The 144,179-nt window shown below is 42.9% G+C and overlaps 1 protein-coding gene across 1 annotated transcript; it reads right to left on the bottom strand.

The window, feature by feature from the left end:
• Positions 1 to 45,789: 45,789 nt before the first annotated feature.
• Positions 45,790 to 124,165, bottom strand: LOC148183304 (E3 SUMO-protein ligase PIAS2-like). Its single transcript, XM_088061574.1, is given in 16 exon segments — positions 45,790 to 47,723; positions 47,726 to 47,830; positions 47,833 to 47,886; positions 49,639 to 49,677; positions 51,465 to 51,604; positions 54,626 to 54,797; positions 56,310 to 56,443; positions 57,044 to 57,204; positions 58,036 to 58,109; positions 59,312 to 59,417; positions 70,658 to 70,792; positions 81,219 to 81,309; positions 81,435 to 81,485; positions 82,496 to 82,580; positions 98,263 to 98,737; positions 124,096 to 124,165. Coding segments are annotated over 16 exon segments (1,926 nt in total). The 5' UTR covers positions 124,120 to 124,165; the 3' UTR covers positions 45,790 to 47,643.
• Between the last annotated feature and the right edge of the window lie 20,014 nt (positions 124,166 to 144,179).

Raw genomic sequence — 144,179 nt, 5'->3', positions numbered from 1 at the left:
AAACACTGAAAAATAAGAAAGCTATAACAAACAAAACTGCAGAGATTGCAACAACCAATAGAACTCCCCGTGAAGTCAAGGGTATAACAGACTGCATTCACTTCTATCCACAAGCAGGTGTTCACCAGTGTTCCATCACTGCTGTTTCAGTTGTGGCTGTCTTCATCTCTCTAGGAAAATAACTATACTTTGCAGTTTAGACAAGTGTCTCCAATAAAACATAAAACAATTTAAATAAGACAATATTTAAACCTAACAATAATTATTTATGACAAGAGGAAATAACAAACTTAACCTTAAAAGAATATCTAAGTTAGAAAACTTAAAAACATTCAAGCCTAAACATTATAAAACTTGACTATCCTAAATTCTATTAACACTTAATCTATATTAAATAAAAACATAACTTAATCTTATTCTGTTACTACAAAAAAGCAACTAAAAGTTTGATATATACCTTTTAAACACAGTATAACAATAACATGGATTCACTATAGAGATTATAAAAATGTAACAAATACATCACAATTCTATGTCATCTAGCTTTAAGAATAACCCACAATAACTGCAAATGTTACTAAAATACTTATTCATAACAGGAATTTGCCTAGTATATGTTTAAATTGGTTAGGATTTTAAAGTGTGGTTTTTCTAGAGAAAACCCACAACAACACAGGATTTGGCAAGTTTCCATTCAGCTTTTGTAGCACTTTTCAGAAGCTTTAAGTCCAATTTTTAAACTAAAATCCAAAATCCAAATTGGTATATATGCAGTTATATGTGTTTTATATAACAAAAGGACTCCCATTGAAATTACCTTATTAAAATTGTGGAAAAAACAAGCAAATGGGTAATACATGCTTTAACTTAACTTTGTCTTGTAAAGTTCTCTTAACTAATTATTTTTTAAACCACAAATCTATTCTGTAGATAACATCAATTGGAAGGTTTTCTTAGAAGCTGTAAATCACATCATGTTTTAACCTTAGATTTTAAAGCTAATTATTTAATTATTGCAAAGCAACTTCTGTTAAACACTTTTTCTCTTTTTTTTTTCTTTTTTTTTTCTTTTCTCTTTTTTTTTTTAATCATACAAAGAATCACAATAACTTCTCTAGTAAAATCATAAAAACTGCAATTGCATAAACTCATAATTACTTAAAACACAAAATTAACTCTAAAAGGATATATAAAAACATTTTGAAAACCCAATAAATCATGACTTTTTAACAAACTGGGCATTATCCGGGTGCTTTTTCTTAGAGAGGGAGCGGGGGGGGGGTTTGACTGCCCGCCCTGCTGCTGCTCTCTGCTGCTCTTATCTTTCTTCACATTCTCCATATACTCTCGCAGAGAGGAAAAACGGAGAGAAAGAAAAAAAAAACCTCACAAAGTTAACTCTAACAAATGCAGTTTTTTCTCTCAATCTCTCTTGTTGTTCGCCGATAGAGGAAAAGAGGGCACAATTTTACAGAAGCAGGCGATGCTACACGGAAAGTCTCTCACGGCCAGGTGCTAACAGCGGCGATCATTGCAGCTTATCAGAGTGGCCTTGGAACTTTTCTTGCGCTGCTTCTACCCCCAGGGTGCCTTTGTTCTCTGTGCCCACCTCTGTGCTCCCCCATGTCCCCCTGGTTCGGGTGGAAACCAATCTAAATTTGGCTTCTCTTCTTCCAGGGTGGTAAAGATGGAACTTAAATAAGATTGTAATGTTAAAAGCAACTCCAAAAATGAAGCAAATATTTCTGGATGTATCACATCCTGCCATAACTGAACAGAATCTGTTCGTTGTTTCAGCGTTCGCTGTGGAACATTTATTTCTCATTATTTTCTTCTCTTTGACTCTCCCTCCCTCTCTACATGGGCAGCATAGATAGGAGAGCTTGCCCAGCAGTGGGAGGTGAAGGCATCTGCCGCTGTGACGCAGGTAGAATTATGGGGCTCACACCTTCAGCATATCTCGCTTTTCTGTTTGTTTTTTTTTTTTTTAAGGTATTAATTACAATCTGCCAAGTTCAACCGAGAGACACAGTGTCCTTGCTCTTTTCTGTAATTGCCGTTTCCCATATCAGAGCCGATATATCAGTCCGTTCTTGCACCGCAAAAAGCAGTGTGGGCACTGCAAATACCCGTGACAATTAGCCCATATAATGAGCATATCCAGGTCCTTCTCCTGGGCTGCTCCACCTCGTTTAACGAGGATGCAGAGAAGCAGTTTATCTGCCGCCGCAAATTCCACATCCATGCTAACGGCCCGCGGCAAGGGGGAAAGTTGCGACCCTTCTACTATGCCCTCGCCTCTCAGTCCCCCCCAGCAGCCTGAATTTCCACGTCCTAACCGCTCCGCGTCTCACCGCGCCCAGGCTGCCTATTTGGTACCGATCCAAGGCAGCACCTATCTGCCCTCAGATCCGCTCCACCAACCTCGGTCCAAGGCTCCGTCCCACCGTGGCGTGGATCCACTGAAGCCCCCCCTGCCTGCAGGGTGTCCCGTTCGGAGCGCCAAATATTGAGAAACCGCCCAGCTATTCACCAGTCTTCACAGAAGTAATTGTGAACGCTGTTTATTTCTATTATTAACACACCTTTTAGAGGGTTCTACAGGGTTTGCGGGCAGAGCAAGCTACTATTGGCTAACACACACAGTTTACATTTTTTCTCCTACACACAAGAACATTGTTTTGCTTTACTCTCTCTTCTGCAGGCAAGTTTCAAGGATTTTAGCCCTTAATATCACGACTTATTTCAAAGGCTGGTTTGTGCATACAGGCCTTTACTAATATATAAAATATATCAACAAGTATCTGTGCAGCACAGCTGGACAAAGATTTCTTGTCCAGGGTGCACTGTTTGTACTTCCGGCAAAATAAAAATTTCCTCTGGACCATGTAAAGTGTCCCCTATAATTAGAATGTCCCAAGGACCATTTTGGGGCTCATGCTTTCCCATGGGATCATGGTAAAAATACTTGCCTTTTAAGTCAATGCAGTTACTAGGTGGTGCAGGATTCGCATCTGTATTGCTCTCTGTGTTGGATCTTCTTCATGTGGCTTGGGATCTCCTGGGACGGTGCGCTGTGATGTCCTCCATTGGCAGGCAGGGCGGAGCGGTATGGGTTTTGATTTTTTGTCTGTGCACCTAGCCTCACCGTGCTGCGCTGGGAGTTTCCTGAGAGCTGCTGGTACAGTTGCGGTCGCTGGGTCCTTTGGTGGCTGGTGCGGGGGTCTTGGGTGGGTGACCTTTTCCGGCAGTCCTTTATAAAGTGTCCAAATTCCCCATAGTTGAAACAGCGAGCATTATCTTTGGAGGTTACTACTGCAAATGCACCAGAGACCCCTTCTGTGATGCCTTTAGCAACTGCTTGGGAAACTGTTTTCGGTGGATCAATAGTGTGTACAGCTTTCCATCATCTATTCTATCATGGGTTCTATGTCCAGGGGTAAAGCTCTTAGGATGGTCCTTACACTGTTCATTAGCATTCGCCCTAGCAAGTTTACTAAAAAGTTCCTTTCATCCCTCTGTACTCTTTGTTTTTCTAGGGCACCTTTTAATCTGTCTACAAATTTAAACGAAATTCTCATCTACCCCTTGTTTGATATTAGAGAAATGTGTGGGGACAGTCATCAGGGGTAAGGAGTGCCGCGATGACGGAGGGGCCGGAGTGCCGCGACTTCTCTGGAGAAGCAGCCCTGAAAAGGGCTGGGCTGAAGCGCGTGAGCGACTTTGGACAGGCAAGTGATTCCAGCTCGGCTCAGCGGCGGCGGGCAGGCAACATGGGAAGAAGGGACGAGAAAGCTGGTATAGCGTTCCGCCAAGCACAAACCTTTATTCAGGCAGAGCTTTGGCAAAGGGAGCCAGCAACAGCTATTCTCTCGAACAGGGGAAAACCCGGGATATCTATAGGGGAGGAGAGGGGTGGGGGGAGCCCGAGATACATGTATCAGGGTGGGACAGCAGGGGGAACACCAATGGGGCACAACAGTTTAACATAACTAACTCAAAGATCCCTGGGAGCGATACATTGTCTCTCTCTTACAGAGAAGTATCTTGTCTCCAGGGGAGGGCCAGGATCTCGGGCTTGGCAGGTTCGTCCGCCCCCACAACTCCCCCTTCTTTACTTATTAAAAAGGCATCTCCTAGAGAGTTAGCTAATAGCATCTTAAAACATGAAAACATACTTAGGAAGATAATAACAATTAGGAAAACCCAAAAAATGATTTTGAGGAGGGAGGCAACCCATCTCTCGAGTCCCCAGCTCACAAAAAGGTCTTCAAGCCACTGGGGCTTCTTTTCAGTCTGGAGTTCTTGGACTGCATGTTGGAGTTTCTGGATGCAGGCATGGATGCCTTCACTAGGGCTGGAGAGGTTAAAGCAGCAGAAACAGTCTAATTGCTTGCAGCCATGTCCATGGGCCAGGAGTAGGAAGTCTATGGCAGCTCGGTTTTGTAGCGTGGGATGCCTAACAGTCCTCTTCATCTGTCAGGAGATCACTCAGGACAGAGGAGGTCTGGTTGGCCTGCTTACCAAGCCAACACTTCAGGTGAGAAGGCTCACCAAGGGCTTCAGCAGCAGCCGCCCACGGCAAAAATGCCAACATCACCACCCTCTTTGTGTAGGACCGACCTTTAATTTGGTTATCGCAATTTTCATCTAATTGGGTGAGATCTTTCTTTTGGCGGGCCAATTCATTCTTTTTCAGCCAATCATGTATTAGAGTTGAATTTGGGAGTGAGGATGGTAAGCTGTCCAAGCGTGCAATGACCTCCCCGGAGTTGGGAAGGGATTTCTGCCCACACTCTATCCCCACAGATCAAGAACACTCCCCGGGGCAGCACTCTGGGATAGTGAGAGGAGGTGGATCGTGTGCTGTTGGTGTAATTGCAACCATTTGGACTGATTGTAAATTTTACTGTTGAGAGTCACATTTTTCCTAGATTTAATTGCCCTGTGGTATTTTGAGGCAGGCCATGCATTGCCTACTAGGTGATAATTAAAATTTATGCAATAGGTAGCTCTGGAGGACCCCAAAAGCTCCAATTCCTGGGTTCCTCTGGTGCATGGGGTAAGATCTTTGTCCACTCATCCCAAATGTCTACTGGGTTGGGTTCTTTCCCTGTGAAAGGATATTCGTGGGGCTTTAAAGGAATCCTTCCCAGGCAGGATGACAGAGGAATGGTGGCGCTGCCCATGGACAAGCACATGTGTTCTTGTTTGAGCGTCTTTGCGAGGATGATCCACACGGTCTTCTGGGGCTGTGCTACTAGCCAGGCCTCCACAGCTGATGTTTTCAGGAGCATCTAGATAATCAGGAACATCAGGAACCCAAGGATGGTTTTTGCTCTCCATTTTCTATAACAGGACATAAAAGATTAGCTCTGATTTTTGGAGGGGGCTTTTTCCTTTTTCCCCCCCCTCCCCGGTCCCCCCCCTTTTAAAAAAAAAAAACAATTAAAAGCAGGGTTATTCTGTGTATTGGGGACACATGACCCGACACCAGCAGCAGCACAGAGGTGCATTTTGGTGTAAGCTGGCAATTTGGGCTAGGGAATGAGGGTGAGAAGGGGAAGGAAGAGAGGGAAAAGGGAGGGGGATGGAGTTAAGAAGACTTGTGTAATGTCACGGTGTAGGGCGTGACGTTGGCTATCGTCTCGTTGCGGCCCTGGTAGCAGGACGGTTTGACCTCTGTCTGGTTGTTGGTCTGGTGGCATGTTGGTTTGGTGGACTCCGACGATGTCTCCGTTTCCAGGCTGCAGTGGACTGCTGTTTTTCTGGACCTGTGTGGGTCTCAGGAGACTCTGAAATTTCTGAATCTGGTGCAGGGTTTTGTAGGGCCTAAATAAGGTTTCACATTTTTCCCTGGGAGCCACTTAGATCTTGATGGTGTGGACACACACGCATACCCTCTCCCCCAGGTAATCAATGGGAAAGGTCTTGATGTCCGTTGTGATTTAGGATCCTTGATCAGCCCTGACGGCTTCTCCGTGAGTTTGGCATGAGTTGAATTAGAGAAGTGCCATATTACAGAGGGGTCAGGCTCTGTAGATGAGCAATTTAGAAAGTTCATGACATATCGAGCCTTACAGAGCCTCACAGAGCCTCTCAATGGGAGGAATGATTTCTGTTCCTCCCTGCTGGTGATCATGGACTCTTTTCAGGTTTTGGTGGGTCCTCTCCACTACTGATTGCCCTGTAGGAGAATGAGGAATGCCCGTGGTGTGTTTCACTCCCCACTGATTGAAAAAGTCTCAATCTGTGAGAGGTGTAAGCGGGTCCATTGTCTGTTTTAATCTGTTTCTGGGACTCCCAGGGTAGCAAAAGCAAGGAGAAAATGTCGGATGGTGGGCTTGGCATTTTCTCCTGCATGGGCTGAGGCAAACACTGCACCAGAGAAGGTGTCTACGGAGTCATGTTTGTATTTGACTCTCTCGAAGGACGGGACGTGAGTGACATCAGTTTTGCCATATCTGGCAGCTGTTAAGTCCTCGGGGGTTAACCCCAGAGTTAATGACCGGTATTTGGAAAGATTGACAATTAGGACAGGTGGCAACTATTGCTCTAGCCTGGTCTCTGGGTAGTCTGAACATTCTCATCAGTGCAGGCACGTTCTGGTGGAAGAAACTGGTGGGACAATTTCACTTGTGCGAAAATGCCAGGGACACTGGCTGCTCCAGCAGGCATGGCTAAGGCGTCTGCCCTCCTGTTTCCTTCGGCAACGGCACCTGGGAGGTCAGTATGTGCCCTCACATGCATGACATAGTAAGGTTGCTTTCTGTGGGAGATAAGATATACTAATTCAGAAAGCAATTTGTATAAATTTGGGTTAGAGACCTCTTTTAGGAATGCATGTTCTGCTCTCATAGCTATTCCAGCCACATAAGCCGAATCAGTCACCAGATTGAAAGGCTCTTGGAATTTCTCAAAAGATCTGACGACGCCTGCTAATTCAGGAATCTGTGGTGATCTCTCGACCACTTGGACATCAGACTCCCATTTCTGTGTCCTGGGGTCCTTCCAAGTCATGACTGACTTGTGGGATTTCCCCGAGCTATCTGTGAAAACCGTCAGGGCCTTGAGCGGTATTTTTGCTCTGTAATGATTTGGGGAGAAAATTAAATGTAGTTTTGAAAAGTCTGTGGCCAGGTGGGTGTGTAGAAATTTGGCCTGAATAGCTATCGAGAGCTCACTGAAGGCTCTCATCGGTTTTGGAGCAAGGGCTTCAAATCTCCAGTTGCCAATGGGAGGAAGATGCATGCGAACTCACAGGCTGCAAGAGTGTGGAGACGGACTCTAGCTCTTTTAATGAGTTCAGCCATGATTTCCTGCGAAGTGGTAATAGTCTTAGTGGGCTGGTTATGTGTAAAGATCCACTCAATGATAAGGAGTGGATCCTTCAATGCCATGTCCCACTGAAAAATGAGCGCGTGTAAGCGCGGGGCCTTACCCAGGATGACCAGTTGGAAGGGCAGGCTGGACTCATAGCGGTGGGCTTGCCGCAAAGACAGGGCCGCCTGGACCTTGGTGATGGATCCCCGGGCCTCCGGCGTGAGGGAGTGTGGTGAATCGAGGGCCTCGCTGCCGTGGAGCAGGTTGAAGAGGGGCGCAAGGACTTCTGTTGTTACCTCAAGCAGAGGGTGTATCCAGTTGATGGACCTGCAGAGCTGGTGTAGGTCCCACAGGGTCTTGGGGTCGTCTCTGATGGTCAGCTGCTGGGGCACGATGGTTCGCTCATGGATCCACAGTCCTAGGTAGGTCCAAGGGCAGGTGTGCTGGATCTTGTCTTCGCGTATTTCAAATCCAGCATCCTCAATTGTCTGGATAGTTTTTTGTAAGGTCCTGTGCAGATAGTCCATCATCAGCAGCACAAACCAGGATGTCATCCATGTAATGGAGGATGACGGCTTCTGGAACTGGGTCCTCACAGGTGACAGAATGTGGGCCACGTACCATTGGCAGATGGTAGGAGAATTTTTCATCCCTTGGGGAAGGACCAGCCAATGGTATCTTTTTAAACGCACTTTGTCTGTTTGGAGAGGGAACCGAAAATGCAAATCTGGGGGCGTCCCGAGGATGGAGGGGTATGTGGAAAAAACAGTCCTTGATGTCAATGATGGCCAGCTTCCAATCTTGGGGGAGCATAAAAGGGGAGGGCATGCCAGGCTGAAGGGATCCCATGTCTTCAATGACATCGTTGATCTTCTGGAAGTCATGAAAGAGTCTCCACCTGTCCTTGCCTGGTTTGCGTAGAACAAAGACAGGGGAGTTCCAATAGCTACTGGACTCAGTGATGTGGCCCTTGGCAAGCTGCTCTTCCACGAGGGCTTCCAGTGAGCGCAGTTTGGTTTCAGATAGGGGCCACTGATCAACTCACACTGGATGGTGCTGTTTCCAGGTGAGTTGGGGGATGGTAAGGTGTCGCTCGCTTCTCAGTGGCCCCCACTAAAAATCCCTGCTGGGAATCCACAGAGAAGCCCCCTATTGGGACAGGAGATCCCGTCCCCAGAGGGTGATTGGTGCTCTCACCCACAAATGGCCTGATGGTTTACCATTTTTCCCCTCAGGTCCTTCGATGACAATATTCCATTTGCTCCTCATGGAAGCTGTCATTCCTCCAATTCCTGAAATCATGCCTGCCACAGGCTGTAATTCCCAATTGTCTGGCCACTCGGAGCCGGCGATGATGGTAACATCTGGTCCGGTGTCTAGCATTCCTGGGTGCTGAATTCTTTCTCCATAACAAAACAGGCTGCAGTCCACGATGAGTTTGCTGGAGCCCACAACCTGAGTCCACATAGCGCTGGGGTTGAGAGGAACCTGTTCTGGGCGCTCACTAGGAAGTAAAAAGGCCTGTGCCACGGGAGTCTGTTCCTTTAAATAATAAAGAGGGTCTATGCAGGTCCTGGAGATGGATATTTCATCTCCAGGGTATACAGTCTGAACCTCAGGAATGGTATGAATTTGCCCTGGAGAGTTGTTTTGGATCCCCAAGTATTAAGATGTGGGTGGGACAGCCTGGTGGTCCACGTGTCCCTGTGGGGATTTTGTAAATACAGTCACCCTCCATATGTAAAGAGGGTCTAGTTACCAGTTGACGCCGGGTTCCCATCTGAAGCGCTCCACTTGCTGGGCTTGATAATGTGGGCCCCATGGAGGCAGGAAGGTGGGTTTTGGCAAAAGGGGTGGAGTGGCGCAGCATTTGATTTGGTGTTGAAGCGCGGGGCCGTTCCGCGGTCTGCTTCAGGTTTCTCAAACGCCAGTTTTGTCTGGGAAATCGTTGGTGAGCTGACAGTTGTATAGAATGTCTCTCCGGACAGTCCTTGAAAAAATGTCCAGGCTCGGCACAGTTAAAACAATGACTTGTATTGGAGTCTGCAGCATAAGCTCCAGATATCCCCTCTGCCACTCCTTTAGCCACTGCAAGTGCCACTGTATTCTCACTTGAGGCAGAGGAGTGCTTGGTGCAGGCTTCAGCCATCTGATCTATGGTTGGTTCGGGGTCCAGTGGGAGGGCCCGTAAAACTGCTTTGCACTCCGGATTAGCACTGGCCATTGATATTTTTACTAATAATTCTTTTTGTGCTTGAGGGCTCTCTATCTGCTTTTCAATGGCCACTGTGATAAATGTAACTTTGGATAAAAATTCGTGAAAGAATAAATAAGTATATAACTGTATTTATAACAATGTAAAAAATATATAAAATATAGTGTGGCCTAAGGATTCCTCCCCAGACCCAGTAGTAACTACCCATTCAGGCGGTAACGATCCTAGGCGACGCTTATCAGCCTGAGAGAAAGAGCAGGACACAGGCAATCAGGCTAGACAATGAGAGGAGCCCGGCCGAGATACCCATCGGCTCCGCACCGGACCTGGACACTCCACCCTGCAAGCCCCGACTGAAGATGCAATCAGGCTAAACAATGAGAGGAGCCCAGCCGAGATACCCATCGGCTCCGCACCGGACCTGGACACTCCACCCTGAGAGCCCAACCGAAGATACGATCAGGAAGTACTCAGAACCTTTCACATGCGAGCGGACTCTGCCCAGTTCTCTATTGATTCAGTTTGACGGTTCCAGGAAATCCATTCAACCAACCATCTAGACTCTTTGTTGAACAGTGACTGCTCGGAGTTTGGCCTCAAGACAAAAAATCCCTATAAAAACCCCGGACAGTCAACTCTCCTTCGTGGATTTGGGTAAATCTGTACCTCTGGGTATAGACCCCTGTCCACCCAGCGCTGCGCTGATTTATTTTATTGTGGTTTTTCTCTCGTTGTTTGTGATTGAAATTGTTTTATAATAAATCGCTTTTTATATTAACCCTATTTTGCCATGGCATTTATAACAGATTTGGTGCCGTGACTTGGATCGAAGAAACTGCGGGGAATCTCACTGCCCAGGACGGGTACCCCCGCTGATTTTGGCGGCCTGGTGAGTTGAGAACCCCCGTAGCTCGTTCCGACATCCGAACTAAATTTAGGCTGAGATAAAACCACAATAAAAAGGAAACAGATCCGGAGCAGAGAGCTCGGGAAGGCACAGAGCCTTCGGGAAGCCGCGGCTTGTTTTGCTCGTAAAACGTCTGCTGTGCACAAAGACATCCACGCAGGAAAATAGCTGTAAGTACTGCTGGTTGAGTGGGTGATCGGGCGAGTGTGTGAGACGTGATCTGATCATGGGGCGAGTGTGGACTTCAAGGCCGCGTTTCCATCCTCCCGCGAGGGAATTGGCCGGCCGCGAAGGAAGCGATCCAGAGTGAAAGCTTTTTTTCTCTCGACACACTTGTAAAAACCTGAGACCAAAGGGTGTCTCGGGGGACTGATCGCAAGGAACTAAAAGGGGAAGGATACATCCTGTCGAGCTCGGGAACTGGTAAACCCTTTTAGTTAACGGACCCAGGTATAGGTCCGGAAGAGGATCAAAGGTACCGATTACAAGAGACCTCAGCTCAGCTCGCTGAAGGGTGAGTATCGGCAAATTTTGATTCCTAGAGTAAGCACACAACGCAGAGACTGAAACCGACTCACAGAGGAGTCGAAGACAGGTAAGAAATTATATATTTGCGAAGTATGGGGCAGAAAAAGAGTAAGCTTCAAAGAAAGAGCACAGGGAAAAATCCCTCCGATCAGGGGGAGGAATCACCAGACATCCCACTGGAAAGTCCCTTGGGGTGGATGTTAAAACACTGGGAAGATTGTCCCCAGAGGAAGGGGAAATCAAAGGCAAAATTGATACATTAGTGTATGGAGGTTTGGGGAGGACAAGAGTTGAGAAGTCACCTCACTTGGCCAGTGTTTAGGCACATTTGAAAAATGGACGTGTAATAAGTTATTCTCCTATGTGGAGAACAAGGTCCCCTCGGATCCTGAGGAGAAAGAATATGCTAAGCTCTGGTTAAACGCCAGAGTTGGGCTATTCCCAATGAAACAAAAAGAAAAACGTGAGTCGAGAGTTGAATCCTGGGAACCCCTCGACCACTTACCACCCCCCCCATATCATGGACCCGGCTGGGCCTTCCTCTGCAGATCAAGTGGTGCCTTCAGCACCTTTGGGCCCCCGAGACCAACCCACTGAGATGCATGTGTCTCAAGCGGGAGACTCAGTGCCGGCAGCGATGCCGGCAGCCCTTCCCCTTTCCCCGCCTGCAAGCACCGTAGCCACAGTAGCCTCTTCGGAGGTTTCTCCTGCACAAGGCTGGGGATCACTCTATCCGTCCTTGCCGGTCCGGCCGCCACAACCGGGACCCTCCCATGTAACGGAGGGGATCCCTCCTGTCAACCGGGTGGCGGCGGAGTTCCCACAATTGATAACGGGGAAACAACCCACAATCACCAACTCCCCTCCCGCAAGTAGAACCCGTTTGAGAGCGAGAATGATGGGTGATGAGTGGGGAGAGAGTGAAGAAGGGCACCGGTTGTTCCCTCTTAAGGAAGTACCAACGGCCCCGGGAGTGATCGGTTTTGTGAATGTACCCCTTAACTCTGGAGATGTAAGGGCATTTAAGAAAGAGATGGGGCGGTTGTTGGATGATCCTTTTGGTGTGGCTGAGCGGTTAGATGAATTTTTAAGGAGTAGTATTTATACCTTTGACGATCTTATGGCAATCCTAAGATCATTGTTTAATCAGGAGGAAAGAGAGATGATTAAACAAGCTGGTATCAGAGACTGGGACAGATGCAATCCACAGGGGACGCCAGGCAACCAGAAATGGCCTAGCGTAAGCCCGAGCTGGAATGCACAGACGGAGGAAGGCAGACGGAACATGATAGATTTGAGGAGCATAATTGTCCAAGGTATAAGAGAAGCGGTCCCTAGGGGCCAGAATATTAGCAAAGTTTTTGGAGAGTGTCAAGGGAAAGAGGAATCACCCACTGAATGGGTCAAAAGATTACGGCACAGTTTACAGATTTACTCTGGAACTGACCCGAACTCTCCTGTGGGGGAGGTGCTGTTGAAAACACAATTCGTTGCTAAATCTTGGGAGGACATTAGGAGAAAATTAGAAAAGATCCTTGTGGAAATGGGGGGCGCTTCATGGCAGCGCGGGGCCGGCTCGGGTACCTAGAGTTGGCCCTTTTGTGGCCTGGTAGGGAAGCTGAGATGGCCCCGCTCCGGCCGGAGCCATCCCGGCCTCTGGGGCACTGGGACCCTGGAGCGGGTGCGCCGCCAAGGGCAGGGCCCTGGCATGATGGGGCAGGCCTGACGTGGTTACACCCATCGACGCAGTGGGGGGGGAGGTGGAACAGGACGCGGCAGGAAGAGAAAGGGTGAAGGTGGAAAAGTGGCCATATTGGGCTTCGAGGGTGGGAAAACCGGGGTGGGTGTGGGACAAAATGGCAGGGCTGGCCCCACTGCCAGAGCCATCTGTGCTAACACTAGGAACTGGGGGGGACACAACCAGGTGTGAGGGCATGGGAGAGAGGGTAGAGGAAAGACCCAGAGCAGCATGGCCATTGCCGCCCTGGTACGGGTAGAGAGACGGTGGGGGGTGTCAGGGAGACGGCAGCAGCCCTGTACCCAAGGGAAGTGTTCACCCGCTGACTGGCTCTCAGATAGGGAAGAGGGTTTAGGGACACTTGGAGAGGTTGACGGGGTTGGGGGGTTCAACTGGTGACCCAAAACTCCCTCTTTTTTTCCCCTCTTTTTCCAATGAGAAAATAATATTTTGAAACACAGGAAAAAATTTTGCAACAGAAAAGTCTCCCTTTGCTTGAACGGTATATAACTTTCTCCCCACATTATCCCAAAAAATTCCCGATTTAGCAGAATCTGCATTAGTCTTAAAATGTTTAAAAACCCAATGAATAAATCTCTTTAAATCCCCTTTAGAAAACTTAAAATTTCCCACTTTTAGGGTGCTTGCAACTTGGATGTAAAAGTCCCTCTCAGGTGGGGTCAGCCTCGATCCAGAGGACTGATTTCCCATCCTTTTTCACTCCCAGCAGTAAAACAGCAAAGAAAAAAAAAAAGCCTGAAAAAACCCTTCACGGGATCGACTTACAATTTCTCTTTGGCAGATGCAGGCGGGCGAACAAAAAGCTGCTGGGCAGGTGGTCACCTGGATGGCCGGTCCTCAGGGGCTCTTCCTTGCCCCGGATGGTCAGCGAGGGTCCCGGTGACAGCCTCTTGGATAGCCTCTTGCTGCAATGCAAGAAAGGTTCCTCGAGGGGCGACGGCTCAAACAGCGGTGGACCTCGCAGTTAAAGCTGCAGGCGGACGCTTCCTTCAGGGCGTCTTCAAATGCCCCACGTTGGGCACCAGTTGCCCACGGTGACGGAGGGGTTGGAGTGCCGCGAATTCCCTGGAGAAGCAGCCTTGAAAAGGCCTGGGTCAAAGTGCGTGTGTGCGACTTCGGGCAGTCGAGCGATTCCAGCTCGGCTCAGCGGCGGCGGGCAGGTGACACGGGAAGAAGGGACGAGAAAGCTGGTATAGCGTTCCGCCAAGCACAAACCTTTATTCAGGCAGAGCTTTGGCAAAGTGAGCCAACAACAGCTATTCTCTCGAACAGGGGAAAACCCGGGATATTTATAGGGGAGGAGAGGGGTGGGAGGAGGCCGAGATACATGTATCAGGGTGGGACGGCAGGGGGGAACACCAATGAAGCGCATCAGTTTAACATAACTAACTCAAAGATCCCTGGGAGCGATACATTTTCTCTTTCTTACAGAGAAGTTTTCTTGTCTCCAGGGGAGGGCCAGGATCTCAGGCTCAGCAGGCTCCTCGGCACTCACAAAGGAGCAGTGATGTTTTTGCTGCTATGGCTCTATTGTGTAATGCAGGTTCAGGTAAAGTGTTAACTTGGTCTGAGGGTTTTTTGAAGCCCACCTTCTCTGGCTAGTTACTCAACAGTCAAATGTGGCTGATGGGTGTCCTTAGAATATGTGTCAGATAATGTTTTTAAATGTTTTTTCCACTGCCTTTCCATTAACATGTATTCAGTAGGGGAAAGGAGGCAAGTAACTATGTTTTTAATGTCATGTGGGACTATTGTGTGCAGGGAAAAGGTGACTTGTATTAAGTTTCTAAAGAAGTGTGACCCTCGCTCACGTTCCTTTGCTACCTTACAAAGTTCTTTGATTTCCCTGTATGGAATTGGTTCCTGTGCTCTTGTACTTAAGGGTCACCCTCTCCTCCCTTTCCTAAACACAACTGGGAAGGCTGATGTCGCCCTGAAAACTCAGCTTCTGAGCTTGCTGACATGGTTTTCTAAAGACTTTCCCAGGACAGTAACTGTAAACATAGATATGTGTACATTCTTTCTGCTACATGTCTTGTGCTGAACATCTCTCATGGCCAGTGCAGTGAGAAAGTGTTATCCTGACCATCCAATCCCTGGCCGTGGTCAGAAACCTATAAATCCTGGGAGGAAAAATAAACTTTCTCTTCCTTTCTCCACACCTCGACCTGTGTCCCATGTGATCTATTCATCTTCAGCAGCAACATGCTGAGACCTTTTGAGCCAATTCTCAGTCATCTTCCTGGGTGGCTTCTTTCTGTGTGAGAGCCCACTGATCCTTGGACTCAGTGTCAGAATTTGAGGTGCTGGAACTGTCTTCCTCAGAAGAGAATGCAGGGCATGCATCTGTTGCACGGTGCCTCCTTGAGTGCACCAGGGGTGCCTGGAGACAAGGGGCAGGGGACCAGGGGCATGCAACCCAGCTGCGGGAAGGAGGCAGTGGGGTGGCAGTCCCAGCACTGTTGGCTGTGAGGCAGGTGCAGGTCTCGAGGGTGGGGGGTTCTGGGTTTTCAGCGTCAGCTGGGGCTGCAGCACCCATGGCTGGGGCTGCTGTGGCAGGAGCCAGCATGGAAAAGAGGAATGGGGAGAGAAGCATGTGTGCCATGGCAGCATGTGCCATGGAGGGGGAAGGGATAAAGCCATGGGGGAAGTGACAGGCAGCGTGGGCAGGGGTGGCTCAAGGGCTTCCTCAGTATAATGAAATGCTAAAAACCACCTTGAAAACACTTGGTGGGGGGAACCTTCAAGCATTGGGAGCTGCATTTAGCGAAGGCCACCTGGTTGATCAACACCCCAGGCTCCATCAACTGAGTTGTTCCTGCCCAGTCAGAACCCCTGCATGCTGTAGATGGAGATAAAGTCCCCTGTGGTACAAGTAAAAGGTATGTCAGGAAAGGCTATTCAGATCAGTTCGACCTCAGGCAAAGCCAAACCCATCCGTGGGATTGTTTTTTGCTCAAGGACCTGGTTATACTTGGTGGGTAGTGTAGAAAGATGGGGAACCACGTGTACCTCAAGGGGACCTAATTTTGAGTGAGAGTTGTCTGTAATATTTCATTGTGTATATATAGGTATATAGTTAAAGAAGGGCATTCATTTGGGCATGAAGTAGATGGCGTAGAATGAGTTGTGGATAATGTCCTTGGTTACAAAAGGAGAGTGATAATGTGGGATGTAACCAAACTATATATTCTACTCCCCTCTACCTCATTTTTTGATGCACTGTTAATAGTGGGTTGTTTGCAGTAGCTGCCCAGTACACACCCAACCCATCAGGCTACAAGCTGGGTATTAAATGAAAGAAAGAAAAAGATGCAGCCCTGCAAGGAAGGGTAATGTTTCCTGTTCTTCACACAAATGAGTCAGCCGTGATAACTCCCTCCGGGGAAGCACCAGCACCATCCATTCTGAGGGAGTCATCTCTGCTTAATGGGCCATCAAGAACTGAATGGCACCAGCAGAATAGGCAAATGGAGTGACCATCAAGGACTCCAAAAATATCCTGTGACTCACAAGATTACATCAGTCCATTGTGAAACTCCCCACGCTGGGGGAGGTACTGAGCATTCCCCCCTGTACCTGACTGTATATAATGGGGGACTCGGAATACCACCAGGACCACCACTGCTTGACAAACCCAGAGGAGGACCAGACCTTTCACAGGACCACCACTTTCAACAAGACTGCAACCACGGTTCAAAGGACTGCAACCACTGCTTGATAGGACTGCGACCACCACCTTGACTAACAGGGTGCCAGGTCATATTCTGACTTTCTGGGTTTAAGCCAGTTTTTCTGTATCATTGCATTTATTGTAATCTGTTGATATATTTTATATATTAGTAAAGGCCTGTATGCACAAACCAGCCTTTGAAATAAGTCGTGATATTAAGGGCTAAAATCCTTGAAACTTGCCTGCAGAAGAGAGAGTAAAGCAAAACAATATTCTTGTGTGTAGGAGAAAAAATGTAAACTGTGTGTTAGCCAATAGTAGCTTGCTCTGCCCGCAAACCCTGTAGAACCCTATAAAAGGTGTGTTAATAATAGAAATAAACAGCGTTCACAATTACTTCTGTGAAGACTGGTGAATAGCTGGGCGGTTTCTCAATACCAATTTCCAGGTTCCCCCTTCCCAGGGGTTGTATTGAACCGGCAGGCGAGAGAGGCTTGTCCTGCCCGGGAACCGGCAAGGCTAGTATTTCCCCATCCCCCAGGGGCACCGCGTGGCTCTACAGGGGGAGCAGGCTGAGGGGATCCACCCTCCCATCCCCCGGGGCGTCCCCCGGGGCCATGAGGGCAGATTGCAGCAGCACCACACCTGCCTTTGGAATGTGGTGAGGCAATCTCACCTCCCTGCTTGCTCCCGGGCCCGCCCCCTGGACCGTGGGAACTGGGAAAGGCTCCACCCCTCACACCCCCCGTCTCGGCCCAGCCCCCAGCCCCGCCCCTGGCTCCCTCCCGCCCCATTTCTAGCCCCCGCCCTGGCTCCTGCCCCATCTCTCCGCCCCTCACCCTGCCCCCTCCCCCGTCCCCGCCCCCTGCCCCCCCCCCCATCCCGAAAGAAGCGGGCGGAGGGGGGGGGGAAGGGGGGGGGGGAGGCTTGGGGGGGGGGACCTGTGGGAGGAAGGGGTTATGGGCGGGAAAGGGGGGGGAAGGAGGGCACCTGGTCGGTGCCATGCTGGCTCGGCACATGGTTCTGAAGAAGATCAGCCGGACCCCCCACACTCCTTGCAGGGAGGATTTTAAGCTATGCTTTCCGGGGTTTTCTGCAGGGAGGGAAGGATATGGGAAGGAGTTTTCATCTGCCTGCACAAGGCAGACGGGGTCAGTACACTCCGGGGATTGTCTGAGCCCTGAGAGATAAGCATCTGGAACTCTCACAGAATATGCTTCAGACGCACCCTCTGACTGGGGGGCTGAGGGAAAGGGGGGAGGGAGCCAAAGGTTTTTCTAGCCTTTTCCCGTGGCTTTGTAGAATTGCTTTCCGAATTAAAAGGAACAGTGGGATGTATTTACCAGCTGTGTTTCTCCCCCAGTTCAACTTGCATAGTGAGTGTTTGTCCAATCTTTTCCCAGTCAGACAAGGAATCAATATTCAAATCCGGAAAATGTAAAAAACCCATTTTACGAATTTCCTCAGCTTATTTTTTGAGAAAGTGATATTTCCAGCCTTTAAAATATTCTTAATATGGGAATATTTATTCCTTTGCTGTGTAGAAAAACGAGAACCCATGGCCGATATTAAGGCTTTACTACACAGACTGGTCTACACCTTTTTTATCACCGAGAAAAGCAGAACAGATCCAAACTGCGGTCAGGGTTTAAAAACCACCGCAGAGCCCGGGATGCGCCGCCAGTACACCTCCTCCACACGCCGTGTGTAGTGCCACATGGACTCACCCGGTCCCGATACCGGGTGGGGGGGGGACTCTGCTGGCACCAGCAGCACCACCATCGTGACTCGCTAAACCCCACAACAACCGCCGGATCTCCTGCGCCCCCCCCCCTCGGCCCCCCCGGTACCTGTTTCCTGAAGGACGTGGCGGTGTTCCAAAAAAAAGGTTCTTGGTCCGAGTTGACTCGTGTTCTCAGCGAGCTACCAACCTGATCCCCGTCAGTAAAACTGCAGGGTAGATGACGTTCCCTTGGCTTATTAAAACACCAGTGGGGTGTTTTCCAGCCGTCCCGAAGGGTTCTCAAGCCCCCACGATTTTGGGTGCCACCTGAAGTAATCTCCCTTTGCCCCCCGACGTAATCCTGGCTAGCTCTGTCGAGGGGGGGGGGGGTCAGAGAGGTTCTTCACGACCAAGGAAAAGGACCAAAGGGCTGCCTCTCCCTCCGGAGTAACGGAGGACGTTTATTCTGGCTGGCTTCCAGGAAGGAGAAGAGATCGGGGATCCCTTTCCCAGAGTCTTTCAAACCTCGGGAGAGGGGCGGGGAGACATATAACACCAACCAATGGGATTACATTTCAGGGACGGGGAGGGGAGAAACACGTCACAGCTGCAGGGAGGGTTTACACAGAAACTAACTCCCAGAAATATGCACTACTACACATTGGAATTTTTTGGGTAGCAAAACAAATAACTGAAAACTGCATAACTTGCCAAAAGGTAAATAGAAAAATAATGAGAAAAACACCATTAGGTGACTGTGAATTAGCCCTACGGCTATTCCAAAGTATTCAAGTGGATCTCACTGAACTTCCCCAAGTCCAAAAATGGAAGTTCCTATTGGTAGTAGTAGACCACTTAAACTCACTGGGTGGAAGCTATTCCCTCTGCCAGGGCTACAACTAATGTGGTATGTAAAAACCCTTTTGGAACAGATTATTCCCAGGTATGGAATGATTAATAAAATAGACTCAGATAGAGGAACACATTTTACATCTAACGTCTTACAGCAAATAACCCAAACCTTGGGAATAAAATGGGAATTGCATACCCCCCTCCTGGCACCCACAAAGTTCAGGCCGGGTGGAAAGAATGAATCAGACTTTAAAGAAGACCTTAACAAAATTAATAATTGAAACCCAGATGTCCTGGGTAAAATGTTTACCTCTGGCACTACTAAGGGTCCGAACACAGCCCAGGTCAGACCTGGGAGTGTCACCCTATGAAATGATGTTTGGATTGCCCTTCCTTACCACCCGACATGAAACTGCCACTTATGAAGTAGGGGAAATAAGTGTCAGAAAATATGTCACCACAATTGCTAAAACACTTGAAAACTTAAGGTTAAAAGGAGTGATCCCTCAAACCACCCCTTTGGAGTTCAAAATTCATAATATTCATCCAGGAGAATGGGTATTGGTAAAGACATGGAAGGAACAATCTTTAACTCCTCAGTGGGAAGGTCCTTTTCAGGTACTGCTGACAGCGGAGGCTGCAGTCCGGACCAGGGAGCGAGGTTGGATCGACGCCAGTAGAATCAAGGGACTTGTGAAGAGACCTGAGGAGTGGATTATAACTTCTGAACCGGGTGATACCAAATTGACTCTAAAGCGGGGGCTGGGTGGTAATGAACTGGGACAATCCACAGGATCCAAGGGATGAGCAAAGAATCACGCCTAATTGGGAAGTGAGACCAAGCCTGTATCAGTGGTTTCAAGTCCTGCCTGGACAAGTTCTGAGACACTTTTGATATCCACCTTGGGGAGGAATACTCCCACTCCAAACAGGAGGATCAGGGCTGTTTCAGTCGGGAGATCCTCATATTTTCGCTTTGGCCTGTGATCTGTATAAAGAAGGGGGAGAATCACAACTTCCATCAGAGCCACACCATATACCTTGTATAAATCATCCCAATACGGGACATCCTAGCTGGGTTAAATATGAGTGTTTAATTTGTGGGAAAAATTGGTGTTGTAGCTCACACAATCGACGTTCTTGTTGTAGGGGAGTGTCGAGCACATAATCGATCCTCTATCCAAACAGAATTGCAGGCAACTGAAATAACTCTGCTCTGTGGATGGGAATTACTGGTGCCTGTTGAGTGGGAAATACCTGAGGAACGGTGGGAAACTACTGTTAAAAGGTGTCAAAAGAGATTTGCTTGGAAATTACAAAAGAGGAAGTGACAAGGAAATAGGGGGCAAGACCAGGTTGGCCACTACAACTCGCCGCCAAGATCATAAAAACACCTGCTATGAGCTGCAACCTCATAGGCAGGATTGGTGGAGGTGAAAGCCATACTGGACCCCTATTATTCCTTCTTCTGTCACTTATCCTTTTTCCTTTTGTAACACCAGCAAAATTCATGTTACAAATGCTATTGAAAACTTTACAATGGAAAGACACCGGGGTTTCTTTCTTATTACCCACTCCAATATCAATAGTCACTGCTATAACCCATCCAAATTAGGTACCTGTATACATAAAGGGAAAAAAATATTGTATCACGGAAAACTTAGGAGTCAGTGGTACCAGATTGGGAAGCAGTTGCCCAAAAGGGGAAAAATGGATTTGCTTCACGGGGGCAGTCAAGGGAAAGACCCAAGATTTGATAAAAGAGCAAGTGATAAGTAAAAAGATAAAACCAACACAGCAACCTAAACCTGTCTTAACCTCACATCAGGACCTGTATGCAAGGCTCAAACAGCAATTAAATGGGGAAATGGATATCTCAAGACTAGGGAAAAAACTGTTTGTGGATTTAGGGGAGAGGATAAGTAAAAAACTTAACATGACCAACTGTTTGGTCTGTGGAGGAGCTTTGATGACAGAGGAATGGCCATGGAAAGGTAGTAGCATAGGCCCAGTGGAACTCCTTAAGTGGAACCAGACCAATATAAGAGGGGGGACTCGACCAGAAGGATGGATTCTAAGTTCAACAGTGATAGGGGAAGAATGTCTATGGTGGACTGGGAAGAAATTTCTTAATGAAGTAGGAAATACTCCCTGTAAAAGGTTGAAGGTTAGCAATGGACCTTCTACATGGTGGATCCCAGGGGAACTAACTCTGTATTGGACCAAAAGAAAAGTAAAAGAAAAGAATTGTGTGTATGATAATCGAACCAGACTCTCCCAATGTAATGACACCGGGAAAAATCCTTACTCTGGAATCCCAGAAATATCTACATTTTGGGAAAATATAAATCAACAGAAAAATGACTATTGGAAAGCACCAGATGGCTTATTTTGGATATGTGGAAGAAGGGCAGACCCAAAGCTCCCTTCACAATGGAAAGGGAGTTGTACTCTGGGAATCATTCAACCAGGATTCTTCCTTTTGCCAGGACCAGATGGAGATCAATTGGGAGTACCGGTTTATGAGGACCTAAAAAGAAATAAAAGGGAATTGTTTGGAGGACCTCAAAAATGGGGAGATGAGGAATGGCCCCCTGAACGCATACTAGAAACATATGGACCAGCTACTTGGGCACAAGATGGAAGTTGGGGATATCGAACCCCAATTTACATGCTAAATCACATCATAAGACTCCAAGCTGTAGTAGAAATCATAACCAATGAAACAGCTGGGGCTATGGAATTAATAGTCAGTCAGCAATGTCAAGCCAGAGCTGCAATATATCAGAATAGACTGGCTTTGGACTATCTATTGGCTGAAGAGGGGGGTGTTTGCGGGAAATTTAATACATCAGATTGTCGTTTGCAAATTGATGACAATGGAAATGCCATTCTAGATATCGCCAAGAATATCAGAAAAATAGCCCATGTGCCAGTCTAAAAAATGGGAGTCAATGATGACCACTAATTGGTCGAATAACATGTTGGGGACAGAATGGTGGAAGAAGCTAGGTTTCTTCCTCCTATGTGCTACAGCTGGGTTAATATTCTTTCCTTGTCTAATCCCCAGTTTTCATTCAACTAATCACGAAAGTAGTGCAAGGCATGCAAATACTAATGATGCCTACAGACCCAAAATTGGCTACATCTGGAATGGCACAAAAAATCATGGTATTAAGAAAACAAAATAATGTGAAAGACCCGTTGGAAGAAGCTAAATTGATTTGTGAAAAGAATGAACAAGTGCTAGAAGCTAGAAAACAAGAATTATTGCTCAAGTCAAATGATTTATAAAAAAGACAAAAGAAGGGAACTGTTGTGAATTCATATTGTAAATATTGGCTTTTCGCAAGTATTATGATAAAATGTTATATACTATATGCTTTTTGCTATATTCTTCTCTCTCTTAGCAAGATATAGGCTTAGAAAAGAATTCTGAACGTTAGGGATATGTTTCATCTGGACAAGGCAAGATAACTCCAACAGGCAAGACAATGGGAGGACCAAGCTGTTTTCAGCGGAAGGACAGTGGAAAACCAGACTGTTATCAGCAGCAGGACATGGAGACCAGGCTGTTATCAGCAGTAGGGACCAGGCCGTTGGCAGCGGGGGAAGGATATGAAGCCCAGCTGCCATCAGCAGAAGGACGAGGGGCCTGGACTGTAAATCCACACTGACTGTTTGCAGAAGAAAGGAAATCAAACACAAAAATAATGATGATCAGCAAAAATAATGATGATCAGCAAAAATAAAAACCATACAGAGCATGTTCTAAAAAGGCAGAACCAGGGAGGGGACATGCTAAATATTACTTCTTGAAAAAGTTTGAATATGCATTAAACCCTCACAGCAGGATGGGAGGAAAAGGGTGTTTCCCAAGATACCAGGTGTGCTCTTGGCAGCGCACCAAGGCACCTGGCTGTAACTCTTTGCTTTATTTTATGTCTCTTATTGTCTTTATTAAACCTTTTTTAAATTTTACAGGAGAGTGAACTTCATTTTTCACAGAACCAATTATTTTCCACAGATAGCACATTTACAAACTTTCTACAAATCAAGGTTAAACACGCTAAGGTAAGAAATAGCAGACGTACATTCCCTCAAATAAGAAACATCTTATCATGCGTGGGATGTACAAAGTAAACCTGGAAACGCGGGGTGGGGGGGGGGGGGGGGGGGGGGGGGGGTGGGGGGGGGGGGGGGGGGGGGGGGGGGGGGGGGGGGGGGGGGGGGGGGGGGGGGGGGGTTAAAGGTACACACCCAGCCCCTTTAGATGGTACACAGGAACCGGAAAATGCACGGAAGCCGGTAGGTAGTGACTACAGGCAGAAACCCGGGAGAACAAAGCCTTGAGTTCCTGCGCGCCCTGGGAACGGACTCATCCGGCCGTTACTACCCCCGAGCCTTCCCGGGCCGTTTCTTCTGGGTGCGGAGGAAAACCGTGACAATCTGCTCCAAGCCGGGAAGTATTTGGGAATTCCTTGTCGGCTCCAGGATGTGGGAAAGCGCGGAGTTAATTTGGCTGCGGGGAAACAGAGGTGGTGCTTCTTTCTTCCCCCTCCCCTGCCTCTCTCCCTCCCCCGCCTTTCTCCCCTCCGCGGCCTTTCTCATGCCGGGGGCTAGAGAAACACGGAGCGGCTGGAAAATGGCAAGCAGTGCTTTCTCTCCACTCTGTCGGGCTCCCCCCGCTGCCCTCCCCGCTGCAGGGCAGAGGGGGAGGGGGGGCCGGCACGACCCCACGTGGCGGCAAGGCTCAAACAGAGGGGTCGTCTGAGGAAGAAAAATTCCGGTAACCATGGTAAAACTCATCCTCCGGCAGGAAGCCGACAGGAGGGGCGGGTGGGGAGAGGAGCCGCGGCTTGGGGCGGGGCGGGGCGGGGGTTGTTATACCGACATTCCAGGCTAACAGCTACAAACAGAAACTAACAATCTGTAACTTAGTAACATTCTAACAACCTTTACCACAACATCCCTTGATTACACATCATCCACAACACACAGGTGAATTAAAGGATTTGGAGGTTACACAAGTGTAACTATAAACTACAGTGTGTACATCAGCATTGTAGGAAAACTGCATCATCTACCTAAAATTGCCTCACACCCCAGCCTATGACAATTTCTCTCTCTAATGGGCAAGGCTCAAACATTGTTTAAAGGTTTGATTAATTGTGTAATTGTTTCAAGGTTTCTGCTGAAGCTACTTGAATTGAAAGCTGAGTTGTTATAAACCTCTATCTGAAAATTCATGAGTCACTCCTCACAATCAGGTGTGACTAAGATTGATATAAGGTTACACTAAGATGTTGGTTCTTTGTATAAAGCATGATTTGGAATAACATTCATCATCTCATCTTCATTCTGTTTTAACACAGAAAAACTGAATATTAAACAAAAATCTGTTTTCACTGAGATAAGGTACACTTTCTTTTGAGTTAACAAAAAGAAGCGATGCAGGTAAAATCACATCACAAAGTGATCAACAAAATGATACAGCTCAAGGGTGATACCTGATTCACCTTCATATTCAAAGACTTTATCTCTTGTGCAAGATTCTGAATCTTGACACAGTTCACACCATGCTTTAACAAATGATGCTTTACAATATCAATTTTTCCACTCTTTCACATGAAACCCAAAGTTCATTGCTGTTGCATGTGGGATCAAAGCTGTTCAGCTGTCAACTGTGGTCTTGATACAGTTCACATCTGCATGCTCGCTCTTCTGCTCCTTGGGCTGTCTGCTTGTCTCTGCAGCTGATAACTCTCCACGTTCTTCGCTAGGAAGTTACTTCTGCTTTGAACCTGTGAATACAAAAACATACACTTTTCTCCAAATTATTAATTGAAATGGATTTTTAATCTGTCCTGCTTATGAACCTTTGACCAGAAACAAAGAATTCTCTCTCAACTTTGCTTGAGTACTGTTAGAAGAATACCTGATAATTAATGGAATTGATTTTGTAGAAGACTTGTTTAAAAAGGACTGTTCAGGAATTATTTGCAATAGATATATGATTTTTACACTTGTTCCAAAATCTAAAATTCATAGCGTTTCTATGCTTCTGAGGTGCAACCTCTGTTTGCTCCCCCTCTCTTATAAGCAAAGGTAAAATATCCTGTTTTCTTGTTATGACAATGAAAAAACCATCAAAGTAAAACACTTGCACATGTATACATATAGGAAATAACACTTTTACAGCAATCAAGAACTTGTTTAAGGAGATGTATAATTAAATATTATGCGATATGAAAATTGTTTAAATCATCTGTAATATGAATTACTGAATGTAGTAAATATACTTTCATCCCAGTCTCTCCCACAGCTGATAAATCAATGAAAGATTGGAAAATCATGTCCGGATAACAATTTTTCCAAGCCTACTGTAAAAATCCAGCTGCTATATTAATTCACTAATTGCCAAGTCAAATCGACCTGAATATTTTTGATGCAGAAAACTTCTGGGTTTATTGGTAAATTCTCCATCCAGTTAAAGTCAAAAGCTTTGCCAGGGCCTTAGGCTTTAAACTGGAAAGATGTCTCAAGTAATTTTCAAAACAAGATTTTTAATAATAGCAGTTATGAGATGCTTAAAGCACAGTAAACTGTTAAAAGGCATTTGTAATAAAACATAATTATCAAATGCCTTAGGTAATTGATTAATTAAACCATTTAGCAGTTAGTTTAATCTGAAGTTTCTTTTATAACACCTAACTTTCAACAATGATACATTTTCTTAGAATCCTGGAAACATTAAAAATAATAAAAAATAATAAAGCTACACTGGATTAAACAAATGCAAATCTTCTTAAACAAGGAAAAGAGTAAAAAACAAAAAAAAAAAATTCTGTATAGGAACAGCTATATAACTTGTTTACCAAGATGCATCTATAGTTAGAAAACAACAACAAAAAAATCTCAAATGACATGTGTGAAAAACGAGGTTCACATAATTTTTATAGAATTTAAAAAGTTTAATTAAAAAAAAGACAATTAGGAAAAAAAAATAAAGTATACAGATACAGCTGTGTGTCTCTGCATTCAGCCAAGAGAGCACACCTTACTGACAAAGGATTGCCCTTAAAAACAGAACCCTACTACATATACATAAATTCTCATACATATTCATACATTGTTCTTAGGATCTTTGGTGTTCTTCTGTTTAGTTTTCTCTTGCCCCCTTCCCAATAGATCAATCTTCTTGGCGCCATCGAGATTTACATTCCCTGATACCAGAAATGCAATAAATTCCTCCCCCCAGAGTTCTGGTCACTGCTGTCTTCATCTGGATAAGATAGTTTACAAAAGAAAAAAAGGGTCTCCAGCTATCTTTTTCAGTCTTTGGGTTATACAGACAAAAGTAGTTTTTGTTTTAATGCTATGTCATAGCTTAACATATATGTATTATACTACTATTTCTAACAGAAATAAAGGAAACTATCTTAATTACAACCAAAATTTCCATTCTTATAACATATAAACATTCATTTTAATATTTGCGAAAAGCCAACAATATAATATGTAACTATAACACACGTGTCTAAAAAGAAATTACACAAAGATATGTGAAAATACATAAAAAAAGCTGGCTGTAAATACAACAATGACACTTTTATAGATAATGTTCATCATAGAAATCCATAAATTTACATTATACAATGAATATGTCAGCAGTGTCTGAAAAAATCAAGATAGTATTTTTAAAACATTAATGTCTTAAATGACTAAAAATGAAATAAGGTTAAAAACTTCTAATTTTTTTAGTAAATAAACAATCACTATTCTTTTGTGTGTTACCTATAGAAAACAAAAACTGCAGAGATCACAACAAACAATAAAAACTTCCAATGAAATCAAGGGTGTCACAAAATTGCATTCAACTCTATCCACAAGCAGGTGTTTCACCAGTGTTCTATCACAGCTCTCCCAGTTATAGTCATCTTCATCTTTCCAGGAAAGCAATTATACTTTGCAGTTTAAACAAGTGTCTTCAATAAAACATGAAAGCAATTTAAATGAAACAATATTTAAACCTGTTAAAAATTAATTATGATAACAGGAAATAACAAAACTTAATGTCAAAAAAAAATACCAAAGTTATAACTTTATTTAAAAAACACTCAAACTTAAACATAGTGAAAACTTAACTTTTCTTAATTCTATTAACACATATTATATCAGATGAAAAGCACAACTCAGTCTTACTCTATTTTTACAAAAAAGGCAACTAAAAGTTTGGCATTATACTTTTTGAACACAATATAACAGTAACATTGATTCACTATAGAAGGTTATAAGGATGCAACAAATACATCACAATTCCATCTTATCTGACTTTGAGAATAAACTCACAATAAACTGCAGATGTTACTAAAAATACTTATTTGTAAAAAGAATTTGCTTGGCATATGCTTAAATTGATTAGGAATTTTAAAGTGGCAGTTTTACTAGAGAAAAAAAATACAATACAGGATTTGGCAAGTTGCCATTCAGCTTTTGTAGCACTTTTCAGAAACATTAAAGTCTAACTTTTACTTAAAATCCAAATCAGTATATATGCTGTTATACGTTGTTTTGGGTTTTTTTTAATAATAAAAGGACTCACATTAAAATTACCTTATTAAAAATGTAAAAAAACCCGAAGGAAGTGGGTAATATATGGTAACTTAACTTTGAGAATACGGAAAAATGAGTTGAACCAAATCCACAATACGCTTACTCAAATGAAAGGAAAGGTTAAAAATGAAAGAAACCTGTCATTTAATCCTTTTTCTGTAGGGTTAACTATATGATCTTTCAATTCAATTTTAAAGAAATGCATCTTGCAGAAATTGACTGTAACTAGAGTAATAATACCTGATGATTACTCCATATCATACAATGTTACATTATCAGTAGATGTATAGAGAAGAATTAACATTTTTCAAAACCTTCATGTATTGGGAATACTGAAACAGAACAAACATCTTTTAAATTTTCTTGGAATGCATAACTACAATAATTTTCCATGTTATTTGTAAAAACAAAACCAGCCAGATATATCATTAGAACGTGATTAAAACATATGCAACATCCATATATATATTTTTTTCACTATAAAATATTTATAAACTTTTTGATCTATTTTTGTAGCCACTACATTCAATAGAGACTTCTTTATAAAAACTCAGTCATGACTACTACAATTTGCAGATTTACCAACAATGCAATTTACAAAGCTGCTAATTTTTGATTTGTTCAATTAAAAACTCTCTTTTTTCTCTCCCCTCTCCGAGATGTCCAGATTTCTGTTGTCTCTCTTTTCTTTATCTTTTTTCTTTTGTTACTTGCTTTTTGCCTTTTGGTTTTTTTCGCTGAAGCTGCTGTTACTTGTTTCACTGGTGGATGCCACGGTGACAGCGTTTCTGGCCGCTGGCACTGCACTGCTGCACTGCTGTGTACTGCCAGCCCCGTCTGCCCCTCCACGCCGGGCTGGTTTTAAATCTGAGAAAAAAACTCTAAAAACTTAAATTTAGGGAGAAGCTCCTTTTCAGGAGATAAATCTTTTTTTGGGCGATTGCCGCTTGTGCCAGAAACCAGACCCCAAACGAAAATCGCAAACTTTTTTGTCCCACTCCCGGGCCGACTTCCCAAACTGTGTAGTCTCGGCTCCAGGGCCGAACTGCGCATGCCCGGCTCGACGTGGGGCCTCGCCAACCTCCCCTCCGGAGGGTCGGATCCTCCTCGTCATGGATCACGTTACAGATGAACCTACGGGGCGTGCCTTTGTAACTTTGCTCAGCCCCTTAGCTTTGGGTTGGCTGTCTATGGCAGCATCCTAATATTGCTTCTAATCTCTCCCCCCTTTGCTCGGGGTCACTCTGCGGCTCCTTGTGGCTCCTCCTCTTGGGCAGCCTCTGACCCCGCCTGCTGGGCGGGCATTTTTGGGTCGCCTGCTGAGCGAATACCCCCGTGTCCTCCTCTTGGGTGGACAGACCTTCACCCGCTTTTTCTAACATCACCTTTAGGTGGGTAGATTCATCAGGGGGCGGGGTCAGCTCCCTCCCTCCCTCTGGCTCCTCTGACCTACATGGGGAGTGCAGGGTTGTTGCCATTTGGTTCAATAAACTGTATTAGTTTAGCATTAGTTTGACATTAGTAGTAGTTATGCTAAGGCTTGGTAGGGCACATGTAACCTGCAGATGAACTATACGGCAGATATTGCAATGTAAGCAGTGTAACTAGGAATAATCTAGGAATGTACTTTTGGCAAAATTTAAACGTCAGAGAGATAATCGTACCAGGTAGTGAAAGAGAATTAAGAAATTATGATGATGAAGAAATCGTGTAGAAAACATATAAAAACCCTGTGATTTTTTCTGTGAAATGGGGCTCTGTCTTTGGACGACGCTAGTCCACAGGCTCCCGGGCCCTCAATAAAGCACCGCATAAACGACTTCGGTTGTTTGTGTTTTCTTCGGATCGGGCAACAGTTTTCTGGCGACCGCGGCAGGACTCCGGAGGTGCCTGGGGCGGGTTGCGTTCTGATCCACTCCACGCCCGGCACCGAGTGATTCTCGGGGAGTCATCGGTTCGTGCCCGACCCCCGCACCTGACGGACGACTGCAAAAGGTAAGCCCGAAGGTGCTTTATTTTTTTCTAGTTTGGGTGCCTGCTCATAAGACGGGGCGGCGACCCTCGCAGGGTTGGGCTAAGACGTCTGGTTGGTCTGGGAAGCCTAGGCGCCGGCTGTCAGACGCGGCGAAAGCTGCGCAGGTCCGGCACTTGCCCCTCGCGGCGTCGAGAAGCGGCAAGTTGGATTGGTCTGGTATTTTATCTGGTATTTATCTGGTATTTAGTCCTTTTTGTTTGTTGTATGTAGTTTGCTTAATACTGGATTGTGGTTTTGTATATTGCTGCTTATTGTATTAATATAATTGCTAGTTGAATTATTGTTTAGGTGTTTGTAAGTTGTTGCTGCTAAAAATGAAAAACTACCTCAGTATTGAAGTGATTGTTGTGTGAGTGTGTGGGTATGATTGATTTTGTTGGACTGTCAAAATTGATTGTGGTTTTTATTGTTTCATATATTGTTATATATTGGTTGCTGCTATTGGTTACCGAGGTTTTGTACGGCTGTGAGTAAAGTTCAAAATGCCATTCAAGGCACTTAAGTTTATGGTTCAGTCTAATAAAGGTATCCCAGAAAATACCCCGCTGGGATGTTTACTGAAGAGGTGGAAAAGTGAAGGGTTTTTTCCAAGGAGATGAGTAAGGATAAAATGATTGACTATTGTAATCATTGGTAGCCCGTAATATAAGCGGAGAAGGACCGTCATGGCCAGAGAATGGTACTGTGGATTTTGACACCATAAATTCATTAATGCGCTATCTGGAGGAAAATGAAAAATGGGATGAAATACAGTATTTAGACTTGTCTCATTTACTGCACCGTAAAAAGGAATGGCAGACTGAGTGTGGAATAATGGTATTAAAGATGAAAGAATTTAAAGTGCGGGGGTTGTAAAGAAAGATCTAAAATGTGTTCAGTGCTTAGCCTTAACCTCTCGACCAGAGGAGGATTTGTCTTTTATGGTGTTTACCCGGTGCGCTTCCTGCTTCACCCCCCCCCCCTCCTGCTGTCTCAACCCCTCCTGCTGTTTCGCCTCTTCCCTCTGTCTCATCACCCCATTCCTCTTTGTATCCACCGTTACCAGAAAACTCAAGCACTGAGGATGAGGATGAGGAGGAAAAGGTAGCAAATTTAAACGGCAGTACCGGGAATGTTAAGAAAGTTGTTATCTGACCTAAAACCCCTTCCCCTGTTACTCCCCAGAATCGGCGAAATACTCCGCTTGCGGCACGAACTAGACAGGGACGTAAAAATTACGGGGAATCCCAGCTTATTGCCCCTTTAAGGGAAGCTATGGGACCCCAAGGAGAGAAAGTGCTTGTGAAAGTGCCTTTCTCCCCAGGAGATCTGGTGATTTGGAAGCAGTCAGCAGGCTGTTACCGAGAGAATCCGGAGAGGGTGGCCCGGGTGGTCAAAATGATAATTAAAACCCAGAATCCAGATTGAAATGACATGCAGGTTTTGTTAGACACTTTGATGGATTTTACCGAAAAGGAGATGGTGTTACAGGCAATGAAAGAGCGTGCTCGAGAAGTAATTAGGCTGCATTGTACAGTAAAAACAGTAAATTACTTAGTTCCGAGCGATGATCCGGGGTGGGATCCAAACAGGGTCGGAGAAATGGAATCTATCAAGGTGTACCAGGAGTTGTTAGTAGAGGGAATTAGGACTGAGATGCCTAAGACGATAAATTAGTCAAAACTGTATTCTGTCAAGCAGGATAAAAATGAATCTCCCTCGGCGTTTTTAGAAAGACTTAAAGAAACTGCTAGACGCTTCACTGATTTGGAGATCGACAGTGAAACAGGAAAATTGCAGCTTGCTTTAATCTTTTAGGTCAGACACCGGAAAGATATCCGCAAAAAAGAAAAAAAAAAAAAAAAGAAAAAAAAACCAAAAAAACTGCAGAAATTAGAAGGACAAGATACTCGTGATCTGGATAAAATGCTAGAGGTGGCTTGGAAAGTTTATAATAACAGAGAAAAAGAAAACGGCCAAGAAACAGCAGGCGAACATACTAGCTATAATGCAGCAAGCCAGTGAAAGGGGGGGGAGGCAGAGGTAGGTTTTTTGGGCGCGGTCGTGGTTCTGGACGTGGCAGGGCAAGATTCCAGAATGTTAAATTTAGAAGACGGGGAATGGCCCCTCCTAGTCCCCAGCAAGGAGGGATTGCTCCCAATCAATGCGCGTTCTGTCGTCAGTTAGGACACTGGAAGAAGAATGAGTGCCCAGTGAAAGCTGGACTGGGAAGAAAGCCAGTAAATGGACCAACAAGTTACCCCGTGAATCCAGTAGGTAGCGCCCAAGCATTTGTATTGAGAAATTATCAGAATCAAAGCTGACTAGAACAGGACTTGAGGGTCAGGATTGATATTGATGGGAAAGAACAAGAGTTTATCATGGATACGGGGGCAACGCATTCAGTTTTAAACAAAAGGTTAAGACCTATCAGCGATACTACCATACAGGTAGTGGGGGCAACAAGACAATTAGAAGAAAGACCCCTTTTTTTTTTACAACCATTAAATTTGAGATTTGGAAGAAAAGAATTAGATCATCAGTTTTTGTACATGCCTAATTGCCCCAAGCCATTGCTTGGCAGAGATTTGTTGTCATCATTAAATGTCAGAATCATATTCGAGAATGAGAGAGTGAAATTAGAAGTTCCGAGAGAAGAAATTGCTAAATTGTTTGTAATAAAAGAAATTGATCCCTCTCCTATTCCTATTGAAGTAGATCAAGCTGTAGTACCTTGGGTATGGGAGACTGGGAATCCAGGAAAATCAAAAGCTGCTCAGCCGGTGGTAGTAGAATTAAAAGAAGGAGCTTAGCCAGTGAGAATAAAAACAATACCCAATCAAGTTAGAAGCTAAACAGGGTGTCGCTCCTTTGATAACTCAGTTTTTAGCACAAGGAATTTTGCAAGAATGTGAATCATCAGACTTTAACACTCCTATTTTTTCCAGTTAGAAAACCCAATGGTAAGTATCGGCTAGTGCAGGATTTGAGGGCATTAATAACATTACTAAAGACATTCACCCAGTGGTTGCCAATCCGTATACTTTATTAACATCTGTGTCAGAAACATTTAAATGGTTCTCTGTTATTGATTTGAAAGATGCTTTCTTCTGCATCCCTCTGGCATTGGAAAGCAGGAAATATTTTGCCTTTGAATGGGAGAGTCCTGATACTGGAAGAAAGAGACAGCTCACCTGGTCTCGACTGCCGCAAGGATTCAAAAAACAGCCCTACAATATTTGGAAATCAACTGGCAAAGGAATTGGAAGAATGGAAGGACTGCTGAGGTAAGAGAGTTACCTTCCTCTTATGTCATTCTCCAGTATGTGGATGATATCTTTTTTAGCGACAGCAGAAAAAGGAATGTGTCTGAAATTGACTATTGCTCTGTTGAAATATGCTGGGCCAAGCTGGCTACCGAGTGTCCAAAAGAAAAAGCACAGCTGATAAAAGAAAGTGTAATATATTTAGGATGTGAAATCACCCAAGGCCAGAGACGGTTGGGAGTCAATCGAGTGGAAGCTATTTGTGCTATTCCCCTTCCCAGGAACCATCAAGAACTAAGGTCCTTTCTAAGAATGGTAGGGTGGTGCAGGCTGTGGATTCTAAATTTTGGACTTCTAGCTAAACCATTATATGAAGCGTTGAAAGAACCGCAGTTGAGCTGGAATCGACAGAAGAAAAAGGCCTTTGAAGACTTGAAACAAGCATTAAAAGAAGCTCCGGCATTAGGCCTTCCAGATTTAAACAAGGACTTTCAGTTGTATGTGAATGAGAGACAGAAATTGGCACTGGGAGTGCTAGCTCAGAGACTTGGTTCATAGAAATGCCTGGTAGGGTATTTCTCGAAGCAACTGGATACAGTAAGTGCTGGTTGGCTGTCATGCTTGCGGGGCAGTTACGGCCACAGTGATCCTCATCCAGGAAGCCAGGAAATTGACTTTGGGAAGGAAAAAAGAGGTATTTGTGCCTCACATGGTACTGGCAGTCTTGGAACAAAAGGGGGGGTTATTGGGGTCACTGGCTTTCATCCAGCAGAATGCTGCAATACCAAGCAATTCTGAGAGAACAGGATGATGTAGATCTAAAAATGACTAATCATGTTAACCCAGCAGAATTTCTCCGCAGTGGGCAAGAAGAAGGAGAATTAGCACATGACTGCATGGAGGTGATTGAACAAGTGTATGCCAGCCGAATGGATTTGAAAGATGTTCCAATGGAAGATCCGGATTGGGAACTGTTCACCCGACAGGTCCAGCTTTGTAGAAAAACGGTACCAGGTATGCGGGATATCCAGTGGTAACAGTTCCCACTGTGGTGGAAGCAAAAGCTTTGGCTCCTGGAACATCAGCTCAGCGAGCTGAGATCATTTGACTCACTAGAGACCTAATGTTAAGTTCTAGAAAGAAAGTGAATATATGGGACTGATTCTAAATATGCTTTTAGGGTTGTGCACATCCATGGCGCCTTGTGGAAAGAACGAGGGTTATTGAACTCCCAAGGAACTACTATCAAATATAGAACTAAAATTCTAGCCTTGCTAGATGCAGTACACCAACCTAAAAAAGTTGCAATAATGCATGTGAGAAGTCACCAGAAGGAGGAAGGAAAAAATATATCGAGGAAACAAAATTAGCTGATGTCACAGCACGAGAAGCGGCCAGAGAAGTGTGGACCCAAATGGCCCTGATACCCACTAAAGTGAGTCCTGTAACTCCACATTTAATTCAGGAACCGAAGTATTCCCCGGATGATGAAAAACTAGCATCGCTGCTGAAAGCGCAAAAGAATGCAACTGGATGGTATGTAACAATCATAGGACAAATTGTAGTTCCCACCCGAATTATGAAAGCCATCTTAGAGACGGAACATAATAAATGCCATTGGAGAGCAGAGGCATTGGTAACATTTCTAAAAAGAGAAGTAATTTCTAACCAGATGTTAACATTGGCAAAATGGGTGAATGCCATGTGTTCAACTTGTTTGAAGAATAACCCAATAGTTAAGAAACAGATTCAGTTAGAGAAATTACAAGTGAAACCAGAACCAGGAGATTACTGGCAAGTAGATTTTTCAGAATTACCGAAAGCACAGAACTTTAAGTATCTTTTAGTGTATGTATGCACTTTTTCAGGATGGCCTGAGGCCTTTCCTTGTCGCACCAATCAGGCAAAGGAAGTGGTCAAAACACTGTTGAAGGAAATTATTCCAAGATTTGGGGTACCGTTAGGACTGTCATCAGATAGAGGCCCACACTTTACAGCAGGAATAGTACAAGAGGTGGCCAGGATGTTAGACATATCTTGGGACTTACACACCCCTTGGCGACCTCAATCGAGTGGTCAAGTGGAGCGGATGAATCAAACAATTAAAAGATTTAAAGACATGAATTTGCAATTACAAGCCACATCCCGAATGACTTTACAGAACAGGATGGCACTAGATATGCTATTGTTAAAAGAGCGTGGTGTGTGTCAATATCTAAAAATGAAAATTGACCATTGCTGCATCCATATTCCAAATGTGACCATTGAAGTAGAAAAAGATATTTCTCAATTGGAAACGATTGAATCCAAAACAAGAGAAATTGAAAAAGAAGCACAACATAATTGGATCGGAGCTATATCTGAGTCCTTAGGACTTCAGGTTTCTGAATAGGTTTCGTCAATAGTACAGTACATTCTGTTATTTGCAGTTTTGTTATTAATCGTTTGGTTTAGCCTATAAGTGTGTTCTAGGAGTCATCGAAAAAGAAACAAGACGCACCAGAAGAGTGATAAAAGCCTTGACAAGAACCAATGAGATACGCCTCAATGAAAGACGCCGACCTCCTCCGAAGTATGAAGATGTCGTTGGGCAGGATAATCCAGCATTTGAAAGAACCAACGATAACTAAGAGTTGAGCATTCTTGCAGAAGATTGAAGAATGCTCAAAAGGGGGGAATTGTTGCCATTTGGTTCAATAAACTGTATTAGTTAGCATTAGTTTGACATTAGTAGTAGTTATGCTAAGGCTTGGTAGGCCACATGTAACCTGCAGATGAACTATACGGCAGATATTGCAATGTAAGCAGTGTAACTAGGAGATAATCTAGGAATGTACTTTTGGCAAAATTTAAATGTCAGAGAGATAATCGTACCAGGTAGTGAAAGAGAATTAAGAAATTTATGATGATGAAGAAATCGTGTAGAAAACATATAAAAAACCCTGTGATTTTTCTGTGAAATGGGGCTCTGTCTTTGGACGCTAGTCCACAGGCTCCCGGGGGGCCCTCAATAAAGCACCGCATAAAACTACTTCGGGCTTTGTAATGATGTGTTTTCTTTGGATCGGGCAACACAACAGGGTAGGGGGCTGTTCTAAAGGCGTGGTTTCAGAAACAGCGTGGATTTTTCCCAGCATTTCCAGCATTTTCTCCACACCCCCCCCCCCCCCCCCCCGCTATTTGCTCAAAATATAAAGATTCCAAAAAGACTCCATACAACACATCATGTCTCTCCATGCAATTTTTTCTAACCTCCAACAATGTAACAAACTGCTCACTCTGCTTTCTGAAGCAAACGGCGAAAGCTTCCCGGTGTTTTAACTTTGTCCCGCATTCCTCTCTCCTCCCCCACGTTTCTCTGAAGAGACGGGGGCAGGGGTAACCCATGCCGCAGGGGAATTTTCTGGGTTTCCGCGCCTTTCAGAAAGGGCAGTTCATCCCCCCACATTCCCGGGTTCCTAACTCTTTGTGAAAAACGAGGTTCACATTAATTTTTATAGAATTTAAAAGTTTAACAAAAAAACAATTAGGAGAGAAAAATAAAGTAAAGTATACAGATACGGCCGGGTGTCTCTGCATTCAGCTAAGAGAGCACACCTTACTAACAAAGGATTGTCCCTTAAAAATAGAATCCTACTACATATCCATAAATGCTCATACATATTCATACATTCTTCTTAGGATCTTTGGTGTTCTTCTGTTTAGTTTTCTCTTGCCCCCTTCCCAATAGATCAATCTTCTTGGCGCCATTGAGATTTTACATTCCCTGATACCAGGAACGCAATAAATTCCTCCCCCAGAGCTCTGGTCACTGCTGTCTTCATCTGGCTAAGATAGTTTACAAATGCAGGAGTTCTCTAGCTATTTTTTTTTTCCTCAGTCTTTGGGTTATACAAACAAAAGCAGTTTTTATTTTAATATTATGCCATAACCTAACATATATGTATTATACTACTATTTCTAAATTTCATCAATAACAGAAATAAAGAAAACTATATTAATACAACAAAATTTCTCATTCTTATACACATAACATTCATCTTAATATTTGCGAAAAGCCAATAACATAAAATGTATCTATAACAAAACCCCCCTTTTTCTTTTTATGAATCATTTGGCTTGAGCAATATTTCTTGTCTTCTAGCCTTTATTATTTGCTCATTTTTTTTTTCCAAATTAATCTTGCTTCTTCAAGAGGATCTTCTATGTTGTTCTGTTTCTTTAACACCATAATTTTTTTTTTTGTGCCGTTCTAGATGTAGTCAAGTTTGGATCTATAGGCATTGTTATCACTTGCATACTCTGAACTACTCTGGTGATTAGCTGAATAAAGCAGGGGATTAAACAAGGAAGAAATATCAAGCCAGTTGTAGCACACAAGAGGAAGAAGCCTAACTTTTTCTACCATTCTATTCCCAATAGATTATCCCACCAACTGCTTTTTAGTATTGGGTCTCATTTTTGAACTGGTACATGTGCTATTTTTCTGATATCATTGACTATATCTAGAACGGCATCCCCGTTGTCATCTATTTTTAAACAACAATCTGATGTATTAAATTTCCCACAAACACCTCCTTCTTCAACTAACAAATAGTCTAAAGCCAGCCTATTCTGATATATTGCAGCTCTGGCTTGACATTGCTGAGTGGATATTAATTCTATTACCCGAGCAGTTTTATTTGTTATTATTTCTACAACTGCCTGGAGTTTTATGATGCGATTTAGCATATAAATTGGGGTTCGGTATCCCCAACTCCCATCTTGTGCCCAGGTGGCTGGCCCATAAGTTTCCAATATGCGCTCAGGGGGCCATTCTTCATCTCTCCATTTTTGAAATCCTTCAATCTCCTCCCTTTTGCTTCTTTTTAGGTCCTCATATACTGGCACTCCTAGTTTGTCTCCATTTGGTCCTAGTTTGGATGGGTTATAACAGTGACTGTTGATATGGGTATGAGTGACAAAAAAGGAGCCTCGGTGTCTTTGCATATACAGCTTTCGGTAGCATTTATGGCACGTGTTTGCTGATATTCTAAAAGAGAAAAGACAAAAAATGAGTGACAAAAAAAAGTAACAGAGGTCCGGTATGGCTTGTATTCCCACCTCCCATGCCTATGGGGTTGCTACCCATAGCAGGTGTATAGTATCTTCTTGGTGGCGACTACAGCGGCCAACCCGGTCTTGCCCTCTATTTCTTTATCAACTCCTTTTTGTCAGTTTCCAGGCAAATAGCTTTTGGCACTTCCTCTTTTTTAGTTTCTCAGCAAATCCTTTTTAACACCTTTTAACAGTAGTTTCCCACCGTTTCTTAGGTATTTCTCACTCAACAGGCACTAGTAATTTCCCATCTACAAAGCAAAAGTTATCATTTAAGTTATTCTTAATAGATTTGGTACACAACACTTTCTGCAATGAGAGGCTTAACTTTGTGAACTACAATACTTATTTTTTTTTTTTCTAATTTAAGTACTTATATTTAATCTAGCTAGCATGTCTCATATTAGGATGATTTAGACAAGGTATATGATGTGGCACTGATGGAAGTTGTGATTTTTTTCTCCTCTTTTATACACATCACAGGCAAAAGCAAAAATATATGAGGATTTCCCGACTAAAACAGCCCCAGTCCTCCTGTTTGGGGTGGGAATTTTCCCCCCCCAAGGTGGATATTGAAGGTGTCCCAGAACTTGTCCAGGCAGGACTTGAAATTACTGATACAGGCTTGGTCTTACTTCTCAGTTAGGCGTGATTCTTAGCTCATCCCTTGGATCATTTGGATTGTTTCAGTTCATTACTGTCCGATCTCTGCTTAAGAGTCTATTTGGTATCACTCGGTTTGGGTGTTATAGTCCAGTCTTATTGGTGTGAATCCAACTTCACTCTTTGGTCCAGATTGCAGCCTCGCTGCCTTAGTTATCAGTAGTACCTGAAAGGGATTTCTTAGTGTGATAAATGTAACCTTGGATAAAAATTCGTGAAAGAATCAATAAGTATATAACTAGATTTGTAACAATGTAAAAATTATAGTGTGGCTGAAGAATTTCCCCAAACCCAGCAGTAACTACCCATACAGGTGGTAACGACTCTAGGCGACTTCATCAGCCTGAAAGAAAGAGCAGGACACGAACAATTAAGCTAAACAAAGAAAGGAGCCAGGCCGAGATGCCCATCTACTCCACACTGGACTTGGACACTTCACCCTGAGAGCCCAACCGAAGATACAATCAAGAAGCACTCAGAACCTTTCACATGCGAGAGGACTCTGCCCAGTCGTCTATTGATTCAGTTCCACGGTTCCAGGAAATTCATTCAACCAGCCATCTAAACTCTTTGTTGAACAGTAACTGCTCAGAGTTTTGGCCTCAGGACATAAAATCCCTATAAAAACCCTGGACAGTCTACCCTCCTTCGTGGATTTGGGTAAATCTGTACCTCCGGGTATAGACGTCTCCCTGTCCACCCAGCGCTGCGCTGATTTATTGTGTTTTTTTTCTCTCGTTGTTTGTGATTAAAATTGTTTTATAATAAATCGCTTTTTGTATTAACCCTATTTTGCCATTGCATTTATAACATTAGCAACACAGGGAAAGTGAAAATCACATAAACAAAATTTAACAGTAAACATAGGAGCTAATTTCTTTTTGTGAGTTCAAATTAGTTAAACAAGAAAGGCTAGGTTAGTTTTGACTTCAAATCTTTTTAGCTCTTTTTTAAAATCTCTGACTTCTGAGGAAGTCAAAGGGGCATTTACAAATCTCATATTTCCCCCTCTCATTGGGACTTCTCGTAATGGGAATAAACTAGTAGCCTTTCTGTATTGTTTTGGGGAGGAGTCAGGGGAAACCCGCTTTTGAACTAAGCTTGCTGTATTTTGATATGGTACCTCTCCGCTGTTATAAATTTGTATTGTGATATTGGCTTTCGCAGATGAATATTATATGTTAAATACTTTTTAGCTATGTATGTACTTTTTTTCTTGCTAACAAGTCTTAAGCTTAAAAGAATTTCCTAGGTACAAGGCAAGGAAACCCCAGAGGGCAAGGACAGTGGGGCCCAAACTCTTATCAAGAGAACAATAGAAGCCAAACTGTTATCAGCGGAAGATATGAAACCCATCTGCCCTCAGAAGAAGGATGAGAGGCCCAGACCCTTATCAACAACTGACCATCTGCAGAAAAAAGGAAACCAGACTCCAAAAGAATGCTGACCAGCAAGAATAATGATGACCAGCAAAAAAATTATGATGACCAGCAGAAACTGAGACTGTGCAAAAGCATGATCTAAGAAGGCGGAACCAGGGAGGGGACATGCTTGAATATGCATTAACCCCTCACAGCAAGGATGGGATAAAAGGGGTATCCATGGGATACCAGGTGTGCTCTTGGCAGCGCGCCAAGGCACCCGGCCGTTTTAACCCTTTGCTTTATTTCTTATGTCTCCTAATTGTCTTTTATTTATATTAAATTCTTTTTATAATTTATTAAGTGAATCTCGTTTTTAAGACCGCTAAGGGAGAAATTCTTCAGGACCGCTGCGTCCATGGCACAGGTTGATGGGATGGTGAAGGCAGGGATCCGTCCCGCCGCTGAGTCATCCAAGGGGGGGCCATAGGCAGGAACTGTTACCGGAACCACCGAGAGAGCGGAGTCTCTCGGCGGAAACCAAACCGGGGCGTGGGCAGTCTGCACGTGTCTCCTGGGGCAGGAGCAGCGGTGCCCAGCGCAGCCGGCACGGACAGAGCCACCGGGGCCGGGACGGCCGGGGCAGCTGCGGGAGAAGTGGCCGGGGATGGGACAGCGGGGGTGCCCAGTGCGGGCAAAGCAGCCGGGGCAGATGGAACCCCGGGGATGGGACAGCGGGGGTGCCCAGTGCGGGCAAAGCAGCCGGGGCAGATGGAACCCCCGGCAGGGTCAGCGGGGCGGCCGCGAGCCATGCGGCTGCAGCCGGGGGAGGCGGGACCCCCAGCGGGACATCTGCAGCAGGCGAGGGGCCAAGCAGGAGAGGAGAGGGTAACACTTCTAAAGGCTCTCAACTTTTCTCTTTCCTTTTTTCTTCTTGTTTTGTCTTTGAGATTTCTGATATTTCTAGAGTTTTTACTCTCTCAGAGTTTGTGTCCCCCCCTCCAGCATGCTGCATATTCTTTCTCCTCTGCATTAAACGGTTCTTTTGAATTTACAAACACGTTTAAAGCCTGACAAATCTAAGTTTTAAAAGAACTATATCTAGGCCAACAAACGTGGTCAGATCTTACTTCTTTGTTTGCCTATTCAGTCATGCAAAAATTAATCATCTTTATCTATTTTCCTTGTACTTGGGGTAATATCTCAATTAGCTAACATAACTCCTAAAGGGCTATCTTGGGGTATTTCTTCTAGCAATTTTTTTTTTTTTTTGCCTTTGTTTTTTTCCAAACCCGACTTACTGGTTTTCTGCCCCATTATTTTTTTTTTTAAATCAATTTATTTCTACCAACCTAAGCACTACCTTCTTCTCCACCTCTTCCCAGGCACTAAAAACCCTTTTTCTTAACAATACAGTATTATACAGTACCATACAACACAATAAACTTTCCTCTCCAAAAAAAATAAAATTAAACATATATTCAACAACATTTTCTTTCCTCCATTTCCACCCGCTCTTTTTATTTCTTTGTCTCTTCTCTGCTCGTCCTGAAATCTTAAACTTTAAACCAGAAAAAAAACCAAAACAGCTCACTATCACAAATGCTTACTCACAATCTCAAAAAAAATTGTCTTGGGGCTTAAAAAAACAAAAGCTATACCTACAGGGTGCCCCCCCCCCCATTCCTCCTTAACTGCGACTAACACCAGCACCACTCTGCATTCTACTTGCACATCTGGCTTTAGAAAGAGCTCTCTGATAGTCTCACACCAGTCCTTAACCCCTCACCACAACACAAACAACTTAATACAGTCCACTTTCTTCCAAACAAACTAAAATCAACTATTTAAAATAACAATTACACATTTATTTACTCACATTCACTCACATCTATTTTACTCACTCTCACTCATTTTTACTCAAAGCTAAACAACAATAAAATACTTTTTATTTTCAAGTTACTGATATCTTCTCATGGGTATTATAAGGTCTTGGATGTTTTAGGTTTCTTTGCTGTACCCCTCAATCCAGCACTGTTAACCCCAGATGCTCTTGGGTGTACCCCTCAATCCAGCACTGTCAACCCCGGATGCTCTTGGGCATACCCCTCAATCCAGCACTGTTAACCCTGGATGCTCTTGGGTGTACCCCTCAATCCAGCACTGTTAACCCTGGATGCTCTTGGGTGTACCCCTCAATCCAGCACTGTTAACCCTGGATGCTCTTGGGTGTACTCCTCAATCCAGCAAAGTGTTGGGGATCCCCGCTTTTATCCCGTTTTCCCAGTGGATTGTGCCAGGAAAACCCTCGGCTCCCTTTCCCGAGGGGCTAACCCCTCCCCTGAGACCCAGTCCCAGTAACCCCGGGGTATCTTGCAACCCCCGCTCCCCCAAAGATTACTTACAATCCATTTTCTTCTCTGGGTCTTCGTGCACAAGAATTATGGAGCAAATACCGCGGTTTTAGGGAGCCTTTGCTTTGCTTTGCTTTATTTCTTCTCCTTCTTGTCTTCGGGGTATTTACCTGCAGCCACTGCTGACTCACACCAGGGGAAACGGAGCAGGGTGCGCTGAACTCAGCAGGGTGCGTGCTTTTTCCCACTCAGGATCCCTCGGTGGTCCCCAGAGGCGAGGTATTTATCCCGGCAACGAGCCCCCAATTGTGAAAAACGAGGTTCACATAATTTTTATAGAATTTAGAAGTTTAACAAAAAAACAATTAGGAGAGAAAAATAAAGTATACAGATACGGCCGGGTGTCTCTGCATTCAGCTAAGAGAGCACACCTTACTAACAAAGGATTGTCCCTTAAAAATAGAATCCTACTACATATCCATAAATTCTCATACATATTCATACATTCTTCTTAGGATCTTTGGTGTTCTTCTGTTTAGTTTTCTCTTGCCCCCTTCCCAATAGATCAATCTTCTTGGCGCCATTGAGATTTACATTCCCTGATACCAGGAACGCAATAAATTCCTCCCCCAGAGCTCTGGTCACTGCTGTCTTCATCTGGCTAAGATAGTTTACAAATGCAGGAGTTCTCTAGCTATTTTTTTTTTCCTCAGTCTTTGGGTTATACAAACAAAGACAGTTTTTATTTTAATATTATGCCATAACCTAACATATATGTATTATACTACTATTTCTAAATTTCATCAATAACAGAAATAAAGAAAACTATATTAATACAACAAAATTTCTCATTCTTATACCCATAACATTCATCTTAATATTTGCGAAAAGCCAATAACATAAAATGTATCTATAACATCTTTAAAACTCATATTTACCTTTTCCCCATATCCTGGGTTCAAACAATTCCTCTTTAGAAATATTCAATCCCATTATCTAGACTGGACACAGCTTACCAGACCTGTTGGCTATCTTCAGATTACTGACCAGCAGAATCTGATGTTCCGAGTCCAGGGCCCTTGGAGCTTCGGAACTTGATAGCAGATGTTTTTCTCCAGACCGATTTCTTTCAGGAACTGGCTGCTCTGATCCAGGCAGGTGTTGATGGAAGCTTCTGTGAGCTATCTCTGCCACTTACACGGGGCACCGTTTGTAACTTTTCTCTTGAAAATTCTTTTTCTCTTTCTCTGATTCTGCTGCTCTTCTTTTGTAATTTTCTTTCTCCTACTGGATTTCTCAGTCTCCCCTGAGCTGAGCTCCTTTTGGGATCCTCCCTCGTGGGGAGTCCCGCTTATCTCTGTTCTCTAGATTTGAAGAAAACTCCTGAGCTCGTTAGAATCTTGTTTCTTGTGTTTATTGGAAGGTCATTACAAAACTTGGCAGGTCTCTCCAGACAAGCTGCACAAGCTTAATTCTTTGCAATCTGGTACATTTCTTTCTTCTGATGGTACAAGGCTGTCGCCCTGAAAACTCAGCTTCTGAGCTTGCTAATGTTATAAATTTGTATTGTGATATTGGCTTTCGCAGATGAATCTTATATGTTAAATACTTTTTAGCTATGTATGTACTTTTTTTCTTGCTAACAAGTCTTAAGCTTAAAAGAATTTCCTAGGTACAAGGCAAGGAAACCCCAGAGGGCAAGGACAGTGGGGCCCAAGCTGTTATCAGGAAAACAATAGAGCCCAAACTGTTATCAGCGGAAGATATGAAGCCCAGCTGCCCTCAAAAGGAAGGACGAGAGGCCCAGATGGTTATCAACAAGTGACCATTTGCAAAAGAAAGGAAACCAAACTTCAAATAATGCTGACCAGCTAGAATAATGATGACCAGCAAAAATAGTGCTGACCAGCAGAAAATAAAAATGTTCTAACTAGGTGGAACCAGGGAGGGGACATGCTAAATACTTCTTGAAAAAGTTTGAATATGCATAAAATCCTCACAGCAAGAGGGGATAAAAAGAGTGTTCCTGAGATACCAGGTGTGTTCCTGGCAACCCACCAGGGCACCCGGCCGTTTTAACCCTTTGCTTTATTTCTTTTGTCTCCTAATTGTCTTTTTGTTTATATTAAATTCTTTTTATAATTTATTAAGTGAATCTCGTTTTTAAGACTAACATAGTTTTCTAAAAACTTTCTCAGGATAGTAACTGTAAACATAGATATGTGTACATTCTTTCTGTTACACGTCTTGTGATGGGCATCTCTCATGGCCAGTGCAGTGACAAAGTGTTATCCTGACCATCCAATCCCTGGCCATGGTCAGAAGCCTATAAATCCTGGGAGGAAAAATAAACTCGCTCTTTTCACCACACCTCGACCTGTGTCCATGTGATCTATTCATCTTCAGCGGCAACACAAGGCCTTGTGGCTCACTTTGTGTCTGAAAGCACAAAATGGCCCCGAACAACACCATGCTTTTATCTTTATACTTATTCTTACCTAATTAGCAATAGACATGTATATTATTTTTTTTAATGTCTCAGTGACCCATCATCTGTATGCTGCACTGTGGCATTTTCTAACCAATCACTTACTATTACCCAAAAACCTCTAGAAGAACATGAAGAAGAAAGAAGGACAAAAGACAACACCCTAAATCTTCTATCTTGTCTTCTGCTTCTCTAAACTAACTTTTTCACCCAGTGACTTCAGAAAACTTTCTAATTTACACACTTACACTTTTAGCTTTTCTAAGTTTAACAGTTGTTTTCATGTATCACCATGAAAACATGCTCATGAATTTCATATTATATGAAATTCAGTGTTTTTCTGGATCTTAGAGTTAAGTATCAGAAACAAGGGCACACACTGTATCTCAGACTCCAACAGTTGTCATGGGTCTAGGTTTAAAGCTAAATGCAGTTGTAAAACTTCTGCCCACAACAGCTGGGGAACACAACTGCACCTTAGCCCTGAGACATAACTACTAAACAGGGCACAATATTTAACAAAATACCAGCTATATTTCATAATACCATAAGTGGTTTAGAGCACATCCAAAAAATGGCATTCACCTTTACTTTTCTGATGTACATGTGAGATGTTTACATCACCTCAGCCAGTTCAACAGTTAGCTGAGTCACACTTGAGTTTGACATTGAGTACAAATAGCATCTTCAGCAACAGATACTGATTTTAAATGCTTTATTCAGAATGATTCAGGAACCTTTCTCCATACTCTATTTACAGGTCATCACCATACAATTGTAATGCAAAAAGCACTGATCCGCTGCGAACATTAGGAAAAAACCCAATGAGTAGCATGGCTTTATTGGAAATAAACCTGAAAATATTAATAAACTGATCCTTAACAGGTACAAAAAATCCAACAGCTAAGGAAAGGAGAAGAATTGGATGCAATATTATGATCAATGTGTGAATTGAAGACTGCTGTGAAAGATCATACAAAAAAAGGCAATGAGGAATAGCAATTAAAGGTGGAGTACATTCCATTAAAGGTGGAGTACAGGACAGACAAAAGTTACAAAACATCCTGCTTCAATATTTTTCATCTATGTACTTTGTTCAAACACTGTAATAGTAATGGAAGACAAAAAGCAGCAGAGATCTGGCTAAAGAAATAAGAACATGAAATTAGGAAAAAGTGAAAGCTGCTTATCAGGGAATAATCTTAAATACAGTTGCTCAACTGTAGCAATACACCTGAACAGCTTGGGCCATAGTGTGCACCAGCCAAACTGTCTGTGGTTTCTTATCAGACTGTCTGGAATTTCTCAACGTTGCTGAGATATAAGCTGTTCTAAAAATAAGGAAGAAGAGGCTGAAAAGCAAGAAAAGAAGACCACAAGAGCCAGATAACAGAGGGCGGTTGAACACCTGGACTGTAATCAATCCTGTGCCCTGAGGAGTGCGTGCAGAGTGCGTGGACAGGATAGGGGCACCAATGAAAATATGCGTGTTTGCATGAACAGTAGTTTTAGAATGCATAAATCAGTGTATAATGTAAACAATAAATGGCATTCTGCAAAATCATCGGTTCATTGTTCAGAGGTCCTGAACTCCTGCACTCAACAGAAACATAACACTTGGAAAGGCTGCTCTGTCAGCATACATAGACAATACCATTATTCCAGTTCTCTGAAAATGACTTTATTTTTCTGATCTGTAACCCCTTCCACACAGAGGACTGCTGAGGTTACCCCCAGAAACACTGTGGAAACACTGTGCAGTTACAGCTTCTATCTTCCAAAACGTCAAGCCTCCCCCACAGCAAGTCAGAGTGCAGTATTCTCACACAGAATACAGCAGTTACTGAAGTGACAGAAACCACAAGTGTGAAATCCTATTAAGTAATCCTGCACTGGAGAAAGCAATTTCTTTTTTTTTCTTCTTACATCTGCCATAGAAAGCACACACTTCGCTTGATCATCTGGCAATTTCAAAGAGGACTTAATAATCTAAATCTGAGTTTAAAGGCTTTTTTTTCTATCACCTCTTAAATTTCTCCAACCAGAAATTCAACTACATTCAACTGTGCATAGTTTGGAGCTTTTGGTAGTGGAGATATGTCCTAATTCTGACATGACAGCACAGAGACTGTATAATGCAGAGTTTGCATAGATAGTCTGTCCCTGCCCCAGCCCAAAGAACATTAAGAAGTCATCACAGCTTAGGATTTTGTTGCATTTCTGAAAAACATGAAATTAGGGAAAAAAAAACCCAAACAATCTCATTTACATTGGCTTCCTCTATGTCCCCAAGTAAGGGGGATGGGGAATAAGAGACATACAACAGAAGTCATGGCTTCTTTAAAGCTTCATGGTCTTAAATGAAGTTTATTACAGGCCCCTGTGAAAATATTGAAAATTCACCAGTGCATACACTTTTGCACCTTTGTCCAGGTTGTTATTCTAGAGTGGTTAAGTGTCCTTTTTTTATTAAAAAGCTTTTTGTTTGTTTTTACAGTATTTCTGTGTTTTACAACAAAATTAAAAACCATTTGTGGTATCCACCCAGCAACAAAGTTTCCTCAGAACAAACCAAAAGCATAAACGCATGTTATGAAGGGGCCTTTTCTATGCCAGCTGCATAATGAGCAAGAAAAAAAAAAATAAAATTTATCACTTCCGTTTGGTGTTGATGAATTTACTCCATTTTCTAGAAGGCAAATCCTTTCAATAAATATCAGAATAACTTCTGAGATTATGAATTTCCAGAGATACAAGCAGCAGCTCTGTGCAATTTCTCTGGGAGTCCTGTGCTGGCCCTTGTTTCAGTCCAGTGAGATGATGTCAGGAACACTGCTTCTGGTTATCACTCCTGTCTTGCTCCTGCTGGAGGAGCTAATGTGCTGCTCTCATGGTGGCTGGTTGATGTGATGATGCTGCCAGGCATGCTGCTTGTTAAGGTTGAAGTGAGACTATCCAAAAACATAGGAGGACAGTACTGCTTGAAACAATGAAGAACGAAGAGATTAACTGCACAAGGAAAATGTATGCTCTGAAGAGCGACAAGCACAAAACATTTTACTATCAGACCCTTGTTAACACATGCATAGCAAAAACCAGAGTTCTGCAGACCAGCAAGTAATCAAGCAAAGATGAACCAAGTCCTTTTCCCTCATCCTCCCCTTTTTGTTTTTCTTATTAAATAGTTAGCTTGAACATTTATTAGCACATTAAGAAACATTATCATGTCCACAAAAATCCCACCCACAAAACCCCTTAACATTTGGAGAATGTTCACTGCCAATAGGTACTGGGCCCAACTGCCTATATTAGGCTCCTTTCATTATGAAAGGCAGCAAAATGCTTTCTGCTCCTTCAGTGGAGGTTAGAATAATTTCATCCCCTCAAATGGCAGCAGCTGTAGTAATCAACATTTTCATAGTATACACCGACAACAATATATGCAGGTATATAAACATTTTAGTAGTGATAAATGAGCCCTGATCAAGCCTGATAAGGAAAAATTCTTAAGTTGATTTAAATTTCCTGAAGTGAAAGACAAGCCATTTCAGAGCTGAACATTCTAAGCATTTAGAAACAGAACAAGGTTGCCAGATGTCAAAGAAGATAAGACACCCCACACACACGTGCACATTGTTTGACACACTTTACTTTCTCTTATCCTGTGGATTTGAATATTTGGCATAAGTTTGAAACTGAGCCTGAGTTGTTTGAACTGTCCAAAATGGACAGTTCATAGCAGCATACCTGCTTGCAGTCTTCCGCATGAACAAACTTCTGTTATTCCCGCTTTTGGCAGTTCAGATCTCAAGGTTAGGCACAGAGTATTGCAAGATGCAGTAAGTGGAAAGAAAAGGAAGAAGTTCATCCTTCGTTTTTAAGACACCAGAAAGTCAACTACTCTAGGAGACCTAATACTGTTTTATTCTAGTGACAGAGGTGAAAAAGAGAATCTGCTTCAGATCCTCTTGTCTTAGGGAGCTGATATTCCCCCACATTTCAAGGCTGTAAGTCTGTCTGCATAAGAATCTAGTTACAGTAAAAATTGTTCTCCGTAGTGGTGTAAAGTTTAAATTTCCAGGGAAGGAAAAATACCACCTGGTTCTTTTTGACCTACAAAATTTCCATATAATCCAAAGCCAATGGAGTCAAAGTGTTGCATGGAAGAATTTATAAAAGTATTCAGTCATGTACCCTTCAAATTAATGAAGATATTTTCTTTAGAATCTAATATCCTACTAATATAAAAAAAGAACAGAAATAACAATCAGTGAGGTATATTTACAGAGTTTAATCTAGCCTACAGATAGACAGCATGAACTAAGAGTATGAAGTACATGATCATAGAGTCCCAGAATGGTTTGGAGGGACCATCAAGACCACCTAGTTCCAAACCCCTGCCATGGGCAGGGACACTTTCCACTAGACCAGGTTGCTCAAAGCCCCATCCAATCTGGCCTTGAACACTTCCAGGGATGGGGCATCCATAGCTTCTTTAGGAAACTTATCTCAGTGCCTCACCATCCTGAGTGTATTTAAGTTAGTGCTGTGCAAGTATCTGCTTTGCCTAAAAAGGCAGACTACCAATAAAGACTGAGTTTCCATGCCTGGATTTATCATAGTAAGGCTAAACTGAATCCTCCCTTAATGCATTTTCATTACCACCTCTTGTTGGGAAAATGGATTTTCCTGGTCTGTGGTTAGGTCTAAGCAAGTGGACTGCATAAATGTGATAGTTATTTGAGCAGTATGTCACAAAAAACACTTGAAAATTAACCCCACAGCAGTTCAGAAACATACCTGTGAATCAACTGGGATTAGTGAAAGAAAATTCAGTCCTAGAAAGAAGGATAATAAATTGATGAGTCTTTCTTTTATACATACACAACAAATTTGAGAAACTTTTTTTGTGGACATAGAACAGATTTTGCAATTGTTACACAGTTTCTAAATGGAATATACTACTGTGACATCACTCTCAATGATTACCTCAGGCAGCAGCAAAGCGAGTTATCTAGTACATGTGTCTCTTTTTAAGAATGAGGATGACATAATGATGTATTATTCAATGGATATTGCTGGGTGGTTCAATGTGATTGCTTAGATGGAGGTTGCCATTTGGAGCTGTTAGTTCATAATGCAAATTTCACTGCATATTGTACCTGACTTGGCCAAACTGGGACATGAAGAGTGTCATCACATTAAAGATGCTGGAATGAAGTAAAGTCACAACATGCACAAGTCCAAACCCAAGCAGCAGATCTCTTCCGCCACCCATGGGCAGTCAATAAGAAAACATTTCTAATATCATCCCCATTTTGTGTCCAGACAAATAAAAGGAACAAAGAAGAGGAAACTACAAGTAGTTTAAGGTATATCCTCTAAGATCAGTGACAACCAGCGTCCATCTTTTACACTAGTCGCATGTAAGCATTTAGGGCAAGATGTTTAAAATTATGAAACTAATGAAAAATTATGGCCTTTTTTTTTTTCTTGTTAAAAATTGGCCTTGTGTTTTCTATGTCAACAGAAAAAAATGGTAAACTTCTTCCCTCTCTCCTCTCACCTCCAAATCTGTTCTGGCCAGTGACATCTCCCCTTTCTCCATTAGAGAAAAAAATTGGAGGAGATTTAAGCTCAGCTGCTTTTACAGAATTGACAGCTTCTTTTGGTCTTGCACATTCTAGAACTTCACTAAATATAGACAACAGTTTTAGATTTCTGTTCTCTGAGCTTTCTCTCCTATCCAATTTGGGAAGACAACCAATTTCTTAACAAGGGAGAAGTGGAAAGAGGGAGCAGTAAGGGAAACAAAATGGACAGAGAAACAAGGGGAATTATATCCATTTCACTGCCAAACTGGTGCTGAAAGAAGAGGAAAAAAATGGGCGATGTTTCAGGGCAGAAATGAATACAAGAAATGAAAGGGGGAGAGGTGAAGTACAGGAGGGCGATGTGACAGCTGCCACCACAAGTCACCATTTCCTGGGTTCTGGGTTTGTTACAGCTAGCAAAGAGAACCTCCAGAGTCCCTATACACAGTGTTCATTTCAAGGAGCCAGGATAGAAAACAATCAGTATCCCCACCTTTTGTCTGATATTTAGCAGCAGTGTTGAAGAATACATCATAGGCATTTAGGGTATGTATAGGTAAAGAAAGTCAATAGATGTCAGCTTACAGATTGTAGCTCACCTTAATACCTTTTTCATACAGTCTAGACAGAGCACCACTACAATCATTTAGCAGAATATCTACAGCTAGGGTTTGTATGAGTGTGCCATCATACATCTATTAATTTAAAGAAGTAGCTACTGTCCCTCGCATCTACTACACAACCATCAGATGTTTACACAAAAGTCTAACTGAACATAGCAACAAGTGTTTCTGGTTGCCATTCCGAAGTGTCAATTTGTACCCCAGAAGCAATGTTTGTCACATCACTGTTGCAAAATGCAATCTGAAACTGGAAAAAAATATGTACTGGGCTTGTCTAGCCATCACATCACTGCAATACTGCATATAGCCTTGTTCCATTAAAAAAAAGTTGATCAATTGTCCAATTTTTACCCACCCTGCAAGTTAATAATACTGTCAAAATATATGTGAAAAATAACCACCACCTACCTGGCAAGTCTGATGAAATACTGGATATTGGTGGATGATGGAATGGTACTGGGTAGTCTGTTAATGAAGGTGGAATAGCAGCAGCATCAGCTGTTGTCACTCTGGGCACTCTGACAGTAGGTGGCTAATACACAAGAACCCTGTTCCAAACAGCATGAGAAATTACAAACAACCTGGCTGTTAGCTACAGAAGAGAAATTATGCACCACTGTGTACTCTCATTCACAGGGTCACTATGTTATGACTATAGCATGGCTACTCACTATACAGTATTCCAACTCTAATTTCCTCTTTCATAACAGTCTTCATAATAACATAACCCTATCTTGGCTCTCAACAGCAGCTGTGACATCAGAGCAAGTTGGTATTAAAACAAAGTACAGTGCTGGAGTAATTTATAACAGCCTACCATTCAGAGAAAGTAATGTAGTAAGCAATCCATCTGTAGAGTACCCTAGAAGGGATGCGCAGGTAGCCAGAGCCAGAAAGAGAGAGCTTGTTTCAATTTCTCTACATAACTGTTCCTCAGTGCCAACCTGTCACACCAAGGGCCCAACTGACCATTATTCAGCCACTGAAGCACAGATTACATATGTGGGAGTTAAATATCAAAACCCATCTTTACTCAAAGCCTGAGCCCAAGCTAAGTTCAGCTCTCCAAGAGCATGCAACTAGTTAAAACCCTTTTGCATCCCACCTGCTGCCCAATTACTTCATGACACTGTTAAAGATGACACCACAGGCATTCAGGCACCAGCCATATGCATAAAATATTTCATAAACTCCAAGTCAGATGGAAACACCCAGAATCCTGTTCCCAGCTGTTCTGCATTGCTCCCTCCAGCCCACCAGCCATGTTATACACTCATATCTTCCTCCCCAGGCTGCTGCTTTGCTACTTCTGAATTCAAAAGCTTGGATTTCAGACCCTTCCTTCTCAAGCATCTCATACTTCAGCCTACATTGTTTCTGCCTATAAAAAGACACTCCACAGTTTTGCCAAAACTAGCATTCAGGCAACATTACTTACAGGAGATAAGCTATTTTGCCAAAAGCCTGGCTTTGAAGAAAGAAAACACGCCATATCCATACCCAAACAGCAAGGAAAATACACTGCTCACAGAGAGACAAGAAAACTCAGTCCCTCTACAATTACAGTTGTACATAGCCATCTCAAACAAGCACAGGAGCATGGAAGCAAGTCTTGGTGCCTTCTGAAACTTCATGAAGAGATTTATTTGTAGCTATTTTTTCTTATAAAAGTAAAAAACCGTGTCTCTGGCAAAGGGACTCCTCCACAATCCTCACAAAAAGCAACATAATTTCAGTATCGCTGTTGAAAGTGGTTGAAGATGACCAACTATTTGCTCATCAAAAATCACACATTCTGTTGGGGAGGGTGAAACAGGGAAACCTTATGAATGTGATTGTTTGGCACTAGATTCTGAAAATATGAAGGCTAGAATCAAAGTAGAAATGAAAGCCTGCTTTGAGTCCTAGGATACTGAGTACTGGTTAACCAAAGAACAATAGCCTAGCCAGCTAGAGGAGAATCCCTGTTGATAAAACAATGTCCTTCTGCTGATAGAAAAGTCCAAAGGTCAAGAAGCAAGGAAAGAACTTGTAAAGTTTTGTAGAATCTAAAATGCAACACTGTATGTTAATATAGGGAAGCGCATAGGCTGGATGTAAATTCTTTAGTGGGTGTGTCTCATGGTGATTGGTTACTACGAATTAGAATATTCACGATAGAAAAGGATATATTGGATTGTAACAAAACTTCGCTCTCTTAACTCTTAGCTCTTATCTCTTACCTCTTAGCTCTCTTACCTTTTCTCTCCTACCTCTGAACCCCTCTCCCTCACCTCTTACCCCTTTACCCCTCTCCCCCACTCTTAACTCTCAGCCCCCTCTCCCTGCTCCTACCCCTCTAGTCTTCCCTGCTCTCTCCCTCTGGTTTTTCCCCCTTTCCATCTGTTGCTCTTACTCCCTCCCTCCCCTTTCCCAACCTCTCCTCCCCTGCTCTACCTGCTCTCTCTCCCCTCCCCCGGACCACGTGGACGCCAAGGCTGGTGGCGGACACGGGTCTCCCCTCTTTTTACCCTTATAATAAATTGCTTATACTTGAACAGCTTGACCCTGGAGAAGTCTCTCACTGCGAGCGAGCGTTTTATCACTCCAATACATTCCTATGAGCTAGAGACACAGTACACCTGGTCATTACTTCAAGAGCTGGCAAAACAGAAGAGGTTTGTTTGTCTTACTATTATTTTAGTACAAGACATTAGCCACTACAGTGAAAGACACACACCTCATGCAACAATAACAAGACATTACTAAAACCTGATGCTTGGAATCACCTTGTGGAGCAGTGAGCACTGGTGAGCTTAACCAGTGCCCTTCACTCCCTGCAGGTCTCCTGTGCCCTACGGGCCATGAGCAAGAATGTTATGGAAGCCACAAACAGTACCTGCAGCCAAAGTGTGCAGACTGGGACAGGTGACACAACAGTAAAGAACTTGGTTAAGCCTGCCACTGAGGTCAGGTGTGACAACAAAGATGGAGCAGTTGACAGAGTACTTGGGAAGTCATTGGTTGTGCTAACCAAGTTGCAGGACTGACAGATAACCATGGCCAACAAGTGTCCAAGACATTCCAGTGTGTAATAGAGGAGGAAAAGCTTGTCTTGATTCAGAACAGCAAAGTGCCTCCCTTCCAAGACTGACAGGATGGATGAAAAACGCAACACAGCCTCATTTCCTGGGCACCAGCACAGATTAGATAAAGGGTGTAACAGTGAGAAAAAAGCATTAAGATGACAGTAACTTAACAAGAATGCATAAAGCTCCTTCATTTGGCATAATCTACTTTCTAAGGAGAATCTTGTCCATTATCTTAATCAACTTCCTTTTCTATGGAGAAATGGCCCTGCAAACACAGCAATCGTGAGCACAAGTTTTTTGTGATATGTACAACTATTTAATAGTGTTTTGCCTGTACAAAGGTACTGTATCAATATAATCTTCTACAAGGAGAGGCCTAGAAATTGTCTTCTGGAAGTGTGGAGCTGGATCCATGAAGAGAGATTACAAATCCATTTCTCTGCAGATCAGTTTATCTGAGACATTACAGAATTACAACTAACTTTAAAACTGACAAACCCTTTGGTTGGGCTTCCTTGTGTTTCAGACATAAATATGCACTTCCTTTTGGCAGGAGGATCTTCCTCTTCATCAGAAGAGCTTTCTATTGTCAAGTCAATAACATCAACTTTCTTCTTGTTTACTTCATTGGCCACTGTCACAGAACAGGGTTTCCTAAGAACACTGGAACCTGAAGAAGATAATAGAACATCACTGTTTTCTAAATGCTCTTGACATCAGCAGTTTCTATCTGCAACAGAACCAGATTATCTTCCTGGCCACTACAGAGAATGCTATAGCCAGGAACTGTTTTATAAGTATTCTGTGAATTGAGGGTTGACGCTGGTTGAGGCTGGAATTACAACTGCACCACGAACTTTGCTTTGATTTCTTCTTAAATATGTTATCACAGAGGTGTTACCACCATTTCTAATTGGCCCAGACTTGGCCAGCAGCATGCCCATCTTTGGAGCCATCAGGGATTGGCTCTGCTGGACATGGTGGAAGCTTCTAGCAGCTTCTCACAAAAGCCACCTCTGTGGCCCCCCACTACAAAAAAACAGGCCATACAAAACCAATACATTCCACCCCTCACTTCTGTGAATCACATATTTAAGAATAAATCAAAACAAAGTTTGTGGTGCAGTTGTAATTGCAGCCAGAGAAGGGCAGGAGTGAGAACATGTGAGGGAAAACAACTGCAGACACCAAGGTCAGTGAAGAAGGCGGGGAAGGAGGTGCTCTAGGCGCTGGAGCTGAAATTCCTCTGCAGGCCATGCTGGTGACCACGGTGAAGCAGGCTGTCCCCTTGCAGCCCATGGAGGTCCACAGGGGATGCAGAGATCCACCTGCAGCCTATGGAAGAGCCCCACACCAGAGTGGGTGGATGCCTGGGAGGAGGCTGTGATCCTGTGAGAGACCCGTGGAGAGAGGGGCCCCACTCCCAGGCTGGAGCAGCCTGTCCTTGAAGGACTGCACCCCGTGGAAGAGTGACTCATGCCACAGCAGTTTGGGGAGGACTGCTGCCTGTGGGATGGACTCATGTCACAGAAGTTCACAGAGAGCTGTCTCCCATGGGAGGGACCCCACAATAGAACAGGAGAAGCCTCGGGTAATGAATTGACCATAACCCACATTCCCTGCCTCCATACGCTGCTAAAGTAGGAGGTAGAGCTGGGAAGGAGGGAGGGGTGGGGGAAAGGTGTTTTTAAGGGCTTGTTTTACTTCTCATTATCCTGCTCTGACTTTATTATCAATAAATTCACCTTATATCTCTAAGTTGAGCCTGTTTTGCCCCTGATGGTATTTACTGAGTGATGTCTCCTGGCTATCTCAACTCATGAACCATTTGGTAAATTTTCTCTCCTCTGTCCAGCTGTAGCAGAGGAATGAGTGAGCACCTTTTGTGGGTGCCTGGCATTTGGCCAGTGTCAACTCATGACACTGTGTAATGTTGAGAATATTAAAACACAAGTTTTAGTCTTCACTTAATCAGTTTAAGAACATAAAACAAGAACAACCTTTCGCTTTCTTAACTGCTATTATAAAGAGCAAAGACAAAGCCCAAAATGCATACTTTTAGAGACACAACCCTTTCTTTTTAGTTTATATGACAAGAAGGTTAGAAGTATTAAGCTCTCCAGAACACATACATTCACACATTATCCAAGCTGGTTTGCAATCAGTACCCATACGTACATACTTTCTATTTTGGTGCACTGTGGACTTAAGACTTTCATTGCTTCTTTCTTTGGCCTCATGGGGCACCAGGACCCATCTTCTTGGAATTTGATCTCATCCACATCTGAACATTCATTAAGGATTTCCATAAAGAGCCTGAAAAAGAGGGCTGAGTAGTTTCATTTTTGATTCCAAGCAAAATTTTTATTCTAACTAAAAGGAGAGACAGTGGAAAAGCCAGTTATGATCACCTTCCATCCATTGCATGTGCTCTCTCCCTAGTTCCTCTTACCTGAAAGCCTGCAATTATAGACTTTGCAGACATTGACAACTAAAAGAATATCCCAACCTACCCATATTCCACTCCAACATTATTGCAATGCATAGATTTCAATACAGAAGCAGAAATAATCATACTTTGAACCAAGTTTGACACTTTTTTATGAGTTAAAAGTTAAATTTTAAAGTTAATAGCCTCAGAGATAAGGTCACATAAAAGGGAGACATCCTTAAATATCAGACTTGGATTTCATCAGAGGAAATATACTGAGGCTCACGAGTTCAATGATGCAGTTGGGAGATAAACTTATGCAGTTCGTTACATGGTAAGAGAAACTAAAGTCAGTTCCTCTCAGTCTAAAGTATTTTGACAAAGAAAATAATATGAAATGGCTAAACCTCAAGTCACAAAAGTAGCTACTGAGTAATAATGAAAAATGTTAAGTAATTGTGTAATCTGCAAACCCAGTCTCTTACCCATCTAATATTAGGCTCTCATAAGTTGCCTTTTTGTCACAGACAGGGCAGATCCAGGTAGGCTTCTTTTCATTCATTTGAAGATAAAGTGCAGCATCAAAACATTGCAGGTGTGTGCAAGTAACAGCCCGGCATGGGATTGTCAGTCTCATTTTTCCCAGCTGCAGAAGATGCAATTAGAGAGAGTCAGAACAGAAGACAGTGAAGTAAGCCTGGATAGCTAACAACTGTCTCTTTTCACTACAGAGGGTGCCCAGGGCTAAGGGTGCTGCAAGCAAATCCACCCTATCAAAACACGGTACACTTAAAGGAACAATAAAGCCATCCTCAAAATCTCCACTGAGTTGTCGGAAATATTTCTAATGGACCTGCATCAACATTATTTCCAGGATTTTTTTACTGAAATACCTGCTTTTATAATTTTCTTTTAACCAAATAATTAAAGGTTTTTTCTGAGGTCCAGTTACATGTTAGACTCATTTTAATGTTTAACTGAACAGACCAGTCACAAACACAAGGCCAGTTTCTACCTGGGAAGATAAACCCCAAGGCAGTGTTGCCTTGTTACACAGTGATCAATTTTTCTTGTTTGTTATAGTAAGTGACAGTATAAGCAATACCATCAGGATGAGCAGATCTAAAGTTTTATTTACCACTGTATCCTTTAATTATTCTGTCACCCTGCCCAATTAGTCTCAACACCTCAGTATGAGATTACTCCTTTTAAAGACCTCACTATACACACAGGAGTAGCAATTTGATCCTGACTGAGCTACATCTGAGGCATTCACAGTTCCAAACCATAGTTGAATGAATGCTGCTACAATCAGGTGCTTGTAGATGCACCCTTCTTCCCCACTGTTTTGTATTATTGAATCAGTATATAACAAAAGCTAGTAAAGTTTCTAAAGTGGGTCTTCTTAAAAGCAGCCCAACTCTGCACTAAAGATAAAAATAGAAATCTGTATCTAGTAATTTCCAGATGTACTTACAGGACACATCAGAGATACCCGCAGACTGGTTGTAGCAATCTCACTATCAGGATCTGCAGTAAGTTTTTCTTTAACTATTAAAATAAGTTAAGAAGTTATACACAGATGTCATTATTTAAAATGCTAATCTTGATTCACTGGTACATGTCCTTTATTTCCAGCTATCTAAAAAAATTAAGCATCTAGGAAACTAGTTCATAGCAATACCAAACAACTATACCTTCACTATTTATAAGCAACTGGCAAACATTGTGCATCACAACATTGTTTGATGTGCAGCAGATGCACTAACAACCATCTTATAAATTTGTATTGTGATATTGGCTTTCGCAGATGAATATTATATGTTAAATACTTTTTAGCTATGTATGTACTTTTTTTTCTTGCTAACAAGTCTTAAGTTTAAAAGAATTTCCTAGGTACAAGGCAAGGAAACCCCAGAGGGCAAGGACAGTGGGGCCCAAGCTCTTATCAAGAGAACAATAGAGGCCAAACTGTTATCAGCGGAAGATATGAAACCCAGCTGTCCTCAGGGGAAGGATGACGGCCCCGGACTGTTATCTGCCCTGACCATTTGCAAAAAGAAAGGAAACCAAACTCCAGAATAATGCTGACCAGCAAGAATAATGATGACCAGCAAAAAATATATGTTGACCAGCAGAAAATAAAACTGTGAAGAGCATGATCCAAGAAGAGGGAACCAGGGAGGGGACATGCTTGAATATGCATTAACCCCTCACAGCAAGGAGGGGATAAAAAGGGTATCCCTGAGATACCAGGTGTGTTCCTGGCAAGGCGCCAGGGCACCCGGCCATTTTAACCCTTTGCTTTATTTCTTTTGTCTCCTAATTGTCTTTTATTTATATTAAATTCTTTTTATAATTTATTAAGTGAATCTCGTTTTTAAGAACCACAATGGTTAGTAGAGCAAACTCAACCTAACATGCAAAGAGAAAATAATCATCAGTGAGCGAGGTACAATCAGCATCACATGCAAGTGAAGAGAATTTAGAACATCGACCTGCACCTCACACCACAGTAAGTAGTGTTCATGGTATTCCCATAAGAACATTTCAGATGGTGTGCTCCTTACCAGCACAGGGACTCTCACTGAAAAAGTGTGTGATGCCTCAGCAACAGCAAAGGGAACCTTGATACTCTGGGCATGGACTTTCTTCTCAAAATTATGCAAATTATTGAAGTATTAGAAATTCTAGTATTAAAGAACCACCAACCACCTTCAAAAAGTATAGACAAGCAAATTAATTAGACTTACTCAGTGCTCTAGAATGATCAGGGTTTCTGATACCTTTCATTTTTAACCTCTGCAAAAGCATAGCTGAAGTGAGCTGGCGAACGAGATACAGAGACATGGAGTAATTCTACAAAAAGAGTGATTGAAGATTAAATGTTGATTTCATACAGTACTTCCACTATGACAACAGATTACTATTTACACTGGTTATATCATCCAGCAAAAAAAAAAAAACACACATGATTTTTGCTTAATAGTTATGAAAAGCAGACAGACAACTTCATTACTGTGAAAGAGTCCAATATTCTGCCAGAATTCTCCTGCCAATCAAATCCAAGTCTCCTACTCCAGTTCCGACTTAACTAAGATTGTTGGAGGTTAGGATTTTCTCCCATTTTGTTGCTAAGAAACAATAACGACCGATACTTAAGAGAGACAAAAGTAACCATGGAGAAGGGCGAAGAGTACAGCTGGCTTTACTACCGTACCTGAGGGGTCTCTCTTCAAGGGGCAGAGATACCTCGAGATTTGGGCTGAGGGAAAGCCGGCTGGGCGCAGCTCCTCGCCCTCTCGCTGTCGCCTTGGGAGGAGGACAGTCGAGCTGCTTGGGGGGGGGGGAATTTACTGCCGCCGCTGGAGCGCAGCCCTGCCCTGTTTCTCCTGCCGTGGGTAAGCTTTTGCTTGTGAAAGCAGATATTGAACTGGGACCTTATTAACACCCTACCTCACTAAAAAAAAAAAGACTTTCTCCATCTGCTCGTGTGCCTCAGGGGAAACCCCGGGACCCCGAGCCCCTTTCCCCTCTGAGGGGGCCTCTCCCTGCTGTGTTCGGGAGCTGGACTGCCTCTGCCCAGTCCCCGCCGTGTCTCTGCTACTGCTCTGAAGTTTTTTTCTACAATATAGCCATACACACCTTACCTACCGGGACCAACTCCTGCTGCACCTGCGGAGTTTCTGATACATCTTGTTTACCACTCCGAGATTTTGCTCATCCCTGCCGATCTTGCTGCTTTCGAGGTTCCCTGATACAGCTCCTTTAGCTATCCAGAGGGGCATTGGGATTGGCTGCCCCTGAGGGTTTGTAAAGGAAGCCCCTTTTCCATCCCTTCCACCGGTTGCGCCCGCCATTATCCACACGCAGAGAGACGAACTCGCACCACAACGCCCCTTGCAGCCGCAGAGAAATCATTGCACCTGCCCTACCCGGCCGGGGAGCCACCAGGTCCCCTGCCGGCTGTGACCGTAACTACACCAAAGGGGAAAGTGCCTGCGGCTGAGAAGGCTGCTATGGGTTTTCTGGTTCTGTTTGTTGTTGCTGCTGTTGTTGTTGTTTGTTTGCCTTGTTATACATGTAAAGAGTAAAATGTGACCTCCTGATCAGCATACAAAGATGTTTACAGTTTGAACAGTAGAATGTTGTCACTGTAAGGTGTTGCTGTATTTTATATATTGGTAAAGGTCTGTCTGCACAAACCAGCCTCTGGGATAAGTCGCAATATTAAAGGCTAAAGTCCTTGAAACCTTCATGCAGAAGAGAGAGTAAAGCAAAACAATATCCTTGTGTGTAGGAGAAAAAATGTAAACTTGTGTGTACTAGCCAATAGTAGCTTGCTCTGCCCACAGACCCTGTAGAACCCTATAAAAGGTGTGCTAAAGATAGAAATAAACGGCATTCACAATTACTTCTGTGAAGACTGGTGAACAGCTCGGGGGTCTTTCAACATCTGGCGCTCCAACCAAGGACACCCCTGCGGGCAGAGGGGCTTTGGAGTCAGCGGAGTGGATCTGGGTATTAGACGTCGCGGGCTCGGATCGGCACCGGATAGGCAGCCTGAGCGCGGTGAGACGCTGAGCGGTAGGACGTGGAAAGTCAGGCTGCTGGGGGGGGCCCAGGCAGGCAAGGGCGTGGTAGAAGGGTCGCAACCTTCCCCCTTGCGGGTTGCCGTCAGCATGGATGTGGAATTTGCAGTGGCAGATAAACTGCTTCTCTGCATCCTCGTTAAACGAGGCGAAGCAGCCCAGGAAAAGGACCTGGATATGCTCATTATATGGGCTAATTGTCATGGGCATTTGCAGTGCCCACACTGCCTTTTGCGGTGCAAGAACGGACTGATATATCGGCTTTGATATGGGAAACGGCAATTACGGAAAAGAGCAAGGACACTGTGTCTCTCAGTCAAACTTGGCAGACTGTAATTAATACCTTAAAATCAGAAAAGCAAGATATACTGAGGCTGTGAGCTCCGTAATTCTACCTGCGTCACAGCGGCAGATGCCTTCACCTCCCACTGCTGGGCGAGCACTCCTATCTGTGCTGCCCATGGAGAGAGGGAGGGAGAGTCAAAGAGAAGAAAATAATGAGAAAAAAATGTTCCACAGCGAACGCTGAAACAATGAACAGATTCTGTTCAGTTATGGCAGGATGTGATACATCCAGAAATATTTGCTTCATTTTTGGAGTTGCTTTTAACATTACAATCTTATTTAAGTTCCATCTTTACCACCCTGGAAGAAAAGAAGCCAAATTTAGATTGGTTTCCACCCGAACCAGGGGGACATGGGGGAGCGAGGTGGGTGCAGAGAACAAAGGCACCCCGGGGGTAGAAGCAGCGCAAGAAAAGTTCCAAGGCCACACTGATAAGCTGCAATGATCGCCGCTGTTAGCACCTGGCCGTGAGAGACTTTTCGTGTAGCATCGCCTGCTTCTGTAAAATTGTGCCCTCTTTTCCTCTATCGGCGAACAACAAGAGAGATTGAGAGAAAAAACTGCATTTGTTAGAGTTAACTTTGTGAGGTTTTTTTTTTTTTTTTTCTTTCTCTCCGTTTTTCCTCTCTGCGAGAGTATATGGAGAATGTGAAGAAAGATAAGAGCAGCAGAGAGCAGCAGCAGGGAGGGCAGTCAAACCCCCCCCCTGCTCCCTCTCTAAGAAAAAGCATCGGGATTATAGCCAGTTTGTTAAAAAGTTGTGATTTATTGGGTTTTCAAAATGTTTTTATATACCATTTTAGAGTTAATTCTGTGTTTTAAGTAATTATGAGTTTATGCAATTGCAGTTTTTAGAGTGTTAGTGGAGAAATTATTGTGAGTCTTTGAAAGTGAAAAAAAAAAAAGAAAAAAAAAAAAAAGAGAGAGAGAAAAGTGTTTAACAGAAGTTGCCTTGCAATAATTGGTTTTAGAACCCAAGGTTAAAATATGGTGTGATTTACAGCTTCTAGGAAAACCTTCCAATTAATGTTATCTACAGAAGAGATTTATGGTTTAAAAAATAATTAGTTAAGAGAGCTTTACTGTACAAGACAAAGTTAAGTTAAAGTATATATTATCTATTTGCTTGTTTTTTCCACAATTTTAATAAGGTAATTTTAATGTGAGTCCTTTTGTTATATAAAACACATATAACTGCATATATACCAATTTGGATTTTGGATTTTAGTTTAAAAATTGGACTTAATGTTTCTGAAAAAATGTAAATGTAGTACTTCTGAAAAGTGCTACAAAAGCTAAATGGCAACTTGCCAATTCCTGTGTTGTTGTGGTTTTTCTCCAGAAAAACTACATTTTTAAATCCTAACCAATTTAAGCATATACTAGGTAAATTTCTGTTATGAATAAGTATTTTTAGTAACATTTGCAGTTATTGTGGGTTATTCTCAAAGCTAGATGACATAAAATTGTGATGGATTTGTTACATTTTTATAATCTTTATAGTGAATCCATGTTATTGTTGTGTTTGAAAGGTATATATCAAACTTTTAGCTGCCTTTTTGTAGTAACAGAATAAGATTAAGTTATGTTTTTATTTAATATAGATTAAGTGTTAATAGAATTAAGGATAGTCAAGTTTTATAATGTTTAGGCTTGAATGTTTTTAAGTTAAGTTTTCTAACTTAGATATTCTTTTAAGGTTAAGTTTGTTATTTCCTTTTGTCATAAATAATTATTGTTAGGTTTAAATATTGTTTAATTTAAATTGTTTTATGTTTTATTGGAGACACTTGTCTAAACTGCAAAGTATAGTTATTTTCCTAGAGAAATGAAGATAGCCACAACTGAAACAGCAGTGATGGAACACTGGTGAACACCTGTTTGTGGATGGAGGTGAATGCAGTCTGTGACTCCCTTGACCTCACTGGGAGTTCTATTGGTTGTTGCAATCTCTGCAGTTTTTGTTTGTTATAGCTTTCTTATTTTTCAGTGTTTCCAGAATTTTAAGAAGATGTATCATTGTTGAAGATCAGCTGCCATGGGTGAGGCTTCAGATTAAACCAACTGCTGCATGGGTTAATTGGTCTGGTGCCTAAGGCTTCTGATCATTTGATTTGTACAAATGCATTTTAACAGTTTGCTGTGCTGTAAGCATCTCATAGCTGCTACTATTGAGAACCTTGTTTTAGAAATATGTTAAGAGGCATCTTTCCAGTTTAAAGCCAGGCCCTGGCCAAGCCTTGACTTTACCTGGATGGAATGTTTGCCAGCAGATCCAGATGTTTTCTGTACCAAATCAGTATTTGAGTCAGTTTTTGACTCAACAATGTGACCCTATTAATATGACAGCTGGATCAGTTTTGAAGTGGGCTTGGAGAATCATTTCCGGAGGTGATTACCCAGTCCTTCACTGATCTTTTTTTGTTTCTGTTTGTTTGCTAACTATGGGATGCTGGTGCAGTGTTTTAGTAATTAATAGTAGTTTTATATTACATATGTTATTAATAATGTTTATGATTTAATTGATTTTTAACTGGTATAAGTTCTTATTAATTGTGTATATGGTTTTGTGTTGATGTTGATGTTTATAACAGAAGTACATCTCATTTTATTTTTTTTAAGAAAACGGGGGAGATGGATGCCCTAAAAGCATTTGATTAGTGTAATTCATTAACTTCAAGGAGAGAAGTGTCTGTGTTTTGTTGGCAGGTTCAAAAAGGTCACCTGTCCATCTGACCAGACTGTGTGCCTCTGAACACATGAGATCCAGTGAACAGAGATGTCATCACACAGCCTTGGTACTTCAGACATGGATCAGAAGTGGAGCTGTCAGGACACAGTTGTGTCTGAACACTATACAGACAGTTGCCAACAGAAATTTTATGTTGTTATTATGATGTTGTGTCTCTACCAATTTTTCAGGTATCCTTTGTTTTAAGATTTAGAAGGATCTGAAGAACAACTTGAACATCAAAGCCCTCAGTCACCGATCAACTGCCAGCTGACATCACGGGAGCAGTTCCAGGACTGAATCGTGTTAGAGAAATTCTGTAGAAGATCTAAGAAGTGTAGAGACTCCATTTAACTGTATATAAAACAAATTGTAGTTGTGTGTTTACCCTTTCAGCAAATTGCTTTCACGCTTAGACTACATATATACCAGAGCACGTGTGTTAAAAATAGTTAGATAATAGTCTAAGATTTTAGCCTGTGTAGTAATTGTTATGTTAGTATAAAGTATAAGTATTCCCCCTTCAAGAGGTAGTGTAAGCATCTTTGAAAGTTCATTTAACGATTGAAGTTTTAGCTGTGAGTTTGTAAGTATGGTGTCATTTACATGGAACCAACTGCTTATGGTAATTGTGATGTGTATGGTCCCAACCAACTGTCTGCTAACATCCAAAAGTGACAGAACATATGGGTCACTCTGGCACATTGAACTGGCCAAAGGTCAATGTGTTTGAGCCTAGCCACACCTGGAGATCCTTTCGCACCTGTCTCATGAGAGTCTCTGAATGGGATCCTCCAGCATTTAAAGGTTTAATTAGTAATGAGACTTGACTGAATCGATTGGCAATGCTGCAAGAGTGCAATCGCACTGTTGGCTTCACATTAAGACAACTTGAAGCCTGTTGGCAAGCAAAAATTACCAAAGTTCTCAATGTTACAACCCTCAGAAGAATTAGATTTGTTAAGTTCCACCAATACCTCAGGTGGATGGATAATGTTTGAACCCCCGACAAAAAGTCATTCTAACAAAGTAATGTAGCACTGAGCTGCAGTCAGCCCTATAGCTGATCTTGTTACTACCACTGAAAGTAAAGCCTTTATTTGTGGTCCAATCTCATAGGACAATTACCAAAGCGATTACCTAGTTCCATATTCCTAATCTGTGGAGATAGAGCATGGAATTAGATTCCTGCTAATCCACAGAGGACCCTGTTATCTTGGGAAACTAACTTTGTTCCACCCAAGTTTACATCAATTGTTGAATGTAACTAGCAAAATGAAAAACATCAAACAGTCAAAGCGAAGCCTGAATGAATTAAGGCCTAGCAACTCTAAAAAGGCTCGCTTGCTAGACTAAGGAAGGATTGAACTTAACATCCACGATGTTAAGTGAACTTTCAGCTGATGTGAGTAGTGTGTCATGCAGTATTATGAAATCGAGCTGCAATTAACTTTTTGCTCTTAGCACAAGGACATGGTGGTGAAGAGTTTGAAAGCATGTGCTGCTTGGATCTTACTGATCATTCAGCTTCCATCCATAAGCAACTACAACAGCTACAGGATGGGTTACATGCCCTGAAGGAAGATAGTGACCCCATTGGAAGTTGGTTCTCCAGCTGGGGCATCACCGGATGGTTAAGGTCTCTTGTGCTAGAAGGGGGACGGACTTTACTTATAATGTTAATTGAGATGACAGTTTAAGTTGTGTGTTATCTTATTCAAAGCCTGGTTTGTGCAAAAAGAGAAAGGGGGAATTGTTGCTGTATTTTATATATTGGTAAAGGTCTGTCTGCACAAACCAGCCTCTGGGATAAGTCGCAATATTAAAGGCTAAAGTCCTTGAAACCTTCATGCAGAAGAGAGAGTAAAGCAAAACAATATCCTTGTGTGTAGGAGAAAAAATGTAAACTTGTGTGTACTAGCCAATAGTAGCTTGCTCTGCCCGCAGACCCTGTAGAACCCTATAAAAGGTGTGCTAAAGATAGAAATAAACGGCATTCACAATTACTTCTGTGAAGACTGGTGAACAGCTCGGGGGTCTTTCAACAGTAAGGTGCCTTCTTTGTTACATACCTCATGTTGTGTCATGTTTGTTAAATTCCAATGTTGTTGTGACAGCCTTGTTAAATGTCACCTGGCCTTGTATATTGCCTCTGCTGCTCCAGGCACCCCCTAATGACAACCGATGACACCACCCAGTATGTGGATGAGCCGAACTCCCATGGGGGTTAGCACCCGGGGGAAGTGGAATTAACATCTAAAGACCCCTAGAATCAGCAAGCCATGGCACAAACTGGACTCCAAACTATGTCGAGGATGAAGGGAGAACAGTGAGCAACTTACTGATGTTCTGGACCTCGTTGCCATAAGTAAAACAACACTTGCTATGCATGACTACTCTAGGTTTTCAACAAGCCAGTGTCTTCCCAGGGACTCTTGTGAGGACAGAAGCCCCAGCTCTGCCATGTGGCAGAGCTGAACACCTCCTCCTCTGTGTCGTCCATCGGGAGCAGCGGTGGTGTGCGCAACCCCTTGGGCCCTCCACCTAGAGCTGTCTTCAATAAAGGCATTAAAAAGGAGCCGGTCTCCTTGCCTGTTCTTTTCAATACATACTAGTAAAGAACTGTTATTCCTTTTCTTATATCTTTGCCTGAAAGCCCCTTAATTTCAAAATTATAATTGTTCAGAGGGAAGGGGGTCATATTCTCCATTCCAAGGGAGGTTCCCGCCTTCCTTGGCAGACACCTGTATCAAACCAAGACAGAAAAATAATTCCACAACCAAGAGACAATCTAGGGTCTGTTCTTGGAAAGTTTATTTACATAGTGGCACATCTCATACATGCAGTCTTTAGGAACTTCTCACATTTGTCTAAATCCTTCCCTTTTTCCAGTGTCAGTCTGTTAGTAGGGAGCTCAGAGACAATCACACAATAAAAGATTATGGTCTTTCAGGTGCACCTTCTAAAGTCACACAGTTGCACCAATTTCTTTGTACCTTTTCTTTAGCTTGCTCTGCACTTTTAAGCCAAGCCTTGTTATACCATCTCCACTCCTTTGAGGCTGGCCCCATTCAGTAGCATTTACTACTCTTCCCTAATTCACACCACTTGCCAGCTGCTTTTGTTCATCATTCACTCTCTCTTCAAGGTCACATGAAAAGAAAATTCTGCAAGTCCCACCAGCTCTTGACTAGATGAGCAGATAAAGTGATCTCAATGCATGTGACACCAATAAGAAAAATGGAGGGCTTTGGGTGTGTAGGTGTGTTTTTTTTCCCTAAAGAATGACTATACATTGCCTACAGAAAGAATTTTATAGGCTCAAGTCTGACCACCTCTAAGGGGTTAATGCTTCCTTTGCTCAGCACTCCTCCACTATCAGTCAAGTCCATGCCAATAAGCCCTTACCATGAGCCTGCTGACACTCCAGACTGGCCCCCAAGGACTCAACTTTGAGGATGTATAGTGATGGCTGCTACATGAGTTCTGGCACCAACATTAAACCAAAAAGCTTGTTCTACATCTCAGGGAAAGAGGGAATGCTAGTACAACCTCAAAGTAATTTGCTTCCATGAGAATATGTTTTGGCAGACAGAGGAGAGGAAGAAAGCAGAGGTCAACAGGAGAGGCCAAGACCACACACAGCACTGTAGTTATTTTAAGATTCTTGTACTTTCTGATTGGGAAGAAACAGCCTAGATCTTTCTCTCCACCTCTGTTTTAGAAAAAAAAAACAAACAACACTTTGCTGTCAGCACTGCCTTTCATTCATTTTCTGAATATTAGCTTTCTCTCCAATTTCTTTTAAATTTTTTAATTAGTGTAAAAAAGCTTATACTGGAGTCTCACATTGAAATGTGGTGTCTCTAGTCTAGTTTTTGATTCTGAAGAAATAAAGAGGTAAGCTACTTTGATAATTGAATCCAGAAGGATTTACTGTCCTGGCTCTTTTGTAGTAGCCAGGAGGGGTCATGGCCAGAACCTGAGGTTAGTTTCTACCACCTTATGTCATTGCCTGGGGCAGGGAGTCTCTTCCAGGGAGAAGGGGTTCCTTAAGGTTGAGTAAGCTTGGTGTCATAGGTGTGGCAGAGGGAGCCAAGGAAGTGGTCTGGTATCATCTGTTGTCAGGGGGGTTCTGTGTGAATTGTTCCTTTACTTGTTCTCTCCATAATTAGTATTGTTGCTGTTACTGTTCTTTTTCTCATCTCATTGCTGTTTTCAGTAAACTGTTCTTATCTCAACCCACGATCTTTACCTTTTGTGCCTCCAATTCTCCACTCCAGCCCGAAGCAGGAGTGGCATATGGTTTGGAGAGTCTTCAGGGTGAGAGGAATAACAGGTTTGTCTTTACAAACAAGCTGTGGGTCTGCTGATAAGATGAAACTGTCACTGAGAGATAACAGAAACAATGGGATGGATTCCACTGAAGGATGAAAGGGACACTGAGGAAACACCATAAAATTCCACAAGAGTTAAGAATGAAGAGCGGGGTTATGCATTGGGCGGGGGGGGGCGGGGGGGGGGGGGGGGGGGGGTTTCAGGCTTTAGGCATTCCGGGGAGCCTGCACCCCTCAAGTACCCCAGACTATGGGGAAAGAGAAAAGCGACATGTGGCTGGGAAATTAGGATAAAAAGGAGGCTGTGTCCTCCAAAAATTTGAGAGACCCCAGGGGAATGCCCCATGGCCTCTCCCTTTATTCAAATAAAGTACTCCTCTGTCTCCTTTTTGGACATAAGCCTCTAGTGTTTGTGGATTAATTTTCCTGACAAGGGGAGCACTAAATTGGGGAGTACCATTCTTAAACCATGACATTTACACAAATAATCACATAGGAATAAAGAGCTCTTGACTTAGTGTAAGAGTGTAAGAGACAGTCCAAAGTTTTGCTCATTTGCTTCACGACTGTCGCAAGAACAGAGCCTAAGACCCCGAAGACCCCAAGGGACTTTGTACAGGGGTTCTGGCCTGGTTGAGGTGGATGCTTGCCTAGTGATTGTTTGCAGGCGTGCTTGTTGTGCTGCCACGGTACGGTACACTGTTTTACTTCACCTGGTTTATGTTACATATTAAGTTCTGCACCTTTAAGACTGGCTCTGAGAGTGAAGGGGGGAGGAGAAGAAGCGCAGTTTGTGTTGAAGAAAAACATCACTCCCCCACATCCTGCGCCTGGACTGTGTTGTCTGCAGCACAGACAGACAGCAGGACAGAGCTTCTCTTTTACGGTTAGTTAGTTTTAGCTAGCTGAGGCAGAGGAGTTCCCTGGACTTGCCATCTCATCGAACAACGAGTGGTTTTATTGTTTAATATTATTCAATTTCTGTTAAATAAACAGTTTTTTCCCCTTGTCTCCAAGGAAATCTTTTTCCCGAACCAGTTGGGGGGAGGGGCTGTTTGAATTTTGCTTTTCTGGGGGAACACCATTTGGAGGTTCTCTCCCACATTTGCCCTAAACAAGGACAGGGTCTCATCACAATAGCCTATGAATTTCCCCACCTCTTCACCAGCTGCCCCTTGCTTTTGAAACAGACTATAAAAGTGACTTTCTAAGTTACTTTCTTCAAGATCTCCCAACGGAAGAAGACCCTGGTGACCCTGTCTCATCCGTTGGTAGCTTTAACTCCCCTTTCTCTCTCTCTTGACTTTGTTTTCCTTATCTCTCTCTCTCCCTCTCCTCTATCGCATAACCCCTGTTGGCACCAAAATAAAGGGGCACTATTGTGATTTAAACTGAAATCCCTTTGTGTCCTTTTTACACTCTGAGATCAAACAAACTTCTCACAACTCCCGCTTGTATTAGCAGATCGTGACACTTAGCAACAGTTTGAAGGGCTGATGCAACCATTATTTAAACTTAAGATGAATTCAGAAATTTCCCATGTCCTTTTCGTTCTTTAAAAATCCATAGGTGGATTTCTAAACAACCGCCCAGCCATTTTAAAGGCAAATTTATTTTCAGCTATCCTTGGTGATCAGTTTAAAAAGTCTTCTCCAATGGACATTTACAACAGATACTAAGAAACATGCCTTAGCATATATGGCTACATAATTTCATTTTTCACACCATCAGGCTACAAGGAAGTGAGTAGGTCTACCTTTTGTTATTTTGTCATCTCTGAACTATGTACTATTTACACCACAAAATGAGCTTGTTATTTTTGACACGCACTTCAGGCAACCCCTAACAGCAGGCTTTCTAATGTGAATTCTATAAGGAAGTCTTTATCATCTCTATGTGAATCACATTTATGTTACTGAAAAGTACAATAGTTCTGGAGCAAATTTTCTTTCCTGGCACTGATAAGTTCAGCCACCTGATACTAAACACTTGCTGGTGTTTGCATTGCCAGCAACATCAGAAAGTAGGAGAGAAGAAAGGCTAGATGAGGTTATTTAAACAACTTCCCACATCCTACACAACATGCAGTTTACCTTTCCAATTTCAGAAGCCCAGGAAATGGAAATCTGGTTTGGCACTGCTGATGACAACCTAACTAGAGATGTTATATTTAAAGGACGCCCAGGTCGCTTCTGTTCAATTCCATTTTTTGGTGGTGGAGCATATCCCTATAGGAAGAAAGGACAATTAATGTGTTATCAAATCTCCCTGCTGACACAGACTTGTAAGTTTTAAATAGATCTGTGGGAAGCAGGTAAACCTAGAGGATCTCTAGGCTGGAGACCAAATCCAACATAATCTGAAAAATATCAGTCTTTGACAGTCTAATACTATAAGTCAACCACAATTATAAGGCATTTTTTGTTTAAAGGGGTTTTATAGAAAAGGTGAAAGTGCACAGCTTGGGTCCAGGTAAGTTCACTGGAAGAATAAAAAGTAATGTCGATGCTTCATTCCCACATATACACACACTGAAAGAGAGTGGAACATCACAAGGATACAGCCTTAGTGACAAACACAGCAAGTCATGAAGAGTTAACTCAGTGTTTCACACCCAGAAAACACTTCAATGATTCTATGTAAAAAACAAGAGTCTTAATCCAAGAGTTCCACATCTCCTTGGTGCCTGATTTGCCTTGCATCAACTACACCTGACCCAGTTAGCTATGAGTTGTCATCTGTCCTCTGCCAAGGTCCCTGAAGAAGGGCTGTACATGGAATACCAGCTGTATTTAAGAGATCATAGAATCATAGAAGGGTTTGTGTTGGAAGCAACCTTAAAGATCATCTAGTTTCAACCCCCTAACTATGGGCAGGGAATAACAGGCTTTGCTGTTGTCTGCAGAAACAAAGTAAACTAGATGTTGTTTACTCAGTTTTGATGAAAAATGTTGTAGTAAAACATTTTAACAGAGTAAAGGCATGATATTTTAGTAAAAGCCTGTCTGCACAAGCCAGCCTTTGTTATAAGTGGTGATATTAAAGGCTAGTGTCCTTGAAATTCTCCTAAAGCAGCGAGAATGAAAGAAAAACAATAGCCTTGTGTATTGGGGAAAGAATGTAAACCATATGTATTAACCAATAGTAGCTTGCTAAGCCAACGGACCCTGTCAGACCCTATAAAAGGTGTGCTAAAGATAGAAATAGATGGTGTTCACTATACTTCTGTGAAGACTTAGTGAATAGTCTGGCCGTTTCTCAATGTCTGGCGCCAGAACAGGGACCGCCTGCGGGCTGAGAGGATTCGGTGGTGGAGCCGGTGGAGCAGACGCATGTGCGGGAAGATGCGGACGTGGATCGGTACCGGGTAGGCGGCCTGCGTGTGGTGAGATGTGGCGTGGTGAGACACGGAAAAAAGAGGCGGGCTGCTGGGGGAAGCCGAGGGCAGAGGAGTTGAGGAGGGGTCGCGACCCTCCCCCCGCCGTGCGCTTGCTAGCATGGAAGTTGAGTTTGCGGCAGCGAAAAAACTGCTTCTGAGTATTATCATTAAATGAGGTGAAGCAGTCAGGGAAAAGGACCCTGAAAGCTCGTTTTATGGGCTAGAGATAATAGGCGAGGGTGCACGGAAGAATGGAAAGACATAGGAGATTTGTTGTGGAAGAGAACGATTACAGGGAAAAGCAAGGACACAGTCTCTCGGTCCAACTTTGCAGATTGTAATTAATACCTTAAAGAATAGGAAAGCGAGATACGATCAGGCTGCAAATACCGTAATTCTACCTGTGTCACAGCAGCCATCTTTACCTCCCACTGCTGGGCAAGCATTCCTGTCTATGCCGCCCTTGGAGAGAGGGAGGGAGAGTCAGAGAGAAGAAAATAAGGAGAAAGAAACTCCAAAACAAACACTGAAACAATGAAAAGAAACTGTTCAGCAACGGCAAGATGTGATACATACTGAACTATTTGCTACACTTTTGGAGACACTTTTAACACTACAGTCTTATTCAAGTACCAGCTTTACTACCCTGGAAGAAGAGAAGCCAGATTTAGATTCCACCCGAACCAGGGGGACATGGGGGAGCACTGAAGTGTGCGCAGAGAACAAAGGCACCCCCAGGGCAAAGGCAGTGCAGAAGAAGCTCCAAGGCCACGCTGGGCAAATATCAGCAATTACAGAAACAGTTGATCAGAAACAGGTGGCTCAAACAGCTTCAAAGGGAGACAAAATAGTCAAAAAATTGCTAACTATATGGTATCTAGTTTGAAATTCATCACTGTAATCAAAAGTTAATAAATTGCAATGATCACCGTTGTTACCACCTGGCCCTCCGAGGCTTTTCGTGTAACATCGCCTGTTTTTGTAAAATCACGCCCTTTTCCCACTATCTGTGAACAACGAGAGAAATATTGAGGGGAAGAACTGCATTTGTTCAAGTTAACTTTGTGAGTTTTTTGGGGTTTTTTCTCTCCATTTTTCCCCTCTGTGAGCGTATGTGAGGGATGACGGAGACTGCACTCAAACCTTTTAGATATAACAGCAGAACAGCAGCAGCAGCAGAGTGGGCATTTCACACTGCCCCCCCCCACCCCCCCCGCCTCCCTCTATAAGAAAAAGCACCGAGACAGTACCCAGTTTGTTAAAAAGTCATGATTCATTGGGTTTTCTAAAATGATTTTATATACCCTTTTAGAGTTAATTTTGTGTTTTAAGTAATTATGAATTTATGTAGTTGCAGATTTTTGGAGTTTTACTAGAGAAATTATTGTGATTCTTTGAAAGTTCAAAAAACCCCTTTTTAAAAAAAAGTGTTTAAGGTGAATATTAACAGAAGTAAAAGTTACCTTGCAATAATTAGTTTTAAAACTTAATGTTAAAATATTGAATGATTTACAGTTGCTAGAAAAACAACTTTCCAATTAATGTTATCTACAAAAGATATTTATGGCTTAAAAAATAATTAGCTTCACTGTACAAGACAAAGTTAAGTTAAGCATATATTGCCCATTTGTTTGTTTTTTCCACAATTTTAATAAGATAATTTCAATGTGAATTTTTTTTGTTATAAAAAACATATATAACAGCATATATACCAATTTGGACTTTGGGTTTTAGTTAAAAAATTGGACTTGATGTTTCTGAAAAGTGCTACAAAAGCTGAATGGCAACTTGCCAAATCCTGTCGTGTTGTGGTTTTTCTCTAGTAAAACTGCACTTTAAAATCCTAACCAATTTAAGCATATACAAGGCAAATTCCTGTTATGAATAGGCATTTTAGTAACAATTGAAATTATTGTGAGATATATTTAAAGCCAAATCACATAGAATTGTGATGTATTTGTTATATTTTTATAATCTTTATAGTGAATCCATGTTACTGTTATATTGTGTTTAAAAGGTATATATCAAACTTTCAGTTGCCTTTTTGTAATAATAAAGATTCAGTTATGCTTTTATTTAATATAGATTAAGTGTTAATAGAATTAAGCAAAGTCAAGTTTCATTATGTTTAAGCTTGAATGTTTTTAAGTTAAGTTTTATAACTTTGATTTTCTTTTAAGGTTAAGTGTGTCATTTCCTTTTGTTATAATTAATTTTTATTAGGTTTAAATATTGTTTAATTTAAATTGTTTTATGTTTTATTGGAGACACTTGTTTAAACTGCAAAGTATAGTTATTTTCCTAGAGAAATGAAGACAGCCACAACTGAAACAGCTGTGATAGAACACTGGTGAACACCTGCTTGTAGACAGAAGTGAATGCAGTCTGTTATACCCTTGATTTCATCAGGAGCTCTATTGGTTGTTGCAATCTCTGCAGTTTTTGTTTGTTATAGCTTTCTTATTTTTCAGTGTTTCCAGAATTTTAAGAAGATGTATCATTGCTGAAGATCAGCTGCCATGGGAGAGGCTTCAGACTAAACCAACTGCTGCATGGTTTAATTGGTCTGGTACCCAAGACTCATGATCATTTGATTTGTACAAATGCATTTTAACAGTTTGCTGTGCTGTAAGCATCTCCTAGCTGCTACTATTGAGAACCTTGTTCTAGAAATGAGTTAAAAGGCATCTTTCCAGTTTAAAGCCTAGGCCCTGGCCAAGCCTTGACTTCACCTGGATGGAATGTTTGCCAACAGATCCAGATGTTTTCTGTACCAAAAGAGTATTTGAGTCAGTTTTTGACTCAAAAATTTGGCCCTATTAATATGACAGCTGGATCAATTTTGAAGTGGGCTTGGAGAATCATTTCCGGAGGTGATTATCCAATCCTTCACTGATTTTTTTTTTGTTTGTTTCTGTTTGTTTGCTAACTATGGGATGCTGGTGCAGTGTTTTAGTAATTAATAGTAGTTTTATATAACATATGTTATTAATAATGTTTATGATTTAATTGATTTTTAGCCGGTATAAGTTCTTATTAATTGTGTATATGGTTTTGTGTTGATGTTGATGTTTATAACAGAAGTACATCTCATTTTTATTTTTTTTAAGAAAACGGGGGAGATTGATGCCCTAAAAGCATTTAATTAGTGTAATTCATTAACTTCAAGGAGATAAGTGCCTGTGTTTTGTTGGCAGGTTCAAAAAGGTCACCTGTCCATCTGACCAGACTGTCTGCCTCTGAACACATGAGATCCAGTGAACAGAGATGTCATCACACAGCCTTGGTACTTCAGACATGGATCAGAAGTGGAGCTGTCAGGACACAGTTGTGTCTGAACACTATACAGACAGTTGCCAACAGAAATTTTATGTTGTTATTATGATGTTGTGTCTCTACCAATTTTTCAGGTATCCTTTGTTTTAAGATTTAGAAGGATCTGAAGAACAACTTGAACATCAAAGCCCTCAGTCACCAATCAACTGCCAGCTGACATCACGGGAGCAGTGAACGTTCCAGGACTGAATCGTGTTAGAGAAATTCTGTAGAAGATCTAAGAAAAGTGTAGAGACTCCATCTAACTGTATATAAAGCAAATTGTAGTTGTGTGTTTACCCTTTTAGCAAATTGCTTTCACACTTAGACTACATATATACCAGAGGACGTGTGTTAAAGTTAGTTAGATAATAGTTTAAGATAAAGAGTTTAGCCTGTGTAGTAATTGTTATGTTAGTATAAAGTATAAGTATTCCCCCTTCAAGAGGCAGTGTAAGCATCTTTGAAAGTTCATTTAACGATTGAAGTTTTAGCCGTGAGTTTGCAAATATGATGTCATTTATATGGAACAAACTGCTTATGGTAATTGTGTTGTCTATAGTCCTGACCAACTGTCTGCTAACTAACATCCAAAAGTGGCAGCACATATGGGTCACTCTGGCACATTGAACTGGCCAAAGGTCAATGTGTTTGAGCCTAGCCACCCCTGGAGATCCTTTCGCACCTGTCTCATGAGAGTCCCTGAATGGGATCCTCCAGCATTTAAAGGTTTAATTAGTAACGAGACTCGACTGAATCGATTGGCAATGTTGCAAGAGTGCAGTCGCACTGTTGGCTTCACATTAAGACAACTTGAAGCCTGTTGGCAAGCAAAAATTACCAAAGTTCTCAATGTTACAACCCTCAGAAGAATTAGATTTGTTAAGTTCCACCAATACCTCGGGTGAATGGATAATGTTTGAACCCCCAACAAAAAGTCATTCTAACACAGTAATGCGGCACTTAGCTGCAGTCAGCCCTATAGCTGATCTCATTACTACCATTGAAAGTAAAGCCTTTATTCACGGTGTAGTCTCGCAGGACAATTACCAAGGTGATTACCTAGTTCCATATTCCTAATCTGTGGAGATAGAGCATGGAATTAGATTCCTGCTAGTCCAGATAGAAGACCTTGTTATCTTGGGAAATTTACTTTGTTCAACCCAAGCTTACATCAATTGTTGAATATAGCTAGCAAAATGAAGAACATCAAACAGTCTAAGCGAAGTCTGAATGAATTAAGTCCTAGCAACTCTAAAAAGGCTCGCTTGCTAGACTAAGGAAGGACTGAACTTAACATCCACAATGTTAAGTGAACTTTCAGCCGATGTGAGTAGTGTACGTCATGCAGTATTACAAAATCGAGCTGCAATTGACTTTTTGCTCTTAGCACAAGGACATGGTTGTGAGGAGTTTGAAGGTGTGTGCTGTCTGAATCTTACTGATCATTCAGCTTCCATCCATAAGCAACTACAACAGCTACAGGATGGGTTACATGCCCTGAAAGAAGATAGTGACCCCATTAGAAGTTGGTTTGCCAGCTGGGGCATCACTGGATGGTTGAGGTCTCTTGTGCTAGAAGGGGGATGGACTTTACTTATAATGTTAATCGGGATGACAGTCTAAGTTGTATGTTATCTTGTCTTCATAAGAGTATAGAAAGAGTCACATCCAAAGCCTGGTTTGTGCAAAAAGAGAAAGGGGGAATTGATATATTTTATATATTAGTAAAGGCCTGTATGCACAAACCAGCCTTTGAAATAAGTCATGATATTAAAGGCTAAAGTCCTTGAAACCTTCATGCAGAAGAGAGAGTACAGCAAAACAATATCCTTGTGTGTAGGAGAAAAAATGTAAACCTGTGTGTGTTAGCCAATAGTAGCTTGCTCTGCCCGCGGACCCTGTAGAACCCTATAAAAGGTGTGCTAAAGATAGAAATAAACGGCGTTCACGATTACTTCTGTGAAGACTGGTGAATAAGCTGGCGGTCTCTCAATAGCCCCTTAATTTCAAAATTATAATAATTTGGAGGGAGGGGGTCTACATTCTTTCATCCCAAGGGAGGCTCCTGCTCTCCCTAGCAGACACCTGTCTTCTAGAACCAAGACAAACAGGAACTGAGAATCTCTGTTCTGAGTTCATACAGACAGTCTGTAGTCCGCTCATTTCAAAAACTCATCGTGCACTGGAAAAATACCAATAAAAGATTGCAGCTCTATGTCTTACGCAGAACTGACCACAAGATTTTATTTAGTTCAAGACAGTATTGTTCTGTACAATAAACTCTCCCAGAGAGGATATGCTGTAAAAACACTCACATGTATATTTTGTTTTGCTCAGAGAAACACACACATTCACAGTTTATTGCTTGGGAACAGAGTTACTGCGAAAAACCCTAAGTCTGAAAATAAAACCCAGAAATAAACAGCCTCTTCCACTATCCTAGGGTGACTTTATGATGCTTGTATCCCCAATCATCTGTTCTGCTTATGCTGGATATTGAGTTCTGTGCTTTTAAGACTAGACCCAAGGGGGAAGCGGTGGTGCGCAGTTTGTCTGCAGAAGCTTCACTTTAGTCCCTAATAATTTCTTTTCTCACTGTGCTGCGGAGCTTGGACAGGGGGAGAGGGATAAAGCTCTCAGTGCTCTCTTGGAGTTCTCGGCTTTTGCAGTAAGAGAAACAGGGAGGTTTTCTTTGTTTTTTCACTGGTTTTCCTCATTAGCTACGGCAAGGAATGTTTTCCCAAGACTGCGTCTTTTTTCCTGGAACTGTTCCAATCTGTTCTGGACTGAGAACCCAGAATAACACTGGGAGCTCAAACATGTGGCCCACTGGGGGCCTGGGACGTGGCATTCCAGTGCCGGAAGACTGTCTCTGAACTACAGAAGGACTTTCTGAATTTGCCATCTCTTCAGAAAAGCAAGAGGTTTTATTGTATAATATTATTTATTTATCATCCTTGTGAATACTTTGCTTGTTAAATAAACATTTTTTTTCCATTTTTCTCCAAGGAGATTATTCTCCTGAACTGGTTGGGGGAGGGGGCCGCTGAAATCTGCTTTTTAGAGGAGACCCTTTCGGAGGTTTCCTCCCACAATTTGCCTTAAACCAGAACACCCACTCACTAGCAAAGTATACCATAGGATAATCACTGCCTTTTATTGTTATTACCCCAGATGAGTGACCCAGTAGCTACTAGGGATGTGCACTTCATCACAAAACATACAGATGAATGGAAACTACTGATAATTTCACATTTAAAAGAATTAATTATTTGCTTTTTCTTTAATCAGACATAAGAAATGCTGCTATTTATAGGGTGTATATATCCCCATTGCTTTGGTGTAGTAGGCCTTTCTCTACTACGGCAACATTATCAGCTTATGTGGACAAACACACCATCCCTGCAATATTCAGGAGAGTATTTCCCCCCATACTGTACCAGCCACAGTAACCCTGCTGGCCTCCAACCTAAAAATGAAATTTCCTTGCTTTCAAGAGAGCAAGAATGCAAGTTCTCTTGTATTTCCCAACTTTTTTTTCTTTTTTTTTTTTTTTTAGAGAGAGACTCTGTAGTGCACATGCTTCATTTCAGTCAAGCTTTTGATGTTTCCTTCTGCAATGACCTTGAGAACAGATTCAATCTTGTACTCTTAGAACAACTTAAAACCTTCCCTTCCTGGCCTTCCAGGAGTTAAGAACACTGCTTGCCTATCTCAACCAGCATGGTCTAGCACTGTTTAGTTAGGCTGCCAAATCTAGTGGCTAGAAAGTGCCAACATTATTTGTGTCTTTAAGTCTTCCACACTTGTTTCAAGAACTTTATTAGTCAAAGCAGGCATCACCTGCTATAGCCAGAAAAATCTATCAACAGAAAGCATGATTGCTCTTAATATCTGGCTATTTCCAACCTTCCCTGACATATTTGATTTTGGACTTTAAAAGATACCTGCAGTGGTTTATGGAGGTTTCCTAAGAAAATCAAATTACCTTTTGAACTTTCACATTCTGTCTTGCCTACAAAAAAAGTCAACGGGAGAACTACATGCTGCAGTTCATCATGTATAAAAACCTTGTTAATTACCAAGATAGCAGCATGCAAGACTACATTTACTCCTTTTAAGTCAGCACCAACACTATAAAAGGAGGACACAGATAGTTGTATGAATACAAGGAAATACCATGTTAACATGAGTTGGCACAACCTGAAGCAGTACTGGTACACTGGCAGCATTTTTCTGAAGTTTCCGGTGAGGACTGCAGACAAGGAAACAACCAAGAATAATTTACAGACTTCTGCAGAGGCATGAACTTCTACACTAGGGAAAGACAGAACAGTACTCACTTAAGAATTGTGCAAGTTGGCAATAGAGGCTGGCATCACTGATTAATTATTTAACACCAACACTACTGAGTTGGACAATAGTGGTTTTTGAGACAAAGACGTTATCTTGCATTTCCTGGAACAGAAAGGAACCACCAGAGGGATGCAGATAGTGATAAAAATCAACAGAAAATGTTGGCAGAAGCATTTGGACTGAGATTGTATTTGTCATTCAGCTCATACTGAAGGAGAAGAGGAAAGGAATTGCCAAGACAATAATTTATTAATTTTCTCACCTAAAGTTCAGATGAACAAATTAAAGAATCCTGATGTGCAGGAAGAACCTACAGGATTTAGATCTAAAGCAAAGCAATAATCCAAGATTACAAACAATTTTTGGTACGACTGTGACATATGTTATGTACAAGATGAAGCGCATAAGACAGCATAGCAGGGAATAAAATATATTAACAAGACTAGGCATCAGCAGACATTGATGTCCATAAGATAATATCAGACCAATTTTTTTTTTTTTTTGGTTCCTTGCTTAAAGAAAAGAAGACAATCTACATAAGAAAGGAGAAAATCCTCAAGCTTATCAGAGAACTGGCATTTGCAAAAAATACTGACTAGAAAACATGAAAGAAACCTTACACACTGAAGACAGACAGAAGAACAGTGATGCAATGGCTAAAGTAGGAGGAAGAGAAGCTGAAGAGTCTCATTTAAGATGAGTAGAGGCAAAAAAATCCAGTCATGGGTTGCAAATGCAGGAGGGAGCATACAGGACAATACATCTGACACACCAAGGTGGTGACAGACATTATAAAAAATAGGCTTCACACCTTCTCTCTCCATACAGCATTTTTCCAAACTCACTGCTGAAGGAAAAACCTCTGTACTACTACTTTTTCCATCTTCAGTAGCTTCCAGAACCATTTCAGAACAGGTTGCATAAGAGTTTCTCTGTTCCATTGTACAAAGATACCCATTCCAGAGATTTTTTAAGAATAATGAGGTGCTTTTACCTTTTTGCATATATGTATATATATTATGCCTTGAGACGACCCTGCCAATGTACTAGTTTTTAAACATCAGACGCCAGTGAAGTGTATGACTGCCAACACTGTTTTGTTTTAGTATCAACAAATGCTAAGAACCCTAAAATGTGTCTGTTCTTCATTCATGCAATGAATTCTGCACTAACCAGACAGATGCAGAGCAGCGTACAAACTTGTACACAAGAAGGCAATACCATTTCCTTGCAACAAGAAGGAACTCAAGCCAATCACAAATATAAACAGCCTAAACAGTGAGGGCTACTACCAATCAAGCCAAACTCAATTTGAATACCTAGGAGGAGATTTTTTCATGCAGACACTGGTTTGGTTTTGACATATTTTGTTAACTGCAATAGATGAGGTTTGTTTTAAGTGGCTAAACCACAATTACTCCATGCAGTGGCTGTAACATGATTAACAGTTGTAATGGCTATCTCACACAGCCAACATACAAACTATATACCTAACAGTAACCAGAGAAATGTAAGTGATAATAAACAGCTTGACTGTTTTAGCAAGCTAATGTTACAGATAACACACACACACACCACAACTGACATACAAACAAACTTACCGGCAATGGAAACAACTTCCCGTTTACTTTAATACATAAACTATTAGGGTAATTGTCTTCTTGAAGGCAAGTTGTCTCTGCTAGGCATAACCTATATCCCCAAAAAGAAAAAGCATAATTTTCAAGTGTCACCACATTCATATGTCCCCACAAACATCTAGACTTTTGTTATATTAGCCAATAAAAAGTTGTAAGAGAATACTATGAAAAAGGTACCTTAGCTGAACTTGGACTGTGTAATCTCTCCTGCCCCCAGGCAAGAAGTCCCTGTGACAAAGTAAAATAAAAAGAGAAGTATCCATTTAGACAGCAGGTCTCATATTCCAGTCATATGGAGAAAGAACTGGAATACCTGCCCCAACATCACTAAACTTTGCTCGTAATTTTCTTTTATTGAGCTATGAAGAAGTCATATAAGCAACACCTTTGTTTACTTACTGCAAGTTACACAGCACTTTAAGATAAGCATCCTCTGTCAAGAGTTTATAGTAACAATAAAGTATGATTTTGCCAGAGAAGAAAAAACCCTCTTGGCTTACACCACAGGTCTCACAACAACATGAATCCTGTGACAAAAAAGCAGCCTTCTATTCCTGCAGTCAGGAAACACGCAGGGAAGAAATGCTTACCACTTCTCTAAATTGTGACAATTATTTGGAGTGGAATAATTGTTAACTTTTAATGGGGTAGGTTTTACCCTAAATGCACATAAGTTCTATGCATAGTAGTCCCTGAAGAAAATGGAACAGATAAAGTAACTTCAGTGAGGACTATCATTTGGTGTCGTACCGTATTAAGAACGGAGAAGTGATGACACAGACTGTCTAGCTTTGGTTGCAAAAGAGATCCAGTTTTATTCTTCCAGATCTTCTTTTACAGACAGTTCTGAGAAGGTCCAAAAAGGTAAAACTCTCATTGGTCATGAAACTTAACACATCACCATCATTGGACAGTTAGGAACACCACCCCTTGACCGTTTCTTACAAGTAAACAACAAGGCAACAAACAACGCCTGCAAAGGTTGTTTTCCTTCTCTAAGGACTGTTTGGATTCCTCCTTATGATTTCTCAGGCCAGAGTGAGAAAGTGGTGTGACTTAGTTTCACACAGGCTCAAGCTAATGCCTGAAGCTTAAAAGTCTCTTATTTGACCATTGTCAGTTGCCATAATTTGGCATCTGCAAGCTTTATGTGCTGTATAGAAATGAACCAAAACCCCCACACTTTCTCCTGAAATTTTGCAGAAGTTTACCTAGACTATGCCACACTTACTTCTTACCTGGAAATACAGATTTCTCTGACCTGCTGAGGTGTTAAAGCAAAGATAAAAAACTTCTCTTGGAACCTCTGAATACTGCTCTGTACTACAAAGAGAAAGACACAAAAGAGGATTAATTATGGTAATTAAAGTAATTGATTAAAACAGGATCTGCAATTGAGAGATTTGGGTTGTTTTTTTTTAAGAGGCTTAAGTTACTTATATTCAGATTGTGGTTGAACTACATGCAACAAAAACATCAACAAGAAAGAATGAAACAAATCATTCATTCAACTATATTCAGATGGCTTAATATCACATTACACTTCACTACTGAAGAAGCTTGGTAAACATCATTATAATCTTTTCTCCTAGGAGAGAAAGGTTCAATAAAACACAACAAAATATAACACAACTATTTTAATGTACTACAAGAAAAGAATGTACACCAGAAGTAATTAATGGACAGATGGAAAATTACTCAATTCAGAAACAGCTAATTGTAACTAAACATTGGAGAGGGAGAGTACCCCTAAGGCCAGAGAAGCCAGCTAGACTTGATGTCTGGGAATTACATCAGTAGCATTTAGCAATAAATAAATAAATAAATAAATAAAACTTTCATATCAGGAACTGACTTGTCTGTCAGTGATAGGAAGCTGTAATATTTTAGTATTAAATTTTCATAGTATGTACATGTTACTTTTCTACTTTCAACTTGAGAAGTTAGAAATCTTGGCCTGAAATAAAAGTACATTGGACTTGTCCAACAATTTAAAGTAAGCAGCAAGAAAGACAAACACAAAAATAGCACAACTAAACCAGGCAAATTTGGAAGAGCTACTAGACTGTCTTGTACTCTATGACATTGAGAGAATAGTATTTCTATGCCCAGAAAAAACACACAAAAAGGACACAAACATGAAATAGAACCCAGGTAGAAAAAACGCACACCAAGTTCTTCAAAACAACTCAAACCAGCTACATTGTGCACGTATGCATGCGTGCACATACACATACCACAGACAACATTTTATATTTTAAAATAATTCTTGAGCACATGTAAAAAAGATCATGGAAATATTTTGCTATTGAACTGAGTGTTGGTTAAAATGAAACCCCAGACCTACACCTGATCTTGTGTTCTCAGTGCAAAAGAATACCTACACTCATCTCTTTAAAAGAGTTGCAGTGAAATGGACTATACTCCTAGCTCTCTGACCTACCTGTTATTTAAATCCTTAATTCTCAAACACACAGAAGTTGTCTGTTCCTGTTGTGGTTTTAAAGCATTAGCTAAAAAATTACTAGAAAACTTACTTATTTCTTGCTGTGAGATATGGATTAGAACAAGAGCAAAACAGGCTTCAACTTAAAAGGAACAAAGAAAGTTTATTAACAAAAACTACAAGAATAAGAACACCAGAATAAACCTCCGGAAAACCCCTTTATCCCCCACTACTTAACCATTCTCTTGTTCACATGACAACATGGAGACAAAAAACTTTGCAACTTTGGTGTTTAAAACAGTCCCAATTCCTGCTAGAGTCTTTTCACCAGTCTTTGTAGAGAAACAAGTCTTCTTCTGCTAATCTATGGAGTTTCTCACAAGAAAACTATTTCTGTTATAGCTTTCTATTTTTCTGATGCCAGCTGCCCGGAAATCTGTCATCAGTTCACTCCTCCCATTTCACATCACTCTGAGGTGTGTATGGGTCAATGAGTCTAGGGATGTCATTTTAAGGATGAGTTATTCAAAGGCAAAAGTTCTTTTCATCTGTCTCTGTGAGCTTCCCTGGAAAACAGAAGTTTTCTCTTTGCCTCAAGAGGCCCCAAATCTTCAACTATTACTTCTCTCCTCCTGTTCCAGCACCTCACTGTATCATAATTACTCTACCTTTTGCTCAAAATTCAAACTTTGAACACTCCATTTCTCCCCATATACTCTGTCATGAATTAAAGGATTTTTTTCAGGACACTATTGTCCATCTCCATAGTTTTAACAGAAAAATATTTCAGCTTAATTAAAGCATCTCCTTATTCTCTACCTTTTCTGAAGCTTAATTCTTTTCTTTACTGTCTCTGATAGTTTATAAAGTCTCTTTACATGTTGATTACTCTCTTTTTCTTTCTCTGGAAAAAAGGATTAATCTGCAAGTCTCATCTGGGTAATGAAAGGGTTAAAATCTTGCCCAGGCTTTGTAGACGGTTCTGTGATCTCTGACGGAGCAGCGGCTGGAGTTGTCTGCGATGGAAGATTCTTCATGGCTGCTCTGGACAGTGTGGTCACTGTCTCAGCCCGCCGCAGGTCAAGAGCTTTTTTTCTTTCTTTATTCGGCAGTCTCTGGTGAATTCAGTCACAGCAAAAACTGCAGCCGAGCCAGAGACCGGCCTGGCCCAGCCAGAGCCCAGGGCAAGCCCCGTAGGCCCCATCCCCCGGTCGGGAGCCGCAGCAGGCCCAGCCCAGCCCCTGCCCGGGCCGCATGGCCCGGGCAGGGGATGGGGAGCCAGCTAAAGCTCAGTTACCTTTCACAGCCAGGGAACAAAGAGACAAAGAAATTCCCAGGCTTAGGTATTAAGGTGGTCACAGGTTGATCTCACTTTTCAATAGTTAAAACTGCTGTCAATTCTTAGAAAAGGCCAGCTGTTGGCTAGGAGGAAAACTCCCATCAGCCTCCAGCAGTTTTAATTTCCTCAGGTGTTTTTCTTTGTTTTCTTAAATGCCAATATATCACACCAGTAAACATAGAAGTCACCATAAACCTTAGAAATCCAGACATGGATCATAAGTGGACCTGTCAGGACACAGTTGTGTCTGAAAACTACACAGACAGTTTGCCAACAGAAATTTTATGTTGTTATCATGATGTAGTGTCTCTACCAATTGTTTCAGTTATTCTCTGTTTTAAGATTTAGAAAGATGTGAAGAACAACCTAAACATTGATGCCCTCAGTCAGTCACTGATCGGCTGCCAGCTGACATAACCAGAGCAGCGGATGTTCCAAGACTGAATCGCGTTAAATCATTGTTTGTGAGAAGAATTTTGTAGAAGATCTAAAAGAGTATAGAGATTCCATCTAACTGTATATAAAAGCAAATTGTATCTGTATTTTTACCCTTTAAGCAAATTGCTTTCATGCTTAGATTGCATGAATACCAGAGCACGTGTGTTAAAAGTAGTTAGATAATAGTTTAAAATAAAAAGTTTAGTTTGTGTGATAATTGTTATTTGTAAGTTATTGATAATTTTAGAGAAGATATTAGTATAAGGTGTAAGTATTCCCCCTTCAAGAGTTAAAGTAAGCATATTTGAAAGTTCATCTAACCTTAAAATCTTAGCTGTAATTCTAAAAGTATGGCGTCATTTACATGGAACAAACTGCTTATAGTAATTGTGCTGTGCATAGTCCCGACCAACTGTCTGCTAAATAACATTCAAAAGCGACAGAACATATGGGTCACACTGGCACACTGAACTGGCCAAAAATCAATGGGTTTAAGCCTAGCCACACCTGAAGATCCTTTTTGCACCTGTCTCATAGGAGTCCCTGAACAGGATCCTCAAGCATTTAAAGGTTTAGGTAACAATGAAACTCGATTGAATCAATTGGCAATGTTATGAGAGTGTAATCGCACTGTTGGCTTCATGTCGAGACAACTTGAAACCTGCTGGCAAGCAAAAATTATTGAAGTTCTCAATGTTACCATAGGGCCCCCAGAAGAACTGGATTTACTAGGTTCCACCAATACCTCAGGTGGATGGATAATGTTTGAGCCCCTGTCAAAAAGCCACTCCAATAAAGTGGTGCAAGACTGAGCTACAGTTAACCCTGTAGTTGATCTCATTACTAAAACCAAAAGTAAAGCTTTTTATTCAATGCAGTCTCACAGGACGATCACCAAAGCGATTACCTAGTTCAATATTCTTAATTTTTGGAGATAGAGCATGGAATGGAATTCCTGCTAGCCCACATAGAGGACCCTGTTACCTTGGGAAACTTACTTTGTTCCATCCAAACTTACACCCATTGCTGAATATAGCTGGTAAAATAAAAAACATCAAACGGTCAAAGCAAAGCCTGAATGAATTACAATGTGATGATGTTAAGAGACCCAGACTTTTAAAGCTGTGGTATAATATGGCTAGCCTCCTTTTTTACTCCAGGAGCAGCTGCTGCTAAAGGCTTGGAAACTCTAAAAAGGCTAGCTTGTTGGATCAGGAAAGAACTGAACTTAACATCACCAATGTTAAGTGAACTTTCAGCTGATGCGAATAGTGTACATCACACGGTATTGCAAAATCAAACTGCAATTGATTTCTTGCTCTTGGAACAAGGACATGGTTGTGAGGAGTTTGAAGGCATGTGCTGCTTGAACCTTACTGACAATTCAGTTTCAATCCACAAGCAACTAAACCAGCTACAGAATGGGCTACATGCCCTGAAAGAAGATAATGACCCCATTAGAAGTTGGTTAGCCAACTGGGCATCACTGGATGGTTGAAGTCTCTTGTGCTGAAAGGGGAATGAATTTTACTTATAATATTAATAGGGATAGTTGTTTTAAGCTGTATGTTATCTTGTCTCTGTAAAAGTGTAAAATGAATCGCGTCTAAAGCCTGGCTTGTGCAAAAAGAGAAACGGGGAATTGGAGTAAAACATTTTAACAGAGTAAAGGCATGATATTTTAGTAAAAGCCTGTCTGCACAAGCCAGCCTTTGGTATAAGTGGTGATATTAAAGGTAGTGTCCTTGAAACTCTCCTGGAGCAGCAAGAATGAAAGAAAAACAATAGCCTTGTGCACAGGAGAAAAAATGTAAAACAATACATAGATAATATTTTAAATTGGGCATGAAAGGCCTGTCTGCACAAACCAGCCTCTGGAATAAGTCATGATATTAAAGACTAAAGTCCTTGAAACTCTCCTGCAGAAGAGAGAATAAAGCAAAACAAATTCCTTGTGTACAGGAGAAAAAATGTAAAACTGTTTGTATTAGCCAATAGTCACTTGCTTAGCCCGCGGACCCTGTAAAACCCTATAAAAGGTGTACTAAAGATAGAAATGAATGGCATTCACTCTTACTTCTGTGAAGACTTGTGAATAGCTGTCGGTCTCTCAATATCTGGCACTCCAAACGGGACCCTGCGGGCAGGAAGGCTTCGGCGGGTCCACGCAGGGTGGGATGAGGCCTTGGACCGATGTTGGTGGAGCGGGTCTGAGCGCGGATAGACGCTACCTTGGATCGGTACTGGATAGATGACCTGAGTGCGGTGAAAAGGGCGTTGGGTCGTTGGGGGAGTCCAAAGGCGGAAGAGTAAGTGAGGGGTCGCGCCCCTCCCCCCGCCGTGGCCGCACGAAAAATGGATGTGGAGTTTGCGGCAGCTAAAGAACTGCTTCTTAGCATTATCGTTAAACGAGGCTAAGCAGTCAGGGAAAAGGACCTGGAAAAGCTCGTTGTATGGGCTAAAAGTCATGGGCACTTAGCGGTGCCCCCACTGCTTTTTGCAGTTCAAGAATGGACAGATATAGGGAATCTGATGTGGGAAACGGCAATCACGGGAAAGAGTAAAGATGCAATCGTGCTCTGTTCGATATGGAAAATTGTGTTGAACACCTTAAGAGATATGAAGGTGGAGTTGTTGGAGTCTGGAACACAGAGTGTGTGCCCTTGTTTCTGATACTTTGTTTTAAGATCCAGAAAAACACTGAATTTCATATAACATGAAATTCATGAGCATGTTTTCATGGTGATACATGAGAACAAATGTTAAAGTTAGAAAAAGCTAAAAGTGTGTGTAGATTAGAAAATTTTCTTAAATCACTGGGTGAAAAATTTAGTTTAGAGAACAAGAGACAAGATTGAGGATTTAGGGTGTTGTCTCTTGTTCCTTCTTCTTTCTTCTTCATGTTCTTCTCCTAGAGGTTTTTGGGTAATAGTAAGTGATTGGACAGAAAATGCCGCAGTGCAGCACACAGGTGAAGGGTCATTGGGTCATTAAGAATAATAATATGCCTGTCTATTGTTAATTGGGTAAAAATATTTATAAAGATAAAAGAGCTGTGTATTTCGGGGCCATTTTGTGCATCAGACAGGAAGTGTGCCACAAGGCCTTGTTTGCACCATCAGAAGAAAGAAATGTACCAGATTGCAAAGATTAACCTTGTGTAGCCAGCCTAGAGAGACCTGTTAAGTATTCTGATGACCTTCTAATAAACACGAGAAACAAGATTCTAACGAGCTTGGGAGTTTTCTTCAAATCATAAGAACTGAGATAAGCAGGGCTCCCCACGAGGGAGGATCCCAAAAGTATTCAGTCCAAAGGAGACTGAGAAATCCAGGAAGAGAAAGAAAAATACAGAAGAAATGCAGCAGAATAAGAGAAAAAGAAAAAAGAGTTTTTGGAGAAAAGTTACAGGAGTCCTCGGTTGCAGTCCCTGCTTTAGAAGCCATGGTTCAGCTCGAGACGGATGTACCGCAGCAGTTACTTCCTGCCACATCAATCAGCCGTCTGGGTGCTTTCTTTGGGGTTGGGCACGTTCGGCCCGTGAAGGGGCTCACAGGAAGGCAGTGTAGCACCGTATCGGAGCTTTTAAAATCTCAGGGGTGCTCTGGTGCAGCTGCATCTGTGCCGGCAGAGCCTAAGCCGAAAGTTACCCTGCCGAAAGCAGATGTAGAAATGACGACTCCCCCAGAAGGAGCAGGTGCCAGCTCCAGCTAGGCAGAGCCTGATACGTCAGTGGAAGTGAGAGCCACAGAGTGCAAACCAAAGATCTATCCTTCGCTGCCATCTACTGTTCACTGGGGAAGACCGCAAGATGTCGTGTTCCCCCCAGATGATGACATCTCTATGCACTCCGATGACGGACGGCCTCCAGCAGAAGCGGAGCCAATTAATGGCGATGATACATCAAAGAAAGAGCTACTGGAATGGCAACAACAAATAGAATAGCTCGTGCGACAGCTGCAAGCTCAGACTGAGCAGACACTACGTGCAAACGAAGTACAGCGTCATCAAGAGAAAGCAGCTCTGCATCATACACCGACGCAGCGGGCAGAGACAGTTCAACAACTGCAGGATATGCTGTGTCCTGAACCATCTGCTCCACCTTTGGAGACACTGTTAACACCACAATCTTGTTCCTGCTCTAATTCTACTACCCTGGAGGAAGAGAACAGAAAACACAGAGCACAGCAAAGGTGGACTGGCATCATTCGAGATGCAATCCTTGAAGGAGAATGGCAAGCAGCAGGGGCAGTTGCTTGTCCCATTTTATATGATCAGCAAAATCCACGCTATGAACAACACGACTGGAAAATTTTGCAGCAAGCCAAAAAGACAGTTACTGAGAATGGCATTAAATCTGAAGCTGCAAACACTGCATTGGATTGGCTGTTCACCTCTGATGCTAATAGTCCCATAGACAGCCAAAATCTCGCACGTCTGCTTTTAACTCCATCACAGCTTATGGTGTGGGAGATGGAATGGAAAAGGCTAGCAGTTTTGGAAGCCAATTGACCTCAAGATCAGAATGATGTACTGTATGGACTTAATCCTGACATGATCACTGGTTCAAGAATTTACAGTCATATGGCTGTACAGTTAAACTACCTCCTTGCAATGCATCATTTGTCTGCACAGCTTGCTCGTCAAGCCTTCAATGCTGTGCCTGATTCGAAACCTCCTCCTTCCTTCACAACAGTACGGCAAGACCTCATGGAACCGTATCCTCATTTCATCAATCGTCTGTCAGCAGCTCTGAAAGCTCAGAATGACATGACTGAGGAGGCAAAACAGAGCATGTTTAAGCTATTAGCTTTTGAGAATGCTAATTCAAAAATAAAGCCTATTCTTGCCACCCACCCAAAACAAGCAGATGTGGGAGACATGCTAGATATTGCTCTGAGGGTTAATCAGACACAACAAGGACAACTTGTAGCCAATGCAGTTGCAGAAGCCATGGAACCAGCTACAAGTCTACTCGCTGCTGCAGTCAGTAAACTAAAAACCAAATGTAAATCTTCTGCTACTACTTCGAGCATTTGTTACCGATGTGGCAACAAAGGACACTTTTGAAAATTCTGTTGAGTTCCTGTGTGGTGTGACCAATGCCAAATGGACAATCATGCCACTGCTGCCTGCCAGTTCAAAAAAAACGTGAACAAGAGCGCAAGGAGCTGTCGCGCGGGGACACAAGTAGCCGGCCCAACTCTATACAGCAGCTCAACCCACCAGCAACCAGGGGAAGCCTGGGAATCAATTTGGCAGCATCAGTAGATGCCACTCTCATCGACAGTACCATCTGTAAGATCCCAACCGGAGTCACAGTACCCATTTATTCTGTCACCAGTGCACCTGGTGCCTTGTTGACTGGGACATCATCTGCTGGAGTTGCGGGACTTACTGTTCTCCCAGGAGTTATTGATGCTGATTACACCGGTGAAATCCAAGTTTGTGCCTACACCTTAGCCCCTCCACTTATGATTAGAAAAGGGACAAGAATTGCTCAGTTGGTGTTGCTTAAAAAGGTGGCAACTGAAAAAGACATTTTTCTAAGTGCTCCTAGACGTTGAGCCAGAGGATTTGGATCTACAGGAGACGCAGTGGTGAATCTTGTTTAACAAATGAACCATAGACCAGTAGTTGAAATCACCCTGTGCCAGAGAACGAAACAGCAAAGAGTCAAGAGGATGTGAGACACAGGAGCTGATGTTACCATCGTCAGCTGAGTTTGGTGGCCAAAGGAGTGGCCTCTCCACAGAGCCTTGAACTCAGTTCAAGATGTAGGAGGATACTCCACACCACTGAGAAGTGTACACCCAATCCAGTTTCAATTTCCTGAAGGACAGACTACCACCTTATGTCCATACATCATGCCTTTGCCTGGAAGCCTCGGAGGGCTCGTTGGTCAAGATGTTCTCAGCCAGCTCGGGGCAACACTAACTCTTCCTACTCAATCGCTTTTTCAGTAGTTGCCATTGCTGACAGGCCGCCAACCCCAAGGATTCAGTGGAAATCTAATGAGCCTGTGTGGGTTGAGCAGTGGCCTCTCTCTCAGGAGCGGTTGACAATTGCACATGAACTTGTTAAAGAACAGCTACAAGCGAAGCACATCCAACCATCGCTCAGCCCATGGAATACTCCAATCTTTGTCATCCCAAAGAAATCTGGGAAATGGCGATTGCTTCATGATCTGTGCAAGGTAAATGACCAGATGTGGGCAATGGGAGCATTACAACCAGGGATGCCCTCTCCCACAGTGTTGCCACAAGAATGGCATCTTCTAGTTATAGATTTGAAAGACTGTTTCTTCTCAATACCCCTGCAAAAAGAAGACAGTGTGATTTGCCTTCACCTTACCATCAATCAACAAAGAAAGTCCATCTCAGAGATTTGAGTGGGTGGTCCTCCCACAGGGGATGAAAAATTCTCCAACAATGTGCCAACTGTTTGTACACTGGGCACTGACACCTGTGCGTGCAAAACTCTCCCAGACAATTATTTATCACTACGTGGATGATATCTTATTCTGTCAACAGGATCCGTTGCAAGATGAAGATCTTGTATTTATCACTGTTCAACTCGCAGCAAAAGGCTTGGTGGTTGCCCCAGAGAAAATTCAAAATCAAGCTCCATGGAAGTATCTAGGGTGGATTCTGACATCTTCATCAGTCCGCTCAGAAAAATTAGAATTGACCACTGAGATCAACACCCTTAATGACGCACAGAAACTTATTGGAGATCTTCAATGGGTATGATCCATTGCAGGTATCAGAAATGATGAGAGGGCATCTTTAATGGACCTCTTAAAAGGCACAGATCCACAAACTCCGATTACCCTTTCTATAAAACAGAAGAAATGTCTCCAATACCTAGGGAAGAAACTGCTTTCAACACTAGCAGACAGAAGATTGCCAGATGTGCCTTTGGGACTTATGATTTGTAACCACCCTATTGCCCCGTGTGTTATCATATTCCAATGGCCTTCTTGGCAAAAAGAGAAAGGGGAAGAAGACCCACCTGAGAGCTGTCAAGATGCCAAGCAGCCTGTCAAGAAGGTACGGTCAGTGAGATTAGCAGGAAAATGTGCAGAGCCTTTGGCAATCTTTGAGTGGATTTTTATGCTGCATACGCCACCAATGAGTATTTGGCAGAGGACAGAAGCAATTGCTTATCTCATCAAAAAAGCGAGAATGCGAATTGTGGAAATTAGTGGTGCTGAACCAGAGCATACCAGTTTACCGATAAAGATAGAAAACTTTGAGTGGATTCTGAGACATTCAGAACCAATTCAATTAGCGCTGCTCAGTTATCCAGGAACTGTACACAACAGGCAACCTAAAGATCCACGCTTACAGGTTATCCTAAAGCAGCAGTGGTTGCAACAGCCCAAAGTAGTGCAGCAGCCACTGAAAGGCCTTAAGGTATATACTGATGCAGGAAGTCGACAAAAAAAAGCAGCCTGTACCTGGCGAGAAGGCTCGAGTTGGAAAAGCAATACCAAGATGGAGATGCACATGACTCACTGCAGATGTTGGAACTTACAGCTGTCTCATAGGCACTGCCTCGTTGGCAAGACAGAAAGCTGAACATTGTGTGAGATTCATTATATGTGGTAGGAGTGGTCCAACGTATTGAAGATGCTCTCATCAAGCCACCAGATAATAAGTGATTGTGTCAACTATTCTTGCAAATCAAAAGAGCTATTGAGGACAGGGGAGAATCTTGTTGCATCATTCACATTTGCAGTCATCAAACAGAATTAGGTCTCGGAGAAGGCAATGCAAAAGCTGACACGCTTGTCAGTCCTGTTGTTGCAGCACCAAGAGACTCTCGCAGCTGCAAGAGAGAGTCACGCTCTCTTTCATCAAGCCGCAAAAGCCTTACAGAGACAATTTAATATCAGCTCAATAGATGCACAAAGCATTGTAAAATCCTGTCCACAATGTAGTCAGTATGGAACCACTCTAGGCTTAGGTGTTAACCCTAGAGGCCTTCAAGCCTGTGAGATTTGGCAAATGGATGTAACACATGTGCCTGAATTTGGTCGCCTCAAACATGTACATGTTACAGTAGATACCTTTTCAAAAATGATTTGGGCCACTGCACAAATAGGAGAAAGAAGCATACATGTAATTTGACATTTAGTAGCTTGCTTTGCTGTAATGGGAGTTCCAAAAGAACTGAAAACAGACAATGGGCCTGCATATGTAGGACCACGAGTTTCTCAGTTCTTACAAAAATGGGGAGTCAAGCATGTAACTGGAATTGCCCATGTGTCAACTGGACAAGCCATTGTAGAAAGAACCCATAAGACCCTAAAATAGTATTTAAGTAAACAGAAAACACCTGAACAATCAGACCCTACCATTCAATTGCAGCAGTGTTATATACACTGAATTTCCTCAGTTTAGTTGGAGACTTAGAGCAGCCCCTGGTGGTAATTCATAATAGTCAGGTAAAGATGCAAGCTACCCCAGAAATTAAATTATATTATAAGGACCCAAAGACAGGTATCTGTGAGGGACCAAATCTGTTGCTGTTTAACGGGCATGGTTACAGTTGTGTTTCAACAGATGCTGGACCACTATGGGTGCCTAGCCGATGGACCAAACCAGCCATGAAGGATCTGAAGAACAATCAGAACGTAGATGCCCTCAGTCGCTGATCGGCTGCCAGCTGACATCACGAGAGCAGCAGATGTTTCAAGACTGAATCGTGTTAAATCATAGTCTGTTTGTGAGAGAAACACTGTAGAAGATCTAAAAGAGTATAGAGACTCCATCTAACTGTATACAAAACAAATTGTAGTTGTTGTGTTTACCCTTTGGGCGGGTTGATTTCACGCTTGGACTGCATGTGTTCGGGAGCACGCGTGTTAAAGGTGATTAGATAATAGTTTAAGATAATGTTGGGGGTTAGGTGTCCTTTTTTTTTGTTGTTCTGGCTTGCCCGTGGAATTTTTACCCATTAGTTGCAGGGACAACTTAACTGTGGGTACTTAGTGGATGCTCGAAAAAGGACAAAGAGTGGCCAGGCCCAGGGGGAGGAAAGGGGCAGGAAAGGAGGGTGGGGACAGTTGGGGTGGGCTTTCTTCGGCTTCGGGGAAAAAGACATTCTTTTTTCTGGGGCGCCGAGCTGCTGCAGTAGAGAGAAGGGAATTTCGCCATCACCCAGACGGAGCTGCTGCTTCTTCTCCTTCTTCCCTCTTTGTTGGTGGCTTCGCACCCCCTGTCCTGCCAGGATGTGTGGCAGTGCCAGCCACCGCCGCGGAGCTGCTGATACACCTCAGCCACCAGCCCAGGATCTCTGCTCATCCCTACTGTTCCAGCCGACTGTTCCTCAGAGCCCCGCAGGAGCACCAGGGTTTGTGAAGCAAAGCCTCTCCTCCATCCTGTCTCAGCCGAGAAGGCTGTCACGGGGTCCCTGGTTCTGTTTTCTTGTTAATGCTGTAGTTACTGTTTGTTTGCCTGGTTATACTAGTAAAGAACTGTTATTCCTATCCCCAGATCTCTGCCTGAAGGCCCCTTGATTTCAAAATTATAATAATTCAGAGGGAGGGGGTCTAGATTCTTTCATCCCAAGGGAGGCTCCTGCTCTCCCTAGCAGACACCTGTCTTCTAGAACCGAGAGAGATTTAGAGTTTTAGTTTGTGTAGTAATTGTTATTTGCAGGTTATTGATAAGTTTAGAAAAGATATTAGTATAAGTATTTCCCCTTCAAGAGTTCGTGTAAGCATATTTGAAAGTTCATTTAACGTTAATGCCTTAATTGTGATCCTGCAAGCATGGTATCTTTTGCATGGAACAAACTGCTTATGGTAATTGTGCTGTGCATAGTCCCGACCAACCATCTGCTAACTAACATCCAAAAGTGACAGAACATATGAGTCACTCTAGCACACTTAACAGGCCAAAAATCAATGTGTTTAAGCCTAGCCACATCTGGAGATCCTTTTCGCACCTGTCTCATAGGAGTCCCTGAATGGGATCCTCAAGCATTTAAAAGTTTAGTTAGTAACAAGACTCGACTGAATCAATCAGCAATATTACAAGAATGCAATCACACTATTGGCCTCACATCAAGACAACTTGAAGCCTGTTGGCAAGCAAAAATTATTGAAGTTCTGAATGTTACCATAGGGCCCCCAGAAGAATTGGATTTACTAGGTTCCATCAATACTTCAGGTGGATGGATAATGTTTGAGCCCCCAACAAAAAGCCGTTCTAACAAAGTAATGCAGCACTGGGCTACAGTCAACCCTATAGTTGATCTCGTTATTCACACTGAAAGTAAAGCTTTTTATTCACAGTGCAATCTCACAGGACGATTACCAAAGCAATTACCTAGTTCCATATTCCTAATCTGTGGAGATAGAGCATGGAATTAGATTCCTGCTAATCCACATAGAGGACCCTGTTATCTTGAGAAACTTACTTTGTTCCATCCAAGCTTACATCAATTGCTAAATGTAGCTAACAAAATAAAAAACATCAAACGGTCAAAGCGAAGCCTAAATGAATTACAATGTAACGATGTTAGAGACCCAGACTTTTGGAATCGTGGTATAATATGGGCAGCCTCCTTTTTTATTCCAGGAGCAGCTGCTGCTCAAGGCTTAGCAACTCAAAAAAGGCTCGCTTACTGGACTAAAAAAGAATTAAACTTAACATCCACAATGTTAAGTGAACTTTCAGCTGATGTGAGTAGTGTATGTCATGCAGTATTACAAAATTGAGCTGCAATTGACTTTTTGCTCTTAGCACAAGGACATGGTTGTGAGGAGTTTGAAGGCGTGTGCTGCTTGAATCTTACTGATCATTCAGTTTCCATCCATAAGCAACTACAACAGCTACAGGATGGGTTACATGCCCTGAAAGAAGATAGTGACCCCATTGGAAGTTGGTTCGCCGGCTGGGGTATCACTGGATGGTTGAGGTCTCTTGTGCTAGAAGGGGGATGGATTTTACTTATAGTGTTAATTGGGATGATACTTTTAAGTTGTATGTTATCTTGTCTTCGTAGAAGTGTAGAACGAGTCACATCCAAAGCCTGGTTTGTGCAAAAAGAGAAAGGGGGAATTGTAGTGAATATTTTAACAGAAGGTGGGCATGAAAGGCCTGTCTGCACAAACCAGCCTCTGGAATAAGTCATGATATTAAAGACTAAAGTCCTTGAAACCTTCCTGCAGAAGAGAGAATAAAGCAAAACTATATCCTTGTGTACAGAAGAAAGAATGTAAACCTGTGTGTATTAGCCAATAGTAACTTGCTTAGCCCGCAGACCCTGTAAAACCCTATTAAAGGTGTGCTAAAGATAGAAATAAATGGCATTCACTCTTACTTCTGTGAAGACTCGTGAATAGCTGTCGATCTCTCAATAACAATATGCATTAGCCAATAGTATCTTGCTAAGCCCGTGGACCCTGTCAGACCCTATAAAAGGTGTGCTAAAGATAGAAATAAACAACGTTCACTATACTTCTGTGAAGACTCCGTGAATAGTCTGAGCGGTTTCTCAATAACTAAAAATACCTCTATGTAACCAACACCAAGAATGGTGCAAAAGACCAAATTTTCCTTAAATTTGTGAACTTACACATAAGCATCCGAAGTGTGAAATAACAGGATATGAACATGGGAAGACCTTATCTATAGAATATCCTGTAGGCAGGTCAGAGGTTAAAAATCAAACAAGAAGAGAACCTGGAATATCAAGACTTCCCAAGGAAGTTTGAATAATAAAACATATGAATATGCATGAGCCTCAGGAATGATACAGTATAAAGACAAACTTTCAAATCTATGGTGTGTTCTTTGACTGTTTGCCAGGAGCACCCCAGCGCTGGGCTTTTGTCTTTTATTTTATTCCCTATTAAACTTTTTAAAAATCCTGAAGAGTTTGTTTTTCACACATACCATACCACATCAGCTCAGATATAAAAGCTAAAGGAGGGAGAAGGAATGGGGGGGGGCATTTGTTATTCTACAATGTTTGCCTTCCAAAGCAACCACTATGCATGCTGAAGCCCTGCTTCCTGGGAAGTGTCTGAACATTGCTTGCTGATGGGAAGTAGAGAATAAACTTTTTTTCTTTTTGCTTGTGCTCACACCAACTTTCACTTTTGCTTTAGTACACTGTCTTATCTCAACCTACAAGTTGTTTTCCATCTTATTTTCTCTCCCCTATCCTGCTGGGGAGTGATAGAGCAGCCTGGTTGACACCTGGCATCCAGCCAAGGTCAACCCACCACACCGTGATAGATGTGTTCCTCGCTTGCACTAGGTAGAGACTTCAGGTCCAAATCTTTCAGCCAAAAGCAGAGGTTCAGACTAAATATTTGGAAGCATTTATTTAGCAAAGAGGGTGGTCAAGCACTGGAACAGGCTGCTTAGATATGTGGTCAATGCCCCAAGCATGTCTGTTTAAGAGACATTTGGACAATGCCCTTGACTATTACTCTTAACTTCTGGCCAGCTCTGAAGTGGTCAGGCAGTTGAAGGATCATTGTAGGTACCTTTCAACTGAACTATTCTACTCTATTATTTAATATTCAAAAGACAAATATATTTAATCATATAATATTTACAAAAGAGAACACAGTTTTCTGAAGTGTAGCTTGGCACTTTGGGGAACAAGTGGTGAAGAGAGGGCAAGGGTAGAGATGAGAAGGGAAAGGAGTTCACATTTTTCCCCAGATGCAAAAAGTCATTTAAGTCAACTTTGTACTGTCATTAGCAACACTTATTTCATGAATTAAGCAACCTACAGAGCTAATAAACACTTACCAAGACTTGTAGGTTTTATGAGCACATCAAGCGCATCATAAAATGGTAAGCTTTTCAGTTGAACATCAGGATGAACAGGTGGAATTGGAGGGGATGGCTGCTGCCTCTCAAAGTGGGGCTTAGTGTCTTGGAGGAATACAGAACTGACAGGCAAGGGAGGAGACTGAGGTGTGACTAAAGAAGAAGAAAGCGGGTGAATGCCAGCAACAGTGAGGTCAGGCTCAGCAGGAGAGGAACTACTGTCCAAATTGAAAACTGCAGGTTTTATAGCTGATAAATCCGAAAGTCCTTCAATCGTCCTTGAGTAACGACGCCTATAGAGTTCTCGGATTTTTATCTGAACTGCTGGGCTGCAGCCGCTCTTCAGTAAATGCAGTGCCCTCATCAGGAGGTCATGCTTCTGCCCACTTTTATTACATCCAGCAAACCCCAACAACACTTGTAGTTCAGAAACACGAAAACTTGATACCATATTCTAGAAAGAAAAGAGAGGTAAGCACAGGTAAACCAACAGTACCCCAAGTAAGCACTTTTGAGAAGCATGGTAAAGCATGTTAACTTAACAAGTGTGAAACTAGAATGATTTATCTTAGCTACTACCTGACACAAGAGTATAGTTAAAAACAAAGTGTCCAGGATGAAGATTGAGTTTGATTGTATTATAACTTCAAAGACTTGTTCCCACACTCAAACAATAGCAACAACAAAACCTTCACACAACCCATGCATTAAATAGGTTAAATGGGTCTCAAATTCACAGGCAGAAATACAAGTTCTAACACAAAATATCTGTCTCACTTCATTAAATAAGCAAACAAACAAACATCCTGATGAATGATTATTATCGCCAGTCTTCCAACACATTTTAAGCACTTACTTATTTTATTTCTTAAGTTCTGCATAGTTTATTTTGAAACTTTTTTTATTTTGGATAGCATGTTAAAGGCATGCATGAACAGAGAAAGGCACATCAGGTTTCATTCCTAAAACGATGGCACAGCAAGGTGGACAGTTTTTAAGAGGCTACATTATATTATATTAACCAACTGCTTAACCAAAATAACTGATTCTTCAAACTTTGCAAAAAACTTCCTGTTCTTTTCATATAACAAACATTCTGGTATGGTGGGTCACAAAGATCTCTTCAAAGGAAATAATACTATTCAGTTGGTTATCACAGTTAGTTGTGGGAGACTTTGAGGATTGAACTATGAAGTTCGTAAACAGAAAGACTCATTAAAAAAAAGTCCACTATGCAAAAGGAAACAATTTTCTCTCCCCATTACTACAAAAGAGTAAGCATAGACACATCATTTCACATTTCTGTGAGCATGCTCTTACAACCATACAGTCAGCCACCAAAAAAACTCCAAACTTCTCCTGGCTGCTTGGTCCCTATTCTCACCTTGAGAAATTTGTTTTGACAGTAAGACAGCCCAGTGAATTGAATCAGATGAAAACTGAACTTAGAATCATGGAATTATTCAGGTTAGAAAATACCTCTAAGATCATTGAGTCCAACCGTTCACCCAGCACTGCCAAGCCCACCTTTCAACTATGTCCCCAAGTTCCAGATATACACATCTTTTAAATCCCTCCAGGGATGGTGTCCTGGGTAACCCAAAATGTTATTGTAGTCCATATCTATCTGTGCCGAAAATTGTTACTGTCTCTTTATGACCCAGCAGCTGGAAATGGAACCACAGGGCTGGGGAGTGCTGGTCCCTTTTTAAGGTTGAGGTCAATCAGGCAAAAGGGCTCTTGCTCTTTCCCTTGAGGCAGTGAAAGGCAGATGCTCCCCTGGTGGAATTTGCCTTGAAGCAGTTTAGGATTGTGAAATGCAGCTTCTTGGAGACCTGCCTGAAGCAACCCCCTCAGGGAAAAACAAGAGAACAAATACCTGTCTGTCTACAGGCGAACCATGCTGAGAAAAACAGAACAGCCCTGCTCCATAAGGACACCCCAGCCAGCCACTTCTGTCAAGGAGAAGGCAAAGTCCCTCCAAAAGTTCCAGCCACTGACCAAGCTAAAGCCACCTTTGTCAACGGAACTGCCATCGCCAGAGAGATAAGAGGGACACTTGGCTGGTTTTGGACTCCAGGTTTTCTTTTTGTTTTGTCCTTGTTCCCTGTTGGTTGTTATTTGGGAGGAGGGTTTGTCCACTATTTAAGACAAATGGTGACTCCACCAATGCCCTGGGGAGCCTGCTCCAGTGCTTGACAACCCTTTCAGTGAAGATTTTTCTCCTAGTATCCAATGTAAACATCCCCTGGTGCAAATTTGAGGGCATTTCCTCTCATCCTCTTAATCGGGAGACTGATCCCACCTCACTGCAACCTCCTTTCAGGTAGTTTTAGAAAGCAATATGGTCTGCCCAGAGCCTCCTTTTCTCCAGATGAAACACCCCCAGTTGCCTCAGCTACTTCTCATCAGACTTGTGCTTGTCGTGGTTTGACACTGGCCAAATGCTAGACACACATGAAAGCTGCTCATTCACCCTCCTCTGCCACAGCTGCACAGAGAAAATTTAATGCAGGGTTCATGAGTTGAGATAAGGACCAGGAGAAAACACTCCAAGGGCAAAACCGGCTCAGCTTAGAGGTACAAAGTGAGTTTATTACTAACAAAATCAGAGGAGGATAATGAGAAGTAAAACAAGCTCTTAAAAACACCTTTTTTCCACCCAACCCCTCCCTCCTTCCCACCAACAGCACAGGGAGACAGGGTGTGGGGGTTTTGGTCAGTTGATCACCTGAGGTTTTCTTTTGCTGCCCAGGGAGAGAAGTTGTTCCCCTGTAAGACCGTGCGGTCCCTCCCATGGGAGACAAATCTCCATGAACTTCTCCAGCGTGGCTCCAATCTCACGTGCAGCAGCCCTGCCAAAACTGCTGCAACATGAGTCCCTCCCACAGGCAAACAGTCCTCCCAAAACTGCTGCAGAGTGGGTCACTCTTCCACGGGATGCAGTCTTCCAAGGACAGGCTGCTCCAGCCTGGGAGCAGGAACCCTCTCTCCATGGGTCTGACACATGATCACAGCCTCCTCCCAGGCATCCACCCACTCCAGCATGAGCACCTCCCCCACAGGCTGCACATGGATCTCTGCATCCCCTGTGGACCTCCACGGACTGCAGAGGGACAGCCTGTTTCACCATGGTCATCACCACAGCCTGCAAAGGAATCTCAGCTCCAGAGCCTGGAGCACCTCCTTTTTCACTGACCTTGGTGTCTCTATGTTTTCCCTCACATCTTCTCACCTCCTCCTCTTCTCTAGCTGGAATTAAAACCATGCCCCCGCTTTGTTTTGATTTTCTTCTTAAATATGTTATCACAGAGGCATTACCACCATCTCTAATTGGCCCAGGCTTGGCCAGTGGCATGTCCATCTTCATGGTCATCAGGGATTGGCTCTGCCAGATATGGTGGAAGCTTCTAGCAGCTTTTCACAGAAGCCACCTCTGTGGCTCCCCCACTACCAAAAATCAGGCCATGCTGATGCCTCAAGTTTTAGCTTTCATATTTTCAGATTCTGTGCTGTTTTAGTGTATAACTCTGAGCTTCATATTAAGTGTTAGTAGGTTCTCTTCACAGGATAGTTAGACAAAACAATCCTTTTCCAGCTTGAGACCGAGGACAACCATTACAAGCTCCAGGCCCAAAAAGTATAAACAGTGAAAACAAGGAGGATGGGACTTCATAACCGAAAGCTACTGTGAGAAATGAACTTGTAAAAATTCGTAGAAATCTAAATAAATGTATATAACAATAATGATATAAAATATAAAGTACAGTATGGCCCACAAGCCCTTCCCAGATCTAGTCGCGAATTCCCACTCAAAGGATAACGATCCTAGCCGGCGCCCATCAACGAAAAAGAATAGACAGGACAAGGATCATCAGGCTGACAGGGACAGGCTTGGCGCCCATCAACGAAAAAGAATAGACAGGACAAGAATCATCAAGCTAACAGGGAAAGGCTCCGACGAGATACTCATCACCGGACCTGAACACCCCGCCTTGCAGGCCACCGTTGGGGGAAGCCATCAGGTAGACAAAAGGAAAAAGTCCAGCCGAGATATCCATCAGCTCCAACCCGGATCCAACCATCCCATCCAGATGGCCTGAACCACAATGAAATCAAGAAACACCCAGAACTTCTTTACATATGAGGAGACTCTGTCCGGACGTCCATTTGACTCTATTCTCCAACGCCAGGAAATCAATTCATACAACAATCAAGGACCGTTGGTGAATGGTGCCTGCCTGGAATTTGGCCTCAAGGCTAAAAATCCCTATAAAAACCCCGGACAGTCTACCCTCCTTCGTGGATTTGGGAACACCTATACCTTTGGGTATAGACCCCTGTCCACCCAGCGCTGCGCTGTTTGTTTTATTGTGGTTTTTCCTCATTGTTTATTTTTTTATAGAAATTGTTTTATAATAAATTGTTTTTTTATTTAACCCAAATCTGCCTTTGCATTTATAACAGATTGGTGCCGTGACTCGGATCGGAGAAACTGCGGGGAATCTTGCTGCCCAGGACGGGTACCCCCGCCGATTTTGGCGGCCTGGTGAGTTGAGAACCCCCGTAGTTCATTCCGATATCCGAACCAAATTTAGGCGGAGGTAAAAACCACAATAAAAAGGAAAAGGATCCGGATCGGAGAGCTCGGGAAGGCACGGAGCCTTCGGGAAGCCGCGGCTTGCTTTGCTCGTAAAACGTCTAGTGTGCACAAAGACACCCACGCAGGAAAATAGCTGTAAGTAGTGCTGGTTGAGTGGGCGATCGGGCGAGTGTGTGAGACGTGATCTGATCACGAAGCGAGTGCGGACTTCAAAGCCGCGTTTCCATCCTCCCGCGAGGGAATTGGCCGGCCGCGAAGGAAGCGATACAGAGTGAAAGTTTTTTTTTCTCTCGACACACACTCGTAAAACCTGAGGCCAAAGGGTGTCTCGGGAACTGATCGCAAGGTACTAAGAGGGGAAGGATACGTCTTGTCGAGCTCGAAAATTGGTAAACCCTCTTAGTAAACAGACCCAGGGAGAGGTCCAGGAAAGAATCAAAAGTACCGATTACAAGAGACCTCAGCTCAGCTCGCTGAAAGGTGAGTATCGGCAAATTTTGATTCCTAAGTACACAACGCAGAAACAGATATCGACTCCCGGAGAAGTCGAAGAAAGGTAAGAATGTATTTGCGAAGTATGGGGCAGAAAAAGAGTAAGCTTCAAGGAAGAAGCACAGGAAAAGATTCCTCCGATCAGGGGGAGGAATCACCAGACATCCCACTGGAGAGTCCCTTGGGGTGGATGCTAAAACACTGGGAAGATTGTCCCCAGAGGAAGGGGAAATCAAAAGAGAAATTAATACATTATTGTATGGAGGTTTGGGGAGGACAGGAGTTGAGAAGTCACCTCACTTGGCCAGTGTTAGGCACATTTGAAAAATGGACGTGTAACAAGTTGTTCTCCTATGTGGAGAACAAGGTCCCCTCAGATCCTGAGGAGAGGGAATATGCTAAGCTCTGGGTAAATGTCAGAGTAGGGCTATTTCCAATAAAACAAAAAGAAAAACGTGAGTCGAGAGCTGAGTCCTGGGAACCCCTCGATCACTTACCACCCCCGTATCGAGGACCAGCGGGACCTTCCTCTGCAGATCAAGTGGTGCCTTCAGCACCCTTGGGCCCCCGAGACCAACCCACTGAGATACGTGTGTCTCAAGCGGGAGAGTTGGGGCCAGCAGCGATGCCGGCAGCCCTTCCCCTTTCCCCGCCTGTAAACACCGTAACCACAGCAACCTCCTCGGAGGTTTTTCCTGCACAAGGCTGGGGATCACCCTATCCGTCCCTGCCGGTCCAGCCGCCACAACCGGGACCCTCCCATACAACGGAGGGGACTCCTCCCTTCAGCCGGGTGGCGGCAGAATTCCCACAGTTGATAACAGGGAGGCAACCCACAATCACCAATTCCCCTCCCGCAAGTAGAACCCGTTTAAGAGCGAGAATGATAGATAATGAATGGGGAGAGAGCGAAGAGGGGCACCGGTTGTTCCCTCTTAGGGAAGTACCGACGGCCCCGGGAGTGATCAGTTTTGTGAATGTACCCCTTAACTCTGGAAATGTAAGGGCTTTTAAAAAGAGATGGGGCGGTTGTTGGATGACCCTTTTGGGGTGGCTGAGAAGTTAGATGAATTTTTAGGGAGTAGTATTTATACCTTTGACGATCTTATGGCAATCCTGAGATCATTGTTTAATCAGGAAGAAAGAGAGATGATTAAACAAGCCGGGATCAGAGACTGGGACAGACGCAATCCACAGGGGACGCCAGGTAACCAGAAATAGCCTAGTGTAAGCCCGAGCTGGAATGCACAGACGGAGGAAGGCAGACGGAACATGATGGATTTAAGGAGCATAATTGTACAAAGTATAAGAGAGGCGGTCCCTAGGGGCCAGAATGTTAGCAAAATTTTTAGAGAATGTCAAGGAAAAGAGGAACCACCCACTGAATAGATCGAGAGATTACGGCGAAGTTTACAGATTTACTCTGAGACTGACCCGAACTCTCCTGTGGGGGAGGTTCTGTTAAAAACACAATTCGTTGCTAAATCTTGAGAAGACATTAAGAGAAAATTAGAAAAGATCGAGGAGTGGCAAGATAAAAGCCTCCAGGAGCTCCTAAGGGAAGCTCAAAAAGTATACATGAGGAGAGAAGATGAGAAGCAGAAATTGCAGGCTAAGGTTTTAGTAACTGCAGTAAAAGAGATCCAGAAACAAGAACAGATGCAGGGTAAGTTTAAAACACTACCCGGAAAAAGTCGAGGTTCTCACCGGGCAGCCCCGGCCCCACGGAGAGAACCCCCTGAATGCTACTACAGTAAAAAGGTAGGACACGTTCAGCGGAATTGTAAACAAAGAATAAAAGATGAGAAAATTTTTCAGGAAGATTAGGAGTGTCAGGGGCTCTTTAATTTGGGGACCAGAACATCCAAGGAGCCCTTGATAAAATTAAAAGTGGGCCCCCAACGACAGGAGGTAAGTTTTCTTGTAGATACTGGGGCAGAGAGAAGTACCCTGCAGAAATTGCCATACGGATGTGTGGCTAGCAGAGAAAAAGTTTTTGTAATCGGTGCAAAGGGAGACCCCTTTGAAGTGCCTGTAATAAAAAATGTGGAAATAGAATCTGAAAATAAAATTTGCTTAGAGAATTTACTATTAGTAGAAGAAGCAGATTACAATTTGTTGGGGAGGGACATGATTGTCGCTTTAAGAATTAATATCATGATTAAAAATTCTGAATTGGTGGTGAAAATATTTAAGTTGACTCCTAAAGATGAGGAGAAAATAAACCCTGAAGTATAGCATTCAAAGGGAGAAGGGAGTTGAAACAAATAATTGATGACCTCCTAAACGGGGGTACTTTAGAGCCTTGCATGTCTCAACACAACACCCCCATCCTGGCTGTAAGGAAGACGGATGGTAGCTTCCGATTAGTCCAGGACCGACGAGTGGTAAATGCTAGGACCCGGACTAGATTCCCGGTGGTGGCCAATCCCTATACTTTACTAAATAGACTCACACCAGAAGATGTGTGGTATAGTGTGATTAATTTGAAAGATGCTTTTTGGACTTGCCCTCTGGATGAAAGGAGTAGAGATTATTTTGCATTTCAGTGGGAGGACCCAGATACAAACCGTAAGCAACAGCTAAGGTGGACGGTCCTCCCCCAGGGGTTTGTGGAGTCTCCGAACCTTTTCAGACAAGCTTTAGAACAAATGTTAACCCAATTTGCTCTTGAAGACAAGACAAAGCTTTCGCAGTATGTAGATGACTTGCTAATAGCTGGACCGACTGAAGAGAGTGTGAAGAAAAGCACGATTGCCTTGTTAAACTTTCTAAGAAAGAAAAGTTTGAAAGTATCAAAATCCAAGCTGCAATTCACAGAGCCTGAAATAAAAAATAAAATACCTCAGACATTAGATATCTCAAGGAAAAAATTAGACCCGGAGAGGGTAGCAGGCATCCTTGCATTGCCTGCACCAAAAACAAAAAGGCAAATTAGACAAATTCTAGGGCTCTTGAGATATTGCAGGCAGTGGATTGAAGGTTTCAGTGAAAAAGTGAAGTTTTTGTATGAAAGATTAAACACTGACAGGCTGAAGTAGACTGAACAGGATGAGTCTAATTTCCAGAAATTAAAAACTGTTCTTATGACTGCCCCGGTACTAACTCTACCAGATACGAATAAAGAATTCCAGTTGTTTGTGAATGTGAGTAAACAAACAACACAGAGAGTCCTGACTCAGGAATGGGCAGACAAAAGGAAGCCTATAGGCTTCAAAGATCTTAGATCCAATCAGTCGGGGTTGGCCTACGTGTTTACCAGCAATTGTAACAGTGGCTCTGTTAGTAGGAGAAGCGAAGAAAATAACTTTTCCTCCCCTGGTAGTTTACACTCCCCACGATGTGAAAAACATATTGCAGCAAAAAGCAGAGAAGTGGCTGACTGATTCCAGGCTTCTAAAATATGAAGCCATCTTAATCAGCTCACCCGGTTTAGAATTGAAAACCACTGCACAAAAATCCTGCTCAGTTTCTATTCAGAAAAATTAGTACATGATTGTTCTAAAATCGTAGAGCTGCAGACCAGATAAGTTACATCAACGCAAACTGTGATTGTTTTCCATTTATACATTTTAAATGTGCTTATTGTAAACAAATTTGAGTAACCCACTGTTGGGGAGAGTACAAACCTAAGAGACTGTGTACCAATTGTCTGACTAAAGAACAGGAGCTGACTAGCCGTTTCTTAATACTTGTCACCCGGGCGGGGTTTTTAGAACTTAACTCTCCTGAGTGGTACCTGCTTTTTCAAAAGGGGATTAGAGGTAAACTAAACTCCAAGGCAGAAACTTTAAAAATTGAGTGCCAAAAGACAGTCAAGGTACTGAGCAGGACAGACACAATTAAGTCGTCTCGGTGGGCTGCTTTCAAGAGAAGGTACGCCATAAGGACTACAAGGGCCCCTGAAGAATATCCTTGCTGCCGAGAAGATAGTAATCCCCGCCGTATATTTCTATACGGGCGAAGGGCAAGGCAGAGGGATACACCGGTGGGGAATCCTGACTGTCCTGAGTCTAGCCGTGTGCTTAGCCGAGAGAATGATTCCCGAAGTACCTCCGGGAGAGCGTCTCCTGGGGAAGTGTGAGCAGTGTCAGACTGCCACAGATACCAGACGAATAGTTAACTACTGTCCTCCGGAACGTTGTTTGTCTAACAGCACTCAGTATAATCTTTGTGAATTAAAGGGGGAGGTCTAGTGTTACCACTCAGGAGCAAAGTTTAAGGACGGGCAGTCTAAAACTCCTATAAAAAAAAAAAAAAACTACTAAAGCTACCCACTTCAAGTATAAGAGAGAAGTGGGAATGCTCCCTCCAATTCCAATCTGCAGCCAATGTAACAAAACTGTCTAGATAAGAAGAAAAAGACAATCCACCTTTTTAGCATATTATAAGGTTAACCATTTATGTTACAATAAAGCAAACTTAAAAAAATGTGTACCATGGGGAGAAAGTGTATTGAGAAGGTAAAAAAATTTAAAACATGAAGAAAAAGCCTCTTTTAATAATGAACCGATAATTCTTGATTTGTTAAAAAGTGGTGATAACCGGGTATGTTTGCAATTCGACCAAGTGTTCTGCTTCTCCAGGGATGAGGAAGGGGTGGACCCTGAAAACAAAATAAAACAACTAACCCTAGAGTTAAAGAGGCGAGAAGTGGAAGCTCAGAAAAAGAGGCTAGAACAAGAGAGGCTTAACTCTCTTAGTGAGCACTATGAGCAATTAGAGAAACAATACAACAATTGGGGATTGCCAACCCCCAACCAGAACCTTTTCATAGATCTAATGCAAGAAATAGCCACAGAATTAAGTCTATCTAACTGTTAGATCTGTGGTGGTTTAAAATCAGCTGAAAGGTAGCCTTGGAAGGGAGAGGGACTAACCCCAGAGCAACTTCTAAAAATGGGAAGGCTCTAAAATATCAAAAACAAAACAAAGACCAGAGGGATGGGTTATAGACCAAAGAATAATCGGTACTGTCTACATTAGCAGAGAAGGAAAAGAATTCACTGATTTAGTAGGCTATACCCCGTGTGTAAGCACACTCACAGTGAATTCGGAAAGCAAAACAAAAACCTGGCAACCTGAACCACCCGCGGGCTATTGGAGTCGCTCCCGGGGGAATAACTGTGAATGGATAGAAATAATTAGACTTTGCTGGTACAAAAACTCTGGGGCCAATCCCTTCCATGAGCTAATAGGACTGAAGGAATATTGGGATGATCCAGCAAAGTTGAACAAGAGTTGGGAAGCTCCTGATGGTATATATTGGATATGTAGAAAAAAGCATACAGCGAGCTACCTAGAAAATGAAAAGGATCCTGCACACTTGGAATAATTCGGCCCTTTTTCTTTACTCTACCTAAAACAGAGAGTAAATCATTGGGAGCCCCTCTCTTTGAGACATTAAACAGACAAAGGAGGGAATTAAAACGAGAACTACCAATAGCGGGAGACAACCAGAAGTAGAACGAGGAAGAATGGCCTGCCGAAAGAATCATTCAATATTACGGGCCCGCTAGTTAGGCAAATGATGGCAGCTGGGGTTACAGAACCCCCATTTATCTCCTCAACAGACTTATCAGGTTGCAAGCGGTGGTAGAGGTAGTTTCCAACCACACTTCAGAAGCCCTAGAACTCCTAGCCAAACAACATTCACAAATGAGAGCTTTTGTGTACCAAAACAGACTAGCTCTCGATTATCTGCTAGCCGAGGAGGGAGGAGTGTGTGGCAAATACAACAAATCCAAGTGTTGTATGGAAATAGACGATTACAGAGAAACAATAAAAAGATTAGCTGCTGAAATAAAAAAGGTAGCACATGTGCCAGTCCAAAAATAGAATTCAATCCTACAAGCCTCCTGGTGGGACCAGATATTCGGGCAAGGGGCTTGGTGGAAGAAGCTAGTATTTTTCATCACTTGTTCAGTTGCCGGAATCATTTTCCTTCCCTGCTTAATTCCTTGCTTCATCAGACTAATTCACTCTGTTGTGCAAGGAATGCAGATTGCCACACTTCCAATCGATCCTGAGAAAGCACAAGGGAGACCTACTTCTCTCTCTAAACTAATGAAATTAGAAGAGGAAAAGGAAAACAAAAACGCGATGAAGGCCTTAAAGAATTTTGAAAATAGACATAACCTGGCACAAACATATAGTGAGAATTCGTTAACGGACTGGGAAGAAGATGAATGTGAGTAAAAATTATAGTCCTTCCCCTGCAGAATTGGATGAAATAACACGAATTTTTAATGTAATGGATTATTAGGCGGGGGACTGTGAGAAATGAACTTGTAAAAATTCGTAGAAATCTAAATAAATGTATATAACAATAATGATATAAAATATAAAGTACAGTATGGCCCACAAGCCCTTCCCAGATCTAGTCGCGAATTCCCACTCAAAGGATAACGATCCTAGCCGGCGCCCATCAACGAAAAAGAATAGACAAGACAAGGATCATCAGGCTGACAGGGACAGGCTCGGCGCCCATCAACGAAAAAGAATAGACAGGACAAGAATCATCAAGCTAACAGGGAAAGGCTCCGACGAGATACTCATCACCGGACCTGAACACCCCGCCTTGCAGGCCACCGTTGGGGGAAGCCATCAGGTAGACAAAAGGAAAAAGTCCAGCCGAGATATCCATCAGCTCCAACCCGGATCCAACCATCTCATCCAGATGGCCTGAACCACAATGAAATCAAGAAACACCCAGAACTTCTTTACATATGAGGAGACTCTGTCCGGACGTCCATTTGACTCTATTCTCCAACGCCAGGAAATCAATTCATACAACAATCAAGGACCGTTGGTGAATGGTGCCTGCCTGGAATTTGGCCTCAAGGCTAAAAATCCCTATAAAAACCCCGGACAGTCTACCCTCCTTCGTGGATTTGGGAACACCTATACCTTTGGGTATAGACCCCTGTCCACCCAGCGCTGCGCTGTTTGTTTTATTGTGGTTTTTCCTCATTGTTTATTTTTTTATAGAAATTGTTTTATAATAAATTGTTTTTTTATTTAACCCAAATCTGCCTTTGCATTTATAACACTACTAATAATTGGACAATTAACTCCAATATGCAAATGGACCAGAACTAATAAAAGTGTGAGACCTCGTGACCAGCTGTCTATTTTTGTGACCATTTTGGGTCCACCTTGGGTGCAGCCCTGGCCAGGCTCTTGTACTTCCCAAGGTGTATCCTTTTAGGCCTTTTAATAAATACCTACTTTATCCTTTAACTGTCTAGTCTCTGTTCTAGGTCAGCCTTCTCAAGGCATCAGTGCAAAAACAACACAGTGCTCCAGACCCTTCACCAGTCCTGTTGCCCTTCTCTGTCACAGTGCAGCTGGTCTGAAACTACCCCCCACACTCAACCAGCCTAGAAGTAAACAAGTCCCTGGGTGAGCAGTGATAGGATGGATTTGAACACATACAGGGACCTTAGCCAATCCTGTTCAATCCTGCTGCAGACATCTCACTGGTCAGAGAGCTGGGCAGTCCAAGATCCCAACCAATCAGCTGTCTAAGCCCGGGAGAGTCAAACCCCCTATATAATAAGGTTCTGAACAATAAAAGAAGCCATTTATTTCATGATCAAGAGGACTCGAGTTGTGATTTCTGTCTCCAACCTATGACCACACATAACACTTCTCTGGACAGACTCTATCCCCTTAATGTCTTTCTTGGTGTGAGGAGCCCAAAACACAGAATTTGAGGTGCGGCCTCACCAGTGCCCAGTACAGAATGATCACTGCCTGAAGTACTAAGGCCTGAACAATAGGCCCTGACTGAGGTCTGAATAACAGGCCCTGAGACATAGTTGACCTACAGATGAACCTTTCAACCAAATGTTATATATATATATATATATATATATATGTATATATATACACTCATTAACCAAGTACTGTTATATGTGTTCATTTATTGGCAAAACATGTATTTACCTTTCTGTATCTAGAAACCAGATGAGGCCATATCTGGCTCAATTAAGGGGTTATAGGATTAAAGAACTCCCTTGGTTCCTCCTTGAGCCCTGGCCAGGCTTTGGGAGAAAGCTAACAGGAGAATGAAATTAGAAATTATGTCAGCTTGTTTTTTTAACAGTATAAAAGCTGAGCTACTGACACAACAAAGTGAGGCAGCCTTGTGGCCTGCAAGGTGGATGCACCGCACAATTTCCCAGTTACTGGGTTTGGTTCTCCAGTCCTTTGCTGTGACAGCTTCCCCCCCCACAGCTGATGTTTCTTGGACTTGGATGATGGTAAAGTATTAGGGTAACTGGTAATGTATCCTTAATCACTATAGGCATTCTTTTGTAGTAATTATTAGGTGCATTGCTTAGCTTATCCTTTTGTGATTCTTTGCATTTTGCATTATAGTAAATTACACTATTCCTTAAGTTGGTGTCTGTGTCTGACCCTACTCACTCGCAAAACACTGCCCTACTCCTGATGGCCACACTATTGCTGATACAAGTCAAGATGCCATTGGCCTTTGTGGCCATCTGGGCACACTGCTGGCTCATGTTCAGCCAGCTGCCAACCAGCACCCCTAGGTCTTTTTCCACTGGGTCACTTTCTGGCCACTCTTCCACAAGTCTATGACACTGCATGGGGTTGTTGTGACCCAAGTGCGTGACCCAGCACTTGACCTTGTTGAACCTCATACAGTTGGTCTCAGCCCATTGATCCAGCCCATCCAGATCCCTCTTGTGACAAGACAGCAGGGGCAAGCAGCCAGGACCTGCCTTTTCAAGGGCCACATTATTCATACACATCAAAACAACCATCTAAAATACTATGGTAGCACTCTCATCAGGCACACACTTTCCTCGCCATTGAGGGGATGAGGTTATCCTATTTCAGATACTGAATGTCAACATTTCCAGATAGTCAGTTGGGATACAGTGATGCTTCAAGTAACTATCAGGGAGCTAACCCAGCAGTCTTCAAACTGGTATTCCCCCAACATCCCACCTATAAATGCACCATGGATGCAGTTGCCAGTGAAATCAGTGTCACAGTAGGTGTCAAGTGGCTCACCCTAACTTTTGAAGAAGAGGCCAACTGCAGATTTCACCTTAATTTCATTTCAGCAACTTCTCAACAGCAAAACAATAGAAGTAAAGAAAGATGGAGACAGAACTTCATGGAGTTTGAAAAATGCTGGAGAAAGTCATTGTCCATCAGGCATTCCCATTCTACTTTTTCTCACTCACAGTTAGACAGGATGAAGAAAATAGTGTACTATAGTACTATAAAAGCTTTATAGTCATGTCACATAAGAGAAATTATGTTAAAAGATAATACCAGTATTCAAGAATTTACCGAGAACTTTGTGTTGCATGTTTTCATAGACAGTTGTATAAACTTGATAGCAACATCAGCTCCTTTGTTTCAGATGCAGTCAGTATGCATGATTCTGGATTCCATATTCAGAATGCAAACAAATAAAATAATCCTTGACTGTGAGATTAAGGAAACAGCATGTATTGCAAAATATTGTCTATTACCCTACTTGCTGCTTTCTGTGCATTCCTGCAAGTTAATCAAGGCGAAACATGCAGTCAATTGCCTCAAAACAGCTAACATTTTATACAGAAATTCCACAAATTAGCATTTAGCTACATTTAATTTTACTAGAAGACACAAGCTGGCTTCAATACCATAATCGGTGAGATTTTAAATTAACACTCCCATTAAAAAATGCTTGAGAGTATAAAAAAGATACATAGTTTTGTCCATCAATGCAAAAATATTACATAGGTTTTTGAAAGAAGTCTTGCAACAGTGAGTTTTACTGAAAGTAATTAAACAATTGGTTTTTGCAACATTTTCTCCCTAAAGCTGATTCTACATTCCTTTTAAAGCAGCAACCACCACATGTATGAAAATGCAGCTAGTCTCATTTACAAATTGTGCCTGAAAAATCTGGTGGCCTTCTACAACAGGATTATAGTGTTGGTGAATAAGGAAAGAGCAACTGACATCTACCTGGACTTGTGCAAAGCATTTGACACTGTTCCATACAACATCCTTGTCTATAAACTAGAGAGACATGGATTTGATAGATGGACTCCTCCATGGAGAAGAATTGACTGGATGGTCACACTCAAAGAGTTGTGGTCAGTGGCTCAATATCTGAGACTGGTGACAAGTGACTTTCCTCAGGGGTCAGTATTGGGACTGATGCTGTTTAACATCTTTGTTGTGTCACGGGGTGACTTTACTTTTAAGATAGCTTTGGGAGCTAAGGAAGTTGAAGCTGCTGGTGGCTGATGGGAGTCTTTTCTTGTGACCAATTATCGGTCATTTTTAAGAATTGACAGCAGTTTTGACCATTGAAAAGTAAGATCAACTTGTGAACACCACCTTAAGATGTAAAGCCAGAGTTCACTTGTTCTCTTTGGTTTCTGGCTGTCGCCCTGAAAACTCAGCTTCTGAGCTTGCTAACATAGTTTTCTAAGGACTTTCCCAGGAGAGTAACTGTAAACATAGATATGTGTACATTCTTTCTGTTACATGTCTTGTGATGGGCATCTCTCATGGCCAGTGCAGTGAGAAAGTGTTATCCTGACCATCCAATCCCTGGCTGTGGTAAGAAGCCTATAAATCCTGGGAGGAAAAATAAACTCGCTCCTTCTTTTCACCTCACCTCGACCTGTGTCCACGTGATCTATTCATCTTCAGCGGTAACATTCCAGCTTCTGAAAAGGTAACAAGGCTCTGTCTTGGCCTCCTCCTCCCACCCCCCCCCCCTCCAGGCCGGACAAGGCCGCAGAGTGAGGGTGGCTGGGGGGGGAGAGAAACAGAGCCGGCCAGCCTGGTTTGGTTTGTAGTTTCTGCTGCTGGACTGAAACCTGACACCATGAACTCTTGCAGCTTTTCCAAGACTGTAATTCTTTTACTACCTAGATAAAACGTGCAGATTACTCCTTTTTCTCAGAGAGACAGAGAGAGAGAGGCAATCAACATGAAGGAGACATCATAAAACCATCAAAGACAGTGAAGAAAAGAGTTAAGTTTTAGATGGGGAAGAGAGACTAAGGAGATGCTTTATAAGCTGAAATATTTTTCTGTTAAAGCTATGGAGATAGACAATAGTGTTCTGAAAAAAACTCCTTTAATTCATCACAGAGTATATAGGGAGGAGTGGAGTGTTCAAAGTGTGGATTTTGAGCAAAAGGTAGAGTAATTGTGATACAGTGAGGTGCTGGAACAGAGTGAAGAGAAGTAATAGTTGAAGATTTGGGGCCGTTGTAGAGGCAAAGAGAAAACTCCTGTTTTCCAGGGAAGCTCACAGAGACAAATGAAGAGAACTTTTGCCTTTGAATAACTCATCCTTAAAAATGACATCCCTAGACTCATTGACCCATACACACCTCAGAGTGATGTGAAATGGGAGGAGTGAACTGATGACAGATTTCCGGGCAGCTGGCATCAGAAAAATGGGAAGCTATAACAGAAATAGTTTTCTTGTGAGAAACTCCATAGATTAGCAGAAGACTTGTTTCTCTACAAAGACTGGTGAAAAGACTCTAGCAGGAATTGGGACTGTTTTAAACACCAAAGTTTTTTGTCTCCATGTTGTCATGTGAACAAGAGAATGGTTAAGTAGTGGGGGATAAAGGGGTTTTCCGGAGGTTTATTCTGGTGTTCTTATTCTTGTAGTTTTGTTAATAAACTTTCTTTATTCCTTTTAAGTTTTAAGCCTGTTTTGCTCTTGTTTTAATCCATATCTCACAGCAAGAAATAAGTAAGTTTTCTAGTAATTCTTTAATTACTGCTTTAAAACCACGACAGTTGACAACATGGACAGTGGGATTGAGGGTACCCTCAGCAAGTTTGCTGACAACACCAAGCCGTGAGGTGCAGTTGACATGCTGGAGGGGAAGGGACGCAATCCAGAGGGACCTCAACAGGGTAGCCCTGTGCAAATCACATGAAGTTCAACAAAGCCAAGTGCAATGTCCTGTACCTGGGTCAGGGCAATCCCAAGCACAAGTACAAGTACAAGCTGGTTGGAAAATGGATTGAGAGCAGCCCCAAGGAAGAAGACTTGGGGATGCTGGAGGAGGAAAAGCAGCTCAACATTACTCAGCAATGTGTGCTTGCAGCCCAGAAAGCCAACCACGTTTGGTTTTTGACCCTTGCAGACCTTTTGCAAACCCATTTTGACCCTTGTAGCCTCAGTTTTTAAGTTTCAAAAACTACATTCTCTTTTTTATCTACACCATTGCTATCTCTCAGCACAATAATGAATTCTTATTTATTCTAGATACAACAAACTTTTAAGGTACTACAATATGCTTCACTGGTCTGAAAAAGTGACTACACATCTAGGAAGAACATAAGAATTACATGAGACTTACTTCCAGCATTTATAAATCAAATTCTTCAGTAAATTTTGTGTAATCTCTCCTTCCACAGAAGATGTATGAGCACACTTCCATCTCTTCTCACTCAAATTAGTTCTTTTCCACAATGGCCATGAAACTGATCACTAGTGTCACACAAAGTAGTTTTGGCACAGGCACATCCATTTGCCTATAAAGGGCTTCTTTTTTTCCTCCCATAAAGATGAAGCTAACACATTACTTCAAAACCTGATTATATACAAACTATGAGACTGAAGCCATTATCTTCTAAACTATGGATCTACAATATTTCAAAGATCGCGTGCACTCTGTGCACATCAACTCATGTCCTTCTCTGCAGGGCTGCTCTCAGTTAATTTCCCAGTCTGCACTTGTCTGGGGTTGCCCCTACCCAGGTGCAGCACCTTGTACTTGAACTTGTTGAACTTCATGAGGTTCTCATGGGTGCACTTACCAAGTTTGTCCAGGTTCCTCTGAATGGCATCCCATCCTTCTGTTGTGTCATCTGCAAACTTGCTGAGGGTGCACTTAATCTCACTATTGATGTTAGTAATAAAGATATTTAAGAACACCAGTCCCAAGACAGAACCCTGAGGGACACCACTCATCACCAGCCTCCACCTGGACAGAGACATTGACCACAACTCTCTGGCTGCATCCATGTCCTGGTTGCAGAGAGGGGGCAGAGCTTAGTGCTGTGTGAGTGTATTGGGTTTGCATTGCCTGGTTTTGGACATAGGGGGGTGAGCTACAGGGGTGGCTTCTGTGAGAAGCTGCTAAAAGTTTCCTCCATATCTGGCAGAGCTAATCCCTGGCGGCTCCAAAAATGGATATGCTGCTGGTCAAGGCCGGGCCAATTAGAAATAGTGGTAATACCTCTGTGATAACATATTTAAGAACATAGAAAAAAAAAGTTCTTGCACAGTTGTAATTGCATCCAGAGAAGAGCGGGGTGAGAACATGTGAGAGAAACAACTATGCAGACACCAAAGTCAGTGCAGAAGGAGGGGAAGGAGATCCTTCAGGTGCTGGAGCTGAGATTCCCCTGTAGGCTGTGGTGCTGACCATGGTGAGGCAGGCTGTCCCCCTGCAGCCCATGGAGATCCATGGGGATGCAGAGATCAACCTGCAGCCCATGGAGGAAACCCACACTGGAGGAGGTAGATGCCTGAGAGGAGGCTATGACCCCGTGGGAGACCTGTGGAGAGAGAAGCCCCTGCTGGAGCAGCCTGTACTTGAAGGACTGCACCCTGTGGAAGACTGACCCACTCTACAGTAGTTTGGGGAAGACTGTTGCTCATGAGATGGACTCATGTTGCAGAAGTTCTCAGAGAACTGTCTCCCATGGGAGGGACCCCATGGTGGAGCAGGGGAACAACTCTTCTCACTGAGCAACGAGAAGAACAATGGATGATGAACTGACCATAACCCTCATTCCCTCCCTCCTTGTGCCACTGGAAGGAGAAGGTAGAGATGGTAAGAAGGTAGGAGCAGGGGGAAGGTGATTTTAAGGGTTTATTTTATTTCTCATTATCCTGCTCTGATTTTGTTAGCAATTAATTCAATTCATATCTCTAATTAGAGCCTGTTTTGCCTGTGACGGTATTTGATGAGTGATCTCTCTCAGTCCTTATCTCAACCCATGAACTCTGTTATATTTTCTCTCCCCTATTCAGCTGCAGAGGGGAGTGAGAGAGTGGCTTTGGTGGGTGCCTGGCATCTGGCTAGCCAGTATCAACCCACTACAGTGGGCATGGCCAGGTTGTTATTCTATATCACTCACATCATCACTGGAGGATGTGGTTTCAGGAGGAAAAGCTGGGCACCCCATTGGAAGTGCTCAATTTTGCCTCCCTCTATCTCCAACAGGAAGTTGTCAGCATCAGCCCCTGCAGACCTGGCCCCCTGCCATCACTGCTGGTTCCCCTCCTGTTTTCTCCAGAACATGGCTGCAGGACCTGGTGCTGAAAGGAAAGCAGTGAAAATGTGAACTGACAGTAGTGCTCAACTGACAGCACCAATGCAGAGGCTGCTGAAGGGAAAGGACTGGCAAGGGTGACCCCAGCCCAGTTGAGCCCATCAAGCCAAACAGAAGGGAGCCCAGTTGAACCAAAAGGAGCACAGAGGAGCAGTTGAAAAAGGTCACAGCAACCTGTGGGACCAATCTCCAGTATGGCGGTAGAAATGGAAGCACAGATACCTGCATGGAACTGAGCCCAGCAGAGGAATTGTTACCACCTTGCCTTTGTCTGGGAAAGCCATGTGGATGCAACCTACAGGGTGTACCTTCCATCTTGTTTTGCTTCCTGGTGATGAACACCTATTTGTGGATAAAATACCTCTTTTTGCATGCTTTTGTTATCAATACTTGCCATTGTTACTGTACATGTCTTATTCCATTGCTTTGTGCTTTCAGTAAATTGTTATCTCAACTCATAGTCTCTGCTTTTGTCCCTCCCTTACCAGAAGGGGTGCAGCTTATTTGGAGTTTAATTTTCAGCTGGTATTAAAACCATCACAGTCCATCCAGGAAAATACTTATCTACCGAATAGTCTATCCATCAAATCCATGTCTCTCCAATTTGGAGATAAGGATGCCATGTGGCACCATATCACAGGCCTTACAGAAATCTAGATAGTTGACATATTTCAACCTTCCCTTGTCAACCATTGCCATCACTCAGTCACAGAAGGCCACTGGATTGGTCAGGCACGATTTGCCCTTAGTAAAGCCATGCTGGCTGCCTTGGATCACATCATCTTTTATATGCCTCAGCATATCTTCTAGGAGGATCTGCTCCATAACCTTCTCAGGCACAGAGGTGAGGTTCACCAGTCTGTAGTTCCCTAGGTCTTCCTTTCTCACCTTCTCAAAAACAGGAGTGATGTTTCCCTTTCTCCAGTCACCAGAGACTTCACCTGACTGCCATGATTTTTTAAATATGATGGAGAGTGGCTTGGCAACAACATCAGCTAGTTTCCTCAGGACCTTGGGATGCATCTCGTCGGGCCCTATAGGTTTGTGTCTATTCAGCATCATCATGTGGTCCCAAACTTGCATTTCACTTACAGTGGGAGGGACTTCATTCCCCCCACACCCACCCAGAGGATCAGGGACTTGAGAGAAGTGGAAAGCCTGACTGCCAGTGAAGACCAAGGCAAAGAAATCATTGAGTACCTCAACCTTCTCCATATCAGTTGCCACCAGTTCACCCTTCTTGATTATCAGGGCAGGTACACTCTCCTTGGCCTTTCTTTTCTGACTTATCTACTTATAGAATCCTTTCTTGTTATTCCTCACATCCCTTGCCAAGTCCTGTTCCAGATTTTCCTTGGCTTTCCTGACCCCATCCCTACCTCTCCAAACCATATCCCTGTACTCTCCCCAGGTCACCTGTCCCTGCTTCCATTGATTGTGCATTTTTCTTACTCCTCAGTTTGAGGAGCATTTTGCTGGGATACAAGCCATAGCTTCAAGTCAAATCTCTATGAGTTCAGAATTTGTTTGGAACAGGAATAATCTCACAGATGGCTCTCAGAAGGAGCTGTAGTTCCCCATTCCTGGGCCAATTCTCTTCAAAAACGTGTTCACATGACATCTCAGGCCGCCACACCAGACTGCTGACTTCTGTTCCATATCCACCTCTGCCTGTGTAATCCCTTTGACATTCATCAGGCTGCTCTTGAGTGAGGATTATGGATAAAGGTATAAGCCATGTTTAAAAACACATCTGTGAACAGCAGGTCTGGAAATTATATCTCAAAAATGTGAGATAGATACTGATGCCATGATGATTTTATGCCTTTTATATACCTTTTATATATCCTCAGTGCTCTTAGCATGCATACTTGTAATTCCTTAAATTTGATAACTTAGTATAGTCCTGGTATTCTATTAGGCCAGAAGACCAAACATCCTAGAAGCCTCACAGTTGGAGACAGGAAAGCCCTACGCTATCTTGAGAAACCAAGGTCCTCTCTAGAATACATCCTGTAAACTAGGATTAGGCCCATCCAGGGGGGAATTCTTTGGGATGAGAGGATATCACGCTATTCATTCAAGCCTCTCATTGGGGCATCTTTGTTAGATATGCTAATTTTCAAGGTCTATAAAATTGTATACACAACCTATCGGGGGTGTGCATTTCAGCATGTTCCATCTTGTCAAAGTGTTGCACCATAAGGATCCTTATTAAATACCGAGGTTAAAACCCTTTATCCCTTAACCATGTCTGGCTCTCAGTTTTAGGACCAAGGAAAAGGCATCAATACAGTTGTGCTCACTACATCATCTCAGAAACTCCCTAATATTCCAGAAACTGGTAAGCTACAGAATTCAATAAACACTGTGAATTAATTAAGGGTTAATCTGACAATTTAAAAGGGTAAGCCTTATACTGGACATTTTCACCAATATCTTAAAAAGTAGTGACTGTGGTTGCAGCTACCTCCAAATCCTTTAACAAAACTGAACATTTCCAAAAGGCATGATCTAACAGCAAGTTCCTCTGGGTCTGTTTGTTTTCACAGAAATCACAGAATGGGTCAGGTTGGAAGGGACACCACAGTAGGTCATTTGGTCCAACTTTCGTGCTCTAGCAGAATCATCCTAGTACACATTGCACAGGATTGTGTCCAGACAGTTCTTGAATATCTCCAGTGAGGGAGACTCCACACCCTCTATGGGCAACCTGTTCTAGTCTACAGTCACTACACAGGAAAGAAGTTCTTCCTCATATTCAGGTGGAACTTCCTGTGCATCAGGTTTTACCCATTGCCTCATGTCCTATTGCTTGGCACTACTGAGAAGAGCCTGGTCCATCCTCTTGGCATCCCCCCTTTAGGTATTTATACACATGAATGAGGTCCTGTAAAGGACTTAAAGATCAGAGTTGCCTGTCTCAAATACTGTTACCACAGAAGGACTCCCATTGTGAAAAACTGTAAAGAAGCAACTGCTCATCTGCGACCACTAAATCCCCCTATATAAGTGTTGTCTCAGCAAGCACAGGGGGAAGTAAACAAAGTGTGTGTGGGGGGGGAGATAATTATCACTGATAATGGACACACAGAATCCACAAGGAAAGGCAACTCAGCAACTGTGCTGAAATCAGCTCTGATTGGGTAAAAGGTAATTCTAGCAGGGGTAGACCACAACCCACAGACTCAAAAGGACTAATTACAGAATCACAGAATTAACTAGGTTAAAAAAGACCTTTGAGATCATTGAGTCCAACCTACGACCTAACACTACCTTGTCAACTAGACCATGGAACTAAGTGCCACATCCAGTCTTTTATTAAACACCTCCAGGGATGGTGACTCCACCACCTCGCTGGGCAGCCCATTTCAATGCCCAATCACTGTTTCCATGAAGAACTTTTCCTAATGTCCAGTCTAAACCTCCCCTGGTACAGCTTAAGACTGTCTTTTTGTTCTGTTGCTGGTTGCCTGGGAGAAAAGACCACCCCCCACCTGGCTACAACCTCCTTTCAGGTAGTTGTAGAGAGTGATAAGGTTTCCCCTGAGCCTCCTTTTCTCCAGGCTAAACAACCCCAGCTCCCTCAGCCACTCCTCATAGGACTTATGTTCTAGATCCTTCACCAGCCTTGTTGGCCCCAGCACTACAAGGGAGGGAATAATTTAACCAATAGAATAAGAGAACTGTGTAGTCAATTAGCCAATGAGCATTAATCCCTTTGTTTACAAAAGTTTATAAATAATGAAAAGTTTTGAACAACCTCAAGACCCCCCACCAGTGAGAAGCCCAGGGTGAAGAAAGACCAACAGAATACTGCCATATACATGGGTGGTGACTATCTTCTGCTTGTTCTGTCTGTTTCTCCCTTATTTTTTCTATTTCTTTCTCTCTACCTCACATTTTACTGTTAAATAAAATCCATACTATTGACTTTAGCATATGGTCTAGTTTGCACCCTAATTTGGGTAGAGCCATCTCTCAATCAGATCTTAACAGTTTCCCTCTCAGTTGTCTCTTAAGGCTGAACAGGCCCAAGTCCCTCAGCTTTTCTAGTTTTCTTTCACTACAGCCTCTCAGTTATAACCCTTTGGTCATAGCTCCCCAGAGTTTTTACTCTGAAGATCCAGAGGATGGCAGGGATGGTACTAACAAATATTAAAACAATCCTTTGCCCCAAGGATAGAAAAATGTTATCCCTGTATGTTTCCCTCAAAAATAGGAATTAGGAGAGAATTCTAACCTCTTGCCTTTAGTCAGTCCTTAATGATTTACTAAAATAAATTCAACTCTCCAAATTGCCCTAGTGGTCTTTTATAAGGCAGGTAGAGATGAAACACTACAGAAAATTGCAATCAACAAGAGAGCAGCAAAGAATATTGCCATAAAAACATTCTGCACACTAATCTATAAAGTAGCATTTTAAGAACACCTAAAGGTCAAGTCACAAAATCTATTGGGGAAGGGGAGTGTTCTTTGGACAAAAGAAGGAAAATTTGTCTGAAAAAAACCTTAAACCTACAAATCAAGTGCCTGATATTCAGACACATTCAAACATATCCTCTTAAAACAAAAAAAACCCCACCACAGTAAAGGCCTTGAGGATAAGACAGTCTGCAGTCTACTATATTCTCTTCTAAAAATATCTAGAATTCCCACAAAATGGGCCACGAATTATTATTAGATGCATGTTGAACATTTATAGAAGCTCCAAGCTAACAAATTCATTTCACAAGCACTCCAGTTAACAAATAAGATGGGCACATCAAAAGACATTGCTTCAGTCTTTTTTTAAACTACTGATACCTATTCTTTTAAGTGATAAAAGTACAGTCCTATAGTTGGCCTGGAACCAAATTCCTTTTCCCTCCATATTTCCTGTATTACTTCTGGCAAACAACTCAGGTGTATATATAATTCCAAAGGTATTTAGGTACCCAATCCCAAATGGAGTCTATCAATACTTATGCATATCCAGATAAGTGATTGTAGTGCCTTGGAAAATGCAGATCACAGCTCCAGCTCAAGCCTGGAGGAGATAAATGAAGAGCCACCTCTGCTGTTTACACTGGGGGTTTAGCCACCTATGTAGCTACACCCTTTGAGAGACCTTGAAATGAGGGCTGAAAACAAGTGAGGATGCTAAACAAGAAAACATGTAAACGTATGTTAAAAAGTTGTTTTTTTAAAATATATAAATGTTCAATTTAGGATTAAGAAGGGTTGTCTTATTTTTTTTCCTAAGATTAAGATTGAACACCGTTGTCCTCAAATAAAGAAATTCAATTCTTTCAATGAGATCTTTATAACTGAGCTCCTCAGCTACACTACAGCCCCTTCAACCCAAGCAGTGTTAGTCCTGGAAGAACCCTCAGCATAGGAAATTCTCTGGCAATCACAGCAGTTCAAGCATCAGACCATTTTCAACACTAAAGCCTAACTCGGAGTGCCTCCTATTTAACTGATTTTTATTCCTTCTGTAAGACAGTCTAGGTTGGGGGGGGATTCAGTGTGCATGTAGTATTCCCTCAGCAGCACTTCTTCAGGTGTGGATGCTGTAAAAAGGACAATGTCCTCTTTACAAAGATACTCACAGATAGTGAATAAGTTAGGGGAAAGTCCATAAGTGCAATATAAAAGGTATTCAACTGAAAAAAGGTCTGAAAAGAAATACTGGGTTTCGGCTACATAGGCACAGTTTTCCCCGTTAGAAAGTCGTTAATGAATTTTCAAAGGTTCAGTAATAATTAGCATTTATAAAAACCCAGTATTCATCATTCTCCCTTCAGCTTACAGTAAGAGCACCATGGCGCTAGGCTCTCCTGAGGGTACCGAGCCTCGACAGGCGCCATGCGAGCACCGGGTCCCAGCTTCCCGCACGCAAGGGCCGAAATTGAAGGGGGGGGGGGGGTGCGGGGGGGGGGGGTTAGGGTAGAAGAGTGCGTATGTATCCCACCAACAGCACAACCCACACGGCGGCGATGGAAAGCGGGCTCGCTGAGGCGCGCCACACCACCCCACTCCCCCGCCCCGGCCACACACACCCACACCCACTCCGCAAAGTGACAGGGAGAGATAGCAGCGCCACAGGGCACGCCACCGACTCTCGCCGCCCTCCCGACCGCATTTCAGGGAGGCCCTGATTCCCCTCTAGGGAAGGAGCAGACAGCCGCGGGGCCCGGCGGGCAGCCTGCCGCCTCAGCGCAAGGCACTAACGGCTTCCGCCCCCCACAGCAAGCACCAAAGGGTGCGGCGGGGACTCTCCGTAAGGAAAGGCCGTAGGACAGGGACCGCGAAAGCGGTCAGTTGGAATCTTGACTCGCGTCTTTCCCGCAGCCGCTTCTCTCCCTCCTCACCCGCAGCTCCTCGAAATCCGCCATTTTCTACCCGCTGGTGGTGCTGCCGCCGCCGCCGAGCCCCACCACCACCATCGTGCACCCTGTGCGCGCCCCCGGCACGTGACGGAGAAGGACAGCTCGGGCTACGAGGGGGAGGGCGCTCCACTCCTCTATGGCGGGCCGCCCCTCCCGCCCTGAGGGAAATTGTGAGAAGAAACCTGTCGTATTTAGTACGGACACACCCGCCGGTACCAAGCCAGGCCCCTCCATGCCCATAGCGGTTCCAAGCAGGCCCCAACCAGCGAGGTGGTAGGGAAGCAGCAACTCCTCGGGCCCCGCCGAGCTCCAGGCCTGTCAGGAAAGCTGAGCGCTCCGAGGACGTGATCCCAGTGGGATCACACCCCTTGGGGCTGCCGCGCTCCCTCTCTCCAGGATCAACACTGCAGAGAACATACTTGTTATAAATTGGCATGACAAAATAAAAGGGACTATTTTAAATAATCTACAAAAGCCAATTTTTATTAATCCAGCAAGCAGTAAAGCAAGCAAAAACCCAGCTGGGGGCGAGTCGGAGGACACTTCTTCTTAAGTGCCCCACACAGCACGCACCTTGGCTGAGGAGGTTCCCTTTTTTATACAGCCCCTGCATCGGTGTCTTCTTGGATCGCATCAGCGCCTGCGCCTCCTGTTGCTAGGCGGTCTTCTGCCTCTTGGTGGTCGTGGGTAGGGGTCTTCCTCTGCTTCTTGGCGGTCGTGGGTAGGCAATTCTCCTTAATAAGGAGATGTTCTACTTCCCTTTTGTGCAGCTGGATACTATTTTGCAGCTTCAGCTCTGCAGTTTCAGCTTCTTGCCTTCTTAGCCAGATATGTGGTCATTGTGGTTAGGCATTTCTGCAATGTTAGCTTTTTTTAAAACAACCTTAGCAATCATATTTTATTTTAGTAATAATATTAAATTTGATTAACAAATAATAAAAATTTATTACACTTGTCATGAATAAAATCTGTCCAAAAATCCACCCTGGTTAAAATACTGCGTTTGGTTGAGTCCAGTTAATGTTCTTGTCCCATTTGTAAACCTTGTTTGTTGTGTTATAAATTGTCCTGACTAAATCAAGGAGCCAATTTAAATAATCATTCATGAAAATCTATTTTATTAATTCAGCAAGCACTGAGCGAGCAATAAACAGCGCTGGGCAACAGCCGGGAAGCCTCTGCTTCACCAATGGCATGCACGCCTCAGCTGAGGAGGTTCCTCCTTATATACAGTTCCTGTATTGCTTCTTCCTGGGTTGCACCTGAGCTTGTGCCGCCTGTTGCTAGGGGGTTGTCCTCTGCCTCCTGATGGTCGTGAGATGAAGGCTTGTAGTCTTCCTTGGTCTGTGCGCGGGCGTTGATCCTATACCAATTATGCGACTTCTCCTAATAAGAAAATGTTCTAATTCTTGTTTGTACGGCTGGATATTGTGGTTTGGTCTTTCTGCAGTTTCAGCTTTTACATTGTATTAAGCAAACAGTTTTAACGAGATGTGTGAGAGTGATGTTTTTCCTTAACACAAACTACGCTCTTCTTCTTCCCCCTCTCTTGCTCTCAAAGCCAGTCTTAAACGTGCAGAACTTAATATATAACATAAACCAGACGATTGGTGATACCAGTATCATAAAGTCACCCCAGGACATCGTATTATATTAAACAATCATATTATATTAAATTTGATTAACTAATGAGAGCAATCTATTACAATCCCCCTTTTCTGTTTTTCATTTTGTTTATCAAATTCCTTTACCATTTCTCTTGCCCTATTTAGCACTGGTTCACCTTTAGGCTTTTTCTTATAGATTCATGTTGCTAAATTAATAATAGGTGGGCTGCCTCCAATCTTTCTTTTACTATTGATATTACCCGATTAATTACACAGGGGCCAAATGTGAGGCCTAGCAATATTACAATTATTGGGCCCATTAGGGTGGAGAGCAGAGTTGTTAACCAGGGTGACTGAAAAAAAACAAAATTTATGCCAGCTTCGTTGCTGTTTCCCTTTTTTTGTTGTTGTTGTTTTTCTAATTTTTTTCACAATTTTGTAATTTTTATGCGGAAATACCACTTGATGGCGGCCTAATTGCATGCCCCCAAAGGGATCTGTCTGGGGAGACTTACATCTGGATGGCCCCCACCCCACAGTTAAGAAAAAAGTGCTGTTTCCCAACTAAATGCTGATGTGCGGAATAAAAGGAACCCTATAACTCGCAGAGTAGTTATAAGAGCAGGTATGAATTTATTCAGTGCTGAGGTGCATGGGGGATATCTCCTCCAAAAAGCATGCACACCTTTTTGATTTGGTTTCCCCTTTTTATCCTTTACAGACCAGGTTTACACGATACGCCTAATACATATTAATTTTCTAACCCCGCCTGTCTTCATATTACAATTAGCCCCGTGCCCCTTTCAGTCCTTTGGTCGCCTTTTTTGGAACTTTAAATCCGTTTCTGTTTCTTCCGGCTTAGGGTTCGAGGAATCTCCTTTATCCTGTGGTGCCTTTGTCTTTGCATCTTGCTTGTGTATTCCAGCTCCTTATCTCATCTTGCAGTCTGGCTCTTTTTCCTGTTCTTGTGGATTAGGGTGTCAGAGTCTGGTTTTGTCAGACACCCCTTTTAGTTAAGCATTTTTCTTTGTTTCAATGCTATAGTCTCACACCCCCAGTAGGCACAATAATAATGCCCAGGATAATTACAATAAGGAGGCCCAGTGCCAGGACACATATAAAAACTTTTTTGATTTTGGCACATTTTTGTAAGCACTAGCTGACACAACTGTGGTGTGAAGGAGGGAGGCTCTGCTGTTACATAGCTCTAAAGCACATTTTGATCATTCCATTTAATAAGAAAACATTTAAAAGGTTGGTGGATATGTTATGCAGTTACAATTGTCAAATAATAAATCCACAAAATATATTCCAGGAGATTTGGTGGGTACCAGATGGGAGCAATAATGCAGTGTTTTACCTCTGCAATAGGGATTCGAGGTGGTATTTTAGAGGGAAGCATGTACGACACAGGTTTGAGAGCTTTCCGGATCACTGCCCTGGGAGTGTTGGTTCCCCACAGTTTCTGTACGTCTCTGCCTCCTCTGCCTACTCCTTTGCTTGGAGCAGCGAGGTATCCCATCTTCTCGGCAGCAGCCGTATTCTTCAGGGGCTCTCCCTTTGGCTTTACACTGGGTCACATACGCTTCCCAGCTTTTACTCTTTACCTGTGGTGCTGAGCACGGTACCCAGGTCTTAAAAACGAGATTCACTTAATAAATTATAAAAAGAATTTAATATAAATAAAAGACAATTAGGAGACATAAGAAATGAAGCAAAGGGTTAAAATGGCCGGGTGCCTTGGCGTGCTGCCAAGAGCACACCTGGTATCCCAGGGATCCCCTTTTTATCCCCTCCTTGCTGTGAGGGGTTAATGCATATTCAAGCATGTCCCCTCCCTGGTTCTGCCTTCTTGGATCATGCTCTTCACAGTTTTATTTTCTGCTGGTCAGCATATATTTTTTGCTGGTCATCATTATTCTTGCTGGTCAGCATTTTTCTGGAGTTTGGTTTCCTTCCTTTTTGCAAATGGTCAGGGCAGATAACAGTCCGGGGCCGTCATCCTTCCCCTGAGGACAGCTGGGTTTCATATCTTCCGCTGATAACAGTTTGGCCTCTATTGTTCTCTTGATAAGAGCTTGGGCCCCACTGTCCTTGCCCTCTGGGGTTTCCTTGCCTTGTACCTAGGAAATTCTTTTAAGCTTAAGACTTGTTAGCAAGAAAAAAGTACATACATAGCTAAAAAGTATTTAACATATAATATTCATCTGCGAAAGCCAATATCACAATACAAATTTATAACAAACCCCTCCTTTTTTTTATAAATCATTTGGCTTGAGCAATAATTCTTGTTTTCTAGCTTCTAGCACTCGTTCATTTATTCACAAATCAATTTAGCTTCTTCCAACTGATTTTTCACATTATTTTGTTTTCTTAATACTATGATTTTTTTTGGTTTTGTTTTTGCCATTCTAGATGTAGCTAATTTCAGGTCTATAGGCATTTGCTATGCTTTGAACTATATTGGTGATCAGCCAAATTAAACAGGGGATTAAACAAAGAAGAACTATTAAACCAGCTGTAGCACTGCTACAAGGGGAAGAAGCTTAGCTTCTTCTACTACTCTATCCCCAATACATTATCCCACCAATTAGTGGTCACTACTGATTTTCATTTTTGGACCGGCACATGGGCCATTTTTCTGGTATCTTTGGCGATATCTAGAATGGCATTTTTATTGTCATTGAAAACAACAATCTTATGTATTAATTTTTTCACAGAACACCCCTTCTTTTAGCTAATAAATAGTCTAAAGCCAGCTTACTCTGATATATTGCAGCTCTGGCTTTTCATCTCTGACTGGCTATTAGTTCCATAGCCCCAGCTGTTTTATTGGTTATGATTTCTACAACAGCTTGGAGTTTCATAATGCAAAAATTGGGGTTCGATATCCCCAAATTCCATCTTGTGCCCAAGAATGTTTCCAATATGCGTTCAGGGGCCATTTCTCATCTCCCCATTTCTGAGGTGCTCAAAACCATTCTCTTTTATTTCTTTTTAGGACCTCCAAAACTAACACCCCCAACTGATTTCTGTCTCGTCAGAGTACAACTCCCCTTCCATTGCGAAGGGAGCTTTGGGTATGCACTTTTCTCACATATCCAAAATAAGCCATCTGGTGCCTTCCAATAGTCATTTTTCTGTTGATTTATATTTTCCCAAAATTTAGATATTTCTGGGATTCCAGAGTAAGGATTTTTCCCTTTACCATTACATCTGAAGAGTCTGGTTCGATTATCATACACACAGTTCTTTTCTTTTACTTTTCCTTGAGTCCAATACAGAGTTGGCTCCTCTGGGATCCACCATGTAGAAGTTCCATTACTAACCTTATACCTTTTACAGGGAGTTTTCCCTATTTCTTTAATAAATTCCTTACCAGTTCGCCATAAACATTCTTCCCCTATCACTGTTGAACTTAGAATCCATCCTTCTGGTCGAGTCCCCCCTCTTATATTGGTCCGGTTCCACTTAAGGAGTTCCACCGGGCCTATGCTACTACCTTTCCATGGCCATTCCTCCGTCATCAAGGCTCCTCCACAGACCCAGCAGTTCGTTATGTTAAGTTCTTTACTTATCCTCTCCCCTAAATCCACAAACAGGTTTTTCCCTAGTCTTGAGATATCTATTTCCCCTTTTAATTGCTGTTTGAGCCTTGCATACAGGTCCTGACGTGAGGTTAAGTTAGGTTTAGGTTTCTGTGTTGGTTTTATCTTTTTTCTTATCACTTGCTCTTTTATCAAATCTTGGGTCTCTCTCTTGACCGCCCCCGTGAAGCAAATCCATTTTTCCTCCTTTTGGGCAAGTGCTTCCCACTCTAGTACCACTGACTCCTAAGTTTTCTATGATCCAATATTTTTCCCATTTATGTATACAGGTACTTAACTTGGATGGGTTATAGCAGTGACTATTAATATTGGTGTGGGTAATAAGAAAGAAACCCCGGTGTCTTTCCATGTAAAGCTTTTGATAGCATTTGTAACATGGCTTTGCTGGTGTCCCAAAAGGGAAAAGGATAAGTGACAGAAGAAGGAATAATAGGGGTCCAGTATGACTTACACCCCCACCAATCCTGCCTATGAGGTTGCAGCTCACAGCAGGTGTTTTATATTCTTCTCGGTGGCGAGTTGTAGTGGTCAGTCTGGTCTTGCCCCCTATTTCCTTGTCACTTCCTCTTTTGTAATTTCCAAGCAAATTTCTTTTGACACCTTTTAACAGCAGTTTCCCACCGTTCCTCAGGTACTTCCCATTCAACACGCACTAGTAATTTCCCATCTGTAAAAAAAGTTATCATTTAAGTTATTCTTAATAGATTTGGCACACAACACTTCCTGCAATGAGAGGCTTAACTTTGTGAACCATAATACCTATTATTCTCTAATTTAAACACTTATATTTAATCCAGATAGCATGTCCCGTATTGGGATGATTTAGACAAGGTATATGATGTGGCACTGATGGAAGTTGTGGTTCTCCCCCCCTCCTTTATACAAATCACAAGCAAAAGCAAAAATATACGAGGATTTCCCGACCAAAACAGCCCCAGTCCTCCTGTTTGGAGTGGGAGTTTTCCTCCCCAAGGTGGATATTGAAAGTGTCCCAGAACTTGTCCAGGCAGGACTTGAAACTACTGATACAGGCTTGGTCTTACTTCTCAGTTAGGCGTGATTCTTAGCTCATTCCTTGGGTCATTTGGACTGTTTCAGTTCATTACCGCCGGCCTCTATCCAAGAGTCCAGTTTGTATCACTCGGTTTGGGTGTTACAGTCCAGTCCTCAGGTCTTTTGATCTTACTGGTGTGAATCCAACTTCACTCTTTGGTCCAGATTGCAGCTTCTCTGCCTTAATTATCAGTAGTACCTGAAAACAATTTCTTAATAACACAGGGAGAATGAAAACATCACATCAAAATTTTCCATCAGTATTCTTTAAAATTCTTGGGTTAAGCGAAATTTAACAGTTAACATAGGAGCCAATCTCTTTCTGCGCGTTCAAATTAGTTAAACAAGAAAGGCTAGCTTAGTTTTGACTTCAAATAAATTACATTCATTACCTTTTTACCCTTTGGTTAATATTTACTTGTTTAGCTTCACAAACTTCTTTTATCGGTTTCTTAGAACAAACATCTTCCTTTTAACAACAAGAGTAAAAGAAAGAAAGGGAAAAAAATAAGAGAAAAAGAGATCTTATTTCAAGAAATTAAACACTTTGATGAGGTTTTCAGAACCTAACGAGCTAGACTACTTTTGCTTTGGTCTCATCATACACCGGTCTGTTTCTTCATCCTTTGTTCCGTTCCTTCTTTCCCATTCACAGCAGTTTTTTTTTTAGGCTATTTCTCTCTCCCCCTCCTGCTGCCGCAGCTCTGGGCCGAGCAGGCTGTTTCAGCAGCTCGCTCTGCAGGGAGGGGCTGTCACTTGCGTGCTGACCCTGGGGCAAAGCTCGTGTCCCCTCTTTCCCTGCTGTGCCGTCCCTTCACACACAGGACTGGCATGTTTAAACACACTCAGCTCCCACCACAGCCGAGGGGCAGAGCCCGGAGTCCACAGTGCTCTGGTCTGGGGCTCCTCTGCTGGGCCAGCTCGCTCCTCAGCACTAAACCTCACCCAGCACCGCTGCCAGGTCGGCGATTGCTCCCGGCACCTCGCACCCCTCGAGACCCCGGCACAGACACGGCGGGTCCCGCTCCAGCAGCGCCCCTCACGAACCGCGCTCTGCCACCCTTCACATCGGGTGGGAGAGGACCGGGAGCCGCCACACCGGGCCCCGCTGTTCGCCACTCACAGGGACCGGGTCCTGCTGCAGCCGCTTTACATAAAAGCAATAAAACAACACTTAAACCTAGCAACTCCTAACCCAGCGCTCCAGATATTCCTAACATTTCCTATTTTGGGCACAATTCTCACCTCTAATCGCGCTTGAAAGTCTGTTGTTTTTTGGGTTTTTTTTTGGTTTTTTTTTTTCCTCACAAGCCAGTGCACACTCTTCGGAGCCAACAAGACACTTCTCACTCTCTTTCTAAAAATCTTTACAACTCTAATGAAAGGCATCGCAAACCTCTCTCTCTCTCTCTGCCACTATCATCTCGCACTCTTTACACCACATCTCTCCAGACTCTCCACTACACAAATTACTTTGCTTCAGAATCAACTACAAAATCCTAACACCTCCTTTTTGGGGACCCTCCCCAAAGCCCCAAAGGCGCTAGACACAGAGACCAGTCAGCTAAGCCAGCTACTTTTACCAACTAAAACAAACCTGCAATTACTATTTCTACTGCCTTGAACAGATCTTCAGTCAAGCTAGAAATGAAGACACAGACATCATTCTTCTCTAAATTTTCTTCTACAAGTACAAAGGAATCCATCTTCACACAGCTGCTTAATGTGAATAATCTCTAGTGTAACTTTTTTTTATGACAAGATATGATCAGGTCTTTTATTTTTACAGGAATTTAGATACATTGACAAGTTTCTGACAATACCTTTATTTTTCAACAACACTTGCAGCTTATATACTATGAACAATCTATAGCAAGAACCAGTCTTGCAATTGTTTTCAAACTCTTCTTTCACAAAATAAGACTCATCTCTAAATTAACACATGTACTTATTAAAATAGCCCAAGTTTAGAGTCTCCACAATTCTCTTCTCAATTTGAAAGACTAACAATTTTAATTCTAATCTTTTAACTGGGTCCACTTCTGCTTCTGTAGTAAGCACAGCTGCAAAACAACACAAGCACTCCTAGAGAAATGTGCACTTTCTTGGCAAATTCAAAAGAACAAGAAATCATGGCAGTTTTGAGCCTGATCTTCAGCTAAACACACCATCACAATGACTCCTTAGCAATCATCAGAGAGATGATCAGCATTTCATATTGTGAAAAGAGAGACAAAATAATTTTCAGCAGCAGTAAAAAGATTTACAACAATCCACAGGATTTTGCTTTTAGGCTGGTACCAGGTTCTGCTGTTAAGAACCATGGGCTGTGCCCATCAGCACGGGACACAAACAACATTAGGGTTAACAGCTCTAACACTTATTGACAACCTGATAAGTTTTCACCTCAAGAAGTGACTACTATGCAAATTACTGTAACTTGCCTTTAAAATTAAAATCAACCACAAAATTCTACGATATTCACTAAAGTAAAGAAATTGGAAGGCATACTAAGAAATGGGTTTGTTTCTCTACAAAATAAATATTGCAGTCACTCAAGAAAAAGCAAACAGAGCTTACGTCTTTTTCCACTTTCTCCCAGGATGCATTTCTTGGAATTCTTCTAAGCTTCTCTCCGAAACTTCTCTGCTCTTCCTGAAATCTCAAATTTTAATCACCGACACAGCTTACTGCTGCAGAAGCCCACAGCACCATCATATACGGAATTCTCTCAGAACCCGGTAAAACAAAGGCTTGCAACTTGCAGCTCCCTTGGTTTGGAGCTGATACCATACACCAGTACTGTTCTATATCTCACTTACACATCTGGCTAAGAAAAAGCTCTCTGAGACAGTTTGACACCAGTCCTTACTCCCGGAATCACAGAACTTAATGTGCCCAAGGTCTCATAAGACCCCGGCATAGAAAACCTGGGTCCCAGAGGGACTCACCTGGCTCTCTCACCATTAGGCATGTTCCCGGCCTGTTTCACAGCTTCAGGAGGTTCCAGGAGTCACTGAGAGCTACTCCGATCCCCCTGTGCCTGGAGCAGGGAACCCGAACCAGCATCTGTGGTTCAATCCAGCCTGCCGGCAGCCACCTAAACACAGCTCTGCGGCTTGAGAGCTCCAAAATAAGTTTAAACAATCCAGGGGCACCAAGACTTAGACGGCCCCCTGCTCTCACTTTACTCAAAAGGGATAGGCTGAATTCATCCCCTCAGGGCACCCTCCGTGCCTGATCTTATCAGGGTTCGGCCTGACTCACCGCCGGCCGGAGCTCCAGGAGTTCCCTTGCACTCCTGAGGCTGACCCGCCCCTCCTTCCCAATCGCTCTGCAGGGAGTAGCCCTGGGAGCACGATCTCCCAGGAAAACCTTTCACCGCCGCCACAGTGGGGCAAAAAAAAACTTCTAAAAAAACCAAAAAACAAACACTTCAAACGCTGAATCACATACCAGCTCACCAAAGCGACCCCTCCCCCGCAAGCAGCTCTTGTTGCCCGGGGGGCGGGGAGGAAAGGCACGGAGGGAAGATCTCCACTAAAGATAACCCTGGCTTTGCTCTGAGACCAGAGCTGCCATCCCGCTGAGAACAGATTTGATACAACACCCCCGCGGCTCCTGGATTACAAATCCCAGTTTTGGTTTGCCCCCCCCCCCCCCCCCGGGGCTCCAAGACAGGAGCTCACTGGGAGGAAGCGAATCACTCCATGTGTCCCCACCGTGATCCAGTCCCTCTGGAAGCATCGACTCGTGTTCACTCTTACTCCAGCACAGCACAGGAAACCTTTCCTCTTTAGCAACACAATTCCAAAAAAAAACAAACTTTAACGCAACAATCACACCTATTTACGCATTCTCACATCTGTTCATTCAACTCCACCCAGTCACAGCAAGACAATAAGGTGCTCTTTACTTCCTTTGTTAATATCCGCCCATGAGCACTGTAATATGTCAAATATCTCAAGTTTCTTGGATTATTCCTCAATTTGGCAGTTTTAAATCCAAATTTCTTGGATTTAATCCTCAACTTGACAAAGTTTTAGAGAATCTACATTTTACTCTGTTTTCCCAGTGGACTGTGCCAGGAAAACCTTGGGCTCCCTTTCCCGAGGGGCTAACCCCTCCCCTGAGACCCAGTCCCAGTAACCCCGGGGGTATCTTGCAACCCCCGCTTCCTGCTCCCCCCAAAGATTACTTACAATCCGTCTTCTTCTTTGGGTCTTCGTGTGTTGTAGTTTAGGGCATCGCAGAGCGGAAGACACCGGGATGTAACGGGAAGCTACCAGACCCCCCATCTGTTAGGATAGCTAGGCCTTTTGTAATTAGCCAATAGCACCCAGGTGTGACGTATGTAGATGGGAGTAACACAGTGAACCCAAGCTATAAAATGTTAAGTTTCCCTGCAATAAATCGCCATTTTCGCCATCCATCACATTGATGCAGTGGGATATGGACCGAGCAGCTGGGAATAGCTGCCGTGCTGGCTCTAGCCAGGGTACCAGCCTTGCTTGAACCCCAACATTCGTGCACAAGAATTATGGAGCAAAAATACCGCTTTTTTTTTTAGGGAGCCTTTTCTCCTTTCCTTTGCTTTATCCCTCTCCTTCTTGTCCTCGGGGTTTTGACCTGCAGCCACTGGCCCACGCTAGGAGAAACGGAGTGGGGTCTGCTGAACTCAGCAGGGGCGCACCTGTTTCCCCGTTCTGGATCTCCGGTGGTCCTAGAGGTGAGGTGCTTATCCCAGAAAGAGCCCCCAAAAATTCTTAAAAACGAGATTCACTTAATAAATTATAAAAAGAATTTAATATAAACAAAAGACAATTAGGAGACAAAAGAAATAAAGCAAAGGGTTAAAACGGCTGGGTGCCCTGGCGCCTTGCCAGGAACACACCTGGTATCTCAGGAACACCCTTTTTATCCCCCCCTACTGTGAAGGTTTAATGCATATTCAAAGCATGTCCCCTCCCTGGTTCCACCTTCTTAGATCATGCTTTTGTACAATTTTTATTTTCTGCTGGTCAGCATTTATTTTTGCTGGTCATCATTATTCTTGCTGGTCATCATTATTTTGGAGTTTGGTTTCCTTTCTTTTTGCAAATGGTCATGGCAGATAACAGTCCCGGCCCGTCATCCTTCCTCTGAGGGCATCTGGGTTTCATATCTTCCACTGATAACAGTTTGGCCTCTATTGTTCTCCTGATAACAGCTTGGGCCCCAGTGTCCTTGCCCTCTGGGGTTTCCTTGCCTTGTACCTAGGAAATTCTTTTAAACTTAAGACTTGTTAGCAAGAAAAAAAGTACATACATAGCTAAAAAGTATTTAATATATAATATTCATCGGCAAAAGCCAATATCACAATACAAATTTATAACACAAGTTTTAATAAGGATAGAGTCTCCAGGTTGTACATGGTGAATAGGTGCATTCAGGGGAGATTTCTGGATAATCAGTCTTTTTTTCTCAGTTTATTTTTTCTTTCCTTTTTATTAAACTTAAAACATATTCATTTAACAACTGGTTTTCTAATACTAAATAATTTGGCGGTATCTCCATATAAAATGTGGTTTCCGGTACTCAGACAAAAAGTTTAATTACTAGCTCTTGTCCTCCTGGCACTTGGTCTCTTACGTGCAGTTTATTCACTTTTTGGCATGTCATATAAACCCCTACTAATTATTTGGCCAAATTATAAATATCCATACACATGTATTTATTGATAAACTGATCCAATAATGCTCTTACTGACTGTCAGGAAAATTAATCCACAAACGCCAGAGGTTTATGTCCAAAAAGGAGACAGAGGAGTCCTTTTACTTTATTCGAATAAAGGGAGAGGCCATGGGGCATTCCCCTGGGGTCTCTCAAATTTTTGGAGGGGGCAGCCTCCTTTTTTATCCTAATTCCCGGCTGCTTGTCCCTTCTCTCTTTCCCCATAGGCTGAGGTACTTGAGAGGTACATGCTTCCCAGAACGCCTGATACCGGCAGCGATACCTTCCCCCCCCCCACCCCCAATGCATAATCCCTTCTTAACTTTTATGGAATTCATAGTGTTCTTTCAGTGCCTCATTGATCTTCTACTGGAATCCATCCCATTGTTTCCGTCGTCTCTCACTGATAGCTACATCTTATCAACTGACCCGCAGCTTGTTTGTAAAGACAAGCTCATCATTCCTCTCAATCCCTCCTCTTTTAATTTTTGTTAGTAATTGTCTTTACAAACTTTAGTTATCATTGACCTAATTTCTTGTTCTTGGGTCCATTTTGGCTTTGCAACTATTTGCAGTGGCATTACTTTCTGCCCTTTTGTAGCCATCTCTGGATCAGTAGGCACGGCTACTACTTGCATTCCTTTGATCACATGTTGAATGAGTTGTATTAAGCAAGGGATCATGCATGGTAAAAAGATTAGAGTTGCTACAACACATAAGAGGAAAAAAAGTATTTGTTTGACCCATAGGTCACCAGGTAACCATGAAAACATGTCCCATTCCCATCCTTTCCATGTTTGGACTGGTACATGGGCTAACTTTCTTATTCCTTTTGTTATTTGTTTCACCACCTTTCCATTGTCATCTATTTTCAAACAGAAGTTTGAGTCCTTTAATTTTCCTCACACGCTCCCTTCTTCTGCTAATAAAGTCTAATACCATCCGATGTTGAAATATTGCATTTCTTATTTGAGTTGACTGGTCAGCAAGAAGGTCAAGAGCTGTAGCTGTCTGGTTGATGATTATTTCAAAGACAGCTTGCAAATTAATTATCCAATTTTTAATTATAAATGGGTTCTCTGGCATTCATTCAGGTGGTCATTCATCTTTGCCCCACTGTTTTACAGCCTTAAGGAGGGCAGTTGGGGGTCTAACAATATAAGCCCAAACATAAAGTCCAGTCACAAATACTTTTTCCCACATATATGCTACTTGTTCTATTTAGACAATATATGCCTCTTTTAGAAGAATGAAGCTGACATGGACTTCCTCCTTTGTCCTAAAATCCTGTTCCATGATGGACTTCACTCAGGGTGCTAACCCACCATTTAAACTTGACTGGGCTGCCCACCCATGGCCAGTTTTCAGATCCCCCTGGCCCTCCACAGACTCAACAATTGGTAAGGTTAAAGGTTTTTGCTACTTCTTCTCCTAAGGTTAAAAAATGATTTTCCCACTGTGATAAATGTAACCTTGGATAAAAATTCGTGAAAGAATAAATAAGTATATAACTGGATTTGTAACAATGTAAAAATTATATAAAATATAGTGTGGCCTAAGAATTTCCCCAAACCCAGCAGTAACTACCCATACAGGTGGTAACGACCCTAGGCGACGTTCATCAGCCTGAAAGAAAGAGCAGGACATGAACAATTAAGCTAAACAAAGAAAAGAGCCAGGCCGAGATGCCCATCGACTCCACACCGAACCGGGGCACCCCTTCCTGCAAGCCCCGATTGAAGATGCAATCAGGCCAGACAATAAGAAGAGCCCAGCCGAGATATCCATCGACTCCGCACCGGACTTGGACACTTCACCCTGAGAGTCCAACCGAAGATACAATCAAGAAGCACTCAGAACCTTTCACATGCGAGCGGACTCTGCCCAGTCGTCTATTGATTCAGTTCCACGGTTCCAGGAAATTCATTCAACCAGCCATCTAAACTCTTTGTTGAACAGTAACTGCTCGGAGTTTTGGCCTCAGGACACAAAATCCCTATAAAAACCCCGGACAGTCTACCCTCCTTCGTGGATTTGGGTAAATCTGTACCTCCAGGTATAGACGTCTCCCTGTCCACCCAGCGCTGCGCTGATTTATTGTGGTTTTTTTCTCTCGTTGTTTGTGATTGAAATTGTTTTATAATAAATCGCTTTTTATATTAACCCTATTTTGCCATTGCATTTATAACACCACTTTTGGCCCCAACGTAGCTGACAATATAAAGGTAAGATTATTTAGAGAAACATTCTAATAGTGTAATAATCTAATTTCCTAACCTAATTTTCACTTTCACATTGTCTTTCACACCACCTGTGGTGAGTGAAGGCACAGAAACAGCTTAGCATAAAAAAAGCAATGACAGCATGGATTGGTCCTCAGTGACTAGAGATCCGAGAGTAGGGATGCCCATACAGACTATTTCAGCAGCCGGTTTGTGTGTAGGCACTCGGGGCTTCCCCTGATGTCAATGCATAGCTACTGCCCTGTTGGGGAGGATGAAACAGGGAAACCTTATGAATATGATTGTTTAGCAAAAGATTCTGAAAATATGAAGCCTAGAATCGAAATAGAAATGAAAGCTAGCTTTGAGATATAGGATACTGAGTACTAGTTACTATATAACCAAAGAACAATAGCCTAGCCAGCTAAAGGAGAATCCCTGTCGATGAAACAATGTCCTTCTGGTGATAGAGAATCCAAAGGTCAAGCAGCAAGAGAAGAATTTGAAAGGTAGCTTTTAGAGTTTAAAATGTAACACTGTATGGTAATGTAGTAGTTCTTATAGGCTATATGTAAATTCTTTAGTATATGTGTCTCGTAGTGATTGGTTACTGGGAATTAGAATATTCAGTATAGAAAAGGATATAAAGTATTGTAACAATAACTTCGCTCTCTTGTTCTCCCTGCTCTCTTACTCTTACTCTTGCTTTCCCCTCTCTCTTAAGCTCTCTTACTCTTGTTCTCCCCTCTCTCTTACTCTTGCTCTTACCTCTTACTCTTTCCATGCTTCTCTTGCTCCTGACTTCTCCCCTTCCTCCCTCGCTCTCTCTTAAGCTCTCCCCCCTGACTCTTAAACTATCTCTCTCCCTGACCATGTGTACTCTGCGGCTGGCGGCGGATACAGGTGTCTTCCTCCCTCTACCTATATAATAAATTTCATATACCTGAACAGCTTGACCCTGGAGAAGTCTCTCACCGAGAGCGAGTGTTTTGCACATCTATACTGCTCCAGTCCACTCCTGCGGAGTGTCAGTCGCAGCTTCCCATCCTTCTCCTCCAGCTGAGATATCCAAACCTCTGGGGCCTCAGAGACCTTGACCTGGGTGTGATGGGTTCACTCATGCTCAGCTGTCTTGACAGCTGTTTCTGTCGTCAGCAACACCTGGAAATGTCCAAGCCACTTAGCTACCAATGGTGCTTCTTTCCACTCTTTAACTAGGACCCAGTCTCCTGCTTGGATGTTGTGAACAGCAAAGTCCAAAGGTAGGGTCTGTGTCAGCTGAGCTTCCTGTCACAGAGATTTCACAAGAGACAGTATCCAGGCCACATATTGTTTTAAATATACATCACTTATCTTTATCCCCACCCCAGGCTGAGAATTACAAGGATAAGGAATTCCAAACATCAATTCAAATGGAGATAGTTGAATATCCCCACTGGGTCTGGCCCTTATTCTTACTAAAGCCAGTGGCAAGAGCCGCACCCATGACATCTCAGTTTCTATCACCAGCTTCAGAAGATGTTTCCCTATTTCCCTATTCATCCTTTCAACCTGGCCCAAGCCCTGGGGGTGCCAGAGAGTGTGGAGGTTCCATTGTATCCCTAAAGCAGACATCACTCCTTTAAGAATTTTTCCTGCAAAATAAGTTCCCCTATCTGAGTTCATTGCTTCCACCATCCTGTATCTCAGAATTATTTGTTCAAAAAATACTTTAATAACTGACCTTGTAGTTGCTGAAACAGCTGGGAACACCTCTGGTCACCCTGTTAACTGACATACTATTACCAAAAGATATTTAAATCTTGCCACTTGGGGCATTTCAGAAAAATCTACCTGGCATCTCCGGAAGGGACGTACAGCCCAGGGCCTCCTTCCCCTGGCAAGTTTCTTTGCAACCTTGTTATGAGTTTTATCACAAATCAAACAACTTTCAGTGGCTCTTCATGCCGGAGTAAAAAGACCCACAGAAGCATACATTTTGATGAAGGCTTCTGCTATTCCTCTGGAGCCCAAATGACTTCCTTCATGAAGTTGTTTTAACAACTGTAAGGCCAGAGCTTTTGGTATCCACTACTTACCATCCCTTGTAAACCAATTACCTACCCCCCTTTCCTCTGCCCCCCTCTTTTTAACTATCTCAAGTTCTTCTGGTGGAAAAGACAACTTCTCTGGCAAGGGTGCAGTTACTGGGAGCAAGGGGAGTATCTTGTAAATCACTTTCCTTTTACCACCCTTGAAGACCCATCAATAAACACATTTTCTCCCTCAGGCCATGGAATGTCTCGAAAATCTTTCCTTGCCCTAGTCTGCAGATCTATTACTCGAATGCAGTCATGGAATTCTCCCTGGATCCCCTCTTCAGGGCTGTTCTAACAGGAGGCTGGTTAAAACCTTCCTTGCTTTTAAATTCTAAATCCTCCTGTTCCATTAAACAAGACTCATACTGTAATAACTGGCCGCTGGTCATCCACTTAGAGGCTTTCTCAGTTAACACAGCTTTAATCTGATGTGAAACTTTAACAATCAGATACTATCCCCTTGTCAGCTTTCGGGCCTCAGCTATCATCAGAGCTGTGGCTTCACAGTTCTGCAGACAATGGGGCCAGCCTCTGGCTATCAGGTTGTGAGAAATGAACTTGTAAAAATTCGTAAAAATCTAAATAAATGTATATAACAATAATGATATAAAATATAAAGTACAGTATGACACACAAGCCCTTCCCAGATCTAGCCACGAATTCCCACTCAAAGGATAACGATCCTAGCCGGCGCCCATCAACAAAAGAATAGACAGGACGCGGCCCATCAAGCTGACAGGAAAAAAAAAAACTCCTCAAACTGACAAGGACAGGCTCGGTGACCATCAACGGGGAAGAATAGGCAGGACACGAAACAGAGAGGCACCGACGAGATATTCATCACCGGACCCGAACACCTCGCCTTGCGGGCTACCGTTGGGGGAAGCCATCAAGTAAACAAAAGGAAAAATCCAGCCGAAATATCCATCGGCTCCAACCCGGATCCAGCCATCCCATCCGGATGGCCTGAACCACAAGAGCCACTCAGAATTTCTTTACATATGAGGAGACTCAGTCCGGACGTCCATTCGACTCTATTCTCCAACGCCAGGAAATCAATTCATACGACAATCAAAGACTGTTGATGAATGGTGCCTGCCTGGAATTTGGCCTCAAGGCTAAAAATCCCTATAAAAACCCCGGACAGTTTACCCTCCTGCGTGGATTTGGGAACACCTATACCTTTGGGTATAGACCCCTGTCCACCCAGCGCTGCGCTGTTTGTTTTATTGTGGTTTTCCCTCATTGTTTATTTTTTTATAGAAATTGTTTTATAATAAATTGTTTTTATTTAACCCAAATCTGCCTTTGCATTTATAACAGATTGGTGCCGTGACTCGGATCGGAGAAACTGCGGGGAATCTCGCTGCCCAGGACGGGTACCCCCGCTGATTTTGGCGGCCTGGTGAGTTGAGAACCCCCGTAGTTCATTCCGATATCCGAACCAAATTTAGGCGGAGGTAAAAACCACAATAAAAAGGATAAATCCGGATCGGAGAGCTCGGAAGGCACGGAGCCTTCGGAAGCCGCGGCTTACTTTGCTCGTAAAACGTCTAGTGCGCACAAGGGACACCCACGCAGGAAAATAGCTGTAAGTACTGCTGGTTGAGCGGGCGATCGGGCGAGTGTGTGAGACGTGATCTGATCACGAAGCGAGTGCGGACTTCAAGGTCGCGTTTCCATCCTCCCGCGAGGGAATTGGCCGGCCGCGAAGGAAGCGATACAGAGTGAAAGTTTTTTTTTTTCCCTCGACACACACTGGTAAAACCTGAGACCAAAGGGTGTCTCGGGAACTGATCGCAAGGTACTAAGAGGGGAAGGGACGTCTTGTCGAGCTCGAGGCTGGTAAACCCTCTTAGTAACGGACCCAGGGAGAGGTCCAGGGAAGAATCAAAAGTTCCGATTACAAGAGACCTCAGCTCAGCTCGCTGAAAGGTGAGTATCGGCAAATTTTGATTCCTAAGTACACAACGCAGAAACTGATATCGACTCACGGAGAAGTCGAAGAAAGGTAAGAATATATTTGCGAAGTATAGGGCAGAAAAAGAGTAAGCTTCAAGGAAGAAGCACAGGAAAAGATTCCTCCGATCAGGGGGAGGAATCACCAGACATCCCACTGGAAAGTCCCTTGGGGTGGATGCTAAAACACTGGGAAGATTGTCCCCAGAGGAAGGGGAAATCAAAGGAGAAATTAATACATTATTGTATGGAGGTTTGGGAGGACAGGAGTTGAGAAGTCACCTCACTTGGCCAGTGTTAGGCACATTTGAAAAATGGACGTGTAACAAGTTGTTCTCCTATGTGGAGAACAAAGTCCCCTCAGATCCTGAGGAGAGGGAATACGCTAAGCTCTGGGTAAATGTCAGAGTAGGGCTATTCCCAATAAAGCAAAAAGAAAAACGTGAGTCGAAAACTGAGTCCTGGGAACCCCTCGATCACTTACCACCCCCGTATCGAGGACCAGCGGGACCTTCCTCTGCAGATCAAGTAATGCCCACAGCACCCTTGGGCCCCCGAGACCAACCCACTGAGATACGTGTGTCTCAGACGGGAGACTCGGGGCCAGCAGCGATGCCGGCAGCCCTTCCCCTTTCCCCGCCTGTAAACACCGTAACCACAGCAACCTCCTCGGAGGTTTTTTCTGCGCAAGGCTGGGGAACACCCTATCCGCCCCTGCCGGTCCGGCCGCCACAACCGGGACCCTCCCATACAACGGAGGGGACTCCTCCCTTCAACCGGGTGACGGCAGAATTCCCACCATTAATAACAGGGAGGCAATACACAATCACCAATTCCCCTCCCGCAAGTAGAACCCGTTTAAGAGCGAGAATGATAGATAATGAATGGGGAGAGAGTGAAGAGGGGCACCGGTTGTTCCCTCTTAGGGAAGTACCGACGGCCCCTGGAGTGATCAGTTTTGTGAATGTCCCCCTTAATTCTGGAAATGTAAGAACATTTAAAAAAGAGATGGGGCGGTTGTTAGATGACCCTCTCGGAGTGGCTGAGAGGTTAGATGAATTTTTAAGGAGTAGCATTTATACCTTTGACGATCTTATGGCAATCCTGAGATCACTGTTTAATCCGGAGGAAAAGGAAATGATTAAACAAGCCGGGATCAGAGACTGGGACAGACGCAATCCACAGGGGATGCCAGGTAACCAGAAATGGCCTAGCGCAAGCCCGAGCTGGAATGCACAGACAGAGGAAAGCAGATAGAACATGATGGATTTAAGGAGCATGATTGTACAAGGTATAAGAGAAGCGGTCCCTAGAGGCCAGAATATTAGCAAAGTTTTTAGAGAGTGTCAAGAAAAAAAAAGGAACCACCCACTGAATAGATCGAGAGATTACGGCGAAGTTTACAGATTTACTCTGAGACTGACCCGAACTCTCCTGTGGGGGAGGTTCTGTTAAAAAACACAATTCGTTGCTAAATCTTGGGAGGACATTAGGAGAAAATTAGAAAAGATCGAGGAGTGGCAAGATAAAAGCCTCCAGGACCTCCTAAGGGAAGCTCAAAAAAAGTATACATGAGGAGAGAAGATGAGAAGCAGAAATTGCAGGCTAAGGTTTTAGTAACTGCAGTAAAAGAAATCCAGAAACAAGAACAGATGCAGGGTAAGTTTAAAACACTACCCGGAAAAAGTCGAGGTTCTCACTGGGCAGCCCCGGCCCCACGGAGAGAGAGCCCGGAATGCTACTACTGTAAAAAGGTAGGACACGTTCAGCGGAATTGTAAACAAAGAATAAAAGATGAGAAAATTTTTCAAGAAGATTAAGAGTGTC

Source organism: Pseudopodoces humilis, chromosome 12, assembly GCF_049639895.1.
Source record: "Pseudopodoces humilis isolate 2021_Gansu_Grassland_sample_001 chromosome 12, ASM4963989v1, whole genome shotgun sequence".
NCBI classification, from domain to species: Eukaryota; Metazoa; Chordata; class Aves; order Passeriformes; family Paridae; genus Pseudopodoces; species Pseudopodoces humilis.
This window is presented reverse-complemented; position numbering and strand designations above follow the sequence as displayed.